Raw genomic sequence first — 144,179 nt, forward strand, 5'->3', positions numbered from 1 at the left:
CTATTTCACCATGATTAAACTTTATGTTTCATATCAATCAATCCGTCAGTCAAGGAGAAATTTCAAGCATACTCTCTGTGCTCCAACACTATGTAAAGAATTTTTAGAAAGGAATAAAAAGGTACATACAGAAATATTAAATATCCACCTATATGTCCCTCCCCTCTTACACATATAATCATTAAGAAGGTGGTGTAGTATTTAGGAAAGAATGTGAATTTTGTTTCTGAAGACCTTGGATGTTAGTGTTAACCTCCCTCTTTCTGCTCCAAAACATCATGTGGCAGAGACATCTACTGCTTACTTAATGCCATGTACTACCCCATAAGTCCCTGCTCCTTTACAGTTAGGCAATCATGTGACTAATTCTGACCAATAGGTATTAGCAGAAATTATATATGTCTCTTCCAGGCCAGGGCATTTGAAAGCCCGTGTGTGACCTCCCGCTTTTCTCTTCCTCTCCTTCAGAAAGCTCTGAAGCAATATATTGAAGCAGAGCTCCCAGTACAACCTCCGTCAGCCTGAATCACTAAGTGACCAAATGGAACAGAGCCTCCTGCTTACTTACAAGAACTGAGCAAGAAATAAGTCATTGTTAGTTAAGCCACTGAGATTTTTTTTTAAAAGATTTTATTTATTTATTTGAGAGAGAGAGAGCATGAGCAGGGGAAGGGACAGAGGGAGAAGCAAACTCCCTGCTGAGCAGGGAGCAATGAAGGGCTCCATCCCAGGACCCTGGGATCATGACTTGAGCCAAAGACAGACGCTTCACCAACTGAGTAACCCATGTGCCCCAAGATATGGGTTTTCAATGTTACTGCAGCACAGCCTAGTCTATACTGACTAATACAGCCACTGGTCTACATTCAACCAAGTAGTTACCCTCCCAGGACCTTGAGTCTTGAGCAAGCACCTCAATATGTGAATAAATGCTTGGAGAACATTTGTCACACTCACAGTTCATTCATTAGACTGTTGCTGCTAAGAAACAGATACCACAGTACACCTTGTCCGCCACCCAGGGTTCTACTTATTCCTGCCCATTTCCTAGCCAGGTTGTCCAGAATTTTGTCAATTCTGTGGGTCTCTTCTTATCCCTTAAGATGTTCACCTTCACTTTATTTAGCTAAGGTCTGTTTCTTTTGGCTTTGGTAAGGCTCCTCTCCTTGGCCTTGGCACCACTGACAATGGGACTTAAAGAGACCCACCTGTGCCCCTGATGACTCTTACTGTTCCTGCTATGGACACTGCCCACTTCATGCCAAAAATCTCAGAGACCAGGCCCAAGAAGGGGTTCATAATTAGAACTGGTTATCTTCTTCCCCTTGGGGACCATCAAGACCAATCTCATTACCTCAAATACCCCCGAAAGTGCCAGCCTCCCAGGCCATTTCTGACTCATCTGATTTCCACACAGCTCTGGGTATTTCCTAATGTGACTCAAGCTGCCAACCCTCCCCAGCCCCGGGTTGTTTCAACATACCTCTAAAACTTATGTTTGATCAGCAGTAAAATCCCACTATTCCAGACTCTTCTCTTATTAAAGTCTGCCTTTCCTTGTGAATGTGTTTTCCCCTAAAGCCCCCTCTAATCATCACTGGCTTTCTCCTAGAAGCACAGGGCATTCTCCGAAATTCTCCATCTAGACCACTGCTTTCCATCCTACCCTGGCCTCCCTAACCTGCACACCCTTCAGCTCACTGGAAGCACATAGACCTACTCCTTTCCTATTGCACTAACCTACAAGCCTCCACGACATGTCTTCTTATTCAGGGAAGAGTAGAACTAGCTTGACCCATTGTATTTTCTCTCTAGCATCCTTGGGGGCTTCAGTAACTATGGAGATGGCTCATCCAAAATTCTGGCCTCTCAGTTTCTATCCCCCACTTGTCTTGTTTCTCATGCCATCTCAGCAACCCATTCCCAGAATCATATTCTATACTTTGACATGATCAATAATTCTACCCTCTCCAGAATCTCTATTTCAAAAAACATCCTACTCTCTGATTGCCTCTTCCCATCTCTCCATCTCACTCCTTCTAATATCCTAACTCCAACCAAACCTTTCATTTCTATTGATCCTTCAAACTCTTTGCTGTCCATTACATGCTTTGTGTTTCTACTTCCCTCCTTACCTATCCCTACAGACCCTGTCTTGTACAAATCCTCTGGAGAAGCATTGCAGGGGTTGGCAGCACAGGCTCAGAGTCAGACTGCCAAGGTCAAATCCTGGCTCTGTCACTTACATGTTAGGTGTCCTTAGACAAGTTACTCAATCTTCTCTGCCTTGGTACATCATGTATTATACAGAAGGAGGGTATAATAGTATCTATCTTTCTCAAAGTGTTGTTATAAAGATTGAATGGGTTAATATTTAATATTAATATTTAATAAACAAGTACTTACATGTGTCTGGTTACATAGGAGCACTATATAAGTGCATGTGAAATAAATTTTTAATACTCCTCAACCACTCCTGAAAAAAAAAATGCATCCCATTCTCTCCTTTTTTCACATTGGCAAAAACCAAACTCTTGGAAAAACTCTCTTCTCCATTTACTCCATATACGCACCTTAGCAGGTACAAATGGCTAGAGAAAAACACACAGTCGTATTTTACTCTAAATTTATAAATGTATAACCACATGCATCATGTAGGTTCAGAATTCTGCCTCATTCCCTAATGAATAAATTCTTCTACTCTATTTTTAAAGCATAATTCTCTCACTGTAAATCTTTAATATCACTACCTAACCTTTAGCTGACAACCATCTCTCTCCTTTCATTAAGAAACCAAAACAGTTTCAAGAACTTTCTCATATTTCAACCACTGTATCAACTAGGCCAAATGCATTTGTATCTACCTACTCTTCTGTTTCAGGCCAAGCCTTCCTCTTGGACACTAGACCCCATCCTCTCTTATCTACTCAAAGACTTGGTTTATGAAAGTATTTTCTTCCTCCCCTGAAATACAAGTTTCTTCTTATCAATAATACACATTCCCTTTCATGTAAAAGCATGTGGTAATATTGTTCTTCTATTAAAAAACTTAAAATCTCCCTTATCTATAGTTCCTACTGACCCATTTCTCTCCTGCCCTTTTAAGCAAAAGTTTTTGCAAGAGATGTCTTTATCAGCTACCTCTATTTTCTCATCAGATCCCCCTCCCCTTTACTCATTGAACTTGCTCTTGTTAAGTTTGCCCAAAACTTCTGCACTGGCCAAAACCAGTATGTCCTCATCCTACCTGACCAACAATAGCAACTCGGTGAGCACTGCCTTGTTCTTGAAACACCTTTTCCCTGGTCTCTGGGACATCATTTCCTTTCTTGTATGGTCTCCTCACACAGGTCAACTTTTTCTCTGTCTCTTTTGTTGGCTTCTCCTCTTCCTTACCTTCCTTACCTCTGAAAGTTGAGAGTCCCAGATCCCATTCAGTTTCTTGGTTCTAAATACCAGCTATACTTTGATGACTCTTAAACTTATACCTTTAGTTCCCCCTCTCCCCTGAAATCTAGGCTCATATATCTAACTGCTTAACTAAAATCTATATTTTGATTCTGAAGAGACCCTGAACTTAAAATATCTAAAACACAACTCCTTATTTTTACCACCCCACCCCAAACCTGCTCCTCTTGGGTCTTTTCCATTCCAGCAAATGATAGCATGATTGATGCTGTGGGCCAGGCCAAAAATCTTGAATTCAGCCTTAATTCTGTCTTTCCTCTCCCTTCTATATCCAATCTATCAGCAAACCTTGCTGGGACTAACTTCAAAATATATCCAGAATCTAATATATTCTTGTGTGCCCATTGCTACTACTCTACTCTAAGCCACCATATCTCTTACTTAGATGATGAAGGGGTCTCCCAGGTGGTCTCCCTCCTTCCACCTATACACCTTTCCTCTCAATCATTTTCACACAGCAGCCAGTGTGACCCTTCTGACACATGAGCCATTTCATATTACTCTTCTGTGAGAGCTTCTTGTCCCATTTGGAATAAAATATACAGATCTAACTATGACCTTCAAAGCTGCTGTTAATCTAACTCTAGCTCTGTCTCCATCAACTGCCTATTTACTCTATTGCTCATTCTTCTTTAGATACATCCCCAGGATCTTCGACCTATTTGTTAATCTTCAGACACACTACGTGCATCCCATCTCAACACCTTTGTTCTCATGCTTCTCTCTGTCTAAAGCACCCCCCCACCACAGCACACCCATCTTTGTCATGGCTCAACCTCTCTCCTCATTCCAGTCTTTGTTCAAACATCATTTATTAAAACCATCATATCTAACACAGCCTGCTTCCCAACCCATTCACTATCTGTTTTAGACAGTGTCCAACGATGGCTTCTATCAAGTCTGCCCATTGGGAGATGGAGTCCATTTACCCACCCTTGAATCTGGGCTGGTCTCATGCCCTGCTTTGACCAATAGAATACAGAGGAAGTGGCAATGTGCCAGTTCCAGGACTAGTCTTTAGCAAGCCTAGAAGTGTCCACGATGCTTTCTCTGGGGAGGCCAGCTGTCATCCCATAAAGAAGACCAAGATAGACTACTGACTAATGAGACACCATGTAGAGAGAGAGAGAGAGAGAACACATAGAAGAGCATGGAGGCACCACACATATGAATGAATTCTTGGACCTTTCAGCCCAGCCCAGTGCCAGTGAATGTGGCCAAGGGTTGACCAACTGTGACCCCAGTTGGTCAAACAAGACAGCCGAAACATCCCTAAATTTCTGACCCACAGAATCATGAAAAATAGCAAGTCCTTGTTTAAAGCCACTAAAATTGGGGGATAGTTCGTTATAAGGCAATAGAAGCTGAAATACTTCCTAATACCTCACTCTGTGCTATAGACTAAATGTTTGTGTCCTCTTCAAATTCATATGTTGAAACCTGTTCTCCATTGTGATGGAGAGGTGGGGCCTTTAGGTGATTAGGTCATGAGGACAGAGCTTTCACTAATGTGGGATTAGCACCCTGATAAAACAAACCACACAGCTCTCTCCCATGCTCTTTCCACCACCTGAAGACGGCTCTAATGAACCAGGAAGTGGACTCTCACCAGACATCAAATCACCAGTCACCTTGGTCTTGGACTTCCCAGCCTCCAGAACTGTGAGAAATACACTTCTGTTGTTTATGAGCCACACAGCCTATGGTATTTTGCTACTTCATATTTTCATGATGTTTTGTTAGAGCAGTCTGAACAGACTAAGACACCACTTACTTTTTTTTTCCATTTCTTTTTCTTCATAGCAATTATTTCAGCAAGAAATTATGTAATTATTAGTTTACTCCCTGTTTATTATTGTCTTTGCCTCCAGAATATAAACCATCAAGGAAAAGGACTGTGTTTTGTTCAGCATATCATTCCCAGTGTTTGGAATAATCTCTGGCCTATTTTAGGACTCAATAGATATTTGTTGATAAATTAATATACCAAGAACCCTAATAGATAATGAGTTTTACTTTCCTACAAAAAATCATATCCATCCTCATGGAAAAACTGTCCTTTAAATCCCAGCATCCAATTATATTTTCTCTTTAAACCAGAGACCTCTATCAGGTTACTAGGAAAACATCAGGCTTTCCTCCCCGCGCCCCCCCCCCACCCCGCCCACCATCCACCCCAGAGAATACTTTGGGTCAAGATCTGCAGTGCATTTTAAGATGACTTGGATATTGTTACCACTGACTGGATAGTGCAGAGTGATCCTGTGGGTTGGTTAATGACAAAGTACCACTTAGTCCTCTCATCTTCCCAGGACAGACTTCTTATGCCATCCAGCGCCTCCCATTTAAATACATACAATTCCCCATTTTAAGACAGAGCATCCCAGCAGGGGCTGATAGTTCTTATTAATTCCTGTGATCCCACCAATTTTTCCATCAGGGCAACATGAGAACAGCCCGCTCTGTGTTAGTCATCGAAGATCATTTTCTAGTATGCTTCCTCCCTGACTCACTGGCTCTCACTGTGCATAAGATAGCAGACACTACCACATTGGGGATTGCCTTTCTCTGAAATAGGTTTACTGTGATTTCTTTCATGCCTGGTTGGAACACAGAGTCATAATTAGAATGAGGCTTCTCTTCCAGGTCATTGTTCTGATAGTTTTAAATTGGTTCACACAATCCCATTTCTTTCTAAATGAACAGGACCTTTGCCTTTCTGATTGGACACATCTAAGATTGACTACCAGGTCCCCAACACCTCTCTGAGACTACCATTTTCCCTGGTGTTTTGGGGTATTCTGCCCTATACATTTCATTTGGGGAGCCACATTGCTAGGTTGTAATTTAATTTTTCTAAATTTAGTCTGTAGAAGGCTCCCGGCCAATGGAAGGGGATTATAGCTTACTAGGAATCCACATTTAAGCAGAAGAAAGTCCTCTCTGGGGATCTGGATTTATTTACAGAGTTTGGGGACTCAAATGAAGACCAAATAGACTTAGCAGCCACACTTCCCCACCGCAATTTAACAGTCTCTTAAGCACAAAATCAAACACAATATAAATAAAGTGGCTTGAGTCTTTCCTGAGTGTCTTACCTTAACTTCCACTGCCTTCTGTCTTGCTGTCCCCTAGATGTCCCCAAAGACCCCAGTCTATCTTCTTGAAGAACTGTAGCTTTTTAAGGAGAAACAATCACCTATCCTGAAATGCTTTCTGATACCTCAGGAGCTATCCGGCAACGCAGAAAGAATTATTCAAAGATCAGCACTGTTGAGGTTCTTAATTAGAAAAGGTACTAGATGTGTGCAATCTCTTTCAGAAAACATGTTATGTGCCTAAACCTGTACTTGGCATTATGGGAAAAAAGAAATGAATCAATTTTATATCTTAGTCTCTGCTAATAAGGAAGTTAAAAAGACAAGCCGTAATATAGTAGAGTATTTCAGAACATACACAGGGGAAGTAAATTGGCTGTGCTAGAATTCTGGCTGGAATCTGGTTAGGATACTTAGCCTTTCTGTGCCTCCATTTCCTCATCTGTCCATTAGGGACGACAAGAGAAGGTACCTCATTGGATTATTACGAGTATTTAAATGAGTTGATAAATGTAAACAGGAGAGTGTTTCACATGCTGCAAGTTATTTCTTTTTTATATAGATGTCTATTTTATATGGGTGTGTGTGTGTGAGAGAGATCTTCATACAATGTAGAAATTGCCCCGTGCAGGGGAGGCGCCCATATAGTGCTCTCAGAATCCAGAGGAAGGAGACATCATTCGCAGCTAGGAAGAACCAGGGAGGATTCCTGGAAGAGCGGCAAACATGATTGTGCTCACTAAATATTACTTTGCTTTGCCCACTTCCCAGTTCTTTCATCAGGGTCCCATAATACCTCTGGTGAGTGGCATGCGTATGAAAGCGCCGGGCTTCTTTGGTCCCTCCCCTCACGCAGCAGTCCATGTAAAGGCTCTGCATCCCAGACAATGCAGCTCTAGACAGTAGAAAGTCCATCAGTCCATCAACCTGAGTACCTGAGTGTTTGGCATGGAGTACAGACACCTCTTCTGACCCAAATACACACATTCAGCCCCCTGCCAAGGATATTCAGCATGGGCAAAATATCAATCTTTCATATACTAAGCCACTAGGAGTTTGCCACTGTAATATAACCTTCCTATCCTAAGCCACTAGGACTTTGCCACTGTAATATAAACTAGCCTGTCATGATTAAGTATATCTCTCTATATATGCATATATAATTTTATGTGCATTATGTAAATAAATAAATATATATAATTAAAATTACATAAAATATAAATATATATATATATATATATATATATACACATTAAATGGTGGTGGAGCAACCGGAGAAAAAGAAATAAAGTATAACAAAGTACAACATATTGAACAAAGGTTTGTTTGATCAGAAAGGAAAACTGGGGTCAGATCAGGGAGGGCCTTACATTCCGGACTCAAGAGTTTAGACTCTTTTCCACATGGGAACAGGGCAGTATTCAGCATGTTTCCTGGGATAATTACGTCAAACAGGGAGCCCCAGTGAGAGTTCTTTGACGAGCAAGAGGCTGTCACGAAGTCCAATACTTTCAGGTGGTACCTGTTTGAGCCAGAGAATCCCTCCCTTCCCCAAACAGTTCAGAACACTAGAAGCTCATGGTGTGAATCAGTAGCAGGAAGAACTGGGTTTTATGATCTCTAACACAGAAATTTTTATCATGATTCCTAACCCATCTCTACAAACCCTCACAGTCCAGGGTAGCTGGGACCCCCTCTGAATCTGCTGTTGGAACTGAAGCAATGTGTCAGTATGACAGTTTCTTGAAAGAACAACCAAAATTCTCATGCTCTCCTCATTGAGTGGGGACTTTGCTGAGTGAGAGCGTTTCTGAATGTGGAATGGCTTTAAATACCTCCACAACCAAAACGAAAAGGAAGGTATGCTTCTGCCCAAATTAGAAAAAAACAAAACAAAACAAAACAAAAACAAAACCCAGTTGCCTAAGAAAACCAATAATTATGGTTTTTACACCTTTTCTCCAGAAATATTAAAACTTATTATATTGGTTAAGGTAACCATAGCTACTTTAACAAATAAACCCCAAATTATTTAATGGCTCAAACATGGTAGACATTGGTTTCTTCCACAAAATCCTAAATGGTATTTCTTATGTGGAGATTGGTTCTCTCTGTGTGATGATTCAAGTGTCATGGCTCCTTCTACCTTGTGGCTTTGTCGTCATCCAGATGTATTGCCCAAGGGTCCAAGGCCACTGTGCTAACCTGCATCTGGAAGGGGAAAGTGAATGCAGGGTCACATGCAGAGGTCCAACAGGCAGGTCTTGAAGTGGTGGACATCATTTCTGCTCACTTTCCATTGGCCAGCCCTCAGAAGGTCTCTTCCAACTGCAAACTCTGCAGGTAAATGTCATTTACCTGTGTGTCCAGGAAAAGAAAATCTGTTTGGGGAATAACAGCCAGCCTGCCACACTTGCTATTGTTCCCTCTTCTCCTGACATATATCTGTTAAAATAAAACAAGCCAGTGAATTAAAATTCTAGTTGCTCATTCTTTCAGTAGCTATTTATTGAACACCTATTGTGTTCAAAGCGCATGCATGGTGGCTGGGGGTGGGGGTGGGAGGTACAGAAAGAATGTGACTGAAAGTCTCCCTGGAGGAGTTGATGAGGCAGAAAATGACAAAAGCTCCAGGAGAGGTTCAGATGGGCTTTCCGGAAGTTCAGCAGCGGGGTCAGGTGGAGGATCCCTTGATGGGGCGGGACGCTACCAGGTAACAGGAGCAGAGGCACAAAAGGGGGTGACCAGGGAGTCCTTGAAGCAGGAAGTGGGAGAGTCAATCAGACCGGAGTGAAGGGTGAAGGAAACGAGAGTGAGTGTAAGTTGGACACTTTTGTTAAGGTTCAGTGCCCTCAGATTCTCACCCGTCACAGGTGATTATGTGCTTTCTGAGAAAGGCTATTCAATCACCCTCTTTCCCCACATCTATTTTTCATTAAGCAGGTACCCCGCTCCCTTTCCACTTCAAATAATTATAAAGATGATTATGGAAATGATAGTGTTGATGGTGCTAATGATTAGGAGGGAGAAGAGATTTTGTAAAATTTCCTAATCTACTCGGAAATCTTTGCCTCACTCAGAAGAATCCTTGAGATCGTCATTCATGATCTGCTCTAGGCCGATTTCCACTCCCTTGGAGCTCACAAGAGAAAAAGTACAGCAGGTTAGGGATGGCTTTTGAGAATCAGCAGAGCAGGGCAGCTTGGCAATCCGTTTGGAGAACACAGAAGTCACAGAGCAGCACTCTGAGGCCAGCTCTGAATGGGACCAAACTTCTTCACCAGACCATGGAACTGAAAACCTCTGGTGTTAAGACAAGTTTCCTCCACCCTCAGCCTTAAAGAAAACAAAACAAAATAAAACACCAATGCATAAGAGCTAGAACACTGGGCTAACAAGAGTGCTTCTTCAAGTGAATCAGGCAGACAGACCAGCAAAGTGCATGGCACTGTAGCAGCCTGACAGATGAAGTTTAGCAATGATCCAGATCATTTCTGTTGACATCGGCATCACCAAAGAGAAAGGGGGTGTGCTGCCCAGCCTGTCCTATGGAGTGCAACTGCCCTTCCTGTCCGTTGCCTATCTTCCTTCCTTTTTGTTTCAGATCCCAGACATGTTAGAGGATGATGAGAGAACAGCTCTATTTTGCGAAGACCCTGAGACATTTGTCTGAGTTTGCAGGTGAGGCTGCCATACCAAAGTGCCACCAACTTGGTGGCTGAAAACAGAAGCGATTTATTCTCGCAGTTTTGGAAGAGCACTCAAAATGGAAGGCACGAGAGTGGCTAAGGCTTTGGGGTGGGACGGCGCATGGCCAGGTGATGGCCATTCAGAAAGTGAGAGAAATACAGGAGATCAATGCCAAGCCTTCCATTGTTTATGCCATCCATTCTTCTGGCATTCCTAGGCATCCTTCCAAATAGACTCGGGCCCACTTCACTTGATTCTGCCTCCTCTCTGGGCATCTACTCCGTCTACACACACTACCAGTCTTGCCTTCTATTTTGCCCAAACCTCCAATGCGTGTATCTCCAGAAAAGTACCTAGCGTGTTGCTTTGGCCACAGTAAGCGCTGAGTGGTGTTTTCCCTTCTTAGCTCCTAAAATTCTTACCACAACTTTAGGGATTTTCACTGCAAATCAAATCTGAACTGAGTTTTTTTTTTTTAATTTTATTTATTTATTTGACAGACAGACACAGCAGGAGAGGGAACACAAGCAGGGAGAGTGAGAGAGGGAGAAGCAGGCTTCCTGCCGAGCAGGGAGCCCAATCCCAGGACCCTGGGATCATGACCTGAGCCGAAGGCAGACACTTAATGACCAAACCACCTGGGCGCCCCTGAATGGAGTTTTTAGAGAAGACCAGGTTTATGTGCAAAGACACAGAGATGCAACAGAATCCTTTCAAAGAGCTCTCTTACTAATGCTAAATCGTAGGGAATAATGCATTTCCTGACATTTTCAGATTCCCAGACCAAACTTACACTATGATCAAGGGGAGAATAGGGGTGAGCAGTTTTATAAAGGCTCTTTTGTCCAATCCTTCTTCCAGACTATATCTTTATTCGTGGGGCAAAGGGAAGGAATTCACTTAGAGTTCATGGATGACACAGGTGTGTGTGCCCTGACTTTTGTCCAAGCCAAGTCTTATGGAAAATATACCTATTCTGTAAAAGGAAATCTGAAGGATTCCAGGGGGATAAAGGAAAGTCTGTGTATGCATGTGTGTGTGAATGTGTGTGTGTGGCATGAGAGAAAGCAAGCACGTGCAAGTTTAAATTCATGTATGCTGGAGAGGGGAGGGAGTGGTGGATCAAGTTAACGTAAGGAAATTTAATCCGCATTTGACTGCTTAGCCAAATATAGAAGTAGTACCTACAGGATGACATCATTATAGGGGAAGGTGGTTGTTTCTAAGTGCAACACTCTGGGCTTAGAGAAGGTTTCAGCACCTGCTTTAATCAACCTTACAACTATTTTTATGAAGATTTACACTTACAGAAGTTTGAGTAGTTTTCTTGAGTTCCTTCCTTTTGCTTATAGTTTGGAATTTTTCCATGTTTTTGGACGCAAATAAATGCAGCTGTTTGCTCTGTAAGAGCAAGGGAAAACATATATTTATGCTGCATTTGTAATATGCAGAGAATGTTCAATTGAGACTGGATTTGGCTTCTTGCCTTATGTTTCAACTTTTCTTTTTAATAACATAAGATCCTTTATTCATGCAAATGATGCTATTGACTCATCATCATGGTTAAGCAAAAGAACAGGGATCTGGGCATAAAAACAACTGAGTTTCAGTTCTGCTTCATCAGTAATGACCTTCCTGGATGTGGCAGATTATATTTTCCAAAGATGGTCCCCAAATCTCACATCACGACATCTTGACAATGTGACCTTGACCCTGTCCCTTCGGGAGGAGGAGTCTGTGTCTCCTCCTCAATGATCCAAATGGGCTTGTGACCTGCCTGTAACCAATGGAATGTGGCAGAAGTGACTCCGGGGCCCCACTTCTGTGGCTGGGTCATAAAAGACAACACAGCCTCCCCTGCCTTCTTCCTAGAATGTGAACATCAGGCGCTGGACTGCCAGGTGAGATGTTTGCCTCTCCTGAGGTGGCTGTTCTGTGAGGAAGCTAAGCAGTATGGAGCAACCACTGATGGGCACTTGAGTCAAAAGTCCTGGTCTTTGCTGGGTGATGTATGGAGTTGCTGAATTACTACACAGTATCCCTGAAACTAACATAACACTACATGTTATCTACACTGGAATTAAAATAAAAACTTAAAGAAGTCCTGGTCTTGGAGAAAGACAAATACCATATGATTTCGCTCATATGTGGAATCTAAAGAACAAAACAAATGAATAAACAAACAAGCAGAAAATAGATTCAGACCCATAAATAAAGAGGACAAGCTGATGGTTGCCTAAGGGGAGGGGAGTAGACGCAGCATAAGAAATAGAGCCAAGGATATGGTGATGCTGTTGTATGGTGACAGCAGCTACACTTGTGAGTGTCATGTAACATATGGAGAAGTTGAATCCCTATGTGCACACCTGAAACTAATGCAACATGGTGTGTTAACTACAGTCATGTAAAACAAAATTTTAAAGGGCTGGTCTTTGAGTTCTTGCAGCCCAGGGGCCAGACACATGGTCGAAGAAGTCTTCAGATGATCCACACTCTCGTCATGAAGTTCCTCAAGATCTTGGAGGGTTTCCAGCTGAGGAACCAGTCAGGCCAGAGACCAGCTATCCGTGCCTTGCCCTTTCTGCCCTGCTGGCCACCATGTGAAGGAGAAATTCATTTCTTTCTCATTCAAGTCCCGGTATATTTGGCTGTCAATTACTCAAGCTCAGCTTTGAGCTTAATATACCCGTCAAAGGCTCTTGGTACTTGTATGATAAAATCCCACTTCCAGCACAAGGCTAAGGCTCCTGTCATCCCTTCAGCCTAACCTCTTGACACTTTTCCCCACTGTCTGTGCTTAGGTTCAACAAGTCTTCATAAAGTTTCTTTGCTCACACACAGTTCTCTCTGCCAGGACAGCTGTCCTTCTCAGCCAACCCTATTGCCCAGCTAACTCCAGGTCTTATGCTAAATGACATTTCACATGGATTCCCTATTATGTACTCTTACAGTAGTTTTCTTTCATAGTACTTATTACCTTGGTGATGGCATAATCATTTGCATGACTGTTTGGTATCAGCTTCACCACTACACTGTAGACCTTATGAGGACAAGGTCCATGTCTCTCATGTTTCCTGATCTATTCCCAGTACCCGAATCCTGCCTGGCACATAATAGTTTACTCAAAGACTATTTGTTGAATTTTATCGAATGAACTTGTAAGATAGCTGACCAAAGTTTGCAGGTTAGGCCTGTGGCTGGAGAAGTAAGCAAAAGATGAACCTGCCCATATTGGTATCAACCTATGACCTTGGCTTCATAGTTATTACACTCACAAATCAGCTGAGCTCACCCCACCAGGCTGCAGGCATCCTGAGTTTGGTCCCCACAGGCTATCTTGAGTGTCATCAGGGACACTTCTGATAATAGAATCTCTCTCTTTAAAAAATTGGTTTATGGATGAAAAAGTCCCAAGTATATAGGGTGCTGAGTTTAGCAGAATCTGTATGTAAATTGGTATTTTGCTGGTGATCAATCTTGTGCTAAAAATGGAAAATCAATAAAAAAAAAGAAAATCTAAGGGGAAAAATAAGTTGTAGACATTTTTGGCCCAATGAGTTTCCAAGTCCGAGGACACTGCATCTGAGACCAAGGTTACCATCTGCTTTGAAGGAGTGTGCAAGAAAACCGGATGACCATTTCATATACACAGAATATGGCTGAAGCTCTCAGTGAGAGAAAAGTTCCAAAGACAATGCCTCCTATCACTTCCTGGGAAGGGCCTTTTCAGTAGCTCCTTGAGACTGAGAAGGGATTCATCACACATGACCAGCGGTCCTGGGATCTCTTGAGCAGCAGAGTTCACAGAACTGTTGAAGGTACAAGAGTGGAAACAGCAGTGAGCTTAAGGACATTGAAGTAGCATGAAGGAAAGTCAGTAAAAAACACCTCATCTGAGATCCTTCAACTAAATATAGAAATGGGTTGGCACAATAGAAAGACATGGATGACACTGGGCAAGAACCAGTGTCACCAATCAGTGCCAGTTCAAACCACTTCTGATTGAAGTAAGGGGGAAAGACTTGGGAATGGTGAGGCATTAACGGGGGAACTAGTAATCCTATATACCGTGAACGTTCTCCAGATAATTTATGTAGACGCCTAATTAACTTTGTTAGACAGAGACGAGGGAAGTCTCATTAAGAAAAATAGCTGTTAGAGTTGAACTGTGTCTCATCCCCCAAATCATACGTTGGATTCCTACTCATCAGTACCTCCTAATGTGACCTTATTTAGAAATAGGGTCATTGCAGATGTAGCCAGTTAAAACGAAGTCATACTGGAGCAGGTAGGCCCCTAATCAATCCAGTATGACTGGTGTCCTATTGAAAGGAGAAATTTGGATGCAGGGACAGACACATATAGAAGGAAGACAATGTGAAGAGACACAGAAGTCGGTCATCTACAAGCCACAGAGAGAAGCCTGGGACAGATTGTTCACAGCCAATTTTGATTTCATACTTCTAGCCTCCACAGCTATATTTCTGTCATTAAAGCCACCCAGTGTGTGGTCCTTTGGGACAGCAGCCCTAGCTAATTAATACTGTTGCGTAGCATAATAGAGTGCACAGAGCACAGAGAAAGTTTAGTCCTGACCCACCCTTACTAGCTTGGTCAATCATTGAAAGACTCTTTAATATGCTCAGTTTCCTCTCCACTCACATGTAGAGAATCAGGAATGATACCCTAAATATTTAACAACCCCTAAGGCATGCGGCAGAGGCTGCCAATCCTACAGGCAGCCATAGGAAGTGACTTCAGATGCATTCGTTCTTGAAGCCGCCTTCCAGTCTTGGACAACGAGATGGACACCAAGCACATAACCTGTTGAGGTAAGCAGCAGCATCCCCGTCCACCACCAGGGCTCCATCCACTCCTTCAGCATTTGGTCAGCTCAGGCCAGGGAAATACATGGGGCTGGGAGCCATTGTGGGGAAACCATGAGGAGAGCTCCCTGCTGGTGCCCATATGCGTCTCTCCTGGGCTGAGGTATTTGGTGAGAGAGCTCTAAGGGTACGGGGTTCATTCCAGGGGCACAGAGCCTCTGCCATCTACCAACCTGCACAGAAATATTTTCCACTTTTTTTTTCTTTTAAGATTTTGTTTATTTATTTGATAGACAGAGGTCACAAGTAGGCAGAGAGGCAGGCAGAGAGAGAGGGGAAAGCAGGCTCCCTGCTGAGCAGAGAGCCCGATGTGGGGCTCGATCCCGGGACCCTGAGATCATGACCTGAGCCAAAGGCAGAGGCTTTAACCCATTGAGCCACCCAGGTGCCCCTATTTTCCTCTTTCAACAACCAACAGGGTCTTCCTGGCTTTTACCTGCTGAATATGAGGTCTGGGATAATTACAGATACTACATGGTTCTGTGAAAATTAGGTGAGGTGAAATGTTTCAAGTGCTTAGCAAAGTGCTGGCATATGGATAATGCTCGAAAAACCCTCGTTTACATTAATAATTTTTTAAGATGTATTCATATATTGGGTGAGGAAGGGCAAGGGGAGAGGGAGACAGAATTTGAAGCAGATTCCCTGCTGAGTATGGAGCCCAACGCAGGGCTTAATCTTGTGACCCTGAGATCATGACCGGAGCCAAAATCAAGAGTTGTACATTTAACCAGTGGAGCCACCCAGGCACCCCATGTTTACATCATTATTGAGTAAGATGGTATTTAAATAGAACTAATGGAACATTTATTAAGCACCTGCTATGGGCTGTGTACTATCCAGGTACTAGGGATCCGAAGATGAATATGACCCAACCCCTGTCCTCAAGGAATATATTTTTATTCTTTTCTACTTCCCTGATCTTCATAATGAAAGGAGATTGAGTCTTTCAATATTTCAGTGCCTGTCACTATGGGCTCCACCTTCCTTTCCACACAGACTGTACTAATACCTCATCATTTGGGTATTTCTTTAGGGACTCCTCTATGCCATGGTTTGACTTGAGTGATTCCTGAACTGATAGCATCTAAAACAAAACAAAACAAAAAATTTGTATTGAGGCCAGAACTCCATTGATTTTGTGTGCATTAAGATAAAAAGAAAAAAGTCAAGCTTGGTTAATATGTGCCCCGTGTTGCTTTTTTTCAAAGAGGGTATCAAAGGATCATGATAAAAATCAGAACTGCTGCTGTGGTCGAGGTGTTTCCAAAGATGGAATTCTTTGGAATCCATCTGTCCCTATGTGCACATGAATGGCTCCATCCCATCCTTATCCAGAGCTGGCATCAATGACCCTACCCTCTTGAAACTGGGCTGACTTGTGACTATTTTGACCAAAAGCTTGCAGTGGAAGTGATTCCATGCCAGTTCCAGGGCTGACTTTTTACAGGACTGGCAGCTTCCGCTTTGCTGTGGTCTGAATGTTTGTGTCTCTTCAATGTTCACAATTTTACCCCCAAGCTGATGGTATTAGCAGGGGGGGCCTTTGGGAGGCAATTAGACCACAAATGCTCTGCTCTAGTGACTGGGATTAATGTTCTTATAAGAGACCCCAAAGACCCAACTCACCCCTTCCACTGTCTTAGATCATAGTGACAAGATGGCTATCAAGGAACTGGCCCTCACCTGACACTGAATCTGTCTGCACCATGATCTTGGACTTCCCAGCTTCCAGAACCGTGAGAAATAAATGTCTGTGGTTTTTAAGCTATTCAGTTTATGGGATTTTGTTATAGCCTCCTGAATGAACTAAGACACACTTCCACTTCCTTGAAACACTTGCTCTTGAGAAGCTCCTTCTGGGAGCCATGTAGTAAAAATCCCGACATGGCGAGACAGGAGTAGGCGTTCTAATCGCCAGCTTTCGCTGAGTTCCCAGCCAGCAGGCAGCACTGACTGCCAGCCTCAACTGCCAGCTATGTTAATGCGCTGTCTTGGACATCCGGTCCAGCTGAGCCTTCAGAGAACCACAGGCCCAGTCTCTGTCTGGCCTCCACAGGGGAGACTCCACATGAGAACGACCCAGCTGAGCCCAACCAACCCACGAAACCCCAGAAGATAATAATAAGTCAATGTTGGAGCCACTAGGTTTGAGGGAGTTTGTTGCATAGCAATGGGTGACCAGAATTCTGATCTTTGGGAACTTCAAATATTCTCAACTTCAAAGCACTGGAAAGAGGCCAGAGCATGGGAATCAGAAGCTGGGCTCTGGCCACAGCTCTGTCCCTAACAGGCTCTGTGACCTTGGGCATGGTGCTTCATCACTTTGGGCCTCTGTTTCTTCCCTAAGGAGTCCAGATCTCCAGGATTCCTCATACTTCTAACTCTTTACAGTGTTGTAATCTTTCTTGGATGGTGGTTAACAGCACCTGCACCAACCATTTGTATAGAGCTCCACCCAAATGTAAAATTCTGCTCAATTTCCTAGAGCTGCAGACCCTCAAGGTCATCTGGCTCCACCAGCTCATGGTATAGACGAGGAAACACCAAATCACGGGGTTGTGAAGGTGCCCCAGCTCCCATACTCACTGCTCCAACCCACTGCTCCCTTTCTCAAGCTTTGTCCAACTATTACTTCCTTCACCTTGGAAAGGAGTCATTGCTTCTTTTTTCAAATGATCTGGGGTGTGGTGAGTAAACTCACCAACTTATGTTTTCTGGGTCTTTGTGGTCTTTAATTCTGCCCTCTCACAGCTTTCTAATTGCACCCGGTTTTTCTTTCTTGTGCGTTTTTAATTTTTTTCAAAAGTTTTTTGTTTTTGTTTTTACTTATTTTTATTATGGTAGGATATATAGAACATAAAATTTGCTGTATTAACCATTTTTAATTGTACCAAATGGATCTAGTTCTCATGATTCATTCCCAGTTCCTGGGAAGGGTGACTATGTGACAATGATATAAAGCCATAGAGGCCGATTCTGGAATATTTCTCCATGTTTCTGCAGTGTTCAGCTGCTTGGGGGAACTTGGCCACTAGACTAAGAGCCCTGAGGAAAGAAGACAGCATCTTGACCTGGTTATCAGAAGACCCTCCTAAGATCTCTTATATTGTCTTAAGATTGTTTTTCTGGGCACCTGAGTGGCTTAGATGGTTAAGCATCTGCCTTCCGCTCAGTCAGTTAAGCGTCTGGGTCCTGGGATCCAGTCCCGCATCTGGCTCCCTGCTTAACGGGGAGTCTGCTTCTCTCTCAGCCCCTCACCCTGCTCTCGTGCTCTCTCTCTCTTGCTCACTTGCTCTCTCTCTCAAGTAAACAAGTAAATAAAATCTTTAAAAAAAAGGTTGTTTTTTCTGCCTCACAGGAACAAACAGGGCTCATCAATGGCAGCTGTTGTATCACAGGTAGGCAAATGGGAGGCTTTTCCCCCAAAGCTAAGCTACTCAGTAGAACAGCAGGGACATGGTACACTCATAAATACCCTTGTTGACAGTCTCTCTTTCGAAATCATGTTTATTTGCCAAGTTGTGTTTCTGCTAGAGAACAAAGAGAAATCTGCCCTTTGGTGACTGAATGAGGTCAAAGCATTGTAATCGGTGTCACCAAGGCCTGACAGTTTCTGCCCCACAGATGTAATGAAAGCGAGCAGATCACTGCCATTCTCTGAAACATTTGCTCAAGTACACCCCCAGACTGTGGCCACGGACTGCAGGCAAATGCCTCTTCGTCTGCCCCCCACCGAGGGAGCCACAGCACCTCGACCCTTTGGACACTGAAAGGAATCACAGCTTTGGTGGAAAAGCAGGGACCAGTGGTGGTACCATTCGTCTCTGCTGGGAATGAAGGGGCAGTAAAACCCTTTGGGTCGACCTTGCATCCTGGGGTCTTGAATCTCTGGTCTCACTATGGTTGCAATTTGCAGAGGAAGGCTGGGCTCAAAGAAGCTATTCTCAGAACACCGTGAAGGGTTCACTTTGCAGTCACGGTCATGGACAGGCTGCTCCCAACAGGGAGAGGCACATCATTAGATAAATGTCGTGACCCCGTAGGAAAGGGGAAGATAAAAATCAACATCCAGGGTTCTGAAGGACAGCCTAATGGACAATAAATATTTTACCAGCTTCAGCCATTTATATGGAATGCCACCTTTTCACCCTATCAAATTGTTTTCTTTGTGTTTTCTTCCCTCCCCCAAGTCCCATTACTTTTTCATAGCGCAGAAGGGAAAAAACAACACTGTTGTCACTTTGCTAGTGAATTCTGTACACAGAGTAGTTTCTAGATAATGTTAGTTCTCTTCTTTTGGTGTTCCTTTTCACTAAAATAAGCCCACCTATCTCTATTGGGTAAAAACTGTCCCCCACCCTATGAGAAAATTAGACCAGAGGACAATGTAGGTGATCCTATTTTAGACAATCATAAGACTTTTTTTTTTTTTTTTTTTAAATAACCCTGGCAGAGCGGCAGGGTCAGTCCCTCTCTTGGCCTGCAGGAGAGGCCAGTGGCCCCCAAGTCAGCCATTTCTATTTTCGGATCCCCAAGTCCAGAGAGCTAACCTCCCCTGTGCTGAGGGCCACGCAGCCAACCCGCTGGCAGATCGGGCCTGCAGCCTCTCCGCATTTACATTTCCATAAATTTACATCAAATTTGTGCTGAATCATATCCCACCCCCACCCCCCGCCCCCCGCAAAAGAAATGAAATACATTATCAATAAGTACAACAAATCTGAGTAATCAGAGCGACTTTCCCTGTCTCTTTACCATTTAACTCCTTCCTTGGGGCCCGGACTCACACCATTTCCCAGACCCGCCAGGGCTGTTTTTCTCCCCCACCCAGCCCTGCGCCTGTGCTCCCCCCGCCCCCCTCCACTCTTCTCTCCCCCACCTTCTCGATTTTCTAGCCTCTTCTCAGGTGCCCCACCGGGCCCTGGCTCTCTCCTTGTCCCTCCTTTCCTTCCTTGCCTCCTCCAGCTCTAGGCCCTTCGCTGCTGACTTCTTGGTCCCCCTTCCCAGAACCCTTCCATCGCAGGAGCAGCCCCTTTGCTCTGCAGGTCCCCGCCTCCTGCCCCCGCCCCCCGCCCCGCAACGACCCAGCCAATCACGTCCAGGTCTGCGCCCCTCCAGGATGGCAATTGCGGGTCCCGGCCTGCGAGGCCATCATCAGCCCCACTCAGTCATTTGAGCACCTCAGCGGCGGTTCAGCGGGGAGTGGAACTTCCTTCCACCCCCTGCTGCCGGGCTGATTGGCAGCCAGCGGGGCTGGGGGGAGGAGGGGCAGCAGAGAGCAACTGATTGTTTGCTGCTGGGTAAGGAGGGCTTAGTGGTGGCAGAGAGGGGACCCAGGAGCTCAGGAGGCAAACAGACAGAAGATGCTCTGAGTCAGGAACCCTGGGCAGAACTGAGGTCTGTCTGATGTCTGGCTGCCAGCCCTGGTAGGGAAATGACGGATGAAGTGCTTTGCAGAGCATCCCCAGGTAGGCGAAGACTTATCTTTTACAGAGCTGAGGCCAGTGGCCCAGGGGACCTCGGGTCTCAGGGCTCTGTAGCAAGCCTGACTGCCATAGATGCTAGGACCTACAGTCCTCTGCAGTCCTCCACCCGCCCCCCGCTCATTAAAATCAAGAACAAAGGAATGCACTTAGCAACCAGGTGACGTGGGGGAGGGCTCCTGGCAGGATCTGTCTAAATGTCCCTCCTTTGACAAAAGCAAGAATTGGGGACGTTGGCTTATATGGAATTAATTTTTTTTTAATTTTATACAAACACACACACACACACACACATACACTGCACGCATGTGTGTGTGTGTACATAACATACATCACAATGAACCATATCATTATAGATCATTTTCTTCCCAGGCTCATCAGACTGGATTTCCTAATTCAGACAGGAGAAAGGTGACTGGGGGAAAGGAGTGGTCATGGGTATTGCCCCAGTTGCATAGTTCAGAGAAAAGCTGAGCCAAAAATCTCAACTAGAGATTTGCTAGGTTCCCTTTAAGGAGAACATTGACATTTTTGCTTGGGCCGCCAGAATCTGAATTGAAAATACTGTCTGGAGAAGTTGTATCAAAAGCTTTAGGGCTTTCCTGGGTGTCTGGGGCCTGTTGGGACTCGGCCAAAGTTATCTCGCAAGTCAGTGGAGATGTGGTGATGAGAGGCTACATTTCCAACAACAAGTTCAAGTCGTCCTTTTGTTCCCAGTCTCTCTGGAGGTTTTTGTTTGTTTGGTTGGTTTGGTTTGGTTTTCATCAGTGTCTATCTGCTGCTTCAATATCTTAGATTAAGCTATTCTGGAGTTGCCACATCTAAAACCCTCTCAAACTTTTGAAAGTCAGACACATCACTCAAAAGCATCTAAGCAATTTCTTCTAACACTATAGGTACATATAAATAAATAAATAAACCTGGCCCTGGGGCTATGAATCAATACGGAAAAACTGGGACCCTGGAGATTTTTCAGAGTGCTAAGGGGGTGTGAAAATAGAGGTGAAAGCCAACGTTTCAATACTTAGTGTCTGGGTGGAAAATTTAAGAAAAAGACTTAAGACACTCCTGGTTTTCCATTGGTCCTGTGCAAATGGACTGTGGGTTGGAACACTTAAAGTACCGCTTTTATCAGATATAAGGACAGTTGGTGAGCAGTTTCAGTTTTTTTCTTTGATGAAAGTTCACCACAATATAATTAGCTTTGTTTTTGTCAGCCTGGGCTGCTGTTGATGAGGTATCTAGAGGCCTTCTGGTATAGGTGCCTAAGAGCTTAAACTGCCTCTAATTATTATTATTACTCAATGTCAGGCTACATAAATGAAAAGAGATAAAAAAGAATCGCTTGCAGCTCCATTGCCTCAGTTCGTGATTAAATCTCATCTCACAAGCTAAGCAGCTTCAAGCTGGCACTCGGGGCATGGAAACCTCTAAGGAAAATCCCAGGCAACTACAGAGGCCATGTCAATGGAGTTAAAAGTCTCCCCACATGCTGGGGTGGGTAGAAGCTCGCTGCTCTTTGATTTTCCTCCCCAATTTTATTTTTAAATACCTCAATAACTGGTTGACTAACTGCAGGGAAGGAAAGTACATAGGGGAAACAGAGTCATACAGAGGGCTGTCTTAAAGGTATGTGGTCTCTCAGGTGGCGATTCCTGGGCTTGCAACTGCTTCCGGATTGTCCTGCCGCCTGAAATCACCAGGGAAGGCTCCAGAGCAGCAGCTGACCTGAAAGCCTCAGCTGCACATGGTAACAGGAAAGGATGGGCTGCTTTTCTACCTGAATGCCAGCTGAGACGAGGCACAGACCAGGAGGCATTGGAAGGCAGATGGACCGGGTTATGCCTGCTCTTCCTGCAGTGTAGATCCTCGACAGGTCGGATGAAACCAGATGGTTTGCCAGAGGGCAATATATTGGCAGACAATCCCTTGCTTTGTAGCATGGGGTGTTGATCAGGCTATTAGGAACAAGTGTTTGACACTGAGTTAACCCTAGACATTCAACTCAGAGAATGAACCTTCTTTCCACCTCCTCAGATTAAAAAGAGAATGGATTAGGTGGCCCAGCATGGTCAGGAAATCAGAAGCCTTAGGATGCATTCTAGCCTCCTCTTTCTTTTCTTCCCATTTGCTAGAACGTTACTTTGCAAAACCTCAATGGTAAGGCTTGCAGACCCTCCAGGACAGGGACCATGGTCTGCAATATTATTGAACATTCCCAGGATGTATACAGTATTTGTATACAACAGGCACTGAATAACTGTGCTGCCTGGTTGACTGGCAGGCTCCTTCTCAGAGCCCCTGGCCTGCCAGAATCTGTTGTAGAATATTCTTTAGATGAAGGCCTGCAAGGTTCACGATGCCAGGGGCTGTTGCTTGTTAATGGCTGCTGGGGACAGTTCTGACCAACCAGGCTCTTTCTCAGTAGCCTCACCATCTATGCCGGTTATCTACTGATACATAGCAAACCACTCCAAGCCTTAGTGGCTTCAGACAGAGCAGCCATGTATTTAACCATGTGATCTGGGGTCTACAAATTGGGCCAGGCTCAGCTGGGCGCTTCTTCTGCCGGTTCCTACTGGGCTCATGCATGAACATGTCATCTGTGGCAGCTGGGGGTCTTTGGCGTCATTCTTGTATATGTGGCAGTTGGCTGGTTGTTGGTCTTGAGTCCATCATCCAGGAAGCTATCCTGGGCTTGTTTGTATGGTAGGGCACACAGGTTCCTAAGAGCATAAGCAAGGATTAGCCCTCCTGCACATTTGTAAACACTGCGTTAGCTAAAGCTAGTTATGTGGCGGAGCCTAGAGTAGAGTCAAAGCTACAGACACGGGCTGGGGCATGGGCAAGGAATTATTAACATTTTACAGATGGTCTGCAGGCTGACAAAACAAGGCCAACAATAAAATGTGGTATGTCCTTCTCCCAGGTGTGGTACATCATGTTCATCCAAGATGCTGAAGAGATCCTCTGGGGCCAGACGTCCTAGCCAGGTCTCTGTTTCTCTGTTTTTCAGATCTCTGTTTGCATATTGGGTACATGAAGAGAGCACCCATCTCACAGGATTGATCCAGGATCCAAAAGGGGCTAAAAATTATAAGTAAAGGCTGGCGATGATGCTCCCAGAACTGTAAATGGGTCCATAGCCTCTTAACCTACCTGCTTATCCCCTCAGTTAGGGCTTCTGCAAGACTGGAAAGTCCACATTGGTGGTGGCCCATGAGAGTTTAGGAGACCTGGGAAAACCATCTTGAATATTAATGACTTATTTGTGAAGACTCTCTGCCCTCTACAATTCTCTTCAGCCCTTCCTCTCAGGGGACGGTCTCTGTTTGAAGCCAGCCTGCTCCCCACCACCACCACTCACCCCCCCCCCGCCCCGCCCCAAAGAGTGCAGCATCCCACTCAGAGGTTTGGGTCCTACTTAGATTTCAGTATTGTTTTATTTTCATTTTTTTTCATTTGCTTTCTATTTAAGACAGCTGATAATTTGAGAAATAAATATAAGTAAACATTAGGAACTTCAAAAACAATGTTAAATATATAACACGTGGTCCCTTCATTCCCATGACCATCAAATATTTGTACAGCTCCTACGATGTGCCAGGCCCCGTACCTGACGTTCCCTGGAGAACAAAGCCACTGACCTGCCCCGGTGGGGCTTACTCTCTGGAAGTGGGTCAGGGGCTGGCTGGATTTGGGGGCTTGGTTCTTGCAGTGGACACGTAGGTGCCTGTGGAGCCCACTTCCTGGCAGGGGAGAGCAGGAATCTCTGAGCCAGTAGCGACCGGAATGCTGAGGCCCCCTCCCGCTCCTTCCCTGCGAGGCTGGGCGCAGGGGCGGGGATGGCAGGCGTGGGGCCAGGGCCCGGGCGCAGGAGTCAGGGGACCCGCGTGGGGATCGGGGATGTCAGGGGCTGGGTCCCGCGTGGCAGTCGCGGGTCGGGGAGCGGGAGGCCAGGGACCTGGAGGTCGGGCTGCGCGGGGAGCCCCGGGGCCCGGCGGACTGTGGCTGCGGCCCGGGAGGCCGCGGCTCCTCCTCCCCTTCCCGCGGAGGCGGACGTTGAGTCAATAGCGCGGGCGGCCGCAGGCGGCGGCGCGGCGGCTCGGAGGCGCCCGGCCCTCTCGGGGCCGCGCGGGGCTCGGTTCGGGGCGACGGCGGCGGCGCGGAGGGGGGAGGTGGAGGCGGAGGCGGTGGAGGAGGAGGAGGAGGTGGAGGCGGAGGCGGAGGCGGAGGAGGGCGGCGTCCATGAAGCCGGCCCGCGCCTGCAGGAGGAGGCCATGAACGGCGACGGGACCGAGAGCGACTGGCAGGGGCTGGTGAGCGAGGTGAGGCCGAGGCGCCGGCCGGGGGGACAGGGCCGGCTCGAGCGGCCGCCCCTGCCCACAGCCCGCGCCCCCCAGGGTGGCCGAGCGGCGCGGGGACGCGCGGGGGACGCGCCGGCCCCCGCCCCCGCCAGGTGCGCTGTTCCTCCCGCGCTTCCCGGGCGAGCCGGGCGCCGCTTTGCTCCGCGCCATCTGGTGCCAGCTTCTGGGGAGGGGCCTTCCCACTCTCCCCCCACCGCACCCCGGCAGGGTTTGGCCCCGGATTGGAGAGCGAAGCGCGGGCATCCGGGAGGAGAGGCGCCAAGCCCCACCTGCTTGCTTGGTCACCACTGTTCTGGAGCCTCGCGATTGGACTGCCCGTGCCGAAGCGGAAAGGGGGTGCGGGGGTGGGGGGGGGATCCGGGCCCTGGGGTTCCACTCGGGCCAGGTGGAATTACCTATAGTGGAGGTTCGGATAGGGGAGTTCGGGGTCCTCCGTAGCCTTCATGCGGTCACTTAGTCATTTCTGTCAACACGTGTGTACGGTGGGCCTAGCCCGTGTAAGGCGGAGAGCCCTTATCAAAGGCTGTGAAAGACAGGTGCAGAAGTCATTCGATCTGTGGAAGCAGAAACACCAGGCACCCCGTTCCCCCCACCCCCGTCGTCACAGACTCCCCTGGGGTCCACTTGTAGTCTAAGCTGTTCCCACTTGAGCCCACCTGAGTTTTTTGGCGTGTGAGAGGCTGTCCACGGACTCCTCCAGGTGAGAGTAAGGACTGATGTGTCCCTCTCACAGGTAGGTGGCTCTTCCTGACTCACCACCATATGTGACAGCAGTTAGCCACATTACCGAGCCATGCTGAGCATCCCTCTGAAATTTTCCATTCTCTCCCTCCTGAGAACCATCCCCCTGCCCCCAGGCCAACTTGGGGTTTCTTGGACTTGACTCCTGTGCACACAATGTGGGGTGTAGTGGTTTGCTCTCTTCCTTCCCCTTGCGGGATGTTGGAGGGAAACCTGGTAATGTCCTTCTCCTTTAGTCATTTTCTGGGGCTCCAAGTCAGTCTGATAACGGTACTTAATGTCCAGTGTGTGGGAAGCGTATTTCTGAAGAGGAATAAGATGTCATTAGTTCTCCCTGATTTAGTTTGTTTACTGGAGCATATGTTGCAGTTAGGGAGAGTCACACAATAGACACAAAGAGTGCTAAGGAATGGAATGTAAAGGATGGAAAACCAAAGGAAGGAAATGGTTAATTGCATTCGAATGTGCCTCTCTGTGGTGGGCTTACCTCCACCTTGCACTGACCACACTGTATTGCAGACTGGTGGTCCCTACCCACCCCCCAACCCAATGTGGGTTTTCCTTGGCTTTGCTCCAAGTGCCTACATACTGAGCTCCATACACAGCAGGTGCCTCCAGAATGCTTATGGAATATATCAAAATCCTGAAATGGGTCTTTCAGGAGTAGCCTCGCCTGTCCCAGCTGCATTTCTTCAGGGTAAGACCTTCTTGCCTTCCACGGACATTCATTAAAGACTTTAGAATGTGGAAGGCACACAGCAAGGAGGTATACTTGCCACTTTCATGATAGCGAATGTCTATTTCTTGAGTCCCTCAACAATGTTAAGCATTTATATAGCCTCAATCTCATCACGATATGGAGTAGGAATTACTTTGTATTTTACAGATAAGGAAACTGTGGCTCAGACAGGCTAAGGAGCTAGAGAATTTGAACCCTGGTTTGTCTGACTTTCTTGGGATCATTAGACTATACTTTGTATTTTTTTTTTTTAGGGTTTTATTTATTTATTTGACAGGGAGACACACAGCAAGAGAGGGAACACAAGCAGAGGGAGAGGGAGATGCAGGCCTCCCAACAAGCAGGGAGCCCAATGCAGGGCTTGATCCCAGGACTCTGGGACCATGCCTTGAGCTGAAGGCAAACGCCCAACGACTGAGCCACCTAGACTGTACTTTGTATTTTAATCATTGGTTCATCTGTCTACATTTTCAGCTAGACAATAGGTTTTCCAAGGGAGGGGATCATGTCTTACTCAGCTTTGAATCCTCAGAGACTAAGTCAGTGTTTGTTAGAGTATGATCTACACATCACCTGCACCAGTCATTTGGGGAGCAAAAAGTACAAAGAGTCACTCTGCATTATTGGGAAAAATGCAAGTTTCAGAGTCTCTCCCCAAATCTATTGTGTCCCTACCTTCTCACCATGGCTGCATCAAAGTCCTAACCCCTGAGTAGCTGTGAATGGAAACTTATTGGAGATAGGACCTTTGCAGATATAACTGAGTTAAAGACTATCAGATGAGATCATTCTGGATTTAGGGTGGGCCCTAAATCTAATGGTGTCCTTATAAAAGAAAGTAAAGCTAGATTTCAGACACAGAGATACAAGGGAGAAGGTGATGGGAAGACAGACACACACAGACGGAGGCCATATCAAGATGGAAGTAGAGATCGGAGTTGTACAGTGCAAATCCTGGAATGTCAAGGTTTGCCAGCCACCTCCAGAAGCTGGAAGAGGCACAGAACAGATTCTCCCTCGGAGCCTCCAGAAGGAATCAGTTCTACTGACACCTTGACTGTGGACATCTGGTCTCCACAGCTGTGAGGGAATAAATTTCTGTTTTAAGTCACCCAGTTTGTGATAACTGGTTATGGCAGCCACAAGAAACCGATACACCCATGGCATGAAAATGCCCAGGAGTGTAGCCTTAAATCTGCTTTTCTCAGAAACTGAGCTACCCAGGGGATTCCCCTGCCCACTCAAGTTTTGCTGGCTGGCTGTGGACTGAGTCTGGCATGGAGAAGATATATGATACTCAGCCAAGCAGGATTCAAGGAAGAGAGTGGTCAGTGGCTGGTGGTGTTTCACAGTGATTTTGGAGCCCAGCCAAAGGAACTGGGGAAGATGTCACCAGACATCTGACCTGAGCTGAGTGGGTTTTTCGACAGCTCCTATTGGTTTTCTGCAGAAGACCTGGCTTCTGCCTTCCACCATTACCCCTCCTGCCCAGAGACCTGTGCTCGCTTTCAATCAGTTTTCTCCACTCTAGGAAGCAGTTTTCATTTAAAATGATCCTACAGAGATGAGTTTTATTTTCATATTTTTAGTATAACAAGCTGAAATTACAGCCTCTTCTCAGGCCCCGAAGTCAACACGGCCATGCATGTGAAAAAAAGCATGGCTTGTGTGCTGTATTGGAAATTAAATGTCTGGGGAGGAGGAAATGATGTTCTTAATGCCACCTGAGGTGATCTTTCAAAATCAGGGAGAAATCTTGAAATACAGCCATGCAGACAATCAATACCTTCCTATTTCCAAAATAAAAATGGCTAGCCACCTCTCAGCCTGGTGCCCTGTGATAAACCATGCTGAGTTCAGTGTTGCTATTTTCACTATTTGAGTGTTGGTTAATTAATTAGATAGCAATCAGTCTCATATTCCTTGAGTGCGTTGTATGACCCTGGGCCTCTGCCCAGAGTGGAGCCACTGACATTTGAAAGAGAGAGATTGAATAGACATATAGTCTATTCAGTTCTATCTATAGTTGTCCTATAGTTAATGGCACAGCTGTGGGTCTCAGCAGTCAACTGAGATTGGGGGGTGAACCTTGGCTACCTCTTTCTGGGTGCAAATGATCAAAAACCCAACCCAAAGTGGTTAAGCTCAGGGAATTTACTGACTGGTGTTGGGGGTTGAATTGTGCTCCCCCAAAACATCTGTTCAAATCCTAACCCCCACCTTACAGCTGCAAACGTAACCTCACTTCGAAATAGAATCTTTGAAGACATAATCGAGTTAAGGTGGGTTCCTAGTCCAATGACTAGTGTCCTTATGAGGAGAGGAAAATTTGGACAAAGGGATGCACAGAGGGAAGACATGTGAAGTCACAGAAAAAAGAAGGCCACATGATGAGCTACGCAGCTAACAGGAGTGCCCCCAATTGCTGGCAACCACCAGAAGCTAGAAAGAGGCAAGCAACAGTCCTCCCCTAGAGTCTTATTAGGGAACGTGGCTCTGCTGACACCTGAATCTTGGACTTCTAACCCCCAGGAGTATCAGAGAGTTCATTTCTGTTGTTTCAAACCCCGCAGTTTATGGCAATTTGTCACAGCAGCTCTAGCAAAACAATGCAGCTGGCCTGCTACTAATTCCAAGGCAGGGGTGGTTTGGGGCACAGCTGGATCCCCGAATTGCAAGGACACTTGGCTCTCCTTGCTGTTTGTCTTGTCTCAGCCTCCCATACTTTCAAGTTCAGAGGAGAAAACAGAAGCTCTTAGGTAGTACATTCCATAAAACTGCAGGAGTCACTCCCTGGGAACTCAGATCATTTGCCTGCCCTGGAATGAAACTGCTCTGGATTGGAGTCCTGCCTCTCCCTTTCCCTGAGCTTGTATTTGCATCCTAGGAAGCTTGAGCAGGACTCCGCCCTTGGCAGGGGTGATGTGGTGGGGGGCACACTTCTGGTGCCAGGCCACAGTCTCCTCTTTTCAGGCTAGTATCTGGTCAGAGGTCACCGTTGTGTCCCTCCTTGTCCCCCTCTCATGCTACTCATGTCAATGTAGTGCTTAGTCACTGCTCTGAGCCTAGAGGACTTCGCTGTCTGGCCCAGGCTAGGGGCAAGGGTTCCTATTCTGTCTGCCCCTAAATCATTCCTGAGCAGAGGGAAACTTGTGGAAACTATTGTGCACTTGTCTGGGTAGATGTACCACACGACACTTGGCTGGGTATAAGACCCTTGGGATTATGTCCTATTTACTCAGAAGGAAGGGTAGAATCGTTAGGGTAAAGTCTAAGCCACTGTAACCAAGATACCTATCCTCAAATTAGATCGTTTTAAAGTTGGTACATGGGTCTCATTCTCGTTACAGTGTGGTGGTCCATCTGGGGAGGACGGATTCAAGAATCCAGATTTTTGGGCCTGGAGGTGGTCCCCAACTGTGTGTGTAGAACTGGTTGGTGCCATGTTTTTTGCCCCAGCCCATGAGAATGGAGAAAAAGAGGGCAGGGGGTGTCCGGGGCTAGGGGTTTTTCTTTAATGAAGGATGACTTCTGCTCCCATCCCCTTGGTCTGAGCGTAGTCACGTCATCTCCCCTCGCTGTGGGAGGTGTTCTAGCGAATATAATCTTTAGCAGTATGTGCTTAAATTTGGGAGGGTTCTTCTTATCGCCACCTGAGATTTTTTTTTTTTTTCACAATTTGGGAGATTCAAAAGTGAGAAGGATACATAGGACATGAAAAATACAAACCATAAAAGGAAAAAAGGATAAATTTGACTTTATCAAAATTTAAAACTTCAGCTCTTTGAAAAGCTCCGCTAAGAAAATGAAAAGATAAGCCACAGTCTGGGAGAAAATTTTCACAGAGCACATACCTCATATCTGGAATATAGAAAGAACTTGCACAACTCAATAATAAGAAAACAAGCAACCTAATTTTTAAAATGGCAGAAAAGTTCAGTAGACACTGCCCTCAAGAGATCTGTATGGAAAACAAGCCCATGAACAGATATGTGTTATTACCATCGCTAGAGAAGTATAAGTTAAAAACCACAGTAAGTTGCCCTGACACAATTATTAGAATTGAAAAACAAACAAACAAAACGAATGAACCAAGTGCTAACAAGGTTGGAGAGCAGCCGGAAGCCCCATGCATCGGTGGAGGAATAGGACATGAAAATCCTTTTGCCATTTCTCATCAAGTCAAACATACACTTAACTCAGCAACCCAGCAGTCCCACCCCTAGGAGTTTATCCCAGAGAAAAGAAGACATATGTCAACACCAAAACCTGCGTGTGAATGTTTATAGCAGTTTTAATTTATAATTGCTGAGAATGGAAATAGTCTCCACGTCCTTGAACTGATGAGTGGGTAAACGGGCACACATGCGTGTGACGGAATTGTGCTCACCATTAAGATGGAACAGATCACTGATCCATGCAAAAACATGAATGAATCTTTAAGACATTTGGTACACCTGAAGCTAATGTAACTCTGTGTGCCAACTATACTTTAAAAAAAAAAAATTGGCAAATGAAAGAAACCAGAGGCTCAAGCCAAGCGTACCTACTATAAGATTCCATTTATATGAAATTTCTGGGGAGGCACAGCTAAACAGGCAGGAAATAGATCAGTGGTTGCCAGAGCCCAGGAGTGGGGTGAGCAGATTGACTGCAGAGGAACATGAGGGAACCTTCTGGAGTGACGGACATATTCTATGCCTCGATTGAGCTGACGACTACATGAGTTGGGCGTGCTAAAATTCATTGAGCTGTATACCCAAAAAAGAGGAATCTTTCTCTGTGTGAATTATATCTCCATAAAACTAATTATTTTTTTTTCAAGATTTTATTTATTTATTTGACAGACAGAGATCACAAGTAGGCAAAGAGACAGGCAGAGAGAGAGGAGGAAACAGGCTCCCTGCAGAGCAGAGAGCCTGATGCGGGGCTCCATCCCAGGACTCTGAGATCACGACCCGAGGCGAAGGCAGAGGCTTTAACCCACTGAGCCACCCAGGTGCCCCAAAACTAATTATTTTTAAAGGGAAGGCTTGGGTAGTCAAGATTGCCATTGCTCTAGAGAGCCTCACTCCTTATCTGTCCAGGTCCCCACCTCATTGGGTTTCCATCAAGACGAGCCATGCTCCCCAACCCTGCCCACTGGTTTTCACTCTGCTATCCCAACCCAGGCTGACTGGGCGGAACTCCACGTGCATTATTAGAGACTCCCTGATAACCAAGCTCTCCTCCTTACACTCTTGATTCTGTCCTTTCCTTAGCTTTGGAGATCTTTCTAGTCTTTTGGGGGGCTTTGGGAGAGGAAGCTCTTGGGGACACTCTTCTATGCCCTGATGTCTTAAGGACCAAACTTTCAACACTGAAAAACCAATCACTTTGTTGCCTGTGTTTTGCTGGGTGCTCCTTTTCTGGGAACATCAAGGCAGAATGACTGGCTTCTTAAAAAGGGAGAGGAATATGTAGCGAGAAACAGGATAGGGGTTATAGGAAGTGGAGGCAAGGTGGGTAGACAGAACATCAGTTAATATTTCAAGGTATTATTCATATTAATAATATTATTATTAAATGAAAAAGCAGTACCCAACAGTGAGCACATATATAGATAGTTGATAAGTCTTGAGCAGTAGGAAAAAAGCTTCTCAGAGGCAGTGGAACTTGAGCTGGCTCCCTCCCCTTTGGTTGAAGAGGGCATAGGTGATCATGACAGGAAGCAGGCATGAACCCTGGGCTGGTGGTTGACTTTTGAGGATATGCTTCTGGTAAAGGCTGAAACCAGAGGGTTGGGGTATAGCAGACATTAAGCCTGGAGTAGCCAGGGTGGACCAGATGGTGAACGACTACAAAAGCAAGACAGAGGGTGTGCTCTAATGTAGATGGTAATAGAGAGGCACTGGGTGCTTATTTAGCTGGATTACAAGTTGATGAAAATATTTGGAATAGATTTCTTTCCACTGAACTCAATGATCGTAGAGCCTCTTACATCTTTGAGGCACTATGCCAAGCACTGGGGATGTACAGGCAAATTTGGTAACTTTGCCAGGAATCAGGGATAGACAAGATGAGAGACCAGTAACCTAGTCTTTTCTGTCATCAGCGACATTCCCAATTATTCCTTTTGCACTGAAGTCATACCATTAATCATACAGTTTTCTAGCTAACCCGTAACTTGTCTATGTCTCCACGGAACCCAAAAGATCTTGAACTCCTTGAGAGCAGGAACCGTGTGTTATTAATTTGTGGCCTTAGCTCTTTGTACCATATTTTGTCCTTTGTAGGTATTAACTGTAGAATACATGAATTTGGATGTTTTGAATAAATAAAGTGATAAGGAGACATAGCATCTGTAGGAATAGAGGAAAAAGAATGGCTGTGAGGAAGATTTTTTTAAAAAGACCCTGACGGGATTTCATAGTCAGCTGTTTGGGAAGGTGAAATCAGAGGATTCCGAGATGACCTAGAGAGTTGGTGACACTGGGTGTGACAGAGGGGTGGGGGTGGCCAGGTCTGGCGAGAAGAGATGAGTTCCATTTAGAACTCTGCATTGTTCAGAGTTTCCTGGGAGTACTTGAACTCTTGCAAGGCAAACTTCGTGCTTACTGGGAACATTTTGGATGAGCAGCTATCTTCCTAGTGGCAGGCTAATTTCAGAGTAAGTTTATTAAAATTAGCATGTGGGGGAAAGTGAGCACAACTGCTATTTTTAACTAATAGGATTCATGTTCTCTCCTGTGCAGGGAAATTCGCATATGTGCTTCTAAAATTGACAATTTCTACTCTTATTATGTTAAAAAATTAATTTAGTGGCTTTCACATTGAATAAAATACATTGGCTGAAGATCCAAAGAGGACTTTGCTAGTCCCTGAATGAAAGTGACCAGAGTGAATGACATTCCTCACTCACCGCCTGGTTTCCCGCTAGTGAAACCAGACTGAGGCTTTGGTGCCTCACGGCAAAGGACTTGGCTGAGTGGAGAGCCTGTATTTCTCTCTGGCCCATAGGGTAATGTGGTACCAGTGGGATACCTGGTTCCCAAGGAACACAAACCTTTGTTTTTTGTTTTTTGTTATTTTGAAGTCTTCCTATTTTTATTTTCTATGTAAATTTGCACCAAGTAGTCAACTCTGTTTCCATTTCCTTATGCTGTTTTATTGTAACAAACATTTATGTGCAGGATATCAGATCTTCTTCAAGCCAGTCTACCCTCTATCAACTAGCCTGCTATGCGACCTTAAAAAGAAAAGCACTTTTCACTAAGTCTTCTTACTCAGACGCCTTCTATGGCTCCCCATTACCTGGTATTCAAAGGTGCCCTCAAAGTAGCCTTGACCTTTCTAACTTTATGTCTCGCTGCCCCCCTCAGCAATTGGCTGCTCCAGACACATTAATCTGTGATCCATTCTTAGCTTTACCTTATTCTCACATCCTGATTTCATCTGGGTGGACCTTCTACTTCTTCCCAGACCATAGCTTTGCTGGTCCTTCCAGGTGGAACAGAAGCCACATCCCTCATAAAATCATCCATGACCACCCAGGCTTGAAGTGAGCTCTTCAACCTGTTGCCTTATGTAGCTCAGGTTCCAACCCACTCATCCCACATGAAAATGCTCCCAGAGGAAGGAAGGGACCTTCTCTGTGTGTGGATCTTAACTCCTACACTAGTTATGACCTCCTCAGAGAAGGGACCATGACCACCTGTGTTAGGTAGGAGATAGGAATGTGTTTCACGCTATGACTCAAGAGGAGCAGAAACTGAGAGGGGTAACTGAATAACACCCCAGAACCAACGTAGTTCTGGCCCATAGGCAAGACCTCTACTTGGATTTCACATCCTAACTTTTGGAAATTAACTCCTCCATATGCCTGCCCACCTATAGCTTTATTAAAAGGCTGACACACAGGTAGAGTATTAGTGACATTGGAGGGATCCGTTCCAGCATTAGTCTGGTTGGTTGGCATGATGGAGGAGTAAAGGACAGCCTTTAAAATGGGACAGGGGATAGCAGTGGAAGGTCTTCAACACAGCAGACACAGATTGAGAACTACTCTGTGCAGGGCCTTGGATACCAGACAGTCACTCCTGAGGGGTTTAAAGTCCAGTGGTGGTAGAGAATGGGGATAAGGCCACTACCCCGTGACATACATTTTGGTAAGTGCTCTGCTGGTCAAGGGGAAGTTAATTTAGCTTGGGGGATTGAGGGAGGTTCTTGTGCCTGGAAGGTTGGGCAGGATTTGAGCAAGTAGAAGTATAAAGGAAGGGTGTTCTAGGCAGAAGGAACAGAAATAACAAAGGTGCAGAGATGGCAAAATGTAAGGCTTGTTTAGGAATTACCAGAGTCTGGCTTCTGGTTGGCAGCACATAGTGGGGCTTGGTGTAGTGGTTGTTACACAGACCTTGAATGCCCTGTTAGTTATATAGAGAGTGCTAGGGTCCTGAGTGTGGCCTTTACTCTTGAGGGGACTGATGGCATGATCGTACGCTTTGAGCAGGGGAGAAATTTCCTGAATGCATTAGGAAGGAAGGTACGTAAGTGGTATGGATAAGGATTGAGCTGGACATAGGAGCCCAGCTGTACCTCTTCCTCTGTTCCCTTGCTTTCATCACTCTCAGCCCACCTGTGTCTACCTTCTACCCCTTCTTTACTCCTGCAAATGCTCTTGCCAAGGCCATCCAGGACAAGCCTCCTGTTTGCCATACACTGTGGTCTATCTTCAGGCTTCAGCCTTTGTGGTCCTGACCTTGCAGTCTATGACACTCCACTCTTTTTTCCCTCCATGCTGGGCATCCCTCCACAGGACTGTCGGACATGTCTCTGGGCACCTCACACTCCCTGTGCCCTAACCTCAATTCATCCTCCCCCTGCTTTCCGCCGTTCCTGTGTCTCTTCCCTTCTTCCTCCCATCTCAATTAATGACATCACTAAAGAGTCTGTAATTCTTTCTCCCAGCGGAACCCAATCTAATTATTAATGAAGGCCCCTATTTTCTGCTCAGGGACAAGTCTTTAATCAGGGCTCTGGGTCACCACTCCCACTATCCCACCATGGCCCAGGTTCTTATCCACTCTCCCCAGAGTATCTGCCACACCTTGTAAGATCTTTCTTCCATGTCCAGCTGTCCAGCTGGATTTGTCATTAGAAGCACAGAAAGGATTTACCACTCCCTTGCCTCAAGCCCTCTGATGGTCTCCTGAGGCCGTAGGAGTGAAAAAACTAGGCCCTCCAGGGGCCCTACTCCCTCCTTATCTCCAGCAACTCCCCTTCTGCTACCACTTCCCCCACTCTCCACAGAACTCCTGACAGATACCAGATTATTCCATGCCTTGAGGCACCTCTAGGCCTTTGCTTGTGTCCACGGTGACCTCCTACATGTACTTTGAGGCCCAGATCAAATATCACATCCTCCACTTGAGTTTCTTACCTCCCTTAGGCCTGGTGTATTTTACCTGGGAAGTGGATAGTATATTTGACTTGGGACGATGGTGTGGGGGACTGTTGGCAGCATAACTAGGCAAGGATTCCGAAGGATGGGGACCCTCAGAGAGGTGGGTGGCCAACACTATCTAGTACAATTCCAGGCACATGAGGCTTAGTAGGGACTCAGGAAAGGAGGGAAAGAAAGGAGGAAGGAAACACAGTTCATGCTCCCATTTCTGATATTCTCTTTGAAGCCAGCCCTGCTCATCTGCAGCTGTGCCCCCCTTCCAGCCTCTCCCCGCGCCTGATCATGGCCCTGAAGACGCTGAGAGTGAGCGTCACGTGGCCTCAGCCCATGGCCGGTGTCCTGCCAGCTGCTGGGCTCAGGCTGCAGTGGGTAACCTAAGTCATCAAGCACCACCGAATCTCCTGACTTCTCCAAGACTTCAATTCCTCTGGATTTCCTACCGTGAGGACATTATCTGTCTATTATCTATCTTGTATCTCTCACCTAAGATGGGGATAAAGTGAGGTGAGAAACGTGAAAGTGCGTTTGGAAGTCCTCAGCCTCTCTGGTGGAGGTGGTGGTCCAGTCCTTGTGGGGCTTTGGGAAAACCCTTCCCAGGGCTTCGGAGGTGCTGCTGCTGGGAGAGGCGATGTGTCAGCTGCTGGTTGTCAGCACGATGCTGCTGAAGATTCTTGTCGATGGGGTACAGGTGGGCGTACTGCCTGCTCGGGTGTCTGCAGACCCCATAACCGGGGCAGTATTAGAGGCGGCAGGAGGGACCTCCTTCTTTCTAGCCAGTTCTAATTTGCTTTTTAATGTTCTGCAGTCTGGTGAGTGCCATTGGGGCCAGGCTGTAACCTTTTCTCTGACAGTCTCCAGCTTTGCCGGACCTCCTGGCGCACGTACAGGTTACTCAGTCCCTCCTGGGCGCCTTCCACTTCCCTGGCCTCTTCCGCGCACCCCTCACTCGCCCTCCGACCTTGCATCCGTCCTGCTCTCCCCGGGTCCAGCCTCCTGCTCACACGCCTCTCTGCTTACCACACTCTCCTTCCCTCCTTTGCTTGGGGCGGAAGAAGCCTGTTAGTGAGCGGACTTCAGTGCTCAGGCAGTGACTCACAAAGAAAGAGCAGTAGCACCCTCCCTGGAGGAGGTGTGCCCTCGTCAGCCTTCTTGCCTCCTGCATCCCCTTCTGCCTTTCTACCCTCTCCCCTCTGCCTGGTCGAGCACCTGGAAGCCAGACTGGGCTTCTGGCCTTCCTTGCTCAAAAGTCTCTGGAGCTCCCGCTGGCTCTCCCTTGGACTCCGGCTCCGCTCACCTTCACACAGCAGATGTTCCCGCCGTATCTTCTGTTTCTCCTTTTCACGTGTCCTGTGCTCCTCGGAGCCACGTGGGGTCTCTGCCGGGAGCCTGTGTTTCCACACACCTGCTGTTTGCTCAGGCTGGGCCCTTGAGCAGGAGCTCTGGTTCTCTTGCTTCTTCCCACTCCTCTCCTGAGGCTCACTGGTGAAGACCTTCACCTCCAGCCAGAGGGTCTTTGGCCATCTGTGGCCCCATCGTATCCAGGTGCCCCTCTGTGACCCTGGCCACCCTAGGTGGGAATGATTTACGTATGTGCCTTGTCTCCGGCCTGGAGTTCCTCAGAGCAGGAATGGGCTGATGCAGATTTGAATCTGCCCTTATACCCAGCACAATGTCCTGCTCGCAGCAGACAAATCTGAAAGAGATGCCAAAACTCTCGGGTTCTCCGTGAATACCTGAATCAAAAAACTCCTGAATTTGAAACAAGGACATTCATTTTTGGTTTGTCAGAGCAACATTCCCATTTGTTTCTTCCCCCAAAGCCCCCTTTTATCTGTCTGATCTCACAGACCTTCTGACTTCCAAAATACAGATTGTGATCTTTTAAAGGTAGTAAGTCAAATCGCCTTTTAATAAGCTCCAAGGGATTTATGAATTCACTACAAGTCATTTCCTCCCTCCCCCTCTCCCTCTCAGCCGCCCCTTTTTTCTCTTCTTTTCTCCCAAACTGAAATTTTATTGTATCAGATATATTGCTTGAAAGAGTCAGGCAGAAGCTGCAGGTGGGAAATCATTTGGTTCTGAAGAGCTACTTTCTGTAATGGGCTCTGACCTGTGTTTGAGCGCATCTGAACACTCACCAGTGTCCGCCTCTGCTCGGGCTAGATGTGAATCTCTCTGCAAGGTTGTTGGCTCCCACAGGTGACTTTCATGCAAAGAAGTTACACAACTTCCTTGGTCCCTGCAGTCATCTTCTCATCACGAGAAAAAATGAGTAAAAAGAGTACCTTGGGGCACCTGGGTGGCTCAGTGGGTTAAAGCCTCTGCCTTTGGCCCAGGTCATGATCCTGGGGTCCTGGGATTGAGCCCCGCGTCAGGATTTCTGCTCAGCAGGGAGCCTACTCTCTCTTTCTGCCTGCCTCTCTGCCTACTTGTGTTTTCTGTCTAATAAATTAATTAAATCTTAAAAAAAAAAAAAGAATACCTTACATCTGTCTGCCTTCCACTGATATTCAACAGGGTGAACACAGCCTCAGGCACTTTGCTAAAAGTTGGGGCTAGAAGGCAACAGGAGTTGTCACCTTCCTCTCCATTCCCTTATCCTCATAATCTCCTTATCAGTTAGAATGAGCTGGGGGGTTGTGTCCTTTTATAAATGAAGAAATGGAAATGCAGAGCCCTGGCTGATAGTCATTCAGCAAGAAACGAGTGTGTGGAGACATGCCTCTTCACTTCAAGTCAGATGTTTTTCCCACCCAAAGGCTTGCATTCACACCCTCTGCACACTCACACCAGCTGACCGAGATAGAAGCCCCAGCAACTGGAGTTGAGATAGAGACTTCTGGGTCCAGATCCCTACCCAGACATCAGGAGACGCCGGAAGTTGAGCCAAAGCAGTGTCAGGGATACCTGCAGACATGACCAAAACTGAAGGACAGTCGGGATATCACCTCTGCTATGGAGGCTGAAGGCAGGTGCGCCAGGCAACGTAGTCTTGTCTGAGCAGAGGCTCAGGGCAGTGTGAGAATCTAATAGTGTCAAGGGGCCATTCTCCCCACCCCCCACCCTTGTCCTGTCTACTTGACCCATCACAGAGAGTTCCTCAGGCAGCACTGGGGGCCTTACCCTTGCCGGCTGGAGTCTGGGAGTGAAGAAGAAAAGGCGGGTGGGGAAGAAAAGTGAGTGGCTGCAGGTGTCACCTAGAGATGATCAAACTTTGGGTCAGGATGGATTTAACTTTAAATGTCTGAGGAGGTTGACACACTCCCCAAATTTGGAAAATATAGGTGTGTTTAAAAGGAAATAACTATAATTCCAGTACCCAGAGCTGATTGCTGTTAATATTTTGGTGTATAATCTCTCAGGTATTTTTTCATGCCCGTCTTTTCTTCCTCCTTCCTTCCTTTCTATCCTCCCTCCCTTCCTTCCTTCTTTCCTAAAAGATCTTACTTATTTTAGAGAGAGAGAGTGTGTGTGTGTGTGTGTGTGTGCGAGCAGAAGGGGACAGAGCCTCTCAAGCGGACTCCACACTGAGCACAGACTCCAACAGGACACTGAGATCATGACCTGAGCCAAAAACAAGAGTCAGATGCTTAATTGAACGAGCCATCCAGTTGCCCTTCATGTTTTTATTTCTAAAAATGCATTTATATCACAGGCTGCTTTATTATTTTTTTTCATTTGTGTTGAGGCTAACACACATACAGTGAGTGCACACAGTGAATGCTCCATGTCTTTTGGCGTGTGCATGCACCTGTGTAACCACCACCCAGGTCAAGATCTAGAACATTTCAGCTCCCCAGAAGACTCCATATGCTTTTCCCAGTCAACTCAATGTCCCCGCACCCCCATAACCATTATTTTGAATTCTGTCACTGGATGCTATTTTTCTAACTTGTTCTTTTTCCTACTCGGCAATAAGTAGTGCCTAATGTCCGTGTCCCTCACTCATCAGCATCATCAACACAATCTCTATGGCGGTGTGGGGTTCCACCGTATTGACAAACCATATGCTTGCTGGAATTTGAAGCTATGTCGTAGAATTTCTTGCTGCATTGTTTCCCATTATCAGAATGCTCAGATGTCTGACATCAGCGTTCTCTCAAGATCTTGCCCAGGCTGCAGGGACAGTGACTTGGAGATTTGCCTATGGTTTTTTGCAAGGCCAATTTGTGCTTTCCCTGGCTCACTTAGTTTCTTTGAATACGCATGAGTTATGTTGAATGTCCTAATAACCAATCCTGTGCAACGGCAAGGACATCTCACATCCCACCATGTGTGGCGTGGAAACATCCATACAGGAGAGCAATTTCAAGGGGTTCCTTCATCCCATCCCTCAACTTCTTAAAAATTAGTTTTAAGAGAGGGGAGGAATTCATTGGACAAAATTTAAGCACCTGGGTTTAGAGAGAGGCTCTTTTCCGATTACAAGATTGCTCGGTGAGTGAGGAAAACAGCTGTTTTGATTACTGGGAACAGTCATGAGGATTCATGAGAAAAATGCCATGCTTCCCCCAGAGACAGTCTCCTGCCCAGTGCCAGCCAGTTCCATTCTGATCATGTAGGCATTCACAGTGCACATTTGGAGACATTCCTGGCTCTCACCCTTTCTTGGTTTGGCTTTCGATTATTTTACTATCACTGTTATTAGGAACACCACCGTGATCCCTACTACTCCCTCAGTATCATTATTATGACCAACAACAGTAAAGTTATTTGTACATGGTTTCCATTTATTAAGCCCTGGTCCTGTGCCAGGCAGATAAGGTTTGGTCCAGGGACATGTTGGAAGGAAAAAGGACACAGGTATTGGGCACTATTTAATATGTTATCACTAGCTATGCTTCATTTATTCCCCCCAACCACCTTGAGAGGCAGCTAGAGTTACCATTTCACTTGCTGTGATCGGTATGGCTAAGAGTTGATGAGGAAGCCTAAGAGAATATGCTGGTAATGCCAGATCTGGGATCTGAACCCAGGTTCTTTTCCCCCCAAAGTCTGTGTTTTCCCTACTTGACCACAGCCTCACCAAATGAGTGAATGAGGGAGTGACCAAACAGAGTTGCTACAGTGTTGTGCTGGTGTAGTTTGAATTATTGAGCTGAAAGGGAAGTGTCCTTTAATTTAAACCCATTCAAACCTTGGTGTCATACTTTTATGCTTTTGTGTCATAGATATCCAGTGACACTGGCCAGTGGTGACACGGGGCTCTATTGTGAACTCAGTTACGTATCTTCCATTAAAAGGTGCCACATTTCCTCGGTATCCATTGTTTGGCCATGTTGGCATATTTTTGGGGATTAATTTTAAGGTAATACCAGCAACAGCGGTGGTTTGGATAAGATAGAGTTATCTGTATTTTTCCCTCAAGTACAGTGAATTTAGAGGAAGACCATCTAGGGCTGATAAGGTGGCTTACAGTTTGTCTGGGACCCAGGCATCTTCTGTTTCTCTCGTCCACCATTCCAAGAGTGGAGCTTTCTATTCTGGGACCAGTATTTTGAAGGAAGAAGAAGACATGAAGAAGAGTGGGCTCCTTCCTTTAAGGAAACTTCCCAGCAGTCTCCCAGGACACTTCTGCTTCCCTCTCATTGACCAATACTTTTACATGGATGTAGGGGATCCTAGTAATACCTACCTCATAGGGCCTCACTGGGAATGTGCATCAAGTGCCCAGCATGGACCTGGCATGCAATGAGGGGTGCAGGAGGGTCTGCCATCAGTGTTTTGTCTGATGCACACATGGTCATATGTGGGATCTAGGCCCATCAGACTTGCTAGGTCTTACTCAACAACTTGTTTTGACTACTCTGGTCTTTGCACCCTCCCACACAGTACAGACAGCAACAGTCCTCATGATAGCCATGAACATGATGCTTGTGGATCATGAGGATGATGATGGTAAAGATAACTTCTCACTAAGTGCCAGCTACATGCCAGTTACTGGACTAAATGCCTTGTTCATTCATTATCTCCTTTAACCTCACAAACCCTATGAAGTAGAGACTGTCATGGTCCCCATTTACAAATAAGGCATCTTCGGCTCAGCAAGAGGTGGATTAACTTGCTTGAGGTCATTCGGCTAGAACTGGCAGGACAGAGACTGGAATTCAGGAAAGTCTGACCCCCCTTCCCCCAAGCTCAGGGTCTTACTTGGGATATCCACTGCCATCCATCATGTCATTTTAGGTCTCTCTGCCTCTGAAATTTCATCTCCTTTTAGAATGGTCTCCTGGCCGTATATTTAGTCAGTCCTTTTGATGCTACTGTCTGTAGCAATCCTGATTATCACTAAATTTCCTTACTGAAAGAGAAATGCCCAAACCTTGACACTACCTGCATCAGTGATGTCTTCTCTGAAAGAATTCCTTTTAAGTGTCAGGTTTTGTGTCTGTACTTGCAGAAGACTGAACTGGAACAACCCATTTCATTGTCATTTAAATGGTTTTCTGATGACCCGTGATGGTGGCAGACAAATGGCCTGTCAAGGGAAATGAGAAAATCATCCCCAATATTGGCTCGTGGTTTGTTGGTGATGTGGGGCCAATGAGGATTTTGCCCTCCTCCCTGAAAGCCACAATAAATTCAGATCATCCACAGGAGCCCTTTGCTGGCATAATCGACCCATTGGCACCATTACCAGCCAGAGAAACAGACGTGGACAGAGTCCTCACCTTAAGAAGCGTTTACAGTTTAGTCCGTTCTCTGAAAGCTCCTGTGATTTGAATCACCGGGATTGCACACCCTCCCATGTTCCAGAATGCCTCTCCATGCAGCTTGCTGCTGTGGGGTTGAGTTCTGAACCAATGGTTCTTGTTGAGGGAAATTTCCCACTCATCAGTGTTGCCCAGAGGTGGTGACAACAAAGTGCAGGAGCAAGGGAGCTATGCTCAAAAGAAGGTGAGCTAGCGCAGAGAGAGGGCAGCACTGGCTCCCAGCCGCAGGCTTCAGCTGCGGACGCCTTCATCCTGTCGGCAGAAATGTGGGCTCAAGTGGCTCCTTGAATGATGACTCCGTGGTTCTCACACAGAGAGAACCGTGGGGGGAGCCGTGATGATCACGACTGGTTGGCATCTTGGCAGATGGTGGTAAGAGCTCTATTTACTTGGATAATTAAAATGGTGATGGATTTGCATGTCTGATGTCAAGATCTCTAGTCTGCAGATGACTGCCTTTTGGGGCACACAGGGATGGAACCGCTCCTTGCTTTGGAGTATCTGCACCTGACTCAAGTGTCAGAGGGATGGGAGCCAGGGAATATTCCCCCAAATGCTCCGTCTTGAGTTGAATCTCCATCTTGAGCACTCTGACCCTCTTATGGAGCTATTCATCCCAGCAGGGAGATGACATTTTTCAGAAAGGCAAGGTCTGCTGACAGACTTAGGAATAAAGATTGTTTTCTTTCTTTGAATAGGACTGATGTAGTTCTTTGGATTATTGTGATTATGAGAAAGATTGGTCCCTTTAGAATTTATCGAGTGCTTTTTTATTTTTATTTTTAAAAATATTTTATTTATTTTGAGAGACAGTGTGTGAGTGCATGTGTGCATGTGTGCATGGGGGTTGGGGGAGGGACAGACGCAGAGGGAGAGAGAGAGAATCAGAAGCAGGCTCCACATCCAGCACGGAGCCTGATGCAGGGCTCAATCTCATGACCCTGAGATCATGATCTGAGCCAAAATAAGTGTTGGATGCTTAACCGACTGAGCCACCCATGTCCCTCAAGTGCTTTTCCATATGCATTGTTTTACGGACTCTGTATGATTTTTCTCTGAGGGAGGCACGGGGCACTGTGGCAGGAAGGGCAGGAAAGGGCGTGGGACAGGCCTGGGTTTAAATCCCACCATTGCCACTTACAAGTTGTGTGACCTTTTTTTAAACTCCCAGAGCCTCGGTTTCTTCATCCGTAGAAGGGAATAATGTCTGCATTTTGGGGTTGTGATAAGGATGAATGATGTATATATGTGAAATGCTAAATCACCTTTGGGCACAGAGTAGACCCCAAGATGTTGATGGCAGTCACACAGCATTTATAAAAGAGAAAACCGAAGCCCAGAGCAGGGTGAGTGGCTTCTCATGGCCATTCGTAGGTGATGGCCATGAGAGCCACATAATTTCACTCTAAATCCCAGATGCCATGTTGTGTCTATTCATGGTCCCTTTGTGTTGGTGCCTCCCAAATTCCCTTTTGTTAAAGGATAGTCCTGGATTTGGTTGTTGTCCTCTTTGAGCCTCATCTATAAAGTGGAGGGTCTGCTAGAGGTCTCTTCTGCCTTCTGGTATTTGGGGGCAGATCTGAGAAGTTAGGAGCAGGTGGATATACAGCAGTCGGTGGGGCTCATCCATAGTAGGATTTTTAGGGTTTGGGTTTTTTTTTTAATGATTTCTTTTTGAGCCTAGGGGAAGATGAACTGCAACAATGTTATAACTTTTAAATCAGTTTGACCAAAATGTTGTCCATGCTTTGCTGGCCTCTTATTGCTACCCAGCCCACAAGAAAAGCTTTCTGCAGCTGAATTGAATTATTATCCTATAGTGAAGTGACAAGTGGATCTAGCATCACATTCCACATGTGACCGTCATAGGTTATAATGTGTCATTGCATATGCGAGCATTGGTGACATGGGCTGTCACCTGTATCTAGTGTATCCTGGGCCCCTGGCAACCTGGGTGGAAAAGGGAGAGCCTCAGATGCATGGGTAATTTCAGCCCCCCATCCCGAACACCAGATTCTGAAATGAACCAGAATTGCACACCCTGTCATCAGCATCGCGGCCGGAGGCAAGGTCGGATCAGCCCAGCACCGCAGACAGCGCAAACTCACTCTAGGCAAGCGATGATTTTTAAAAATATACACTATCTTCAGCAAATGAGAGGGATTTCCTCCACCATTTATGGTCAACTAGGAGAAAAGCCAGTCGTTTTTCCTTGCATTTCCTCCTCATCTCTGTAGGCCTGCAAAGAACAGGAGCACATGCAGACAGCATAGAGACTGAGAAGGTGGGGAGGGGGAGGAAGGGAGACATAATAGGGCGAAGGATTGAAATAGATATCCAGGCAAACCTTCCTTATTCCTAACTTCAGTTAACCAAGACTGTCAGTGAATTTCACATACCTCCCAGCTACTATAGTTCACATTATAAACTCTTCCAATTACCTGAAATCTCACTTAACTTAAATTTCAGCGCATCCCCTGGGGCACTTGAATAATCAAAGTTTGCCTGTCGAAAGTAATACCGGAGAGGGGTAACTGCCACAGTGACTCCGAGAAAGATAGATCATTTAAAAAAAAAAAAAAAGTCATCTTAGAGAATGGCATTAGAATCATTAAGTTACCAACCTGAAATTGCTGAAATGTTATCTAAAAATTACAGAGACAAACAGAGATTTATAACAGGGCTGTGGAAATGCCCAGGAGCTACATAGTTGGAGACTGGGGTACATGGTCACGTCCAGCGAAGGTGGCTCGCACAGATGCTGGCAAGTCAGCGCAGCTTGGTCGGGGTGCCTGCAGGCTGCAGGATCTCAGTGACATGGCCATCGGTGTGGGCTTGGCCTCACTTGGCCTCCTACCCCATAAATGCCCAATCTTGGCCTGGCAAGGTTCAGGGTATCTCCAAGCAATAGTCCTCAATGCCTATCTGGAGAATGAAGGTGGCAAAGGAAGTTTATGCCCTTGTGATCTGGGGAAGTGCTCATTTTAAGCGATAAAAATGAGGTGACATGCAAATGCCATTTTGCTAATTCTATAGGAGCCATCTTGTGAGCTCTCCATACATAACAAGTTTTTGCAAACAGACGACTTTTTCTAAATGATGCTGAAATGGAATTGAGAGTTTTAGGCTTAACAATAAATAATAATTGATTAGCTTACTAACATATTACAAACATATATATTTACATATGTGTGTGTGTGTGTGTCTGTCTGTCTGTGTAAATATATATTACAGCTTACTAGGAACCAAAATTCATTTTTTTCTCAAGTACTTACTGAGCACTCACTCTCGGTCAGGAACTTGGCTCTGGAGATGCAAAGGTGAATGAGTTGGGCCTTGGCTGCAGGGAGGTCTCAGTCTGTGATGAAGCAGACAGGTGGGCAGGTGGTTGTGATGCTCTAATTAAGGTGTACCCAGAATATCACATGGCTGTGAGGAGCCAGAAAGAGTTAGAGGTGGACAGCAGCCAGGAATCTAAAGGTTCTTGTTTCTCAGTCTCCTTAACAGAGATATTTTTAAAGAGTGAGTGGCAAGACCTGATTTATGGTTTTCAAAGGGACTGGTTGGTACCTGCTCTAGACAGGTAGGGAGACAAGGAGGCCATCGTGACATTCCCAGCCAGACGTCACAAGGCAGGGCAAAGTAGGGTTCCGGGAATGGTGGGAGTGGCTTATCCGAAGGTGAAGGTATGTCATTTGTTGAGTACTGTTTACCTGAAGCTGCAAATTGGATGAGAAAGGAGATATCCTGGGAGGAAGATGGAAGATAGGGTAGGAAGAAGGTGTGACAGAGTACAGGGGGACCAGGGGAGGAAATACCTCTAAGAAAAGAGTGAGTCTGTGAATTGAGAAGTTTCTAAATTATTCCTGAACACGAACCCTTCAGCCACATACGTTTATCATCATGCGGCAAAGCCTTTGGGGATTGGCGGGTATGTTCTTGCAGCAGCTAATGAGAACTAGCCTGATTCCATCAGTAAAAATTGCCAAGGCCCATGAGTCACTGTTTGAGGGTGAGAGTCCCTTGGTGGAGAGGTCCCCTTCCTGACATCCCGGCTACCTTCATCCCTCTCTGCATTTATCTGTTCGTAAAGCCATCTAAATAGTAATGTAGTATGTCAGATAGACATTTAATTATTATGATCTTCCTTGTAGCAAATTATGATTTGCTTTATTGCAGATAACAGTAAACGGGTAGATAAAAGCCACTCAGTGGTGAAAACTATGGGTCTGGGTTCTTCAGATGATCATCACGAAGCTGTCTTCATGGTGCTTGTACGCGGGCATGAATTAACATCGACAAATGACTTGTGAATTGTGCTTTAAAAATATAATTGAAATGCAATTCAAAAGAAATCTATATTTGAGAGGATAATAAAAATATTTCATGATATCTAATATACATGCCGAAAACTGGGCATATTTTACCAAGTTTATTCCATTCATGTTTCACCAGTTACCCGGTATAGTTGGTATGTGGTTTTTCTTTCCCATTAGGTAGGTGTTTACAACACTGCAACCTGGAGACTTCACCACTATATGTGTGTTTCTGGGTATGATCAGTAAAGACTCAGGGGTCCATTAAAATAAAAGGAATTGTTATTAAATGCCCACTCTTTCTTTTTCAGTCTTTATTCATAAATCACCAGAAGGGGAAGGAGGACCTTAGCAAAGCTGAGAAATAAGCTCACTAGAATAGATCCACCCAGATGAGTGGTGTGAACATTCATTTGTTCTCTCCTTTCCAACTACACCCCGCTTTGGAGGGTATTACCACTGGATGTAATCTGCAGAGAGAGCACAGGGTGACAGCCCCGGTGTCCTGGTCTCCCCCAGGGGAAGGCTGGCACACCATCTTCTTTGGGCGGCTGGAGAACCCTTGAAGAGAGAAAAAGGCTGAAATGTAACAGAGTTCTACCTGATCGATTAGTGGCTTCTGATCTGATCTTTTTTGCACGGGCATCTCATCTTGCCTTCAGCCTCCAGAGTCACCTTGCCGCCTCCCTGTGTCCCACTAATTCTATATGTGCCAGAGTCTTTCCAGGACATGCCTATGTGAGAGGATCAGTTACTGTTGCTTAATGACCAAAGGATCTTGGTTGATCAATGCAGAGAACAGTCTGGGTGTGCTCCTCGTTCCTTTAGTAATGAAGGGTAAGCTGACCTCGTTGAGCTTCAGTTCCTTGACTCTAGAATGGGGCTAATTGTACAATCTATTTCATAGATAGCTGTAGGATTGAATATAATGTTTCAAGTCGAGCATTTAGTACAATTTGGAAAGTAACAATATTCGCTGAATAGAGGCTGCTACACTTACTATGGTAATGAAATAAAGGCCCACTTCTCCTTAGTATTACTCTTAACAGTGCCTGGGACGCAGAAGACATTCCAAAGATACAAATTTGTTTTCTCCTTCCTCTTTAGTGAAAACAAAGCCAAACCCACCTTTCCTTGGGTAGGGAAGAGAGCAAATATCACCAGCCCCTAAACCACACTCAAACTTACCAGGCAGAATTACACCCTGACTAGGGAGCAAAAATGGAAGCCTAAGGAGAATCAAGTGTGTATCCCTTGGCCCCACCCAAGTGACCAGAAAGTGGGGGCATTTTCCTGTGGCTTGTCCTCCTGGGCTCAGCCCTTGGACAGGGGGTTGGGCTGCCATGCAACCCACTCGCCCGTCGATAGGATTCTGATACCAGCTGCTGAGGCTGAGGCCAGACCCATGCCTGTTTCTTGTTGCCTGGGCAGCACCCTCCCTAACAGAATTGCGTTAGACAAGGTGATAACAGAATCCATATTAAGAAACAGCAAAGTCAGTATGTTCTTTGTAGGCTTGACAGATCAGATCAAACGGCAGGATCCAGAGGTATGTCTGCAAAGCAAGCCCCCGTCCCCAGCTGCCTTCCCCTCCCCCCTGGGAGCTCAGCAACCAATTTTACCCAAGCAGTAGAGTCAAAGATAATTACACCACATGATATCAGGACCCAATTGTCTTCCTCAAAGGATTCTTAATGTCACTCCCCTATACAGAGCCCCTCAGGGCTCCTGCTTGCTGGAAGAATAAAATCTGAACTCTCCAGCACAACTTCCAGGCCCTTTCTGACCTGACCACCCATCTGTCTCTCTTTCCAGCTTTATCTGATGCAGGCGTCATTCCCACCCCGATGCCAGAGATGGCCCAGCGTGTCTTCCCTTGGGTCACCTTTGTGCTTTGCTCTGGCCGTTTCCCTGCCGGGAATATTATTTTCCCATCACTGCTACCTGTCACAACTTCATCTACTCCCCAACAAAATGAACCCCTCCACCTGTACTTTGGGATCCCTTCCAAATGTTCACATCTTCCTCCAACTCTTCGAGCCCCTTCTTTGCTGAGCTGTGATCCTCTCCTTGTGCTTAAGAAGAGTAGAGTATCAATACGCATATGGCACTTCCTATTTTAAGTGTGTTATACATACTAATTGCTTTAATTCTCACACGAGCCTTATGAAGATACTATGATTATACCCATTTAACAAATAGAGAAACTGAGGCATGGAGGGGCTGAGTAATTGATCATGTAACCAGTGAGTTGTCAAGCCAAGATCCAAATGCAGGCATTGCACTCCTTCCGCCTAGAGGTAAGACAGCTGATCAGATCTCACAGTCTGACCTGATCTGTCAACCTTCATTCAAACTGCCTTTCCCTGGGTTTCTGGGAGCTCCATGTATACCTCTCTATAGCATTTAGCATACTGTAGTTAGTAATGATTAATGAGTGATGGTCAGGTCACATCATCTATTATTATCTCTTGTGTTATATTAATAATTTTTATTGCTATAAAAAAGGACCAGGCACCGTTCTAAGTTTATAGGCATTCATGTCTTGCTAGGGATGTGTACCTTGATTTGCAGTGTGGAGAGAAATGCACCGGACTGAGGGAACCCTCAGCTTGGGTTTTGACTCTGGGTCCCACTAGCCAACCCTGTGTAAGCCAGTGTATCATGCTGAGTCCCAGCTTCCTCATCTGTGCAATTAGAGGCCTGCCTTAGAGGATTCCTGAGGTCTTTACCACTTGTGAGTTTGAGACTCTCTCAAAAGGGGACAAAACTACATGTGTCACAGGATGTCAAGGTAAGATAAATGTATGCCATTGTCTCATTTATTATATGTATGTATTGAGCCCCAGGTAAGTACCCTGCATTGTTTTTAGTGCCGGGCATCTGGAGAGAGAGAGGTTGGAAATAAACCAATAGTGAGTTGTATAACTCAAGGTCAAGTAACAAGTGCAATGAAGGAAAGTAACACAGTATGAAAAGATTGAGATTCTGGGTGATGACAGACAGGGACGAGCTTCCTGAGAAGGAGACATTACAACAGATATCTGAAGGAAACCTGGGAACGGGCCATGCAGAATGGGCCAAGTAGAAGAAACAGCAATGCAAAGGCCCTGAGGTTGGAGTGGGCTCGATGTGGTCATAGACCAAGCTGCCCCTCATATGTTTCAATGAAGGCATCAAGTTAGAGATGAGAGTGAGTACAGATGAGAGTCTGAGCTGGTGACACCAATTTAGGTGAAATTGGCACAGAGATGATGGAAAAGCCATCAGAATGAACAAAAACCCTGGCTGAGGTGGGGGGAGGATTTGGGTTAGCCAAGAAAAGAGGCCCCGGGGCCTGAATCACAACCAGCATAACTGTGCAAGTGCCCTTTGAAAAACTAAGTGTCTCATGCCTGTGATTCACTTGGTGTTGAGCCCTGTGTGGTCATCAGCACGCAGCCAGCCAGAACTCTTGGGACGGGGTTGGCTGACACCTGAGCAGATGTGTGGGTGGCCTCTTACACCTCAGCCCTTCCCCAGGGAATGTGTTTGAAAAGGCCCCAGGAGAGCTGCCTGTCTTCCAAACGGGGCCTCAACACACTGTGCGTAAAATGCGCTGCTCAGTGCACAGTGATCTCTGAGTGTCTTGTTCTGAATGTGTTTAGACACAAGAAAGGTAATATGTGGACCTGCTACTCATGTAACTGGTACCCATATCGAATACTAAAAGAGCCTGGAATTTGTAGTTGAGAGTCGTGGTTTGAGGGAGGGACACGTGAGTGGCTCAGCTGGTTAAGCGTCTGCCTTCAGCTCAGGTCATGATCCCAGGATCCTGGGACCAAGCCCCACATCGGGCTCCCCACAAAGCGGGGAGTCTGTGCCTCCCTCTCCCTCTGTCGGCACAAGTGCTCGTGCTCACTCTCTCTTTCAAATAAACAAATAAAATCTTTTTAAAAAATGAGTCCTGGTTTGAGCTGACAGTAGTTAGTTAGGTATGTGACTCTGGGAAAGATAATCTCAGCTACTTTGTCAAGGGGGAGAAACAGTTTTTGTCCCACTTGTCATATAGTGTGGACCATCCAATGAGGGAGTGTCTGCAAGTGTTTTGTTTGCTTTAAATGTGAGAAGAATAATACTTCTAATTTTGAAAAAGCATATAAAGTCAAATTTCACACAGCATCTTCCTTTTGGAGCTCAGTGAGGTGGGCAGGGCAGGTCTGAACTAATCAGGGCTGTGCCTTCATCCCAAAGCTCTAATTATCTGCATTACATAATGGCCCCCATCTCTCAAAACTCACCAAGCACTGAGTCCTCCATGTAGGTTTCCTCCCCTGCCAGTGAACCCACCCCCTCATCCCACTCTTGTCTCCCTTGGGGAGCTTCATTCCATATTTGTCCAGTGAATGAGTAAATGCATGGAGTGGCTTCCTACAGAATAGTAGAGAACAGGTCTATAGATGACGGTCCACAATAAATGTGTGACAATACACAGGGGTGTGTGTGTTTATTCCTACACCCATGTTCTAAAGGAGAAGTCTGGTGAAACAGCATGGGTGCTATCTTCTGTTCTATGCTGCATCTTTTTTTTTTTTTTTAAAGAAAATGAGGGGTTGCAAGTGAATTGATCTCGGTACCCAGATGAAGGTGTCATGACCCACGACTTGGAAAACACTCTTAGAAAATATCCAGTAGCCAGGAACGTTGTTCTTTGCGGTTTGGGGCAAGTCGTGGGGGTTATCTGTGAGCTTTATCCCAGTTCCTGCATTCGATGCTAATTTGAAAGAAAAAAAAAAATAGGCTATGGGAATAGACCCACAGCATTACAGCAGCTTTAAGGTTTACTGCATGTAATGTACTTTTAGTTTTTCCTGGTCTACACGAGGAAGTCAAAATCTAATAAATGCTTAGGTTTGGGACAATTCCTGTTTGAGAAAGATGGGGTGTTAATCACACACATGTCATCGAGACTACATAGGGATTGGTGAGGGAGAGTTTCAAGTAAAAGTCAGGTTCCCTACCCCAAATCCTTGGGCCCCAAAGTCGTTTCAGAAGCAGGAGTTATTGGAATCTGAGAGGAATTGCCATAAGCATACAGAATATTGTGTATTGGCCCCAGCAGACTCTAGGGCGGTGGCTTAGTCAATAATCAAACACATTCATTTGTCTTCAGCAAATATCTAAAGATTCACATTTAGTGGCATAAAGACCATAAACGCCCTCGCATCACTGAGGTCACTACTGGGATGTGAACACCGGGGAGATTCAGAAAAACCCGTAAGGGCTTGTGGAAATAAGGTTTGTTATCCAGGTATCATGTTTTTCATTTTCAAAATCAACAGGATCATTTATCCCTTCGGGGGACCAGTGTTTGGCTCTGTGCCTCACACAGAGAAGGCACCTAGAAAATATTTGTTGAATGGGTGGCTGAGACCAGCTACAGCTTATAGAAAACTGTTCCAGCCTGGCTGCTTTGGAGGAAATAGTCCTCTGGTTCTTTTCTGACGCCCTGTAGTTTATCCCATTTCTTATAAGTGGAGAGTAACCTTATTGCTTCCACTTGGCTCCCTCTCAAGGAGCACAGGGGAGAGATGCTTGTAGAGTCCTTTTGTTTTTTCCCATCTTCCTTCAGGCTTCATCTGAGGAAAGGAGAGGCAGGCCCCCAAGAAGTGGAGGGGAGTGGGTGAAGAGATAAATGTTTCACTCATTTGTTCCAGGTCTAAAAACTAGCCAGACTCAAAACCGCCCTTCCATAGCTCCCTCGTGCTGGGAATACCAACTCAAAGTAGGAAGAAACTCCATAAATATTCTGGTATTTTTCTTTCCTTCCTTTCTTTTTCATGGAATGCTTAGTTTTTAAGGCACTGGGGCTTCCAGGGGTTGGCTCTACAGAAATCTGGGTTCAAATTCTGACTCTGCTTGCCCCTCAGCACATTACATAAGCCTTTCCACACTGTACACGAGGAGGTCAGTGACTTCACGGTGTTGCTGTGAGGATTGAAGGTATCCACACAGAGAGCATCTGTCACAGAAACTATGTTTTTGGTTCGCAGTGATGGATCTTCATCTTTGTGATGGTTCAACAGAAGCACGGACCAGGGGCAAATATCCTCTTCACCAGTCTCCCTAGGCTCGTTCTCTGATTCGACTCCATGAGTTGGGATGGGCTAAGTTAGGCCCTGGTAACAAACACCTCTCCCAAATCTCCATACCTTAACACCACAGAATTTTACTTCTGGATCATGTCACGGTCTCTGTGGACCCCGCGGACTCTCCAGGGCAAGTCGTCTGCTATATTGACACCACAGTCAAGACCATTTCGTCCTTAGGGCCGTACCTGCTTCCACACCTGTTGCAGCCAGTGAGGAGAAGGACCAGCGATTCTCACCTAGACTCTCAAGTGCTTTCACCCTGGGAGAACCTCATGTCTCTGAGAGGCTCATTTTATGGGATAAAGCAAGTTACATGGCTCTACCTTACTCCAAAGCACAGGGAGGGACAGTCCTGCCATGGGCCTGGAAGGAAAGGAGAGCTGGAGATATTAGAGAGAGATGCTCATGTTAACCGCACAGGCATTAGCCTTTTCTCATTCTGCCGTAAATCGTTATTGCAATCACAGCCTCTGCCCAGCACCCACGGCAGCTAGTGAGCATCTGATAACCCCTGCTATATAGAGATTCTGAAACTGCCACGGTCACGGGTGATCTTCGGAAACCACTGAGCCAGCTCTGTCCTAGATAAGGCAGAGGAAGCAATTTCTGGGCGCTTGAAGTGAGTCCTACCTCCTGGACTGGAGCCCCATCCCTCCCCGTCCCCATGTTTTCCTGGACACCATTTACCCCCAATGATATTGGATAATGGGGGTAAAATCATGGGTTCCTCAAGTTTCAGGGCACCCTGGTTGCCCCTCTCATCTTCCAGGCGGGGTGTGTGTGTTCTGTGGTTCTCCCAGGTCCCCCACAGTTCATGATTAGCTGCAGTCGAGACCCACGTCCGGACGGAGGACTCCCGGCCCTGCCTGCTGATTCTCTGTTGTCCACCCCCTCCATCCTCTACACTTACCCTGTCCTCCTCTAGGAGCTGAAATGTCTGAAGCACGGTCACTTGGTTGGTCCGGCTTCCTGTTCAGGTTTTGGTCCTGCCCAAGGCTGGGGATGGATCCGTTCACTTGCCCGTTCAGAAGCTGCCAACAAGGAGGCTCTTCAGGACCTTTTCCTTCCCTTCCAGTTTTTTCGTTGTTTTGTTTCCAGTTGGAGGGCTAGGAAATGGGTCATTTTAACAGCTTGCACCACAGGGACCAAACTATAACCATTTTAGAATGAGTGCGAGAAATTCCTTCCCATTCCCCAATATCGCTTCTCCCCCCACCCCCTCACAGAGTTTTCTGTTGTTACTTTGATAACAGACGTATGGTCTCTGGCCAGGTGCAGGAAAACAGAGCCCTTGTTTGTACTTTGGTCCCCCTCTGGGCTACAAAAAATGGCACAGAACGGTTCTGAGACCGTGCCTCGCCCCTGGACCCACGGGCCACTGCTGGCCTCTCAAACTATTGCAGTTAGGGTTCTAACTCTGGACACAGTATGAAGCAGGAGGCCTCTAGAACCTGGATTTTCAAAGTGTAGCCGGAGTGAGATTCTCTGTGCCATGGGCTAATGATGCAGATTCCTGAGCCTGGGCCGGCACAGAGATTCCGACTCCATGGCTCTGAGCTGGGGCCGGGCAGCCGTAGTTCCACCAGCAGCCCCGGCCTGCGGCGGGGCTGGGGCGACACAGAGCAGTGTCCTCTAGCCTCTTCTTCCTTCTTGATTCTGCCACAGCAGGGTCGGGGGACTCCGAAGAAGCCGTCCCGTCTTCGGGGCAGCACCACTTCGAGCTGCTTCCGAAATGAGGCTCCAGCCTGAGATTTGTTCTCTTGATAAAAATAAGCAGCACGGAGGGCAATTGTTGCCGTTTGCTGGTCTAGACCCGAGTAAGCAGAAGAAAGCACAGTTGAGCAGCGGCTTCCGAAAGACCAACCTTTTGCTGCTGTGGCTCTAGGTTCTGTATGGAATGTGTTTGCTTTCTGACCCTTTGGGGCAGGTATAATGGTCCTGTTTTTCGTGCCTTGAAGGAACTTGAGCTGCAGGGACGCCCCTCAGCAACTCCCAGATCACTGTCTTCACAGAGGCCTCTGTGCCTGTTTCCTGCCAGGGACTCTGGACCCAAGGGAAGGGAGTCCTATTACAGCCCTTCACGGCTTCCAAGGCCCTATCTGAACCATGCCTTGGGAGAGAAACTGCTTCTCTCTTGGATCCTAATAGACAGCAGTTCAAGGTCAGGGAACCTGAATTTCCACTTTGCCAATAAGGGGTGGCCCTTACCGCTTCTCAAGACCGATGTTATGGCTAATCTTGCCTACAGCACCTCACAATGTCTCCACGCAATTGGAATTTTCTTCCCCGAAGGTGGAAGACAGTGTCTTTGGGGTCTCAGAGTTGAATCTGATCAAGTGAAGGGACAAAGGTGGCTGTTTCTGTGCCACCAATACTAACAGCCCTGACAACCGAGGCTTGCTGATCCCGGGCAAAGAACCGAAGGCGCAAGGGCAGATCTGTTAAATTGTGTGTAAACGGGATTTTTTTCCTGTGAAATCTCAATACCTCCCTTAGGACGTTGCAGTTTAGGTTTGAGCCACTCTCCTCTGATATTTACTCGTTGGGGATTTTACTCCTGAGAAATCACAGTGGCAACAGAACCATTTTGCCTCCACGAAGACGATGTCAAAGTCTTAAAAATCCAGGACGTTTTAAGGCAGGATTCCAACCTCATTACTGCCAGGAATAAGATTCACCCAAGGTGGAAGTGTCCTCTCTTAGAACTCAAATCCGTCTCAGAATGGTTTTTCTTTCCCCTTTGTTTTTGAAGCTAAGCAATTACTTTTTTTTTTTTTAAGGAAAAATAATTGTGCTAATGCACAAAACTCTCTTTTTCCCCTTTCATTTATTTGAAATTGAACTTAACAAAGTCAGTTCCAAGCAAGCACTATATATGAGTAATGCTTTTTGTCCATAAAAGAGCATTGACTCCAATGGTATGGGAGCGCTGATTCTCTCTCTGCTTTGTGTGAGCGTCCATAATGACAAAGTGCTCATGTCAGAGTGTATAATGAAACTATAAATTGTTTTCATGAATGCTCTGAATTTGGTCTTTTACGGGGCAAATTCAAAAGGTATTTAATGCCACATTTCACATACGTGAATAACGCCACGCGGTGCAGTATATCCAATGAAAGTAAGAGTCCCAGTCAGGCTCACACTGGCCCGTGTGGTGGCTGATTATCAGGTAAGGGTGGTTCATGGTCTGGGTGGAGATGGGCTGATGGAGAGAAGGAGGGATGAAGAAATCCTGTCCCCCTGAGGAAGAGTTCCAGCTAGGTACACCCAACTGTTTGGGGGTAATCGAAGTGTGGCTAAAATACTTAGCTCATCTGGTGCCTGGGTAGTGGGTGCCTGTATTGGAGTTATAGAAGTTGTACACATCTTGGTGGAGTTAGTAAACGAACATTCTCAGGTAAGAAAATGTCTCCTGGGGTGAATGGACAAGGGAATTCTTCTGCAGTGATTTATAGTTCAATTAAGTTATTTCTAATAGCACTTTTTGTATTTACTTATTATAGTAGAGCCACATGGGTTTCTTCTAGAAAATTTAGAAGACACAGAAAAGCACAAAGAATAAAGTTATAAAAAACATGTGGCCAAGAGTAGTTACTAATATTTTTATAAAATTTGTATTGAATTATCTTTCTGTGTATATCATTTCATTGAATTTTAATAAAATTTTACATAATCTTACCTAAATATATTTTTTAAAACAAAATTTGGGTCCAACTATCTATCCATGTCATTTAAAAAAATTTGCTTTTTTACTTATATGTTGGCTAAAGTATTTTATCTGTTTATCCCAGTTTGCTAAAGTCCATGAACATCCAAGGTTTTGGTTCTGTCGTGAGGGGCGTAGGTCAGGTACCATGGCAGTCTGCATATTGTATACCTACTGCATACATCATTTACTGACTGACCTCTCTGGGTATATGTTCTCTAAAAACAAAAAACTCCACAAAACAAAACCAACCGTGCAGGAAGCATGAAACAGGGGGTGTGTTAAACGGAGGTCTATTGACGTTTTTGACCCGCTGGTTGGATTTTTTTGTTTTGCAGTACCTGGTGTGTAAAAGAAAGCTGGAGAGTAAAAAGGAAGCCCTGCTGATCCTCTCCAAGGAGCTGGACACATGCCAGCAAGAAAGGGACCAGTACAAACTCATGGCCAATCAGCTTCGGGAGCGCCATCAGTCCCTGAAGAAGAAGTACCGGGAGCTGATTGTACGTGTTACATCACGGCGACGTTCTCGTGCCCTCATTAAGATAGAAAGTGGGTTACGCTGGAATTAAAATTTTAAAAGAAAAGAAAGTGAGGATTTTAACACACCAGTTCTTTAAAAGAAAGTGAGGGGAGGTTCAATTCAAACAGTTCCAACATGGAAAAATGAAGAAGTGAAAGTTGTCACCCCTGTTTCCTCCACAACCCAGCCCCAGTCACTAGCAGACGCGTGTGCTTCCGGACTGCCTCCTCTGGCATCTATGAAAACTCATACAAATGTGTTTGTATATGTCTCCTTCTTAGTTTAATTGTATGGGGCTTTTCATTGTTTTTTATCATTTTTATCACTTTTTGTTGTTTCTTTTTCTTTTTACCTTTCTTTTCTTTTCTTTTCTTTTTTTTAAGTAATCTCTATACTCAGGGTAGTTGGGACTAGAACTCACCACGTGGAGATCAAAGGTTGCTTGCTCTACCCACTGAGCCAGCCAGGCACCCTGTTTAAAGAGGATTCATATTATAAATCTGCACTAATCCAGAAGCTGCTAGCCACATGTGATTATTTAAATTCCAGTTCAAATTAATTAGAATTCAGTGAAATTGAAAACTCTGTTCTTCAGTCTCGGCACATTTCATGGGCCCAATCCCTGCAGGATACCATGTGGGACTATGTGGTTGTAGAAGAGTTCCATGATGGCCACTGTGTTGGGACGGTGAGATACTGAGCGTTTCCATCATTGCAGAGTTCTGCTCATCCCCACTGTGTAAACATAGTTCCAGCACTTGCTTTTCACTCAGTCCTTTGGTCATTTCTCTAGGCCATATGAACAAATTTAACTCCTTTTGAAAAACAGCTGCATAGTAAGATTTCCATAATTTCTTTTACCTTTCCTTTATGCCGGGCATTTAGAGTCACTCTGGGTTTTCATGTGGCAAGATTTTTAAGGCTGCAGATTATACTGAGATGGAGGGTACCAACAGCAGAGAACCAGATGCATTCCACTTTTTTTTCCTCACAACTTTCGATCTCTGTTTTCGAGTGCTGACCCAATGGCTAACATTTAGCCATCTAAGCTGGGGTCATTGAACTCTCCTGATGCAGAAATAGAATAGGAAGTTTCCACATAATGTTGACTTCTATTCAGGCAGCATGGGAGACAAGAGTACTGGTTTACTGACCATTTATGCGTCACCTGAGTTCTTTTTATTTCCAGGTGGCACCAAAGGGGTGGGAGGGGAAAATGAATCCTTTTAAGACAGAGATTCTGAGAGGACTGCAAGTTCTCAGTTAATTCTCTTTTATCTTGACCATATCCTATCCCCTCTTCCCTACCGTATCCCCGCCCCCAACTTGTTCTGCTCATGGAGAAAACTCAAGCATGTGTGCATCCACTATTATTCCTTTGGATCTAACTATTTAAAAGAGGGATTGGGCTCAAACCAAATGAAATACTATCTCAGTTTTGGCTCTGCTCAAAGATAAATCCAGTTTTTTCATGTATTTACTTGGTTCATACGGTTTTAGAAAGTATCTAGGTTTGGTCCTAATTGGAACTGATTTCCTAGAGGTTTTTCCAAAATAACTGGTTCAGTTTATACTTCATTTTTTTAAAAGCATATGTGAGGGATGCCTGGGTGTCTTAGTTGGTTAAGCATCTGCCTTCAGCTCAGGTCATGATCCCAGGGTTTTGGGATCGAGCCCCATGTGGGGTTCCTGGCTCAGTGGGGAGCCTACTTCTCCCTCTTCTCCCTGCTCATGCTCTTTCTCTCAGTATTTCTCTCCCTCAAATTAAAAAAAAAATCCTAAAAAAATATATTTGAATTTGGTTCAGCACACTATTGATTGCAGGGGAAGGAGTGGGAGGGTCTGAATTTAGTTTGGAGTTTTGTTCAGTTCCCTGAATCTAAGCACACTTTTTTTTTTTTTTTAAGTAAAGTGTAACATTTGTTTCTTTATAGGATGGAGATCTGTCACTTCCCCCTGAAAAGAGGAAACAGGTAAGCCTTATTCCTGAAGTTTGGTAACTCTCAGATTGTTCATACCGATGCCTTACAATGACTGGGGTGTCAGGCAATCCAGAATGTATAGAGAACTTCTCTTAACTTCCCAGAATCCTTTTGTGTTACAGAGTGGGGAACAGGTAGTAGAGAAATGCTCACTGAGAAGAGGGGTTGGCGGTTGTGGGGGTGATGGTGTGGAGGGAAACCCAATGACGTCTAACAAGGGGGAAGAGGGCATACCAGTTGACAGCATTCCCTTTCTTGTTGGGAATCCTGTCAGGAGCCATGAGTTGGGAGCTCAGGGCTGTCATTCTTTAGCATTCTGTTCGTGGATGGATTCTGTTCTCCCATTCAGCCTCTACCATTTCAGGCTTTTAAAACCATCTTACCAGCAAAACTCACATGTTCTTTTCTACTAAATGATAGCCCACATCATTTATAGGTGAATCTATTTTTCCCCCACAGATTTCAGATACTTAATTTGTGTCGTTGAACAAATCTTATATATTTGTAGATCTGTTTCTGAACTTCCTGTTTTGTTCCATGGAGCTTCCTGTGTAGTCCTGGTGTTGTACCACATTATTCTATTGGTTTTGGCTTTGTAATACTTGTGACATCTGTTTGGGCTCGTCTCCTTCCCTTTGCTCTTGCTATTCACATGTGTTTCCTATTTGTTACTTTTTCCAGATAAAACTTACAAACATTTTATCAAGCCTTCCTCTCATTCCACCAAAACAAATGAACCAACCTATTGGTATTTTGACTGGGGCTTTGTTAAATTTGTAGATTAATTTGGGGACAGTTAAGATTTCTATAACATTATGTCCAAGAATATCATAAATCATATTTCTTTTAATCCAGTTGCATACATACATACATACATATTTATGTTGTTGTTTTCCAAAGGTATCTCTGTCAGACCTTCCCTCAACTTGATAATTGTTCTCTACTGACATGCCCTGAAATACAGCTTTGTATGGGGTTGAAGCGAGCCCAGATGATGGTGATATTAATGCTATGTGTTCCATGTTATGGAGAAGCCTCTGCCTCAGAGCAGGGCTTCAAAACTAGAAAATGAAAATACAGGAATTGCTTTGTTTCTTCATAGCTGTAATGGTTAACTTGACATCCTGTTTTTGTTCATTGACAATATACTTGATATCACATGTAAACTTGTTGGGTCCATTTTCTTGAGATTTTTGATGCTGAGTAAATAGTATGCCCCCCCCCCCACACACACACACAGGACTTTCATCCTGAAACAGCAACGCAACTCCTTCCTTCGGTTACCCCTTTGGTTACTTAGTTCTACTCATTCCTATACTCTCTTCCTATTTTATTTGATTGTTTTGTACCACTCCAGGTTTGATCTGTAGTCAGATTTTGCTATAGAGCTGATTTTTTTCTAAACAAAATTACAAGGGTGTAATTTTATCATGAATGTCTAAAAGTTGTCCTTAATCTGGAATTACTAGATGTTTTTGTGGTTTTTGGTGGCTAGGAACAGTTATCCTTGTTGAAATTTTCAAGTTTGTTATTATTCATAAAGGGGTTTTACAATTTAAGTGAATTCACATCCCATGACTTCATAATAAAAAATTTACATTGACCAAGGAGAATCTGAAGAATTGTAGTGAGTCTGTCAAGCTGCATTCATATAGCTTTGAAAAAGCAAGTACCATGTCCTCAGTGAAGGTTTTTTAGATTTGAATATAGCATTCAATTTCTGTCCCTTCAGGATTTGTACAATGGTGTGACTTTGGCTCTGTATCCCTCCTGCCTGGTTTGGAACCTCTGACTTGCTGCATGAGATAGGATGGGTTGGGGTACGGGCAACTGAAATTCTGAAGTGTTTAAACAGTAAAGAATATCAATGACTTTGCAAAACCAGAAGTTCAAAGGTAGAGCATCCTACTTCTCCATTATGTGTACTCCTTCTCTCCACTGTACCACACTTAGCAAATAAACCACAGGACCCCTAGGGGGTGCCAGGGTGGGGGCAGAGTCAGTCAGGCATGTAACTCAAGAGTGGACTCAGGTCATGATCTCAAGCCAGGAGGTGGAGGCTGGTGTTTTGTCTCCACGCTGAGTCCCTGCCCTTATGAGCATGCGCAGTCTCTGGCTCTCTCAAATAAATAAATAAATCTTAAAAAAAAAAAAAATACAGGACAGTTGGGAAATTCGGGTTTCAGATAGACATCTAAAACGTTTTTAGGATAAAAGTATGGCCCTTGGGCTACGTGGGTGGCTCAGTTAGTTAAACATCTGCCTTTTGATCTCAGCTCAGGTCATGATCTCAGGGTCCTGAGTTCAAGCCCCATGTTGGGCTCTACACGGGACATGGATTCTACTTAAGAAAAAAAAAAAAAGACAAAGTATGACCCATGCAATATTTGGGACAAATTTATGCCAACACATTATTCATTATCTATAATTCAAGTTGAACAGGGCATCCCGTATTTTATCTGACCACTCTACCACTGTGCCAATTTCAACACCAGCTTTCTCTTGAAGACATAGAGAACTCTTAAATTTTCTCTTTCTTCTTCTTTACTTAGAATAAGGAACTTTACTTTCTTCTAAGGCCGGTTCCCCTAAGCAGGAGAGGCAAAACCCCCAGCCATGGAATGGAAGTGCTTTTCTCCATTCTAATTGGTGTAGGACATGCTTCCATTCCTGGTCTACTGACATTCACCAGGAGAGTGCCATGTGTTGACTGGCTTCGATTAATCACCGAGGATAGAAGGGCTACTCGGAAGCCAGCAGTGACACTGTAAATAACTGTGTGGCCTTGGGAAGTTTCCTTTGGGTGTCTGAGTCTTAGCAGTCTCATCCATAAAATGGGAATAAATATGGTACCTACCACATAGTGGTGCCAGCAGAGTCCTCCTCATGGTGCCTGGCAAAGGGTGAGCACCAATAAATATTTTTCATCCTTTCCTTCTCCACCTCATCCCCCTTAAAAAAAATTTTTTTTAATCAGTTATGTAAGAGTGTGTTGAATCTGCCCACCATGGCCCTTGTCAGGACCCTTTTGTTTCCATTTGGCAGGTTAAAGTAGCTGGGGTCCAAGAGGGGTTTCCTGGCTCATAGGACTTCAGAGGGTTATTTGAGCAGAGAGCAGGGAGGCAGAAATGCAGCCGGGGCTTTGGCTACCCCAGCTCCCTCTTCTGTGCTCAGCAGCCATTGTTTCTTTCTGTGAACCTGCTTTCTTTGTAGAATGGGAAATGTGACTCCACATCTTTGATCTCTAGAAAAAAGTTGCTCCTCAGTCCCAAGTGAGAGCTCCTCTAGGCCAGGCTCAAGCCAGGGGCCCATCTCATGGTTGGCCAGGCACAGCCAAGCATTCTATAGACGCAAGAAGACTTCTATTATTGTCATATTAAGGGGTGCTGGGTAGGCAGACATAACTGTCTGCCTCACACGCCTTCTTCACACGACCTTGGAATGACCAAGAGTAATGATGACAGCCAACCTTTTGGAGTGCCCGCTCTAGCCATGTACAGACCCTGTGCTCGGCATTGTACTATGGATGAGCTCATTTAGTTCTCACCCAGCTATGTGAGGTGGGTGCTGTCATTAGTGTCGCCATCTGACAGATGAGGAAATTGAAGCATATGGTGGTCAAGGAAATTACCACAGGGAAATGACGTAATTCATTGGTTTTGGAGCCAGAGTATGAACCCCTGCTGTCCACTCAGAGCTCATGCTCTTAGCCACATTGACTCAATACCTATTTATAGAGCATCTCATGGGTATCTTGTGCTAATTTAGACAGTGGGGACACAGGTCTGAGAAAAGTCAGATCCAAATCCCCGAGCTTCTGGAACTTGCATTGTAGTTAGGGTGACCACACCTTTGTTTCCCCAGGAACATCTGCATTTTGTCCTGGCATAATTTGTATTAGGGCTCCTTTTCACTCTCCAGAGCCTCTTGGTTTAGATGATAAATAATATAATCACTTTAATTTTAGTAGAGATGCTATGAACAAACAATAAACAAAATAATTAAAATAAATCAGATGTAATGGCCATTGATGCTATGGAGGGAGAAATACAGCCCAAAGCAAGGGAGAGAATTCTGGCTTAGTGATGGAAGAGATGTCTTGACAAATAGTGGGGAGAAATAGTTCCAGGATTTGGAAATATAAAGAATTTTATCCATTCAAAATACATTTTTAAAATTTTATTTACTTTTAGTTAATTTATAGAAACATGTGGCTTGTTTTTCGGCAGTGAGTGTTAAGATGCCTTCTTCCTTAGCTCAGTGTGGGGACGAAAATGCACCAGTAAGTATTTCGGTCGTGGTTGCAACGAGACTTTGCATTTAGCCAGAAGAAGACAGCTTTGACACACATGTGACAGGACTGGAAGGGAGAGGCAAAATTATTTTCTTCACTTTTTCGTCTAGCAGGAACAGGGTAAAAGCATGCACTCTGAGCTGGTGTCTCCTTTATTAATTTACATGTTTATCATGAAGGCAAGACAGTGGGTAAAATATTTACCCCTCCAGCTGAAAAGCAGGTGCACTTACTTAAGCAGAAAGCACTGGAACAAGAGCGAGCTGTCATGTTAACAGATGGGACATGGAGGTCCAAAGATCCACATATTAGAAAAGGAGAAGCCACACAGAGCCATTTCATTGCCCATCAGCCTCGTTTCTTGATTGGGAACGTGGAATTTCTGTGGTCTCTACTTCAGTCTTCCCTGTTCGTGTCTCCACTCAGAGGGAGAGATTGCTATGATCATTGTTATGGGCAGGATGTCTGTGTCCCCCCAACATTCATGTATTGAAACTATGCTCCTCCAGTGTGATGGTATTAGAAGGTGGGGCCTCTGAAAGATAGTTAGGATGAGAAGAGGTCAGTGAAGTGGAGCTGTCATGAGCGGGATTAGTGCTCTTCCAGAAGTCATGAGAAAGCTCGCTTTCTCTGCTCTGCTCTGCGTCCCCCGGAGGATGCACCAAGGAGTCACAACTGAAGAGGTCCTCACTAGAGCCTGACCACACTGGCTCCCTGGTCACAGACTGTCAGCCTGGAGAACTCTGAATAATAGTATTCTGGAGTTTATAAGCCCCCCAGACTATGGTATTTTGTCATAGCACCTTGAGCTGAACACAAATGTAGTTGAGGGTTCTTCTCAAATGTAGGTAGAAGCAATACCGCATCTTCCGCCTCAGTAGTGCTTTGTGCTTTTCTGAGACCATATATGCATGCATGTATGTATGTGACCTCCCAGCTGTCTCCCAATGTCCCACTGGCAAGTTAGGTCTTGCACAAAGTCGCAAGGCAGCGTCGCGGCTCACAGCAGGCCGAAAGAGCCCAGGTTTGGCATCCAATCCTACCGATGTGAATTTCACCCTTCCACCTGCTGATGGGTGATCTCTGGCATGGTGCCTACCCTTTCTTAGGTTCACATTCCTCCATGAGACGCATTCATAAAGCTCCTCTGAGGAACTGGTATGATAGTGTTCATCACGCTCATTGCCTGGGACTTGCTGAGTGCTCAATGAATGTTGGCTGGTTTCTGTTTTTCCCCTGACTTGCCCAAGCCATTCATGGAGCAGAACTAAAAATCCAGATCAGCTAACTTGTAGTTCCTTGTTCTCGTTCAGGTTTTTTGTTCTATATTTGACTCTTAGACTGAGTGGGGAGGAAGCCTAGTCAACATTTAACTTAACCCATTTTGGAAGTCCAGAGATGAAGTGCTTTGATGTGTTTAGAAGTGGTGGAGAGCCAGAAACAGCTAGGAATCTTTACCTGGTAAAGCCAGTGTTCTTTCTCATGGCAACTAAGGGTCTGGTCATAAATATCTTCTTGCCTCTTTTGTCTCCTCCTCAGAGACAGACCAGAACTTTCATGATTATAGTTCTAGAAATATAGTTGCCAAGGCTTTCTTTTAGAACTTAGAATCTCTTTGAAAACAACTCAATTTCCAATGGCAAATCATGCGTTAAGGAAACTGTGAAGAAATCGTGACAACAGCAATGCACTAATAACTTCTCCTGGGATATTGAAATGAAAACATCTTCTTGATACTCTAGGCAGAACTATACACAGAGCACTTCTTTCCACTGCAGAGAGAGATCACCACAAGATCTCAAACAACCCTTTCAGTATTTTTCTTTTGTTAAACAAGCAGTTCCTCCAAAGGAGACAAAGGGAATTTGAATTATCTTGGGTTAATCTTCTTAGAAGATGGGATTCTTTGGGGTCACGGCAGCACATTCTCCCCATTCCAACTCCTCCTTGAATAAACAATCAAACACATCTTTGTCTTCTCCCTTTTTGATTTCAAGCCGACATATCACGGGAGGTATTCCTCCAGGTTTAAGAGGGAGCCTTTGCTTTCTTCCCTTAAAGAGTGATGGCTTATTTAGATGGTGTCATGCGCCAGAGTGAGAGAGCCTGGAGAAAACAGAGCATGGGTTGGCCCTTTGTGGAATGGGAGGGAGCCTTTTACTTTTCAGTATGAAAGTCTTTTTGGTTAATCTTATTTTCATCCCCCGGGGACTGCAAATCAGAGCGGCTCTATGTATCTTGGATTTGATGCTCACAGCCTAAAACTTCCTTCAAAGATCTCAAGTGCTTTGAGATGTTTCTTTTCATGACTCTTTGAACAGTGCAACTTTCCTGTTCCACCAAGGAAATTGGGAAGAAATCCAGGCCTGGCTTTTAGCCCTCCCGAATGAAGTGACTGTAATTTCATTCTGAGTACTAGAGGGAGGGTCTTGCTATCAGCTCTGTGGATATTTGCAGGGAGTTTGGGAGGAAGGTGAGAGTGCCCCCCATCCCCACCTCCAATTTATAGATAGGGATGTTTACGTTCAAGGAATGCAGAATCATAATGGCCAAGATGAAGCAAACATTCGTGTCCACAGCAACCTTCCAAACCTTTGGGTGTGTGTTTGCCTATGGGCCTGGAAATGCAGTCATTCACAAGCACGTTGTGTTGAGGTTATGAGGTGGGAGGAGTCTGCCAAGGGCTCCTTGCACAGCCAGAACATATGTATGGCAGGAGCTCTGGGTGGTTGTTTCTGTGTAAATAGGAAAACTGTCACTGTAGCAGAGGTCATCACTTTGGCAGTTGCTATGAATAGGGAGCCCTTGCTCAGCAAAGCAAGTCTCCGTCTATTACTATTAACACAGGACTCACCATAGACCAAAGCAGCAGAGTCAAAATTGCAATTAAATTTACTATCAATCACACTGCTCAAGTATACTTGATGTTTCATCAGACTTTTTTTTAAACATATTCTTGTTTAATCTAGTACTCTGCCCTCTCAAAGGTATGGCTTTAAGGAGTCCACAGCATCAAACTTCTTTTAAAAAAGACTTTATTTATTTATTTCAGAGAGAGAGAGAGAGAGCAAGAGAGAGAGAGAGCGTGCACAAGCGGCGGGAAGGGGCAGAGGAAGAGGGAGAAGCAGACTCCCTGCTCCACCCCAGCTCAGGACTCTGGGATCAGGCCTGAGCTAAAGGCAGATGCTTAACCAAATGAGCCACTCAGGTGCCCCAACACAGCATCAAACTTTTTAACACCTCATGCAACAGCTTGGTTTCTGAGTCTGGTCTCTGTCTCTTTCCCCCTCACTCTCTCTTTTCCTTACTGTTCTCGAGAAAGTGCATAGGTCACGGTTTTACCTGTCTCTCTGGCTCTTACTTAACTTTTTTCCCTCCCACTTTTGATAAGTACTTTTATGTCAGCAATTTGATAAGTACTTTTATGTCAGTACTTTTATGTCACCAGGACTTTCTGTTGTACATCATTTTTACATTGTGATGTAGACTAAGTTTTCCATGGCTAGGTTCCTGCAGTGATATGTGTCTAATAAATTACAGAGATTCAGGATGACATGGGGGATTGCCCCTGGAGTATTGCCCCTGATGCCTGGTTGCTGGTCTGAATTATTTAAGAACTCAGGTGGAAATATGTGGCCCACCCCTTTTTCTGCTCTTGCCGGTGTCTGGGATGGTTAATCTTAAACTTATCATTACTTTCTTTTATTTTGTGTTTTTTTTTTCACTCTATACTCTTAGGTTCAGTACATGGGGGCCTGCAAATTTAACTAACAAAAGACAGAAGGGAGAGTATACAATTTTATGGCTATTTTATATGTATGGGAGTTCACAGAAGAAGTGAAACTCAAAGAACTGGTTGGCTCAGGGGCTTATATACCATTTTAATAAAAGAAAGGGCATTTGGGCTTCCAGGGATGATCAGCTATGGGAAAGTGACTAGAAAATGTATAGGAAATTAATGGGAGCTAAGGGTTATTTTACTAAGTCTTGTATAATGCAGATCTTGGGGTGCCCTGAATGTCTCTCTGGTGATGGGCTGCTTACTTCTTCCTGGTACGAAAGAGGTTGGGACAGCTTCACAAAGGGAAATTTATGCCCTGCTTTTAGGTAGAAATGGGGAGGAGGGAAGGGAACTCTCTGTATCTGTTGATTCGCAATTGCCTTCAACTCAAAATATCCTCATGGCAAAGTGGAATATTTTGGAGTGGCATATTCTGATCCCCTTCATATCCATCTTTACTTTTCCTACTTCAGGGAGAAAAATGGTATATAGTGGATTCTTTTCTCCCCATCTGAAGGATTCAGGGTGGTGTTTTTATAACTAGTGTCCTAAAATCCCTTCCTTGTGAGCCAGTGTTGATTACTTGATCATTGGAAGCTAGGGTCCTTACCTATGATTGTCATTCCCAAATGTGATTATATCATTGATTTTTTAAAATCTCCCTGCCATCACTTCTTATAAGTTTAAAAAGTATATTGCATCTAGAGTATAAACTGTTCTGACATATTTTATGGCACTTATAGGTGAATCAAAACCCAGTGGTTGAGGCAAGAACTGGAGCCTAGGATGTGGTGGGACTGGAAGAAAGCTGGATGAATGGCTCCTTTGGCCCATGTGGCTCTCTGTCTTAGTGAGAATGTCTGCCCCCGAGAAGGTGAAAGATTGGGGTGAGATCCCACTGCTCTCACACCTTCCAGATCTTTGCCCCCACAATAACCATCAGGATTTGTGGCCTTCATCTCTATGCAGAGAGAATTGCCATGAGAGTCATGGTGCCCACACCACAGGCTGGCCTTGGCAGTGCATCTCTATAGACATTACTGGGTAACTGGGGGTTGACTTGTTCCTCAACGAAGGTGTGTCTGAATCCTTTTGGCCTCGAATGTCCCAGAGACGTTCCCATCCAATCCTGCTCATCTCTCTTCCCAATCACGATGTTCATGAACTTGCAGCTAGAAAGAGTCACTGCAGTATATGGGTCCTACAACACATGCTACTGTATTCATTCCCCTGTTATCAGAGCTAAAATGTCAGCCTTTCCTGTGGGCCCTGGTTAGGTCTGAATATTTAAAAGAGCTTTTAAACCCTTTTACGATTTGCTATTTATGTTAGCTCCTGCCCCAGAGATCTAGAGGAAACGATCTCTCAGAGATCGGTTTGGTTTTCCTTCCCTGCAAAAGCCTTCCCAGGGTTAGGTGGTCTGCCACTTTTTCTTTGACATTTCCTTTACATAGTGTGGCTATTGCCAGCCAGCTGATGGTCCCAGAGTCCTTCTCAATAACACAGAGACAAAACGCCCTGCATAGCTGATAAATTATAAGCAGACCCCACGTGTTAGCTTGATGGATTGTTAGAGTGAGCGTGTGTGAGTCATGGGTGTTATTTTTGGTCAAAAGAATCGTGTGAACTTTTCTCCTCTATTTCGAGTGCTTTGAAATGGACTACTTTTCTTTCTTTTCTTTTCTTTTTTTTTTTTTCCCTCTTTAAGGTATATGTCAAGGAATTAGGTACCCTATCAGAGCAGTCATTTTCCAGTTCCCGAAGTTACTGTTTTGGAGTCGAGGAGGTGGAAGGACTGAAAAGACTGAATGGAAAAGAAGTGTGTGTTGACAAGTCACCCAGCCTGGGAAATGTGAAATTACAGCCGAGCGCTTTGCAGCCGGGCGCCTCCCCCACCGTACCCGACGGCGGGGTCGGTTTCAAAGCACTGGTGGATTTACTCAAACCCAGCGTGGAGGCTCTGCGCTCCTAATGGACCACCAGTCTGTGGCCACTATGGAAATGCCTGGCTTTATTTTGGTAGAATTCTGTTCAGCCGGCTGCAGAGTAAATAATGGTCATCAGTCGCATCACTGGCTCCACAAATCCTTGTTTCCAGAAGCAGCCTTGTCCTCTGCTTCCCATAGCACTGGAACCTGTGATGTGAATACCAGGTGCCCACCCTGTGCTAATAGCTAAATAACCTGGCAGCTCTCCAAGCTCGGGGCTTTTCAGAGTGAGGCCCCAGGACCATGCCGGGAGCCAGGCAGCTCGCTTCCGGCCCATGATAAACACAGAAATTGAGGAGGTGTTCGGAAACTTCTGTGACGATTTGACAGCATGATTGACTCTACCAAACACTTGGGGGTTTTACCCTGATGCCGTTTAAATTCATTTTTTAAAAGATGTTATTTATTTACTGAGAAAGAAAAAACAGAGGAGAGTAAGAGGGAGAAGCAGACTCCTCACTGAGCAGGGAGCCCAATATGGGACTTGATTCCAGGACCCTGAGATCATGACCCGAGCCAAAGGCAGATGCTAAACTGACTGAGCCACCCAGGCGCCCAAATTCACTTTTCTAGTGATTGATTTTTATTGTATTTTACAAAAGTTATGCTCTGTGCCTGGTTGGAGGTAGAGGACTAGCCCTTCTCCATGGATGGATTGGGTTGTACTGGTTTAGCTACGACCTGAGGCTGGTGACGGAACATCAGGGTCTTCCCGCTACCTGAGGAGCTCAAGCCACTGTTGATTCAAAGAGGAAAGACTGGGGCACCTAGGTGGTTCAGTCAGTTAAGTGTCTGCCTGTGGCTCAGGTCATGATCCCAGGGTCCTGGGATCAAGCTTGCCGTTGGCCGTTGCACTCAGCAGGAAGCCTGCTTCTCCCTCCCTCTCTCTCCCCCTGATCCTGCTCTCTCTCTCTGTCGCTCACTCTTTCTCTCAAATAAATAAATGCAATCTTTAAAAAAAAAAAAAAGAAAGAAAGAAAGAAAAGAAAAGGTTAAGGACATTGCAGATACGGGGTCGGGGGGGTGTGTCTTTTATTAAGTTTCCACAGGTACTCTTTTTTAAATTTAATTTTAATTCCAGTATAGTTTACATGCAATGTTATACTAGTTTCCAGTGAATAATAGAGATTCCACAACTCTATACATTACTCAGTGCTTGTCCTGATAAGTGTCCTCTTGATCCCCTTCGCTGTCACTCTTACAAGCATTTGTTCCTGAGCCTCCCTTCTGCTGGTTAGGAAGAGGCAGGCGCCGTGAAGGTGAATTTTGCTGTGTCTCCTGCAGAGGGGGTGCTGAGACGCTGCTTCCCCGCCCCTCCGTGGGGCCAGTCCCTCTGGTCTGTGAGGGAGGGATTATGCTAGCTGAGCTCATGTCTGGGAAATGTTCTGGGGTTCCGTGGAAAGAAAGCAGAGGCAGCCCACTTGTGCTACCATGTGCTAAGGAAGGAGAGTGGCAGATAGAGGGGAGAAACCAGGAAAGGGAATTCAAGAGCTAAATCATCACTGTACTCTGGTCCCTGGGGTCAGCCTGTCCTTGTGGCCTTGAACTGTTCTCCAACTGGAAATCGGGAATCAGAATCCTGGGATGTGTTAGGAGTGAGAGAAGCAGGGTGCCTTTTCCCTTATTGGGAACTTTCCCCACTCCCATCCACAAGGCTCATGCTGGCTCTCTCTGCTTTTTTAAATCTTGGTTTAAATGTGGTCCTTTCCTTTGGCACACTTTGTTCCCTTTGCCCACTTTGTTTTTCTCATCATTCAAGTACTAGGTCATTCTGTATTTTATGGCAACATAATGTAACTAATGTAATATAATATCATCTATTCAGATGGGAGTGTACAAGGGCAAGGCATTCTGTCTGTCCTGCTCAGTCCTGTATATCCAGAGTCTAAAACACATGGTAGGTGCTCAATAAATATTTGTTGTATAAGCAAATGGATGAATAAGGAGCAGTAAAAGGGCAGGATCACAAAGGAGCTAATTGTGTCCGAGGAGGCATTCGGCCGTGTCTACCCAGCCATTCGCTGAGTGGTTGAGTTGGGGCCACTGGAAGGACACAGTCAGGAGGAGCTAATCCTTTAAGCAGCACCTACCAAATACCAAGTACTGTGGGAGTTGTCCTGTGTTCGTTATTCTATTTAGGTATCACATGGTCACGTGAGATATGTGTGGGCAGCTGCTCTTTCAGATGGGGAGACTCAAGAGGTCGAGTACTTCATCCATGGTCAGCCAGCCCTTTGAGTGGCAGAACTGGGATCCAGCTTAATTGATCTGATTTCTAAAAACTTCCAGAAATAGTCATTTGGTCACAGTGTCTCTTGTTTTTTTTTTTTTTTTTTGGTTTTTTTTTTTGCTTTTTTTAAGTGTAAGATGGGAATTAATTTTCTGCATCCTTCACCAAATTTTATCTGATAAGAATGGAAAACTGAGAAAATCAGAATACAGCTATTCTAAAATATGAACCTCGCACATAGAAGGTTGAAAATTAGATTGAGGAATACAGGGTTTGGTTAAATCCAGCCAGTGGGGATGAGTCAGGTTTCCATGCAAGACTCTGTGCCCAGCACTGGCTTCAGTGTTGGTACATACTGTTAATATTCCATATTCTTCCCTAGGCTGAGACCACAATCTCCAGACTCAACATATTGTCCCTTGTTTGGAAAATATTTATGGAGCATCTACTAGGTGCTTGGAGTAGATCATAGAGAGAACAAAATTCCTTGCCCTTCCTGGAACTTCTATTTTTGTAGAGAGAGGCAGGAAATAAGTAGTAAGCAGGAGGCCATGAAATAAATCACATGATATCTTAAAAGATGGCATGGGCTACAAAGGAAAAAAATAGCGTAGGGGAAGGGGCTTAGAAGATCAGGGTGGAGGCGAGCAGGTTGCTGTGTTAGATTGAGTGTTAGATTGAGTTAGTGTTAGGTTGAGTGGTTCAGGTAGGCCCTGTTGAGACTGTGGCTTCTGCACAAAGTCTTGAAGAGGTGAAAGGGAGAGGGAGCCAAGAGGTATTCTGGTGGGAGAGCATTCCCATGAGAGAATATAGAGCAACTGCACCAGGATGGGGGCATGCCTGGTATGCTTGGACAACAGCAAGGAAGTAAACTTGGGAGGTGCCCAGCCAGAGTCGGGAAGAACCTGAAGGTAGAGACAACCCTAATCCCCAGTAGATGGGACATGGGAGATGAGACAGAGTGCAGAGTCAGGGATGAGCCAAACCAAGGCTTAACTTTTTTATCTTTCCACCTTCGTTCCTTTTTTAGGAGCTGACATTGAGTATTCCCAAAAGTATTAGAATTTAAAAATATATATATATTTTTTAATGTAGGCTCCATGCCCAATGTGGGGCTTGAACTCATGACCCTGAGATCAAGAGTCAAAAGTACCGACTGAGCCAGCCAGGAGCACCCCCAAAAGTATTAGCATTAAGGTGCTTGGAGATTTGGCCACTACACTTACACTAGTCCCCTAATGCCTCTGCATTTGGGTTTCTTCAGCTGTAATATGAAGGGACTCTTCACAATAATCTTAAAAATCCCCCTTCCAACTATTTCTGAATGATTTCCCCACAGGCCATATTGTCATTGCTTGCTTGCTTCTGTCCCTCCTTCTTTCCTTCATTTATTCATCATGAGTTTTTAAAACATTTGCTGGAACACAAGCCCTTCCTGAAGCAACAGATATGGACGCCAAGGAAAGGAGGAACAGCATCTCTGCCTTTCCATTGCTTGCAGTCTTCTCGCTGAGGTTAGAGGAGAGGGCAACAAGCAAGGCAAGAACCAGAGCAAGCAACAGCTAGCAAAAAGGGGAAGAGTGTGGCACGAAAAGCAGTCATGTGACCGCCATTTCCAAGCTCAGGGCACCTGCGGAAGGGGTGGGGGCATGGTAAGAGGTGCTCACATGCTCTGGGGATGGGGGCAGTGATGATGTGAGGTGGAGCTGGCTCGAGGTGGGGAGGCTGGTGCATAGAGAGTGGGCCATATGGGCCAGAGGGATCTGGGTCTGAGCAGGAGGCACAGCCTATGAATGGATGATGTCATGAACCTGGGTCAGGCAGGTGAACTGTCCTGGTACCACGGGACCAGAGGAAGGGAATAAAGAGGTGAGCAACCCAGCCCGGGACTGTTGGATTACCTCTAGACCCTGATTTCTAAAGTGGTTGCTCATTCCTCGTCCCCTCTCTGGCAAACTCATCGCGTGATCAAAATTCTGGGCATTGAGGTAGCAAAGAAAAGCTCACTAAACCAGTTCTATTTGAAGGGGAAGAAAACTATCTAAACAAGGAAATGAAGCTTTCTCCTGTATTGATGGCTCAAGTTTATAATTGAACTGTACATCCACTTGCAAGATTTTTAGCGCAGAGCCCTTAATGTTTTTTCTCTAAAAAGTCGAATATGACTGACCCCTCCGTTCCTTGTCCTCGTGCCCTTCTGGAAACAAAGGAGTTCCCCGTGCTGAGGTTCACAGCCAGTGCTGTTGCCCTCACCATGCAGTTGTCATGGTGTGATGTGTACACTTGCGATCGTGGATGCATTTATCTAATGGGCTTTGCATGGCTCCACTCGGCCGGGGCACCGGCCTCGGCAAGCCCAACAAAGCCCCACATTGATCCACTCCCGTGTTTCTGATTGTATTCTATAATATGTTGACATTTCCAGGCTAATCTTGTACAACTACTGCGAGATTCTCAGGACCGAAATAAACATCTGGGAGAAGAAATTAAAGAACTTCAGCAAAGGCTTGCAGAAGTCCAGGGCGACAATAAGGTACTGTGAATATTTAAAGGGAAAAGCTCCGCCATGTAATTGTGTGCTTAGAGGTTTATGAGGAACACATCAGAAAAACGTAATGCCGCATTTGCTGAGAAATTTGTTATAGATTTTTACATTTGCAGTGAAAAGTCACAGTTTAGCATTTCTTATCTTTATGACATCCCTTTTGTGTGTGTGCTCACACGTATGTACGTGCTTCTGGGTTGCTCCAAAATATTGCCACAACCCACTGTGGAAGTTTCATTATATTCAGCTTGGTGGTGAATAACATTGCGGTTGAGGGCAAAATAAAACCCAAAATGCTATGCTTTCCCCCTTCTCTACAAATAATGGATTTGTGGCTCAGATGATTTGGAATTATTCGCATTCAGTTTTGAATTTTAAGTAGTCATCCTACTAATTACGTTCACATAACCAATTTATTTTATTGCTAAATTTGGCAATTTGTATGGAACATTGCTCAAAATCCACTGCGTGGTATTAATCAAACTCCCCTGTTGGCAACGTTAATTATAAAATATGAACTCATAAACTCCAAACTAAATGTGTGCTCTCTCTCTCCCAGCTGAAGCTGTGAACAAAAGTACAATTGAGAAAAGGAAGAAAAACTATCAAAGTTTTAATTCTGTTCCCCACCCACCAGAAAAAATTTCTGTTTTGCCACAAGAGATCCATTTCCAACTCCTTGCCAGAGGCAGCTTTCCTCACAGAGATGGCCATTGGAGTTCAACTCAAAAAAACTCCATGGCAGGGAGGAGGTCCTTTCTTGGGAAATGTCTTTTAAATGTTACCAAATTTTCTTGACAAATGATGGTGATGTTCACTGTTTCTGGGAGTTCTTGGTTCGTGGAAGACGCCATTTTGAAAGGTGCTGGCTCTTTAAAAAATGCACGCAAGAGTCTGCGTTATACAGAGAAGTCTTCCATGATCAAAGATCAGAGAGGATTTTCTGCTGCTGGTTTGAGAGGCTCAGTCTGAGGACCAACTGGGAGGTCTTTCTGCATAGCCTCTTCTCCACTTAATCAGCCTTTACATTTTTTTTTTAAACCCCTTGGATTTACATATATTTGGAAAAAATTAGGCTTGACTATTCCAGGTCATGAAGTAGGGGGTGGGAGAGAATGCCTGAGAAGGGTTTTAATTAATACTGGACAAGCTAATCAGGGCTCTGGTGTGGTTTTATGCACCATTACAAGAATTTAAGTTCTGTAACCTAGGTGTTTGGTTCATAATTAAAGGCCAGACCTTCTTAGTCGCTTCCTCAAGGTTTTCTAGAGAATGAAATGAGATGTGTGTAGTAGTTTCCCTTAAACCCATAAAAATACTACAGGAATTTTGGAGACATAATAAATCCACAAAATGTTCTTAATATTTTATAATATATATTAATATATTATATATTATATAATATATTAATATATAATAAATATTAGAATATATAATAAATATTAGAACATTTTGAAAAGATGTGATTTTTGGATTCATGGTTCTTGACTGATTTTATTTCCTTATCTCTTTTTTTCCCCCTTAAATGAGCTATCCACCTCCCCAACTTTCCAAAATATACTTCTGCCTCATCTTTTGGTCACTTTTAATTTTGACACCTTTTAGACATGGGAATCGACATTTGCAACTGGTATTTCAAGGAAAGAAAGGGAGGGCGTGTGTGTATGTGAGTATGTGTGTATGCATGTGTGAGTGTGTACAGGACTGAGTGTGTGTGTGCGTATGTATGCACGTGTCACCCTAAGCACAGGTCTGGGGCTCCTTGTGTGTTGGCACAGTCTGAACTTCTTGATTTATTTGCACTCTGGGTCTTTATTCCAGTAGCTGGACAGATTTATCAAACTTTGTTTTCTTGCCCAAGGTTTAGAATTTAGTGACTCATATTCATGGTCTGTGAAGTAATTCGCCCGCCGAAAGGTACAGGGAAGATGCTACAATGTTCAGCAGGCCCCGTATCTCAGTATCCAGCCTCCCCTCCTCAAAAAAAGACCAACTGCAGTGAGCCCCAGAGAACCCATTTATTCTCATTTGCATCTATAGTTATAGGGCTGATTTATTTTCAGATCCCTGTGAGTCATAGCCACTCTCCCCCCCACCCCCACCCCCGGTTGTCAACATTAGGGCCAGATGACTCATTTGATAATGACACCAGGCATCTTGGGAAACGCAGAGCCCCTGTTCCTTGGTATGTGGTGAAGAATGGGTTAATCCTTCATTTGTTCTTTTTTGTTGTTTAATTCGTTATGTCACTTGCTGTTCCAACATTTCTATCACCTTCCAAATCCAGTTCAACCTCCTTGCCATGGTGGGTAGGCCCTCCAGTATCTGGCCCCTTAACTGATTTCTCCAGCCATGTCTATTGACACTAGTCACCTCATGCTTCAGTGAACAACACTAATTTCAGCCCCTTTGCTGAACTTTATTGTCCTATGCCTCGGCCTTTGCACCTGCTACTGGCGCTGTTTGGGACACTCTTTCCCTTTACTTCCCTCTCCAACTCTGGTTCATCTTTCCAGTCTTAGGTCAAATGTAGCCTTCTTCAACTCTTAGGGGCAGGTCCTGTGCATGCCTACAGTGCTCCGCCCTTTCCCCTCTGCTCATGCACGTGTATGGCACACTCGCCCCAAGAGTAAGCTCTTTGCAGGCAGAATTCCTGACTGGGCTTTATTGCTAGGAATTAGCACTCTTAGTTCCTGGTACATGCACATTTCTTAGTAAATCTTAATTGAAGGAATGGAATGGAATAGATGAGTGAATGAATAAACGGAGAGAATGAAGGGAAGGAAAAGAAGAGCCAAAGGTTCAAGAAAGAGGAAGAGAAGAACAAAAAGGACAAAGAATATAAGAAAATAAGCAGACTGAGAAAATAAGCTGTGGTTGTCACCAGTAACTCCATTCACAGGCCAAGAAGTAGTTTCAAAATTTGGAGAAATGAGCTAAAAAAGCAAACTTTCATCTAAGAAAAAATAAAACCAAAGCAAACCCTAGGTGTGAGACCTTGGGAAGCCCTTGTGGAGAGAGCAGTGTCTGAGTCTGAGCCTTGGTGGACTCAGGGTAAAAGTCCTGCCCATAGGCTGCCTCAAGCCTGTGAAATTCAAGAACACTTAGTATCTGATGTTATTGGACTACCCCTCCCCCAGCCCATACCATTCCAAACAGAAGGGCCGATGGCATCATTTTATGAGTGACTGTTAAAGCAGAAGATTTTTATCTCCAAGTTGCCATTTTAACTGATGACCCTTATCCATATTTTGGGAAGCCCAGATTCTAGATGTTAAGTACATTTAAGAAACAAGGTGATAGGAAATTACTTGCCTTGGATATTTTAAGGTAGACTAATTTTTCCATTTGTTCAGCTAGAGCCTTGTAACCCTACGTGCCATAAAGCATTTTCAAACAGCCTCTTGAAAGATTTGTTGCCACCCTGGCTTACAAGCAGCTTAGCCCTCCCATGGGGTTGTGAGGGTGGTGGTGGGGTTCGGGATAGGGTGGGGGGGTCCCATGATCAAATACCACCTGCCATCTCTCTGAACTGTGCCCAAGAATTTCTCGGAGCTCTTGGGTGGACACAAACCCCCAGTACAAGCTAGAAGAGAGGCATGAGGAGGGAAACTTACCAGACATCCTCCGTTTCCTTGATAATTATGGTTCTGAAAGGTTAATGAGGAAAGAGGAGGCATGTGGGGAAGGGAGGACTCATATCTCCACAAATCACCTTGGGAAAAGCTTTTCATGGGTGGTAGATTGCCCTGGGCTCTCAGGGTGTCAGTCTGTGCAGAATAAGGACCAATTATGTGGAAAGACCCAGACAGTGCTGGGACCTCAAGTCTGAAAAAGAGCCCAGTAGGAGAAATGCAGCTTTCCTTCCTGCCCTAGAGGACTGCCTGCTTCTTTTCTGGGCATTAAAAGAGTGGATTTAGGGAAAGAAGACCAGGGGGAAGAAGGGGTTCTCTGAGAATTTAAGGATTAGTAAGAGTCACCAACAAACCTAGCAGAGCACATTTGGGTCAGATAGCCAGAGGTGAGCTGGTAGACCAGCTCTCAGAAAGAGGAAGGCTGGCTGATAGTGCTTTGTTGATTTATAACAAATCATGAGGCCACAACATGAAAGCACTGAGCTGTGAGTTGGGAAGATTGGGACTCCAGGAAAGACCAATTCCAGCCTTGCCAATGTCAAGTGGTGTAGAGAAATATAGTCTTAAGAAGTCCAACTTTGGAAATTGTTCGGCCCAGATTTATGGCTCTGCCAGTGGTTGTTTTATGGCCTTGAGCAAGTCAGTTTTCTCTCCAGGCCTTAGCTTCCTCATCTGGAAAATGGGAGCGATCATATCTCACATTGAATTGTTGACAGGTTTTATCATTTATTCATCCACACATAAATGGGGACTTGCTACATACCCTGCTTAATGTTCTAGGAGCTGTGGATACACCAAGGTATAAGAAAGACAACGTACCCATTCTCACAGAGCTTATATTCTAGTTGGGGAGAGATACAGTAAGAAAATAAAATATACAAGATCATCAGATAGAAGTTAGCGCTGGGAAGAAAAGAAAGTAGGACGAGGAGAATTAATGATTGGGTGTGTGTGTGCAGTACTCCGTGTTTGTAAAGGGTGTAGCATAGTGCCTGGAACCCAGAAAGTGTTCCACTAAGGGTAAATGTTGCTGTTATCTTAGCATGACTTGGGGCCAGATTGGCTTAGAATTCTCTTGTGCAAGTGTTCTACCAGGAAGCTCAGGTCTTCCTTCCTATTGATCAAGTATTTCCAGTGAACTGGGTACATGCCTCCCAGTAGAGACAGAAATTGTGGTGAGAAGCCTCGCCTCTGGATCCCCCAAACTCAGCACTCCTTATAACCACCCCAGACTTTGCCAGCACCAGGCATGCTTCCTTTGGTGCAGAGCTCCTGGAAGCTTCCTTGCATTTTGTGTGCCCCTTGTAGAATAGGCACCTAACAACAGAGCATGCCAGGAACAGGAACTCATGTTCCCAGTGAGACAGCCAGAACTCGGTTTTCTTGTCCACTTGCTTTTGTTTTTTCTTCATGTGACAACTTATGGCACTTTGTTGCAGAAGAACAATAGTGCAATGCAAGGTATTCAAAAGCAAGGGCGTTCGGGTGGACAGCATCTCCTAACAGTGTCCCGCATCCGAATTTCCTGGGCCCCTGCTGGCCAATTGAAATGTAGCTCTTTATAATATTGCATAAAAACAGGGTTTTGCCCTTAATAATGAGCTTTATGTTACACCAGCTGATGGCCTTTAAGCACCTCTGTTTTATGTGGCGTTGGCACCATAAAACGATAGGGCCCTTCTGTGAACATACCTCTATTGACGTGGGACTTTTGGATGGATTCAGAGAGCAAACCAATTAAGTCAAAGCCACGAACCAATAAAGACAGACCATGGAGTATGCAGGTGACTAATTAAAGTATATTTTGTTTTGTTTTTTTTTTTTAAAGAAAAGAGTGCTCAGCTGTGGCTGTTTGTAATGGTCCGGAATGAGTTATCAGAAAGCTCTTTGTAAACCGTTCCTCTTTATGCTTCAGAGGAACAGAGAGATGTGTCCCAGTCTGTAGGAGACCCAAATGAAGAGAGCACTCTAATGAAAAGCTCTTACCTTGGGGCATTATAGAAATTAATTACAAAGAATTGAAATGAGTGATAAGGGCCCTTCACCGGCTCCAGCCCCAGCATATCTTGCTCTAACTGGGATCTTGACTATGAACTATAGACAATGCTCAGATCGTTCAGCAAGCAGTCAGAGCAGATCAGTATTCCCTAAGGTTTTACTGTCAGATGAGTTAGACACATTGGGTCTCAGAGACCGTACTGGAGCCCGTCCCACCTCAGGTGAGTGCGTAGCTCGGGTGGCCCATGAGACCAGGCATTGTAACTTACTTCTTATTTGTTAGTTTTTTCAAGTATTGTTTACTCTCTCTCTCTTTTTTTTAAATTTAAAATCAATGTCATTAACATACAGTGTATTACTAGTTTTAAGCGTAGAGTTTAGTGATTCCTAGAGAACTGGTTCTGAGAGATAGTGGCCCAAGACTCCTTCTACAGCACGTCACATCCAGATCACGCTCAAGAGCAAGGACATTGAAGCGCCTTATGGCTGCTCGGTGGGGCCCTATAAAGACTGTGGCTCTGAGACTGACGTGTACTGACCTGGCTGACGGTAATTCAGGGGCTTCCTAACCATGTGCTCGTGGGCCACCTGCTTGACTTCTCTTTGTCACAGTTGTTCTCCTCTTTGGCACAGTGGAGATGACAGTAGTACTTGCCTTATAGTGCACAGCTCAGTGGAAATCATTTCAACAGAGCTGTACTGAGGCCCCAACTACAGGCTCTACAGAGGGGGAAATAAACAGGGAGTCCCTGCTTTCATGGGGCTTCCATTCTAGTAGGGATAGATGAACAGTAATCAACTAAACAGATATATTCTATTTCATAGATTCTGAGATGAAGGTCTTCACATTTGAACATCTCTGACATATAATCAGTGGTATTGTGTTGTTACGATGGACAATTTTTATTCCTTTTAGATGTACATAAAGATGTGTCTTAAAGTTGATGGAGTTTTTTTGTTTAAGAATTTATTTATTTTAGAGAGAGCTAGAGAGCATGAGCAGGGGGAGGAGCAGAGGGAGAGGGAGAGAGAGAATCCCCAGCAGACTCTGCACTAAGCTCAGGGCCTAAGGTGGGGCTCAGTCCCATGACCCCGAGATCATGACCTGAGCCAAAATCAAGAGTCAGACACTCAACTGACTGAGCCAATCAGGCACCCCTGGAGTTTTATATTTGATGAGATACAGTATGACATGTCAGAGGATATTTAATGCTAAGTGAAAACATGACTTAGAGTACTATGGGGTACAACCAGGGCAGAAGGGGAACACTATTTATATTAGGTGGTCAGGGAAGGCATATCTGCTCACAGGCCCTTTGCTGAGAAGCTTGAAGAGTGGGAGGTGGGAGGTGGTCAGGTTACCAAGGGATAAGGTGCACAGCCCTGAGACTGGGACAAGCTTGGGACGATAAAGGCATGGCAGGGAGGCCAGTGTACCTTTTATGAGAATTAAATATGAAAAGTTATGTTGCATAAAGCACTTGTCACAGAACACACTCCCCTGGGGAATACTGTGCAGTTGCTGCCGTAGTTGTGGAGAGAGGTGATGGAACATGAATTCCACAACCCTATATTGCCAGGGTGGACCTCCCAGCCCTGCCATTTGCCAGGTTTATGGTGTGGGCAGGTTGCTTTACCTCATCAGAGAATGGAGATACAACAGTATGTCACAGGGTACCTCGTTGGTCTTCTCTGGATTCATGTCTGTAAGCACTGAAGCCAGGGCTTGGGGTGTGGGAAGAGCCACCTGTGTTCCCTGTAAGCAATAAGAGATTGCAACCTTCAGAGAGGGGGCACTGTGACTCACTGAACTCAGTGTGGACTCAGGGCAAGAGCCTTGGCTTCAGAGCCTGCGTCAGCCTCTCTGTGGGGTGGGAGGGTCTCTCCTGTAGAGGACATGACAGTGTCTTCTTCCTGGAATCATGGGAAGCATCAAATGAGAGCCCTCCTATGTTTAAAAAGTATTTAAGGGCCCCTCCAGTTAGCTAGACACCGCTGTGGGTACCAGATGTTCCAGAGCACTTGATAAGGGAGCTTCTGGCTATGGTGGAGCTGTTGGTGGGGATGGCATGAGAGGTGAATGAGATCATTTCTGGTAGGTATGATGAAGACAGTAGAGCTGGGTGGTCTGAGCAGGAGCCACTTCAGGGTGAATGGCTCTCATGGTGGTATCCAGGGAAGACTTCACAGAAGAGGTGACATTGGATCTGAGACCTGAAGACAGAAAGGAAGTGGGTTCTGGATAGACCAAGAGAATGTGCAAAGGTCCAGGAGCAGGCACAAGCATTTATGTTTGAGGCATTGAAAGGAAGCCAGACAGGCTAGAGAACAGAAAAAAGGCAAGTGGCTGGAGATGGAGTCAGGAGGCTTGTGGGGAGCAGCTCATGTCCTCATGTTGTGCTTCATCAACCCAACTAAAAACTCTGGCATTTGTTCCAATGCAGTGAAAAGCCACTGAAGATATGATGTGTCAGAAAAGCTTCTAGCACATTGTTTGGCTCAAGTTGGGTGCTTGTTAACCGGGAGACATTGATATACACACTAATGAATGCATGTGATGATCTCCAGAGCCTTGGGAGGAAGACAATGAAAACAACTGTGTTTTTTTGGTTTGGTTTGGTTATTTTAGTGACAAATTCTTTTGTTTAAGGCTAGAACTGGATTGACCTATAGATCCAGGAATTTGGACTCTGGTGTACACAGTAGAGTTGCAAACTGGAGCCTTTTTAAGCAATTATGTCCAATTTTATCAAGGGTATTTCAAAAAGGTCAGAGGGCAGTTGGAGAGCATATGGAGAAAACCAACAGGAAAAGTCAAGATAGGCAGGGCCTTGTTTATTAAGTCGGCAGGCATGGCATTATGCCAGCTGAATGTCTAATAAATGCCTTTTGATGCTGACCTCTCCCTAGGTGAGCTATTTGCAGCAGAACACAGAACTGGGGGGAAGGGAGGGCTAGCATACACTTCCTGTTAGTAATCCTTTCATCTGATCTTCCCCATAACCTGACAAATAGAGTCTCTGCCTAAGAACGGTAACCATACCAACTGTAACTGGGGATTGCACTTTTAAAGCTCTTTGGAGACTTACATCAATAGTCATCATTGCATTGTAGCTGCACTTTATGAGGATAGAGACACTCTCCTCCGAGAGCTGGCATTGTGCAGTGCACAGGATGGGCAGCCATACAGAGCTGTCTTGTCTACAAAATAGCTTTTATCCTTATTACAAACTGAAGGTATCCCCCTGAAATTCTTATGTTGAAACCTAACTCCCACTGGGGTGGTATCCAGAGGTGGGGCCTTAGAGAGGTGAACAGCTCAGCCTTCATGAATGGGATTAATGACCTCATGGAAGAGACCCCAGAGAGAGCTCTTAGGCCTCTTCTGCCAAGTGCGGATACAGCAAGAAGATGGTTGTCTGTGAATGACGAAGAAGGCACTCAGCAGAGACGAAATCCGCCAGTGGCTTGAGCATGAGTTTCCTTGCCCTCAGAACTATAAGAAATGCATTCTTGTTGATCAGAAGCCACCCAGTCTATTGTGTCCTCTTATAGCAGCCCAAACAGACCAAGGCAGCAGTTGGTCCTAAGAAGCGAGATCCTGCTAGAACAAGTAACAAATGTGGAAGTGAATTTGGAACTGGATAATGGGTAGGGCTGGGAGAGTTTGGAAGTGTGTGCTAGATAAAGCCTACATTGCTGTGAATGGACCATCAAGGGCAATTTTGGCGAGGACTCAGGAAGAACAGAGGAGAATGTCTTCTTGGAGAATACTAAAGTAATCCTGAAGAGGACGTTGATAGAAATATGGACAGTGAAGGCCATGGATGAGGCCTCGTAAATAACTAGGAACATATTGGAAACTAGCGGGAGGGCCTTCCTTGTTATGCGGTAGTCAAGAACTTGGCTGAATTGTGTTTGAGTCCATTGTTTTATGGAGGGTAGAACTTGTGAACAATGATATTTGGTATTTAGCTGAGGAGATCTCTACGGAGAGTATTGGAGACATGGCTTGGTTTCTTCTGATTGCTTATAGAATACAATAGAGAAATGACTTGAAGATGGAGTTGTTAAGCAAAACCCAGAATGCAAGATTTGGAAGTCCTCAGCCTATCTGTATTGTAGAACAAATGAGACCACCAAGGGGATGGCCAGGTGACCTTTTGATAAGGAGATAAGCGCTGACCAGCCAGCTCAGACACGACCCAGGGGTTGTTCTAAAAACAATGAAAGAATGAATATGAAGACAAATCAGAGACCACCCAGTTGGCCTGGTGTGCATGAGCCTGGGGTCCCAGCAGCCTGGTTCCAAAGGATGGGGTCACCCAGACCTGCACGGCCAGCAGGGAGCCCTATGAGGTTGCATTACCAAATCATGGGGGTGAGGTTGTCATCCCTGGTGGGTCCGAAGGCAGAACATCAAGCCAGAGAGGATGATTCTGGAGCCTAAAGGTTTAACATTGTTCTGTTCAGTTTTAGACTTACCTAGGACCCATCACCCCTTTCTTCTTATCTGTTTATCCCTCTTGGAATGGGAATGTCCTCTGCCTGTCCTGCCTTTGTATTGTGGGAGAACACAGCTTGTCTGGTTTCACAGGCTCATGGCCAGAGGGGTTTGCTGCAGGACCAATCATGACTGGAGTCTCACCCATATCTGATTTAGGTGCCATTTCAATGAGGCTTTGGACTTCAGAGTCAATGCTGGTATGAGTTAAGACTTCTGGGGCTGTCGAGATAGAATGAGTATGTTATGTATGTGAGAAGAACATGAATTTCAGGGGACCAGGGGCGGAGTGTTAGAGACTGAATATTTGTGTCCCCCCACAAATTTGTATGTTGGGATCCTAACCTCCCATGGGATGGTAGCAGGAGGTGGGGCTTTTGTGTAGTGATTGGGTCAATAGGAGGCGCTCTCATGAATGGGAGCCTCTACCTCTCAGTCACGTCCTCCACCACATGAGGACACAGCAAGAAGGTGGCCATCTCTGAAGCAGGAAGCAGACACCACGTCTGCCAGCACCTTGATTTTAGCACTTCCAGCCTCTAGAATGGCGAGAAATAAACGCTTGTTGTTTAGAAGCCACTGAATCTGTGGCAATCTGTTTCAGCAGCCTGGATGAATTAACACAAGGTGGCACGACGAGGATAAGCAGCACCAGGGTCTGAACACAGGTAACACCTGCGAATAGCAGCCGTTCCTGCCCCGGCTACCTGTCACCATCGACAGGGGCAGACGGGTCCAGGCAAGCGAAGACCAGATGAGGAGAGGATGTGGAGGGCTGAGGGGTGAAGGCTGAGAAGAGATCTTGGAAAGGAGTGAGTCATTCCGACAGGGGGCCCCCAAGGAGGACCAGAGTTTGAACAAGGCCTCCGTAGAGAGGTTGGACTCCATCCGCGGGGTGGAGGAGGGGCACCCAAGAGCCATTTTGCCACATGGTTTTGTGGCCGTGTCCCTCAGCCACATCCCAGCTGCAGCTGCTCCTCAGCCATAAGCTGACAACTCACACCCATAATTCATTCATAAATGTTTATTTCCATCTAAATCAGCAAATGAATACATCTATTGGTGGCGTGCATGAGCCTTATGGGGCAATGATCCGCTTCTCAGGCTGGCGCAGGGAGGTTGGCCACGGAGGTTTGATGGCCCCATTTGGGGGAATTAAGTGGCCCGAGCAGTTGCTTCATGACATTTCCAAGGTGGGACGTTAGCATCATTGCCTGCAGTGTATGGATAAGGTTGGCTCCAGTCTGCTTCTTTCAGCTTGGAAGAAAAACTGGGCCTCCCTGGAGGGGCGTATGTATGGGGACACTCACATGGAGGATGACAGTGATGACAGTCGTAACAATCATAATAGCAGCTGACAGTGCACACATTCTGTGTTCCAGGGGCTGTGCTAAGTATTGCAGAAAAATCCCACCATCTCTTAGGATTACATCCTAAAGTCAGCACGTGACAGGCAAAAACTTGTGTCTAGCCCTGGTTCCCCTGATGGTCCCTTAAATTGTCCATAAAGTTCAGGGCATGTGGCATTTAGGTTCCCGAACCGGGCAGTATGGATAAATATGAACAACGTGCTTGTGTCTGAATGTATTAGCAGCCACCCTCCCACATCCCTCTGTCTGGGACCCTGAAAGCAGGGGTGCATAGTGGCCCAACTGAAAACATTGTGCTCACTCATCCTCTCTTCTCCATTGCTCTCTTCCTGACAAGCACGATCTTTGAACTCCTGAGTTAAATGCTCACTTAAACCACCTGCACTCCTTCTCAGTTCATGCTTATAGCACCCGCTTGCCCCCCCAACCCCACTCCCCCCACAGAAGCTATACTGTTACTGCTTCAGTGGAAGATACAGCAGCTCGGGGAAGGTCAGGCCTGTGTACAGTTGTACAGGTAGCAGACTGTGGACCCAGACCCCAGACCCCAACCAAGACAGATTCCAGGGCCTGCAGGGCTGCTGCCCTGGAAGTCAGGAGAACTCTTCCCGCTGCATCCCTACTGCAACCCCCTCCTTGGGCCCCTTCAGCTGGTTGCACTTGAGTTTCAGAACAACTAATGATCCAGCTATTACGAGTGTGGGCCTCACTTTTAAAAATAAATGTTTCAACCAGTCCAGCCCTGCAATTTAATAGGCAATATTGTATGCATATTAAACACCAAATGATTGTTAACATATTTATTGAAGCATAACAGGCATCGGGCATATAAAAGATGACTCTCTTATATGGCTGTCAGACCTCAATAAACATGTTTAATAATTAATTGGCGTTAAGCAAACATAATTGTGTGATTCTAAATTAGGTGTTCAGTAAAGCATTCTGTGCATGGAAAACCACAGCAGTGTTTTATTACTTCAAGATCAGGCTGTCAGTCTGGCTTTTCACATATCAGGCAAAGTGCCCCCTATTCCACACCGTGTCAAAGGCCTCCTGTAGCCTCACACCAAAAAAGGCATGAGCCCTCTCCTTCCTAGACCTTTTGATCTGAGAAACGTATCTCATTTGGTTAGCTGTTTGTCTATCTGCATATCCACTTGGGTTCTGAAAGTTCTGAGCCAAGAAATTGTCTGATGCAGAAGATGTTTTCACATCCCAGCCGTTGGTTGAATTAACCAGTTCTGCCATAAACGCCATCTCCCCCAGTACAGGTGATTCACATCATTCGAGATAGCTCTGCTCTCTAAGTTCTCTGCAAACAGCAAATTAGCAAATACCGAAGATTGCTCCTAGAGGAAATGTAAGACTAGGTTCCTCTGAGCCTCTGGTCAGAATTTTTTTTTTTTTTTTAATCAGTTCACAGAGTACTTTGAACTCAAGGCCCATAGCGCTCTAAGTCACACCTGACGCGAATTCTCCGTCAGGCACCTCATGACCTAGAACACAAGACATCACTTCAGCACTGTGCATTTTAAACAGCAGAACACCAACTAAAAGCACAAAAGCATGAACAAACAGGACAATGACCAGACCACAAAAGGGGCATCTGTTTGCAGTATGAGGACTGAAACAAGAAGGTAGACCATTGCTTTGTTCTACCTCAGCTGGAAACGCTCCTATCAGAGGAGTCACATTCTTTGCAACTCTGTTCATAGCTGCACATGTCTGGCCATGATGCAAAAACGCCACGAATGTTGATTTTGAGATTGCAAATAGATGTGCAGGTAGGTAAATTCACACCTGCAGGATCCTTGAGTTATGAGGATCAGCTGTAATCAGGTTCCATGGAGCGCAGCTGTCTACATCCCTAAGTATCCTATGTCCTCTGCTGGCCTTTTGCATGAGCTGCCCAGAGAATTGTCTGCTCAGTATCAGTGCTGCTTTAGCACATAGTAGGTGCACAATAAATATTGGTCACATTCAATAGAGTAGTTTTCAGTAAAGGACCCAAAGTCATTGTCGTCTGAAAGTAGATGCTCGTTGCTTCTGTTTACACCATTGTTTTCCTTGGTGACTGCTGGTATTTATTGCCTCCATCTAGTTAATATTCAACCTTGGCTATTAACTTTCTTTCACCTGCCCCTAAATCCTTTAGAGACTTGAAGATCCATTTTCTTTGCTGCCACGAACCCCTTAAGATTCATGCTAGGTGAGGAAAAGCATGCCCCAAGCGGACTTTGCTGGCTGAGTCATAAAAATCTGTCTCCAGGTTGTCCGTCTACGAAGCCCATCCACACACACCCTACAAGGAGGTGGGGAGTCAGGCTTACAACCTTTTCAGAAGAAGCATCAGGAAGCAGGGCCATAACTTGAAAAAGTCAGTCTCATGGTCACGCTGTTGGCACTGAGCTAGACACTTAAGGACAGTTCTGGCCCCATCAGATCTTCCGGGGATCACTGTTTCCATTATGACCCTACCCGAAGGTTTGGAATTGCGCATGGAGCTGGGTGCCAGAGTCTGGAGCAACTCTAGGTCTGCAGGGATCCTTTGGAAAATTACATTTTGGAGCCTGGAATTTTATCTGTAGGCATTTAAAAACCTATAAATGAAAGTCTGTTATGAAAGTCGTGTGTGCTTATTTGACAAGTTAGAACATAGAGTACGGAACAGAGAACATACATATCTCACTATCATCAAAACACACACATTTAAAAATTTGGGTGTAGGTAGGGGCACCTGGGTGGCTCAGTGGGTTAAAGCCTCTGCCTTGACTCAGGTCATGATCCCAGAGTCTTGGGATCGAGCCCCGCATCGGGCTCTCTGCTCAGCAGAGAGCCTGCTTCCCCCTCTCTCTCTGCCTGCCTCTCTGCCTACTTGTGATCTCTGTCCTTCAAATAAGTAAACACAATCTTTTTTAAAAAATTAGGGTGTATTGGGTCACTTTTTCTTTTGTGCACAGGTTCTTTGTATGACTTCAATTTTACTGCAAATGAAAGTTAGTCTTCTGCTTTTTGTTCCCCGCTTAGCATGCTATCATAAGCATGTTCTGTGTTATTACACAGTTCATCACCCTTATTTCCAACAGCTGCAAACTAGCCCATTGATTGGTTGCACTACATTTTGCTAGCCATCCCGTGCTCATTAGATGTTTGTTCTCGTTCTTTAGCTCTTTCTGAAAATGAGAGTACAATCCACCTTTTCTTTTTTCCTAAAGCTGGTGCATGTCTGGGATTGCTGTTAGCCCAGGTTGTCAGAAACAAGGTTACTGGATCATTGGTTGGGACATTTTTAAGGCCCTTGATGACATAGCCTCATTGCTAAGATGTGGGAACAACAGGCCTATTGTACTAGATGCTTCCAAAAATTGTGTTATCATTTTGTTGTCTTTGCTGACTGTAGAAGAGACCCAGAGTTTTTTCTTTACTGTGCCAGACCTGCAAAGAACCTCCACTTTCAAACGCCCAGGCCAGTGTTCCCGTTAGACTTACACTGTGTGTACATGGATATAGGGGTATATGCATGTGTGTGCAAACTACAATGTATATTTAACTTATTCTTTAATTCATGATATTGGCAAGACATTTCTTTGTCTCATGCCTTTCCTCAGTATTTCTTGAAAAGTCATACCTTCCAAAACTTTTTGCTGAATATGCTCAGGTTTTGGTTTGGATCTATTCATTTTAACACACACACACACACACACACACACACACACATTTTCTCTCTCTCTCTCTCTTCCTTTTCCTACCAATGGAAAATACAGCTTTTGAGGATGACAATTGCCAAACAGAGGCTCGGAGACGAAGAAATTGGCGTGCGGCATTTTGCAGCCCATGAGCGTGAAGACTTGGTTCAGCAGCTGGAAAGAGCTAAGGAACAGGTTATTGCTAACATCTGTTAAGAGTGGGGGATATGTTTGTACCTTTGGACTGTGTCCCGTTTCTCAGAGAGGGCAAGGTACCTGGGATGCTAGCCGGAGGCGCAAGGAGGGTGTGAGTCGAATGCTTTGACGTTCTCCCTGCTCTGTAAGTTCCTGATCTGCCTCTTGTGGTCCTTGCTTCCGGAAGGTCTGTTCCCCTAGTTTGGGGTGCCATTGCTCTGAACACAAGAAACATCTTCCCTTTCCCCCATTCAGGATAGACAGGAAAGGAACAAGACATGACAAATGGGCCTTAATTTGCAAATTTCCCCAAGTGTTGAGTGATGCTTTTTAGACAAAATCTCAACGGGTACAGAGCCCTAGTTAGGAGACAGGAAAGAGAACCTAGACTTCATTTCCCTCCTCTCACAGGTGGGATGAATACGCCCTGTCAGAGACAGTCAGCAAAGCAGAAGCCTCCATCTCTGGCCCTAAAATGATGTCTGAAGAACATCTTAAGTAAGGACACTTCCTTGGTTTCAGATAGAGTCTCTGGAGCATGACCTGCAGGCCTCCGTGGATGAGCTTCAGGACGTTAAAGAAGAACGGTCTTCCTACCAGGACAAAGTGGAGAGGCTCAACCAGGAGCTAAACCATATCCTGGGTGGGCACGAGAACCGCATCATTGACGTGGATGCCCTCTGTATGGAGAACAGGCAAGTGGCCGGGCCCGGGCATGCACTCAGGCAGGACACTGGCCGTGCAGTCTGGGCAGCCTAAGTTACAGCTGCCTTGCAATGAAAGGAAAGTCCCACCGCCAACATGGTGATATAATGCCACGTATTAGCTTCGAAAGTCAGAAAGGCACCACACCCCTATACACGTGCCTCCCCGACCCCTGTCTCCTTCCCCCGCCCCTCCCCGCCTCCCAGCTGGGCAAGAAGGGTAGGGAGCCAATGAAAGCTGCTTGGTATTGATATCAAGGAGAGGGGAAAGAATAAGAAAATAAATTGAGAAATTCCCTTAGCTGTTTCTTTTCCCCGAGGCAAATTTCAGAGAGTGTGTGTGTTTGTGTGTATGTGTGCGCGTGCGTGTGTGCGTGTGTCTAATTTAATGTTATGTCTGGTGTCGCCTCTTCCTGCCTGCCTTCCCAGTGGAATCATCTTAATGAGAATTATGTGAAAACTATGTTGATATCCCTTAGAGGTTCTCTGCAGAAGGCTGTTCTAAAGTGCGGTTTCTGTGACTTGGGCATATTTGGCCTTGATTACATCCATTTAAGAAGAGGTCACTAAGATGCACTTTCCTCTCCTCTTTTGGTGGTGAGAAGGCATTGTGTGTACACAATAGCTCTGGAGGCGGGTTGTTTTCTTTTTTTCTTCTCCTACTTGCCTATATGTTTTTTATTTTGTACCCAGACACTTCCTAGTTACATGTTTTCTCTCCTAGGTACCTTCAAGAGCGATTAAAGCAACTCCACGAAGAGGTCAACCTCTTGAAATCAAACATCGCCAAGTATAAGGTAGAGAATTGTGATGATGCTGGTAATGACTCACAATTGTACATCTAAATGCCATTCTGTGTTAATTCCCTTTTATGTGCCAAAGACATGTGAGTGCTCGCCTGCCCTCCCAGATAAAGTAAGAGCTTTCACTGAGGTAACCAGGAAGAATGAAGCACAAAACAACAAACACAACAAAAATAGCTTTTGCAAGAGCATTTTCGTTGCTGTCACCTAGACAGGGCGCATGGAGCCTGCCCAGATCTGGACGTGGCCACTTCACTGCCTCGGTCCGCATAAAATTAGGTTTCTTATCAGCGCCTCTAGAAAATGTTCCATCATCAGACACTGCTTGTCTCATAATCATCCATAAGAAAATGGTTTCCGAGCGACAAGAAGAAACCAAGATTGGGGAATCACAATCTGAGCAAGAACGTTCACGTCACACTGAAAGGACAGAATGTTTAAATTCTCCCACTGTTGTTTAGACTCATCCCAGCTCCATTAGTCTGATAATATCTATTTCTGCAGATGTTCGTTGTGAGTGTTAAAATTAGAAACATCTCCTGGGTTTCTCTGCTTTGAAAATAGATTGATTTCTCTTCCTGAGGGTAGAGTTTTATAGCAGTCTAGATGCTTGGGAGAACCGTCTCGTTTTCCTGGCTTCTGACGTTAGCTTTTCTTCCCTGAAGTCTCTATGCTGTTCTCCCTTTTCCATGCTGTTGGGGGCCACACTTTACACCAGTATATATATACACATACACAGCCAAAGAAGAATGCAGCTTTTAAAGTTGTATAATTAATACATACATTTAAAAAATGTGTGTATGCATTCATTTAACAGCCTTTATTTGGTTCTTCAATGTGCCAAGCACTGCTACACAGCGCATATCAATTGTAGTGTAAGGGTCTGTGACAGGAATGGCACTTTGGTCAGCACCTGTGTGCCTCCTTATCTTGTGTCCGTGGCAGACGTCATTCATTATTTGTGGCTTTTTCCAGTCCAGCCCGGAAGTCTTCCAAAGACCAACAGTGATCTTTTGGCATCAGCAGATAAAAGTAAACCTGTTCTCCATCTCATGTCTATTCAGAAGGGGTTTCCATAACTAGTGACTTCACACATTAGACGGAGCACTTGCTTTCGGATTTGACTTAATTTAATGAATACGCATTGAGTGCCTTTTATATATAGGAGAAGGTAATTGCTGTCATTCTGCTGGGCACCAACTTTAAAAAACAAAACAAAACAAAACAAAACTCTCTACCAGGTCCATAAATTTCATACCTCTTCGGCAGGGCCTCGGAATTTTAAAAGTTGGGTCAGCATTTGGGGTTTGCCAAGGGGTCTTGTGTGTCTGATGGGAGCATGCATCTACTCTAAGTAGGTATTTTTCTTTTGCTTTCTTTCTTTCTTTTTTTTTGGCTTTTTTGATAGAGATTTGTATTCTCTCCCAATGCTGCTTTAGAACGCTCTTGAAAGACGGAAAAACTCGAAAGGCCAGAGTAAATCTAGCAGCAGTGCGCTGACTGGAGTCCTATCTGCAAAGCAAGGTAGGGTTTGTTCTCTGGAGGGATCTCAGAACCACAGAATGCCAGAGTTCGGGGTCCGCGTCTCCTTTTGTGGTGGGGGAACCAAGGTGGTTCTTAGAACAGCCCTTCCCAAACCTCCATCTGCATCAGCATTGGCTGGAGGCCTTGTTTGAAAACACAGATTACTGCCCCCAACCCTGTCCCAACACACACACAGAGTTTTTGACTTTAGGTACAGTGAGGCCCCAGAGAATGCACATTTCTAGAAAGTTCCCAGGTGTTGCTGATGCTGGTTCTGGGATCCTGCTTTGAAAACCACTGCATTAGACGTTTTTCTAATAACGGGACCCCCTTCACATCTGGTCCCCTAGCCTGTGCTCTTCCTTCAAGAACACTTTCCCTCCTTCGATCACCGATTTAACATCCATGAGTCCATGTTCCAACCTTGCCAAGTTTCTCCTTTTTCTGGCCTCTGTGACCAGAATAGAAGAGTCTCACAGCTGCTGAAATCATTTTATCACGGAACATGTGCCTTTTTCAAAGAAGCTTTTATTGATTGCAATTCTGTTCCTCCTCCTTGTCGATTCTGATGAAAAATAATGATCTCCCAGGAACAGTCCAGGGGAATAAATAGCAGAGAGCTTGCTTCTGACACTTAATATTTGGGAACTCAGTTCTCAGCGTAAGCCTCAGGTTGAACATGGGCGACTGGCCCAGTTTTGGGTTGTCGGCCACACAGACCAGCAACGATCATGCAGGAGTCTTAATCAAAGCTGGAGTGGCTAGGGGAAAAAAAAAAAAAAAGTGCTGAATCTTCAGCCGACCTAATAACCAAAGCACTTTTCTAAGCAACTTCTGTTTTTCCACTCAACTAGAAAAAAGACACCCTAGAATTGTTTTTAAACAGAAAACCTCAGTACTCCCCAGAAATGTGAAGTAGTCATGTGAGTTCAGCTCTGGATACCCTGGACAGCCAAACATCTTTGAATGGTGAGACCCAGTCCCATCACTGATGTGGGGAATGCCAGCCACATTCAAACACCACGCCCTAAGCCTGCCAGAGCCTTTCTGGATAACCCTCTGGCAACTTATTTTGACAAAGCTTGAACTCATCCCCTTTGAGCAGCAAGAAATAATTACCAATGTCTGAAAACATACTGCTTGAGGCAAGTTCTTCCTCCATTAGTTATGAGGAAAAAAAAAAAACATAGAAAGTAACATAAATGTCCAGCAGGAATTAAATAAATTTTATCTACACAATGGGCTCCCAAGCTGCCTTTACATTTTATGTTTTAGGAGATATTGATGATGAAGAGTTGGGTTAACTGAAAAAAAGAAGAGCTTTTTCTCATTTCAGAAGAAAAATGTATGAATCTGTGTATCTATGTATAGGCATATAGAAAAGGATGTTCAGAGATGTAGTGAGAGATTTATTTTTTTCTGTCTGATAGGAGCACAGGCTGTGTCTTTTTTATGGTAACTCATGGTTTCTAAAAAGATGCAGACACAAAATATATTTTGTATTTTAAATAATGCCCCATAGGATCTTGCCGCCCACAGAACATAGCACGCTATAGGAAACTCTGCCACAAAGCAAGGAGCTCGGGACCAGGGTCATTGCCATTTGCATGGCTGTGTGACCTCCAGCTGATGTTTTTAATCCATCAGCACCTTGCTTTCCTGTCCATAAAATAGGGATAAATAATACTTCCCAGGTGGGTTTTATTTTATCTTTTTTTTTTTTTATTTTGGGCCTCAAATGAGTTAGTATAAAGCATTTTGAAAGGGTGAGATGCTGGACAAATGCAAAAGATTATTATCCCTTTAAGAAGTGGGTGATAAAAATCCATGAGAACTTCCTTGTTTCTGTTCAACCCTCACACTAAATTTTATTTTGTTTTAAAAATAAACAAAAACACCAGAAGTGGATTCTTCAATACTTCATCATAGCATTTAGAAGCCGGGAGCTTAACCTAGCTTCATTATCCAGGAAGATCGGACATAGGTTTACATTGCAGTGTTCCAGAAGGACTTAAGACTCAGTTGTAAACTTTGTATCCCACCCAGTTCAGGATCTGTTATCCGAAGATCACGGGTGCAGTCTCCCAGCCACTCCACAGTCCATTTCTGATCTGAAATCTCTGGCAACAGCCCTGCTAGAGACAATCCACGAGAAAAACATGGTCATCCAGCACCAGAGGCAGACCAACAAGTAGGTGACTGGACCCTTGGGTGGGGGTGGGTGGGAGAGATGTGGGATGCTGGCCACCAGTGGGGGGTTGCAGCCAGGTGGGATGGCAGACCTTTGGGGGAGGGGAGGGGAGCACTTAAGTCTGGAAGGTCACCTCCTAAACTAGAATGTTGTGTCCACATTGTGACAGCATCTCAGCCATCTGCCAGAGTGGGGGAGGGGGACAATACTACCAGCCATTACAGAGTGAACACTTACTCGGAGCCACTCACTGAGGAATGCAGACGACATGGACAGTACGATTGCCCGGGTGACTCACCCTACCTCTCCTGTGGGTCTCCTTCAGGGAGGGCGCCTCCTCGGTACCATCATAACTTACAGCATGACACTGGGGGGTTTGGACCAGCAGGAAGGCCAAGCATCAACTTTCATAGGCAACTGGGCCTAGAAGGGAGTGTCATGTCACTCTTCCAGAGAAGCAGAGAAAGTGGTGGGACAGAGCAATTAAAATAGAGTGTCTTCCCGGATTCTTTTTTTTTTTTTTTTAAAGATTTATTTATTTATTTATTTATTTATTTATTTATTTGACAGACAGAGATCACAAGTAGGCAGAGAGGCAGCCAGAGAGAGAGGAGGAAGCAGTCTCCCCGCTGAGCAGAGAGCCCGATGTGGGGCTCCATCCCAGGACCCTGGAATCATGACCTGAGCTGAAGGCAGAGGCTTTAACCCACTGAGCCACCCAGGCGCCCCTTCCCTGATTCTTATAAACATATCGACTCAAGTTAGTAGCCATTAGAGACACACGCAAATTGGAGGTGTTCAAAGAATGGTGAACAACAATAAGTTAAAGCAACAGACACCGTGAACAGGGCTGGCTCTGAGGACAAGCGACCATGCTCGGAAGGGACCTGCCCTTGGTTCAGAGCTCCATGGTTGCCATCTTGAGGTTCTTAATCATTCTTGAACAAGGAGGCCTGCCTTTCCATTTTGCGGTGGGCCCCAGAATTATGTAGCTGGTCCTGCTTATGAAACCTACACGTAGTCCCAAAATGAAGCCGTGCAAGAAGTGAGCAGGCTCTGAAATGCTGGGGCTTCCAGCAAGGATGGAAGGGGTGAGGGAAGGAGGGAAGCAGGGTCCTGGCAAGGGGGAGGGGCACGGGGAAAGAGGCAACTGGAACATGATTGAGAGTGTTGTAAAAACAAAATAGAAAAAAAGAGAAGCTGGGAGTGAAGGGAAGATCGCGCAGGAGATTAAGATATATATAAAAGAAGGCAGGGAGCAGTAGAGGGAGTCTGGGCAATCTTAGAGGGATGACAAGGGTAATTTATTGACAGAAGAAGTTTTTAAAATTCTTTTAAAAGAAACCTTAACCAAGGAATGAGACAGTCAGGTGCTAAAATGCAGAGACATCTCAGGGGAGGGAGAAGAAATGGAAATCTCCCCAGAATAGGTACGAGGTCTATTTTATCCAGACAGAATCCCCTGCAGCCGATAGTGTTCTGCATGAGCCTTCTTTGTCCTCACTGACTCCCTATAAAGCACCCACTGGGGCTCTTTCAAACCTTCTCAGGTCCTCTAAACCCTAGTCTGTTCTCAGCAGGTAACCTCAGCTGCTCTTTTATGGAAAAAAATAGATGCGCCTTCCCAGGAACCCCAAGACTTACCCTCCTCTGGAACCAGTGCCTTCCACCTTCTCCCTCCTGGCTCTGGGAAACACACCCACCCACCATCCTGTTGGTCCACACCATCTTCCCTCCTCTGGGCTTGACTCCCCTGTGAGCAACTCATCCCACCTAGTCCACTCCTGCCCCCAGCCCTGGCTTCTGCCTCTTCACCCAGACACCACACAGAGCTCCCTGAACCTCCATAGTCTTTCCCCAGCACTGCAGCTCCCCCTGAATTCCACTCACCCAGCATCTTTGTGAACAAGAAGGCTGCCTTTACTTCTTCAATAGCACCCCCTCAAACTGTGCTCCTGAGAGCACCCATGTCAGAATTACTCAGAGGCACTGGTTCTGAAATGCAGATTCTGAGGGGTTTTCTGGAGGGAACGTCGGGTTTCTGGATCTGAGCCAGCCCCAGGAAAGAAAGACCACTTCGGCTTCAACACCTCCTGAGACCTCTTTCCAGATGTTCCATAGCCATCTCCCTTTGAGGGTCTCCAGTACCCCCAAACCCCACTTTCTGAGTGTTTCTTTTCTGATTTCTCTGAATCCCAATTTGCATCTTGCACTTATCTCCTTGGATTCCTCTTTCTTCTCATCCCCTCGATTCCCTCCATGCCCCTTGCTTCAACCCAGGTCTCCACCAGGCCTTCTGATCTCCTTACCCTACCTGGGGGCTTCATCTCCCCCACCCCCTGCATGATTGCTTCTCACTTTCTGCAGGCACTTCTCAGAACTCTTGAACCCACCTCACCACCCAGAGCAGTACCCACATTTCCAACGATAGGTTGTCATTTTCCCCCCATATACCTTCAGCTCTTCGTGTTCAAGGAATCTAGACTCTGGGCCACCCACTCCTTAGTACGTTTTAAGACCCTTGAAAATGCTTGCACCCTTTGACCCATATGGTCTGCATCTAGGAATTTATCCTAAAGAAAAAAATCAGTATGATGTCCTCAGGTTCACATAAATGGATTCATTTATAACAGGGGAGAAAACAGAAACAACCCAAATGTTTTTGTTTATATTTTATTTTGTTTTGAGAGGGAGAGAGTGCATGAGTACAGACGGAAAGAATCACAAGCAGACTCCATGCTGAGCACAGAGCCTGACGCAGGCCTTGATTTCACCAACCTGAGATCATGACCTGAGTGGAAATCAAGAGTCAGATGCTTAACCAACTAAGCCACCCAGGTGCCCCCTGCCAATGTTTTCAAGTTGGAGACTGGTTAAGATTATAGTAACTCCAGGCATCCCTGGCTGGCTCAGTTGTTAAGGGTCTGCCTTCAGCTCATGTCATGATCTCAGCCTATCCACGGGCTCCCTGCTCAGAGGGGAGTCTGCTTTTCCCTCTTCTGCTCCTCCCCGTTTGCGTTTCCTCTCTCGTGCGCGCGCTCTGTGTCAAATAAATAAAAATCTTAAAAAAAAAAAAAAAGATTATAGTAAATCCATAAGATAGACTATTCTGCAGCCATTTAAAGCATGATTTGAAGAATATTTAATGGGCTCTGCCCACCTTCCTGATTCAATCAACAGACCTCCACATTATGCAGGTTGAAGCTGTCCCATTAGAATAGAATCGCTGTTGCCTCCCAGTAGGGAGGACAGTGCTGGGCCCACTGTATGTCCTTATACTTGTTTAATGAATGGATGATGGAATCATCTTTTAATCCTTTTTCTTGTTCCCTTGATATTCTTTACGGTTTTCCTGGACTCTGTATATGTTAGGTCCTTGTCCTCGGCCTTCAGTCTACATGCTCTCCCTGCCCCCTCAGCTTTGGTCCCACCCCACTATCACCTCTCCCTTGGGAAGACCCTCCCATTGATCCTCCAACCGCAGACCCCAGACCCTCCTCCACAGCCAAGCTCCGCCCTCTCTCAACTCCACGCCCCCAGCTACAGTTCTGAGGACGTTACAAGCCCCCACTAAAAAGCTGGACTTTTCGTGTTTGTTTCAAGGTTTTATTTAAATTCTAGTTAATTAACATAGTGTAAAATGGGTTTCAGGAAAAAGCAGAACTGTTAAAGCTAAATCCTGCTGCCCGCTGAACTCAGGAACCCCAGACTGTCAACCTGACGCTCCTGCCTCTCAGGACACATTGATTTCCTAGCACCTGCCCTGTCTTAACTCTACCGTGACCAGCCCGCCCAGGCTCCATGGGCGCGCATCCTCTGTTGAGAAACAGGCTTGCTCGTTTTGACAGATTTAATTTTGTTTTTTGTTTTTGTTTTTGTTTTCAGATTTAATTTTGTTTTAATGTACCTTGTTATTTGTAACTATTATTCAATAATTCTGTACCATCTCATGGTTCAAATTTTAAAGGTTAAACAACAATGTATCCTTAAACTACCACCATCTCTCAGCCCCCAATTCCCCTTCCTGGAAGGAACCACACTATTCCTTATTTCTTATGTATCCCTTTCCAAGGGTGCGTATGGAAATAAACATATAACACATTTCCACAGACACATATAAATACTCATATATACTTGTATAAATATAGTCTTTTCTCTCTTCCTTCCTTCCTTCCTTTCTTTTCTTTCTTTCTTCTTACAAATTGTAGCTAGTATTCACCAAAAAGATGTTTTTTTCCCGCTGTTCTTCACCTTGCTCCCCCCCATAGCAATAGATCTTAAAGATTGCTTCCTATCCATACATAAAGTACCTAATGTGCCATCTTTAAAACTTAGAAGGTCTTTGGTTTCATACTTTCAGTAAATGTTTTATTTGGGGGCATGTAAAAAAAAACTATACAACAGAGTGGGGGCTAGGAATAAAATCTGAATTTGGTCTGCTTGCTGTAATCCCCCTTTTGTAACTAAAATAATATAATAGTTTTGTGTTGGTGGAGCATTCTAAGTGAGAATAAAGGTATTCTGTTTCTGTAAGCCTGTGCTCCCCCTACTGGCTTTCCACTGCCTGCCACTCAACCCGCCTTGAGAAGGCCCAATGGGAGCCATCTTGAAGAACGAAGGGATCCACACAGGACTTTATTTTTTGAGAGGATTTTCAATTAATGGGCATTTTGCTTGAGGTACTCATTGCCAAAGAGTTGGCAATTATCTGACTATTGCTAAAGAAGGGATGAGCATCCTGTGACTTATCAACAGGTAGCAAAACAGTAACAGAAGAGGCAGATGTTTAAATCATGTTTTACCGAACACCCCGTTTAGTTTTCCAGTCAATACTTTGCTGGTGGTAGGGTGCCGGTGCTGGTGATGGTGGTGGGTACATGAAGATAGTGACCTTTCACTGCCCTTCCTGCAATCCTAATACTGTTTATTGCTCTCCCCCACTCTGGCCAAGGGTAAATGGCTCGGAAGTTCAAGACACTGAGAGCAGCATGAGCTGTCATGGATCAGAGCAGAGAGTCAAAAGAAGGCCACATAGGGTTGGAAGGGAGGACAGGATAGAGCCATAGTCACGTCTTAAGGACTGGGCTCTCCCCAAGGACCCTCAGGGATTTCTGCTCCCGTGTTGTCTGGGGAACAGGAACAGACACACAGTGATGGCCAGCTCCCGAGTTGGTTCTGTCTTTGCCAATCCCCTATCACATTGTTACTATCAGAAACTACTACTGAAAATCTGTCTGGAGGCCTGACATCCTGAGGATTTTCCTAGACTGCTAGGTAGACATATGCTGAAATCCCTCCTAAAACAAACCATAGCTAAATAAAAAACCTTATTTTAAAATCTCTCCCCTCCTACAAAAAATTAAAAAAAAAAAATCCTCTCTCAAACCTGTTTATGCCTCAAGCTACTGCCCTAGCTGTCTCTTTCGATTCCGTGCTAAACTACTTGAAGAGTCATCTGTATTCCCTGCTTCTGGTTGCCCCAAGTCTGCTTCTCCCAACCCTGTCACTTGGATTCTGGGTTTCACCCCCATCCACTGTCCTGAAACATCTCTCTCAAGGGTCAGGCACATCTACTAGGTAGACTTTTTCATCTAATGTGACCACTTTCCAGAATAAAACAGTATTGACATCCCACCTGGGTCTCTCACACCCCTTGGCTTCCTGGCCCCATGTGGCCTGGCTCTCCTCTTCCCTGTCCAGCTATGCCTTTCTAGTTCTTTCTTGCCTTAGACAGGAATCTCTAGGGTCAGGTTCTTCTGACTTCTCACCCTCTGCTGGTGAGCAGATCTACTCCCCAGCCTCCATGCCCATCTCTGCATTCCCCGACTTTTCTTCTATCACGTGACTGGCTGTCTCCATGGATATCCCATAGGCACCTCAAATTCTTCACCTACCTTGGCATTGTTACTTCATTCAGCTGACTTCCCACATTGCCCCCTGGGCTTGTTGGAGGCCACCACTATCACTGACTTGGACATCACCCTTCTGACTGGTCTTCCTGCTTCTACTCATACTGATAACAGTCCATTCTCCACTCTGCCTCAAGAATACTTTCCCTAAACATCGTCTTGCTGCACCTCTGCTTCAGACCTTCCAATACCTCACTTTTGTTGCCGACATAGAAAAGTCTCACCCTTCTCAATACGGCAACAAGTTCATTCATGATCTGGGTCCTTCAAAACCACTCTGGATTCAGCCCTCATTTACTTCACTTCCACTCTGTGGTTCACTTCCACTCTGAAGTACTTGCATGCTTTCAGGCCCACGTTTTGATTCCGGACCCTCCACTTAGCAGCTGCGTCACCCTGGGTGAGTTAGTTGACCTTTCTGAATCTCTGTTCCCTCATCCACAAATGAAGCATATTAAAAGCTCCCTCTTCAGTTGTTGCAAGGGGTAAGGGAGACACTGTCTGTGTGGTGCTTAGAGTAATGCCTGCTAGAGAACAGGTGATTGGGAGATATTATTCAAACCTTTGACAGGCTCTGTACGTGTGTGTGTGTATGTGTGTGTGTGTGTATCCACATCTGTTTCCCACCAGACTTTTAGTCCCTCAAATACTCAAATACAGGGATACAGCCTGCTTCTCTTCATTATCCCCTACAGCCTCAACAATTGTGTGCTGAATTGGTCAAACTGAATTCAGTGGACCCTGTTCTTGTGTTTACTGCCTCCCTCGATGCCTGCTGCCCTCTCTCGCTGGGCTGCACCACCCCACGTTCCGTGGACCACCGGCCGTATTTGTTCAGCGTGAAACCCATCAGGAAGAGTCTTTTTATCCTTTGAGGACTTTTGGGCCAGCTGTGATACAAGCCAGCCCAGCTGCATCCACATTTCAATTATGAACAGTTTTTAAAGAGGTCTTGCTCCAGACACAAGCATGCTTGTTTTACAGGACCACTGTGAGGTGCTAATTAAGACATGTATTGCGGCAACAAACGGAGTTGCAGGTTCAAATCCTGAGTCCTGCTTGTGACTCTGGTCAAATTAACTAATTTCCGTGCCTCTGTTTCCCAATGGGAGGAGAAGAGTGAGGTGGATGAGTGCACTGGGGGTCGGCAACAGACACAGCTTGGAGATAAACTGTATACCTTTGGGCGGGTTGCTTAACCTCTGTGTTCCTTATGATCCACATCTGTGAAAGGGTAATAATACAACGTACACCACAGGGTTTTTGTCAGGTCAGATGAGATCATGTATGCTCAGTAGCTGCTCAGCATGGGCTCTGACTCAGAGCCAGGACTCAAGAAAGATTAGTTTCGCTGTTCATGGTAGCGGTGGTGTGGTTGCTAGTGTTCTGGATAATGTTATTGCTACTATCACTACTAGCACAATTCCCATTGGGTCCATTTTACTACCTCCTGCTCTGTGTCAGATGCTTGTGTCAGGCCAAAGAGAACAGGCACTGCTGACAAACAGGCAGGGTCCCTCAAAGTAGGGGGAACCAGCAAATTCACCTCAGTCCATTTCTGGGAGACAGAGCTCTGTTATCCGGGGACATCGGGGAAAAAAAAAAAAAAAAGAAAACAGCAACCAAATGTCTCTTTACCATGCCTTCGAAGGTTGCTCTGATGGCATCCTTCAGCACACACAGAAGAGTTAAGCCTTATCTTTTGTTTTCCAAGAGGCCTCGCTCACAGGTGATCTGATCTCATTAAGAAACAGGCATCAACTTGAACTCTGCTGTGATTGCATCTCAAACCCATCAGCTGGTGAAAAGGGAGCTTGGATCAGAAGGTCTGAGCAAAATATTTAAAGTGAGATTACGAAGAATGGTCTTTATTGAAGGGTCGGGGACATGAAAGCAGAATAGACCCAACAAATAAGGTGAAAATTGAAAGTAATTGATAAAGACTATGCAGAATTTAAGACTTAAGGAAAAGAAGAAAAGCTTCAAGTACCTAGGTGAAGAAAATCACAGATAGTAACATCAGAGTTTTCTGGGAGCTCAAAGGGAATATTAATTAAGATGCTGCGAGTCAATTCAGGTAAAATAAGGATGAATCCAAAACCATATATATATGTGTAGATATATACATATTCACGCCTCTGTATGTATGTGGGTGTGTGCAGCTATCTCCAGGATATAAAGAGAGGTAGGAGAACAATTCTAGCCTTTGATTTCTCCTGCTGAAAGGAATTGAAACTTTGCTATTAAGGTGATTTCCGCATTTAACAACGGCAGTGCCAAGAAAATCCCCCAAATAATATAAAGACTGGGTTTTCAACTTTTAGGCCAATGGAAAGTGATCCAAGTTTGAGATGATTATAAAATCATTTCCCAACTATGTTTAATTTTGTGTAAAGTGGAAAAGGGGAAACACAAGCCCACATTTATGTTTTTCCATGCTTTCAGACAAAGTTTGACTCCCAAGTAAACAGTATAATCTTTTCAGATACATGTTCCAGAAATTATATGTGCCAGTGCCTCAGAATGGTCACCTTGGAAAGCAATATAATTCTTCTAGTGATTCTGCAATTGCTGGAAGTTCTTTTGAAAAGCCTATTTTTTCATTCTGTCTGTAGATAATTGCAAGCCAGGGAAAAATGAAAGCATTTTCTTTAATCAAATATGTTTATTGAACACCAACCCTCAACTGGGCATTCGGCTTGGTATCAAGGATATGGTCTCAGACATAGATTAGGTTGAGGAAGGCAGATCTTATTTTATTGACTCAAAGCAACTTCATTACACACGTTCACCCGTCTTACTGGTTAGACTTCATGGTTTCCAGAACTCAGATCCACCCTCAAAGAATCAGGTATGATACCACTAAGGGTATTCAAAATGAATTATAATCTTTAGCAATGAGCAATTCCCAAACAGAAATTGTGTAAGACGTTTGGGCAACAATGGAATAATTGTTTAGCTTCCCCACTTTTGTGGGAGAGGACTCACTTGAATGGCAACATTTAGTATTTTTTTCATCATTCACTTTATATTTTCATAGGTACGTTCAACAGAGTTTGTGTATAATGTATTACATATTTTACACATATATTTTTTGCACATGCATACACACTGCGTTTTCTGCATACACTTTAAATCTCAAAACATTTTCTGTCAGGGCACTCTAGAGCTGATGAGATGCTCATTAATTTTGTCTGTTGTCATTTTCTCCCGTTTTCCAGAATCCTAGGGAATCGGGTGGCTGAACTGGAGAAAAAATTAAGAACTCTGGAAGTTTCTGGTTTGTGGAGTCTTCCAGGTAAGCAGAACTTCATGAAAGTTATTTTCCTTTTTTAAAAAAGGCAGCCTTTACCTAATTTGCAAGGAAGATTCTAGTTTTTAAATATCCTTTTATTTGAAGATCATTGTTGAAAAAATCTGCAAGTGCTTTAAACACAGAAACCATCAATTTTGAGGAAATCAGAGAAACTCATATAAATATTCAAGTTCCCATCTGTGGAACTCTCAAGTTTTGCTAGCCTAAATTCAGAAATTGTCATTGTCTGTGTCTGTGTATACTTTATTTTTCACCTTTATGGATATAGTAAATTGTTTCATTTTTTTTTACCCCTAGGTATTTTATAAGGATTTGTTCATTTTAATTATCATCCCTAAAAATGAGTAGAAGAATATACAAAGATTTGTTCAATTTACTCCTCAATCCTAAAAATGAATATAAGAACTGACAAAAATTTGTTCTATTTAATTATCATTCCTAAAAAAATGAATGAATCATACCTAAAAATAAATATACTGAGAAAAATTTGTTCTATTTAATTATCATTCCTAAGAATGAATATAAAAATGAGTATAAGAACCTTCTTCTCCTCTCTTCCCCTATCCCATTTTATGCAACTTGAAAATCAAACTTTCCTTTGGAGATTTTTTTTTCCCCCCCGCAATTGTACACGTTGCAAGGAAACTCTGATGTTTCACTTTAATTAGCTATATTTATCCTGTTTGTCTTGGTAAAATAACCCCTCTGTGAGACCCCCATCAGCTATTCCCCTTTTCTTTTTCTCCAGAAACTTGTATTTATCATTTTTCCACCCCCTCCTCTTTCCCTGGAAGCAACATTGTACATATATTTTTAGTTACTTAACCTTTCTGCACAAACCAGCTTTCTCTACCCTTGAATTGTATCAGTTGCTGCCCCATAATGGTAATGTTCGAGAAATGAAAATTGCCACAGGAACGTGGACAACAACACGTTCCCGTAATGTAATCTGAGGAGGCAACCTTAGGTTGCCTGAAAGTGCATTTCATAAATTGGAAGTTTTAGCAGATTCCTTGAACTTGATGTCAAAAGACCTAACAGAACTAATTAGTGGCAAGTGCCATTCTGGGGATTTGAATGATCCATTTTGCACAAGAACCTTTTGATGCGGTTAAAACCTTATCTTCTTTGAAGGCCTTTCTTTGGCTGCATTGAATTTCAACACAGTCAGGCAAATTTATCGTTTATTTGTGCAGTCAGATTGCTATTTCTGGGCACGGACTGGAGTTTTTATTTTTTTTCCCTCCAAATGACTTAGTGAAATTTCACGATGTTTTATTTCTACAATTTATGTAAAAAAGATGGAAGTTGAGTAAGTCGAAGGATGCTGAGAATTTTCTGTCTCCGGTGTTATTTGTTCTGGGAAGGAATGGCTATTATGCATTAACAATTCTTTCTTTCCTCCTTTTTGCTGCCTGAAGGCCTGAGCTACAATGTTTCAGTAGGATTCGGGAGTATGTTCTATTTCAAATATCTGTGTTTGTGGCTAATATCAGCAATGCATTAATATCATCATCCCTGCATGTAAATAAATAGAAATGCATTCTCTATGTATCATTGCACTTTTCTGATTAGAACAGTCCATTGAAATGGAGAATTCAATTAGTACCAAGTAAATATTCAATGGTAAAATGAGCTTTGAGGGACCCGGCTAAATGGATTTTATGCCATGGCCATGTTTGTTCTAGTATCTGGCCTCCTTGCAGACACAGAGTGGGAGTACAGGACAAGGGTGGTACAGATCTGGTACAGTTGATGTAAGGGAAAGAGCATTGCTTTGCTGCTATTGTGAAGGATTCTCAACGAGGCACTGCCTTGTGGTCATTTTTAAACCACGGTGAGAAATACTAAGGGAAGGGCCCCTTGCAGTATCAATCCAATCAGCCACTTCCACACACTCATTGTTTTGTGGACCCCATTTTACCTACCAAAGAGTGGGGCAAGGGGCAGTGTGTTATCTTCCTCCTCTCTCCCTCCCTCCCCTTCCTCCTCCTCCACCTCCACCTCCTCATCATCCTTTCTTCTTCTCCATCTCTTCCTCTTTCTCTTCCACATTTTTCCTCTTCCTCTTCCTCTCCCCAGGTAGAAGCCTTGTCAGCGTTTCAGCCACCTGGCAGGGACTGAGTCCCAGTAGTTTCAGAGAGTTGTTAGCTCACTCTTATTTACTAGCATCTGAAAGGATCAGTATCTTCTTCAATAAATCAGTCCATCAATGTGTTGATACATTTTCAAGCATCGACTTTGTGAATTCATTTCTGTATCAGGCATTCTAGTCACGCCCTCTCCAAGAATCCATAGTCCCTTTAGGGAAGCAAGATGCATACACATCTAGCAGTGAGAAGAAAGTACAGAATGATATATAATTAAGTGCTGAGTGATAAAGGTGTTGGGGTGTAAATGAAGAAGGTGAAGAGTCATCAAACATCAGACCTGCAGGGAGAGTTGAGAGCAAAGAGTTCAAGTATGGTAAATACTTGGTGTATATTATAAAACACCCATTCCAACACCAGTGGCAGACATTACTAATCCATCCCATGGCTCTTGCATGCTGCCCTCATATGTGGCCCTCAGAACAGACGTCCACACTGGCTTTCCAGGAAGCCTCCAACTGGTTAGAGTTGACGTGTGAGAGAAAACATTTCCCCCTCCCTGATCTAGTCTAATAACCTCATTTCAGATGGAAAAAAACAAAGGTTTAGAAATGGGAGGATATCAAAAGGATGCAGAGGTAGATATTAGAACTCAGGTGTTTTCCCACGTGTGCTGGGGAACCATAGCTCAGAGAAGAGAGGAATTGGGCAGGGGTGGGGGAGGGATAGATCAGCTGGGAACTGGAGAAGAAGGATTCAGAAGCCAAAACAGTCTCCTCTGAGACTCCAAAGGGCAGTGGTGAATTCTACCTTACTCTGAGACAGAACTGCTATTGGACTTTGAGCATGCAATGAGTATTCTTTGAGTCTTTTTTCCCCTCCCTCCTCACTCTCTCAGCCAACGAATATGTAGTTCTCGATGTTGTTCAATAGAATTGGGGAAAATTTGTGATCTTGCTGGGAAGTAGGCAAGTCTGACAAATGCCACAGTCTGCGTGGAGATATCATCTGGAGAGCAGAGCATATTCCAAACTATTTCATCGGTTCCCAAGAGGTGGGAAGGCATGGGGCTCCTTTGAGAAAGGTTGGGTGGGTGAGGGGCAACTGACGTGGTCTCCCGGGAGGAAATGACACCCCCTCCACACATCGGCCTCAGTCCCCAAGCCCTTTGCCAGCCTTTGTAGGGAGAGTGGTGCCTGGGGCTCCAAGGAGAGGTTTCCTGGATGTGCTCCTGCTCTAAAAAGAAACACTGAAAGCCAGAAAAAAAAAAAAAAAAAATCCTGGCAAGTGCAGAACCTGGCTCTTTGAGTTTTTCATTTTAATTCTCTCTTCTCCACTCGAAGCATCAGCCTGAGGAGGAAAATGTGCATTTTGAAAGTACTTGGTACATTTGGGAGAAGGGGAGGAGGGATGCTGTGTCCCAGGGAATCGGGAAAGTTTCCAGACACTCATGTGCCGCACAAGCGAGGGGCCTGCCTGTGTGGCTTTCTGCCCGGCTGCCGGCTGCCGCTTGACTCTTTGTGGGTCACCTCACCCCACGCCACCTCCTCCAGGGCGAGGCACCAGAATGAAACTGCAAGACAGCCGACTATCAGATTAGAGCTCACATTCATCAGCATAGATGGAATCCAGACTTAGAAACAATAGGACAGGCTTCCAAGGAGGCCTTTGAATCTTTCAACAAACACTTTGCAAGAATGACCAAATCTTGCCATTTTATCTTAAAGATTCAGGTTAGATATCTCTAGGCAGGAATTTCAGGAAGTGTTCGGCTACTCCCCGACCCCCACCTCGATTGGCCAAGGACAAGTCATGGCTCCGGTTTCCTTCACTAATGCTTGGAGGTTTCATGTTGCTCCAGCATTTTTACGGAACTATTATGGAACAGACGGTGCCCTGTGGCTGGAGGGACTAGAGAATTGCTCATGACCGGAGGGGCTGAGGGCCTCCCTCAGGCCACCTTAGTCCTGATTCTTCAGCCACGAGGCCACAAGGGACTTGGAAGGCTGGTTGGGACACAGAGGGGCAGAGTGTGTCTCTTCATGGAAGAACAACCAGTCTACCTGCTAGAGAAAGGTGGCTCAAAAAATGCAGTCTCTCCTGACTTGAGGACAGTAGCTGTTGCCTTGGTCAAGAAAAACAAAGGAAGTCTATGACGAGGTGTCTGCTCTGGGTTCATAGGAACCATTAGTCCCTCAAAGCATTTCCAAATTGTGTCTTCACAGTAAAGAGGAAGACCCAGTTGTGTTTCTTGCTTTCTGAGAGCCTCTTAACACTATCCCAACCTGTAGATGGACAGTTCTCTTTGGGACACTCCTCCAGACTATGACTCTGAAGACTTGGGGTTTTTTTCCCACATGAGACAATAGTCATGCTGGTGGCAAGCTTTCAGATCGGCTCCTTTCAGATGCCTGTTCTTCTGGGATGACCCTCAGCAGAACTCAGAGTGCTGTTGCTGCTAACAACCTAGTCCATCTGCCGGAGGCAGCCCCGAGCACCTGTGCCCAGCATGACATCAGGAGCCCCAAGAATCCATCACCCATGTATTCAGATCCTTACCAGCTATTTATTAAGCACCTACTCTATGCCAAACTCTCTCCCACAGTCTTGAAAATGAAGCTCCCTAATGGGAAGATGGTATTGTGAACAAACCAAGGGCTCATAGGTATAGTCCAAGGTTCACCTGGTTCTCTAAAGGCAGAAACGTCTTTACAGAAATACCATTCTGTGTCCACTGAACCTGAAACCAAGTAAAATTACAGAGCTTTGGGGCCCCTGATCTGAGCCCTAGAGAGATTAGAGGCTTGGCTTTAGAAAAGGTCTTTCTCAAAGTTAGATGGCTAAGGCTAGAGCATAGGCTGGGCCCACAGCCCTGGGGTTTTGATTTTGGGCACTGCAGTTCCCACCGAAGGAATCCCAAAGTCTCGTAGACAGAAGTCTGGGGTCAAATCCTGCTTGCTGTGCTCTCCTGACCACTGGACAGACTCCCTTTATGTCCACATGTTTCGTGTCCATGTGTCTGTGTTCACGTGCTCACGTTTCAGAGCTACACTTCCTGCTCCAGATTTCTGGAACTTTCCATGGCCTCCACAGTAGAGCTATAATGTTCTTCTTTCCCTCAGCCTCTCCATCCATTGGGGGAGTTCATACAAATAGATACAAGGGTTTGGTTAGTATGGGACTATATGTTCTAAGTGCAAGTTTAGCTGTAACAATTTGGGGGACCTGGTACTACCCACGTTATGACTCAGTCCAAATGACCACATTGAATTAAATCAAAGGTAGCATATATGGCAGTGCTGTCTACACCATAAGATAATACTTTCGGTATAGGACATTGAGCACTAGGGAAATGCTTAAGGGCTTTACATGAATCAGTTCATTTCACCACCACCTCACAGTGAGGTGGGCGCTGTCCTTCTTCCTCGTCTTACCGATGAGGGCTCTGAGGCTGAGTGACTCGCCTGAGGTCAGCCAGCTCACAAGGGATGGAGTCCAGGACACAGACCCCATAGTGTGGCTCCAAAGCTCACACTCCTCAGCCCTCTCCTGTGGTTATGACTGTTCTAGTCTCACCCAGATCAAAGCCATTTGGGTTTTGCCCAGGACACCAGGCTGCTCCTTCATGGGGGCATTTGTGGGTGCCTGTGTCCTGAACAGACTCATAGACTGGCCCTGGACCTCACTGCCTGGTCCTCACACTATAGAAGGGACCGGCTGGCCATTGCCCTTCCACAGTGTTACCTGTGATTAAAGAAAGAGCCTTTTTCACCCAACAGCCAGTCCATTGTGTGGGGTGAACATAACCACAACTCCTCTAGTGACATAATATGTCCGTTTTCCCCTTTTCCGTGACAGGGGGCAAGGACACCATACTGTTCAGTGACCCTGCTCTCCCCACCATACAGAGATCAAGATCCCCACTGCTGAAGTTCATCGAGCAGCCCACTGAGAACAAAGCAAATTCCGAGGACGGTAAGCACACCTCGATTTCTCTATCTCTGCCTGACCTGTGCCTGGCACAGAGCCGGGGCTCAGTGGATATTAGTTCTTCCCCTCCCAGTAGCTTCTGGGACACTGTGGGGTCATCCCTTGCATTTCGTCTTGTTGCTTATATGGGTTTGTGTTGTTTGGAGCTTCCAGCTGAAGAACACAGGCCTCTGTACTCATCACAGTGACACAGAGGTTAAGAGAAAGGGTTCAGGATTTGAGAAGCTCAGGCTCATAGTCCACTCCTATATTGTGTTCACTCTGAGAATTTGGACTAGTGACTTCTGCCTCTCCCATTACCTATAAACTGGCGAGATGATGGTGCTAACCTCAGGGAGATCTCGGCACACTGCTGGGCACAGGGGAAGTGGTCTGGGAGTCAGTTGAAAAGAGAACAAAAGCTTCTCTGCCAGCACACTTTCTGGAGACAGAGTGTTTTGAAGGAGTTCAGAGGCCCGTTTAGGGTGCCAGAAGAGCCCACAAGTGTGAGAGGCAGCTGTCTTCCCATGCAACAGTCCTGTTTCCCCAGCTAAACTATCCCTCCCATCTTTCTAAGTTTTGTTTGTCTTCTTTTTCTACCCTCAATGTGATTGCCAGCTTCCAATATGACCCCAAATGATCCCCACTTCCTGGTATTCCTACCCTTATAGATTCCTCTCCACATCATATCAGGGTTCATCTATATGACTAACAGAATACAGCACAGGTAATAGTATATGGCTTCCTAGGATAGGTCAGAAAAGATACATGGGGTCTTTCTTGCTCTCTCTGTCTTGGGTCATTCTCTCTGGAGGAAGCTGGCCAGCCTCCACATCTTGAGGATACCCAAGAGGTCCCACATGTTGTTCATGCAGTCTGGAACTGAGGCCATCTAGACACCAACCATTTGGGTGCACCATCTTGGAAGCAGATTCTCCAGCCCCAGTCAAGCCTACAGATGACAGCAGCCCTGGTTAACATTTGATGACAGTTCCATGAGTGACCACTAGTGAGAACCACCCAGATAAAGTGCTCCCAGGCTCCTGAGTCTCCAGCTGCTAAGTTTTGGGACAATTTGTGGCATAGCAGTACATAACTAATATACCCAGCATGCAAGTGCCAAGGTTCTTCCCTTGGTTTCCATATTTACTCTCCATCTTCTCTTGCTCTGAGTCACACCTGCAACCATCACCTCTATGAAAATATTCTTGAAATATTTTCCCCCTACTGGGTACCATCTGCAGAGCTACAGTCCCTGACTTCCCAAAGTGCAAACTTTACCACCTAAACATTCTGTGGACTTCTCAAGTGTGACATCGCCAACTCTACATGCCTCCTCCCTTTTTGGTCACTCTCTCAGCTACCCAGCTACATCTGGACTTAACCTTGATCACTGTCAGCTTTCCTTCTCCATCCATATCTTGGCTGTAGCCACTCTTTCTTCAGAGATTCTCACACCTCCAATCCTACCACCTCTGGCTTTGGTTCAGCCCTCTTTACTTCCTCAGCATGGCTTCTGTCCCAGTTTCCCTGTCTTCTAGACTCCCCCTATTTCATTCCCATCTTCCCCTTGCTGCTGTAGGATAAAGCTTCTGGAGCACTGCTGTCCAACATGTGTGTACCCTAAGCAGAAATTTCTAATGGCTCCCCACTGTTTTCTACTTAAAAGCACAACACTGCTACCCTATCTTTCTAACCTGAGGATTATCTGACCTAACAACTGTGCTTGTATCAGACTGTACTAACTAGTTGAATCAGTTGCTACCATTGTGTAACAAACCACCCCAAAACTTAGAACTGAAACAACTACTATGTGTTATTTATCATGAGTCTTGGGATCCACCGAGCAGTTCTGCGGATCTGAGGTGGGCTCAGCAAGGTTTGCTCGTGCATCTGTACAGCTGTGCTTTGAAATTTGTTTCAGTTCTTTACACTAGCACATAGAACGGTAAGAATAGGACAGGTCTGGGATTTCCACGGACAGGCTCCCCATGCATATGCAGGGAGAATTCTTAAGAGAGAGCACCTGACTCAGGTGGGTTTCACACTGGCCAGAAGGCAAGGCTGGGTCTTTCCAGCCAGCAGCATGGGGCTCTTTGCAAACCGGGCCTGTGACATGCTGTGCCCTCCCCCAAGCAGTCTGGAACATGCATTGGTCATCCCGTGCCAGCATCCAGTGTCGACATGGAGACCTGAAGCCCTCTGTCTTCTCTGGGCTTATTTAGCCCCTGGGTGGACCTGGGGCCCCCTAAGCTAAAATGGAACATAAGCTGGGCTTGATTTTCATGAGGGTAGCATAAGTAATGGCCTGATTCAAAATGATAGCTTCCAGAGTTCCATCATTAGCTCTCATTGTTCCAACCCCATCCTTCGCCAGTGCGGGTGGGAACAAGGAAGCATTTGTGGAGCGGCTGGCAGCGGCTGGGATGGTCTCATCACCGGCGGGTCTCTGATTAATTCCGACTGAAAGAAGCTCACACTTGGGAGGACAAAGCCCATCAGAGATCAGTTAACAAAAGAAGACGAATGTCCCCTTTGGGCCAAAGTGGGAGGGTGACACATTTTTAGGAGACTAACAGTCTTTCTACAAAAAGCTACTTTTTCTTCATCTTTTCAAGCAAATATTTCCGGCTTTTTGTACTATTTGTGTCATAATGCGTTTGTATCGGCTGATTGCCTCATCATTATTGATATGTGTTTTGTTATTATTACATATTAATGATACTAATTCTGTTTGTAAAACAGCACAGAATAATCACTATTATCTTCTAATAATATTTTCCCATGCTGAGCTCAAAATCCTTCTTTTATGGGAAAGGCAGTGCTCTGTGTCTGCTCCCAAAGGAGAACACACACTCTCGCGGCTCAAGAGTTAACATTCCAGAATCACAGAGTTAAAGGAAGAGTTTTCCCCCAGCAAGTAGCAGAGGCCATAGCAGATCAACAGTCTGGACATTTTCAGCCACTTGTCTTTGTCTCCTGATAATGACTTGAGTATACTTTTTAGATATCTTTTGGATAACCAAAGGGAGGAGAGGATTGGTAAATCTTGCGGTTGACCCACAATCTAATCCCAGATGGAATCCAGCCCCTGTATCTTCATGTTTCCCAGGCTCCGAAAATCCAGACTTCCTCAGAAAAAAATAAATGCCCAATAGGGCCAAACAATAGAACTACAGCCTTGCCCATCCCCCACTTGCTGCTGTGTTTTGACCTCTAAGGATAGCAGCAGTGCTGCTCTCTCCCGCTCCCCACAAAAAAGGTTGCAGAGTTCTCCCTGGTAATCTCAAAGGTTTGCCATTTTAAAAAAGATTCATGTGTTTGGACACGAGCAGAATGTCATCTAAAGAAATGGCACAAGGCAAAGTACCAGCGACCAAAAGGCCCCAGTGTAATTTAGACCACCCTCACTTAGATGTAAATTAAGGTAGAGAAGATTAACCTGACCCACGGTAAAAACACCGCAAATGGTTTAGGGGTTAGGTTGTTACAGGTAAGGTTAATTAATTTTTCAGGGGCACCAGAATATACTATTAAGTGTCCTGGAAGAAGTAATTTCATAAGAGTAATTTCCAGAAGGAGTTTATTCATCTCACGTTGGTGAAAAATTTAACTGCAGAAAGGACCATAATTTACTCCTTTTGAATAAAGCTTCTTGCCCTGTGCTGGAAACTGGCTCATTTTGACTCAGTGTTTCCCATATCCCCTCTACAACTACCATAAAAATTTTCTTTTGTTGGTATGAAACTGATGTTATTGCTTCCCTGAGCTACCTCAGATGTAGCTGTTTGTGTGAGTTAGAAATCTTTTTTTTCCCAGAAGTGCCCTTTTAAGAACTTTTAGGGTAGCCACCTGAGGATAGCCTAGAACGAATTCAAGGATTGCTTTCATTTTTTGATGCATGGGATTTACATATATGTACTAATAGACTCATTTGTTCATGTATTCATATATATGTCCATAGATCCAAGCATTTAATAAGCTATTTATTGACTCCCCATTATAGAACATTGGCAAAGTTATCAGCTAAGATTTCATTCTTCAGGTGACTTTTATAAGCTAATTATACATAAGTAACAAGGGTAAAAAATTTCAAAGAAAGGACAAATTTCCCTTGGGAGTCTAGACACAGCTCTGTGGAGATTGGGGCACTGTGGAGATTACTTTTTGTCCAGATTTCATGGAACAGGCTTTGTAGTGGAGATGGAGGTCAAGCTGACTATTGACGTTGGCCGTCTGGATATGGACAGGAACCATAGCCATGGCAGCATCGTCAACCTCATAAGCAAAGGTTCAGAGGACAGGGCTGGGATGCCACAAAGGGTTAGGTGTAGGGATACGAGGGACAAGGGTTGGGATGTCAGCTGGACAGGCAGATGGAGGTTGAGTCGTTGAAGGCCTTGAATGTCAGGCCAAGCACTCGGGTTATATCCCAAGACCATAGCAGCCTTTGAAGTGTTTATAGCTGGGGAAAGGCACAGTCAGATTTGTGTTAAAAGCTCACAGTGCTTCTTATGACTCAGGTGCGCCCATATCACCTTTTAACAAGTTAAAAGGCAGGCTCTGAACCTGTAGGTGAGGGGCAGGGCCCTGAGATCCAACACGTCTAACAGTCTCCCAGCCAATGGTGCCACCAATCTCCACAGATCCCACCCTGAGTAGCAAAACTTGAGGCAAGGTCCCTCTCCAGGCCATCTGACTAGAGACTAGAAGCAAAGAAACCTATTAGGTATGAACGTACATTATCCTGTCCAGACCAATCCAAATAGTTGTTTTCTCAAAAGTCCAGGCTGACTTCATCCACTTGTTTATATATTCATGAATTTCATTGCAAGCACAAGTCATGGCCTTATTTTCAGGTACAGTACTTCCCGTGGTCAGTGAGTTCTTAGGATGGCAATACATAGCCATCCGTATTGACATACAGGTTTTCAAAAGTATGAGGTAGATTTGGTCAAACTTCAGTCCCTGGGACTTTGTCTGTGGACATCAGAAAGGCAAAAGGGAAAGAAAATGGCTTTTTTTTTTTTTTAAATGTGGGAGTCAGATTTGTATGGGAGAAACTGGAGGTGTGGGGCCTGGGGCATGGGGACAGTGGTCAAGGTTGAGTCGGGCCCCCCCATGATTATAGTGTGCCAAGACATCCACCATTCGTCTACCACTATCTCTTCCTGCATCCCTTCATCTCAGTCTTATTTCAGACTTCCGGTGCGTCTAAGCTCACTAACGTTTCATTTTTTCATTTTATTCATTTTCATCTTTCATTTTATTTATTTATTTGAGAGGGAGAGAAGGAGCAGGGGGAGGGCCAGAAGGAGAGGGAGAGGGAGAATCAGACTCTCCACTGAGCAGGGAGCCAGATGTGGGGCTTGATCCCAGGACTCCAGGATCATGACCTGAGCTGAAGGCAGACGTTTAGCTAACTGAGCCACCCAGGCACCCCCATATACTGTTCTTATTAACAAATACCTTTATGCACCATCTCACAGTTAAAATGGAACACACATAGGATAATCTTGTTTCGTGTTGTAGAAATTCTGAGCTGCATATTAATTCAAACTTTTTAGATCTTTCGACTTTTTAGGCTGCAGGTAGTTAGATGTATGCACTTTTGAATACCCAGTCTTTCTAAATGTTATAACTAATCCTTAAAAATTCATATAACTCTTATAAATAGTCACCACATAGCTATTGCCTGCCAGGATGTGGGTTTATGAACTATCAGGAGTGGTTTGCACTTGCTCTCCGAATGCTTACTTGTTCATTGGCTGAGGCGATGTTAAGTCAAATCCAGCTGAAATTTTGGGGAAATGTACCTAGTGATTTATATAGGGAAGCCTAAGAAATCAAGCCATGACTACAGAGTGTCTGCCTTGGGAAAGGAGAGGAAGAGGCAGATACAAGGAACTATGAGTGTTTTAATCAGCTGAGGCTTCTATAATGAAATACTATCAGGAAAGTGTCTTAAACAACAAATATTTGTTTCTCATAGTTCTAGAAGCTGGGATGTCCAAGATCAAGGTGCTGGCAGGTTCAGCGTCTGGTGAGGATCCTCTTTCTGATGCAGACAACTGCTTTCTTGCTGTGTCCTCAGTGGCAGAGACAGAGAGAGAGAGAGAAATAGAGAGTGGGGGAGAGAACAAGAACTCTGATGTCTCTTCCTCTTCTTAAAGGGCACTAATCCCATCATGGTGCCTTCATCCTCATGACCACATGACCACATTTAAACTGAATCGTCTCCCAAAGGCCCCACCACCTAATATATCACATTGAGGATTTCACACATGAATCAATCCACACATGGATGAGGAGAGGATACATTCAGTTCAATAGTATTGAGGGATATAAGTGGTACTTGGCGGTTGATAGGTAGGGAATACACCAATATAGGTGGCTTCAAGGTATGATGTGGCAGGCATGAGGACATCTAGAGGTTTGGGGAGAGGGGAATTCCAGATCATTCAGGTAGAGGAATTCAGCTGGCAGCTAGAAACCTGGTTGTGTGTATCCAAGAGAAAGGGGTCAGAGCCATGGATATAGAATGGAGAGCGGTGCTCATGGTCCAGAATTAAGGTCGTGAGTTGGCCAGTGAGTGAAAGTGAATGAAGACAAGGGAAATGCATGGCACATAGTTGGGGGTGGCAATCAGAGGGGCCAGAAGGAGATTTGAGATGGATAAAGGAAACTAGAAGGCATGCAAAGTAGGCTGATAATGGCCCCAGAGATTTCAGATACTAATTCCTGGAACCTGTAAATGTTAGCTTCTGTGGGCTAAAGGATCTACAGGTGTGATTGATTTACCCACTCTGAGATAGAGGGAGTATTCTGGATTATCCAGGTGGAAGCACATGTTTCCTTGTAAGAGGGAGGCAGAAGGAGACTTGACACACACAGAAAAGGCAGTGTGACCACACATGCAGACATGGGGGGATACTGTTGCAAGCCAAGGAGTGTCAGTAGCCACCAGAAGCTGTAAGAGGCAGGGAACGGATCTTCTCCTAGAGCCTCCAAGGGCAAGTGACTTCGGTTCTGGCCCAGGGAAAGCCATTTTGGACTTCTGACCTCCAGAACTATAAGAGAATAAATGTGTGTTCTTTTAAGCTAAGGAATTTGTGGTAATTTGTTACAGCAGCTATGAGAAACTAATACAGCATGCTGACTGAACTAGACTGGAGGCAAAACAGAAGAATACAATGTTTTGGAAACCAAAGGGAGAGACAGCTTGAGAGGAGGATGTGGCCATCAGAAACAAGCTACAGAGGGGGCAGGAGAGGACTGAAGAAAGAGTGCTGGAGGTGGTGACAGCAGCTTGCGTGCTGGTAGGGAGGATACAAAGCAGACTGAAGGATCTGAGCTGTGAGTCAGCACTGGGAAGGGGAAGCAGTGGATATAGGCTCCTAGGTCTACAGTTCAGTGCAGAAAAGGAAAGTCAAGATGGCAATTGGTGAAAAAATCTTGGAGGCTGCATATCTTATCTTTTTAAACTAGTAATACAAACACATGTTTAAAATGTAATTGATGCAGAAGGGGCGCCTGTGTGGCTTAATCCTTTACACGTCCAACTCTTGATCTCAGGTCCTGAAATCAGGGTCTTGAGTTCAAGCCCCACATTGGGCTCCATGCTGGCCATGGAGCCTACTTAAAAAAATAAGTAAATGAAAAGAAAAGAAAATGTGAATGACACAGAAAGGTATAAAATTAAATTTAAAGCCTTCCTCCATCCTTGTTTTCTGCTCTGACCCTCAGCTTGCTCCCTAGAGGAAAACTGTAAGTGTTAGTGTATGCCTCCAAAAAATCTTTACAGCGCAGCAAGTATATACAGAATCCCCTGTCAATGGACACTCAGACTCTTTCCAGGTTTCTGCTATTAAAAAAAACAATGTCATGGGACACCTGGGTGGCTCACTCAGTTAAGCATCCGACTCTTGGTTTTGGCTCAAGTCGTGATCTCATGGGTCTTGAGATCAAGCCCTATGTTGGGTTCGTGTTCAGTGGGGAGTCGGCTTGAAGATTCTTTTCCTGTGCACCTCCCTCCACTCACACAGTCTCTCTCTCTCTCTCTTTCAAATAAATAAATAAATAAATAACCTTTTAAAAGGCAATGTCATTGTGAGCCTCTAGGTGCATACATCTTGAAGTATTTGGGCTAATATCCATAGGTTGATTCCTAATCATGAAAATACTGAGTCAAAGGGTAAATGTATTTAGGATTGGGGTAGATATTTCCTCAATGCCCTGTCAAAGAGTTTTGCTCCTTTTTATTCTCTTTGGTAATGTATGATTGCATCTGTTAACCCCACATCTTCAGTAACACTGAGCTTTATCAAACCTTTTCATTTTGGCCAGTCTGGTAGATGAAAAATTGTATCTCTTTGCAGTAGATCTCTTTAGTTAGAGTGATCTCATTGTTTCTCATGTTTGCCAACCATTTGTACGTCCTTGTGAATTACCTGTTTCCATTCCATACTTAAATATTTGTTGAATGCCATGGCACGATCCAATGAACCCACTCTACAGACAGTAACATGGACCAATCTCATATACACAACGCGATACAGACACAGACCAGCACTTCCAGTACGATTCTGGTATGCCAACGCCAAAGACCAGACAGAACTCATCTCTGGTGTCTGAAGTAGGCCAGTGGTCACTCTTGGCAGAAAAGTGACTAGGAAGGGGCCCAGGGGAGTAGATAGACTGGGAAGTGTCTGTAGTGGTGGGTTATTTTGCTTCTTGTCCTGGCTGCTGGTTCCATGGGTGTGTCCACGGTGTGAAATTCAGCGAGTTGTAGACGTAACAGTCAGCACACTTTTATGTACGTTAGACTCCCAACAAAAGAAAAAAAGGAAAGTGAGGAACTTTTTATAAACATTCTTGAATGCTTAGAATGTGCCAAGCACTGTGTACAAGTCAGGCGAGGGCCCCGCTTACATTCTAGAATAAGATCAACGTGTCCAATGCTGAGCACTGAGCCCAGCACAGAAAAGCGCCTAAAAAGAATTGGCTGGTATGATTCACTTTAAGAGGGAGAAACCACAGGTGCCTGCAGAGACCGAAAGCCAGCATAGTATGGACAGAAGGACACACAGACATGAGAGAACCATAGGACACGAGGCTGCAGGCCGAATCAGGAGCAGATTGGGTAGGACCTTGTCAGAGACCCGAGTGAAAGGAATTAAAATTTATCCTAGAAGCAGCTAGGCTCCGGCGAAAGGTCCTAAGCAGAAAAATGCATGGTCAGGACAGGTCAACTTCTTCTAATCGTCCTGAGTTCTCCCTCGGCTTCCCCAAATCCCAGCTGTCAGGCTGAAGCTGTCTACATGTATCTGAAGCCAGTTGGATCACAGTGGGACTCTACCCTGGTCCCGGTTTCCCCGGGCCCTGACCTCTGAAACCAGCCCTATGAGGCTCTTCCAAGCATGTCACCACTCTCTGGCCTGAGAGCTAAGAAAATCTTGACTTTAGGCAACCTCAGAGTCTGGGGTCGAATGCACACGACCGGGTGCTGAGAGGTTGCTCTCCAAGCGTGTGTCCATCCTACAGAGATTCCGCGGCTTAGGTCTGGAAGGGACATCAGAGACTCCTGCCCCTCAATTTGTGTCTGCGGAAAGGAGGCCAGACAGGTTCTCCTGATCACAATGAGTAGGTAGGAAAATAGGGCTAGGCGCCAGTTCTCAGGACCCCATTCTCTCCCATTCCCCAGCAGTTGAGCTCAAAAATGTCTGCTGTTCAGAGAAGAGGTCTGGGTAGAACAATTTAGTTACGAGGGGTGGGGAGCTTAAGCTTCTTTTGCATATAACATTTTACTAACACTGAGGAAACATCAGCAGTGTGCATCGAAGAATGAGGAGCTGTTGGAGAATGAGTGGGAGGATGGGGATACTAAATGCCTCCCACATCGTTCTTCTCTTTCCCACCAGAAAGGCTGCCAACACCTCTTTTCATGACTAAAGATCCCAGGTCTTTTCCTGAGCTGCAGAATCTACAGAACCTTTATCCTCAATTTAGATGCTTAATGGGCACGAAGAAGCACAGTTAGAGCGGAAAGCAGGAGATAACCAGGCTACCAGAAGGGATGGGTGATGTCCATGACCATGGGCACCCTTTCCCTCCGTGAATGACACCGCAGTTGCCAGGGTGGCTACTTTCTTTACTAACGTGGGTCCCTTTAGCAGCAGTTTCTGTCTCCGAGCCCCTGTGACATGCGCCTGAGGTTGGGAAGAGAGAGGAAGCGAGGGCTGACTCCCCACCAGATGTCTGATGCTGTCCTGGGTCTGTTTCAGGGGAGGCCCAGAGGCCAGAACGAGATGAAAGCCGGGCCACTACTGAGGCACTGATCGCACCGGAGGATGCTGGAAGACCGGCCAGCCGCTCCCCAGCAACTCAGAGCCATGGGAACCAGTGCAACCCCTTTCATCCTTCATCACCCCGGGTAGCATCTGAGGAAGAAGGCATAAACAGGCTTGGAGGGGAAAGAATGAAACTGACAGAGGCAGAACCTGAAGCGGTCAGAAGAGCGAGTCTCGGAGAGACTCAGAGGCACGAGCCGGGGACAGCCCCACCGGGCCTGGCCTCCAAGGGGGAGGTCCCCAAATCTTGCCTGGGCTCCTTTGAGTCCAGCCAGGCGGCAGTCGAAGCCTCCAGCCCGGAGGACAGCAAAGAGACCCCAGAGGGTGGCGGCACGAGGAGCGCAGTGAAAACCTGAAGAGAAAAGAGACCCATGTGGTGACACGTCTACAGTGCAGGGGGCGGTAAAGAATTAAGTGTCTGAGCAGCTCTCAGAAGCTGCTTTCTCCTCACACTTCCAAGTCTACAAGTGAGAAGAGACACAGGTCCTTTGGCAAACTGTGAATATCCTGATGATGCCAGCCCAGTTTGATTTATTAAATGCGCGTCCTCAAGCTTCTCGGTGTCATCTCTTTCTGCCGGAGACGCGCTGCTGTGAACACGGCCGGGCACAGAATCGTGTCAGCCATATGGCTAGTTTTCGGCATCCGTCTTTCTGTCAGCATTTGTTTTATTAGAGATAAGACATTTTTCTATTAGCGTTTAATGTTGTCGATCAAAATTATGGGGAGAGCATGAAACGGATGGGGTTTTTAATCAGGTCCCCCCATCTTTGTAATGGTTAGGCCGCTGGAGAGAAAAGTGGCATTGAGCATAATGGGTCCAGAGGGCCCACAGCTCCGCTCCATCATGTCAGGGCCCTGGAGGACCTCCCAGCGTGGGTGTTCTTGGCACCCTGCCCACGGCCCTGTCTGTCATGCCACCGACTGGCAGGTGGAGAAGGGCTTAAGCGGGCTCAGAAGGTTGGGTTTCCTGTTTGAAATCCACGGCCCCTGTGGAGACCCGTTTGTGGACTGCTTGAGCTGAGTTTCCCAGCCTGTAATTCCGAAGGATTAATCGACCTGGAGTGATGGGAGGGAGGAGAGGGGAGGAAGGGGACTCCAGTGGTATTTTGATTTTTTCATTTCTGAGATAAGAGCCAGAGCCTGGGAGCACTGGTTCTCTGCATTCAACCTGTGCTGCCTATGGGGTTTTTGTGGCGATGGGGGGTTGGAACCAGATAAGCACTTGGGGCAGGAAACTCTTCAGGCCCATCCAGTTTCCTGTGCCACGTGAAACCTTCACTCCTCCTGCAGTGGATTAAGGCTGCCTCCCTGTGCTGCCAGGTACCAGACCTTGAGACACAGAGCATGCGGCCCAATAGTGGAAAAAGAGCGGGAAACAAAATAACTTCATTACAGCTTGTTTCGGGGGACTGCGGAACCAAGGACCAAGGGTAGGAAGGGAGGGGATGTCAACCTTCCTTGGTTTTTTCCTGAGGGATAAAATTAGCTCTTCTGGATGGCACCTAGAGCTGCAGAAAATGGAAGACTCATCAAACAATAGGCCTTTCTTTGAGCAAAACTCAGTTCATTACCCCGGAAAGGCCTGATCCCAGAGCTCAAAACACCCTTGAGAACCAGAATCACTCCTACAAGAGGCTCTCCTGAGGGAAAGGAGAGGCTCCCGAGGTGGGAAAATGGCAAATTTATCTGAAATATCAGATGTGTAGAGCAGATGCACACTCCCAGGTGTGAACCCTGTGAACCCACCCACCTGGAAACTTCCCTGCCACATTTCATCTTTGCCCTTACTCTGCTGGTGGAAATTTTGCACTCTTTCACCCCGAAGGAGAGTGAAGTGTAGGCAAGAAGGTCCAGCTTGGGGCCGGGGTGGGCCTCCAGCTGCTTGCTTCCCACTCAACAGACGTCACCCCGATAGTGGAAGAGGGGTATGCCCGGGTCAGTGCTCTGTCGCTCCCGGACCGAGGAGCTGGGATCTGGACACACCATTAGACCCCAAAGCCCCATTCATCCCTCTGTGCTTCAGCCTCTCCCAGCTCCCCACCCCCGCCCCCTTGACTTCCTCTCCAGGGAGGCGGCTTCTGCAGCTGCAGAGTTCGCACAAGCCAGCAGGCACGGAAATAATTTTCCTGCGGCACCAGGCCTTAACTATTTGCAAATGTTCAGCGCTACTGCATAGCCTGCCAGAGCCACCAAAGGAAATCACAGCCAGATTTAATACAATAATAATAAAAAGAAAAAAATCTCTCCCCACAGAAGCAGTGGTTTTGACGCGCAGTCGGCCAGGTGCACGTCTTTAGGGCCCATTCCATCACCTTTGGGAAAGCAGCACTTATAATAAACTCCACCACATTCCATCACGGGCAGGGAAACTACTGTGAGTCCCAGAGAATGTGGAGTTCAGGGTAGGGGGGTCAGAGGGAATGAAAACCCAAACTGTGCATGCAGTCTACCTCAGAAGGTTTTCTGTTATTAGATGGAATTGGGGCCAATGAGTTGATCCTGTGTCATGAGTAACCTTGACAATGCCCCATACACACACGTGACACTGTCCCACCCCTGCTGTTCCAGCCCAGTGCGGTTCCTCTGTTCCACAGACAGTAAAGGGAGTTTCAGCAGTTACTTATGGCTGTCTTTTGTCTTTTTGAGAGTCATCGTGAAAGTGCACAGCATTCTCTCCCCTGTTCTACCAGCTAGCCTTGCATCAGTCTGAGCACGCTCAGCCACATTTCACACTTTAAGAGATTTAAACAATAGGAAAATGAATTATATTACATAACAAGAACTTCAGAAGTAGGGTATTCTGGGGCTGGTTTATTCAAGAAGTCATCAGGGATCTGGGTTTCCATCTTTCTTCTCTGCCTACCTCAGGGTCAGCTACTCCCTCAAGCTGCCAAGATAGCTGCCACAGCTCCAACATCAGTCACCTGTGTCCAAAGGCAAGAAGGAAGTTTCTCCCCACATGTGTCCATGCATGTGTGTGCATGTGCACGAGTAAGAGTAAGAAACCTAGTTCTTGTCGCCTGTCAGTGGTCAGAATCATCACATGCTTATGTCTAAACCAAACCCTGACGAGGGAGATGGAATTCCAGAAAAGGGTTTAGGCTCCTCACAGGTGAACTGGGGTGGGCCTGTCCCTGGGCATGCAGACTCTAAAATGGTAAACAGCAAAACAAAATTGAGCAGTACAGGGAAGTTGAGAAAAGATTTAAATAGGCCAACAGCAGCATTGTCTCTGAATCCCACCTCTGATTTTGTTTCATTTTCTTCCCTTGAAAAGGCAGACTATCGAGCTACTCATGAGTTTGGGGCTGGGGGGCGGGGCCGTGGTTGTTTGTTAAGAAGAATGCCATCTCATCTCGGCTCTTCCCTGGCTGCTTGATCATCTGTTCTGTCTTGCAGCTGGGACGTTCCCACCTTTGTTTGCCTCTTGGAGTGTGTCTGTCCTTCCATTATTTTTCCAGCTCGGTTGCCAGCAGAATGCAGAGCAGTCTGGATAAATGAAACAGAGCTGACAGTCTCTTAATGAAAGCTTGTTTGCACATACTGCATTTCTGGTGACCGCTCTGTACCTGAGAGCCTTTAGGTGTGGATTTTTACATATGAGCATGTGTCGTTCTTTTAATTAAGGTCTCTGGAAATGGATTGGCTTTTTTAAACCAGGCATCTCTCATCCCTAACTCCTCTTTCCATGCCGCCTCTGCCCACCTTCCTCTCCCCCTCCCTCGTCTTCCTCACCTCACACAGCTGTTCCAGAAGCCTCTCTAGCTAGGAGGCTCCTGGGGGCATTCAGCTCAATCCCAGCTGAAGCTTCCAACCACTCCGGGCTCTTCAACTAAACACATTTTCCTGTCATTGTGACTCTTGTGCCCTCAATCCCCAACACCCACCAAGACAGGGGATTCTAAAAAAGCTTTCCAGCATCAGTCATTCACGTGTTGGGGTGAATCTTCGGCTGTGTTAGTTCCATGGGAGCATTTGCACTTACCATGTGACATAAGACGTTCAATCTCTTCCTTAAGGAATTTCAAAGACCAGCTACCTGCTCATTGGTGTTACCTTCCTTGTTTCTTTAATATTACAGCATGCCTTCTCCCCTCTTGGTTTTCTGCTCCTCCAAAAAATGGGGCCTCTCCTGGCCCCCATCGCTTTGCTGCAGCCTTTTGGATGGCTTGGTATTCCTCTTCTCTTTGAAAAATTCCTCTCTCAGGGCGCCTGGGTGGCTCAGTCGGTTAAAAGTCTGCCTTCGGCTCAGGTCATGACACTAGGGTCCTGGGGCCTAGAATTAAGCACCATGTTGGTCTCCCTGCTCAATGGGGTTCTGCTGCTCCCACTCCCTCTGCCTGTGCTCTCTCTCTCCCTCTCAAACAAATAAACACAATCTTAAAAACAAAACAAAACAAAAAAGAGTCCTCTCTTTGAGTACCTTCTCTGTCTGCCCTTTGCTTTCATGGAAGCAACGGAATGGAAATGGAATGGAAAGGCTTCCAAATGAAAGCCTCCATTTGGACAAGCCTCCCTCCTTAATAAATACTTACGGTACCAAGACCCGGCTCAGTCAGGATGTCAAGAAGCCAAAAGATTCCCCTTAACTCATTATTTTAATATATTCCTTTTTTTTCCACATGTCTTTCTGAACAGAGAAAAAATTTGAAAATCAGAGATGCAATAGAGAGCTGAGTAGTGAATCTAATTAGAAATGAGAAGCAGAAAATATAAGAAGGACCTGTCTCTCGATATTATGATTGCTCACAAAAACAAAACAAAACAAGTTGATACAGTATGAAGGCAATTTAAAATGATAGATACAGATGCACGACCTTACATTTCAGATCACCTCTTGACTGAGAGGGATTTTTTTTTTTTAATAGGGAAAGTTTGTACAATACTGACAAGTTTGACTTTCTGGAATCTATGTGAGCCCTGGAATATATTTTGGATCTTGGCCAAGGCTAGTGATAGCCCATTAAATTTAAAACGATTTGCTTTTAAAAAAAGGCAAACCAGCTGCTATCTTGTAGTTTAATTTTTTTTTTTAAGATTTTATTTATTTATTTGACAGAGAGAGATCACAAGTAGATGGAGAGGCAGGCAGAGAGAGAGAGAGAGAGAGAGAAAAAGGGAAGCAGGCTCCTTGCTGAGCAGAGAGCCCGATGTGGAACTCGATTCCAGGACCCTGAGATCATGACCTGAGCCGAAGGCAGTAGCTTAACCCACTGAGCCACCCAGGCGCCCTTTGTAGTTTAATTTAAAGAAAGAAGTAACTTCTATTCATTTGCAGACCCTGTGTTACTGGTTTCTACGATTATCATGTAATATAACTATATCTTTTTTTGTTACCTGAAATAAACATGTGGTAATTTTCCTGGTATAGATGATTATCTTTATTATTTGCACCATTTTCTCTCTCCACCCTCACTGCAGGCCAGTGATACAGGCTGAGCTTTCCTCCTAGCGCATTCTAACAACTTATCAGTTGCAATCTGTCACCTAAAATTATTAGATCATATGGCAGTCATGAAAATTATGGAGAATGTAAAGATTTTATGCATTCAGTCAAAAATGCCAGATCTAAAATCAGTTGGTTTATTTCCTGCAGTCTTTCAAGTTGACCAAAGCACTCACTGATTTGCTCTATTTTCTTACGTTTTTAGTATTTCTGTATATACACGCACTGAAAAGCCCCACTCGGAAAAAATTCACTGCAATTCTGAGAAAAGCTTATCCTAAACATCTAAAGATAGCATTTCTAATTATTGTCTACATTGTGTTTAAACTGTGCAAACTTGAGCATTATTCTCACTTTACCAGCTGTGTCTAGGTAGAGTCATTACATCAAACGCTTCTAATTTTACAAAAAGAAATCAAAACAAGTGTGTGTTCAAGTCTCAGTGACAAATGCAAACCCTGTGAGTCAAACAGGCAAACTGATTAGCAAGCTGCCTGGGAAGTCAAAACAGCGAATATAAGGAGATTAACAAAACAGATCTGTAAGATGAGAGGAATAAAAATAGCCTCCAGGGGCCAAGTGGGGTCCAGTGGGCGGGTTTGGTGGCACACATCAGGTTCTGTGCCCCAAACCAGATGCCTGCTTCCACTGCTCACCATCTTCCTTCCTCTCAGAACAACCCCGCCCCCCCACGACCACCCCCTGGGGTCAAAGTTCATCACAGCCAGTCTCTTCACCGATGCCAAAACTTTCTTACAAACCTAAGTGAAAGCAACCTTTACTTGAATCCTTCTAGTTGCGGGACCCTCATTACCTTACAAGATAGTCTAATCCATTCGTAGGTTAACTATTTTTCTGCCGTTAGCCATTGTTATTAAGTGGACATGTACTAGATACTTAGGTCTTCATGCTATGCTATATACCCGTCACAAATAACACTTGATTTCATCCTCAAAACAGTATGATGATCTTATTTTATAGATGAGAAAACCCAAGCCCAGAGAGGTGGAGTGACTTACTCAGGTCCCACAGCATCTGTGGCAGAGGTGGGGTTCCAAACTCAGGTCCTTTGTACCTGAGCCTGAGCTGTCAACCACCCTGCTGAAGGCAACCAACCTTGCCTTTACAGTGAACTGTAATTGACCCTTCTATTATTTCCTTTCTTTGTTTCTTGTCTCTGGAGTCCCACAGAATAGTTTATCAATCCAATTCCCCTTGATGGACAGAAAGGAAATTAAATGGGTCTGCTAGGGGCGTCTGGGTGGCTCAGTGTGTTAAGCCTCTGCTTTCGGCTCAGGTCCTGGTCTCAGGGTCCTGGGATCAAGTCCCACATCAAGCTCTCTGCTCAGCGGGGAGCCTGCTTCTCCCTCTCTCTCTGCCTGCCTCTCTGCCTACTTGTGATCTCTCTCTCTCTCTGTCAAATAAATATAAAAAAGCTTAAAAAATTTTTTAAAAATAAAATAAATAAATGGGTCTGCTAGGGTGTCTCTTTAGTCTTGGGGGGGCAAAGATAGTGAAAAGGGAAACTAAGAACGGAAGGTGCTATGATGTGAAAGTTTGTATCCCCTGCCCCCCACTCCCCCCACCCACCCCTGCCAAGATTCATACATTGGAAACCTAATCCACAAAAATGATGGTAACAGGTGGTGACACCTTTGGGAGGTCCCAAAGTCGTGACAGGGGGAGCCTTATAGAAGAGACTCCAGAGGGTTCTCTAATTCCTTCCTCCAAGTCAGGACACAGTGAATGTCCATGGTTGTGAACCCCAAAGAGAGCCCTCATCTGACTATGCTGATGCTGTGATCTTGGACTTCCAGTCTCTGGAGCTGTGAGAAATCCCTGTTGTCTATAGGCTACTCCATCTGTGATATTTTGTGATAGCCCAAATGGACTACAACAGAAGGTTAGCACCAGCCTCCTTCTAAAAATAAGTCCAAACCTCCCTTGATGATCCTGAATTAACCTATAATCGCAGTAGCAGCGTCGAAGATGGGGTGTTGGGCATCCATCCATGGGGTGTTTATGGCTCCACTGAGTGTCCTATGTGATTCCTGCCCTGTTTTCACAACTTTTAATTGTGGGGATAGGCACGCACATCTGGTGAGATCAGGATATTTAGAGACTCCATTTGCTAGTTCCCTTTTAGGGCTGATCTGCACAGTTCTGGCTAATACTTCAAACCAGTGAGAACCAGTTGGTGGAGCAAAGCCACCAGGCAAAAACCTTGCTCTCTGGTTGTCACTTGGGTTCAAGGAAAGATTTTTAAATAACAAGTTAGTCCTAGTAAGAAACAAAAATAACCACTGGGGATGGGTTTCTGGCTAAGGTTCCATTTGACTCACGGCCTTAAGAGTCTGGGAGAAATGGAAGCTGCCTCTGAGTAACAGGGGGAAAAAGCTACAGCTACAGAGTGAGTCGGCCCAAGAAGTGAGTGTTTTTATTTAACCAGTGAAGGTGTTTAGGGGCACTGGTGGCTCGGTCAGTTAAGCAATGGACTCTTGATTTCAGCTCAGGTCATGATCTCTGGGACCTGGGTTTGAGCCCCACATCAGGCTCCATGCTCAATGTGGAGTCTGCTTGGGATTCTCTCTCTGTTTCTCCTCTGCCCCTCCCCCTACTCAAGCACACACTCTCTCTAAAACAAATAAAATCTTTTAAAAAATACAATAAACAAAGGTGGATAACACTTTCTGTTCTAGTCTGTGTACAGATTATAATATTCAAAAAGAGAGGCTGGACATCCAAGTCAAAGCCTACCATTGGGCTCCATGGTTCTTGAAGTCAAGAAGAACGTTGTCCTTGTCTGGGTCATGGAGAAGGCCAGCAACTTCCGACAGCAAGCCAACCTCCCTGTAAACTGCCCACTGGACTGCTTCACTGGCCCTTCCCCCGCCATCTGGGAAATGGACCTCGGGCTGCCCTTAGAGGCACATTCTGGGAGATGGCAGGCCCAGTGAGGTGGCATGAGCTGTGTGCCAGGTCGGTGGCTCCAGCCTGGGAATTTCCAGGAAGCTTGCTGCAAATAGATGTCCATCTTTTCCTTTGGATTCCGGCCCAGGAAGCTGTCATTTTTTTTCCCCCTCTCATGTTCCTGAGTGATCCTGGTGCCCTCCATTCTCGGAGCCCCACGGAAGGGCAAGGCAACCAGTGACTGAATACCGGGGCCAGCAGACTTGGGAGAGAGGAGGATAAGGAGAAATCCTGCACGGATTTGGGAAATATCTTTGCTATTTCCGAAGAGTAGCTGAGCCTGGGAGCAGAGCCTCAGACAAACAAAATAAGTAACCAAGGCCCCAGTGCAAGTCTGAATTGCTGAGTTTTAATGCGAACACAAAGATTGCCAAACAGCCCCCAAAGGAGCAATTCTCTGCGGGCTGGCAGTGGGCGAGTGACAGACAGCTGAGAGGACACCCGGCAGGGGTGCCTAACCGCAGGCTCATTTGCTGGCATGGTGCACGACAGGCGGCGAGGCAGGCATGGGGGGCTGGGTAACCCCAGGAGGGGTCTCAGAGCTCCTAGAAGGAATCGACGGGGTGGGAAGAGCTAAGTCCTCCGGGCAAAGAGGGATTTCAGGGCTCCTGGAATGAGAGTAGGGGTGACAGGGTGGGAAGAAACCTCGGAGTGGGGGGGTCTGGGAGGGTAGATAGGGTATTTCAATACCTCCACGGGCCCTCAGACCTCAAGATGAGTGGTCTCAGAGGGCGGGGGCTGCCTCCTGGAGGCAGAGGGGTGTCTCCGCATACGTGGTTGGAGGTGTCGGGGTGGAGGGGATTTTCCGGGAGACCTCAGCCATGGCAGCCCTGGGACCCGGCCTGTGGGTGTCTCTGGGAGCAGAGGGAGAGACTCGTTGCAGGCAGGGGACAGGTCTGGGGCGCGCGCGGAGGGGAAGGGCGTCGGGGGCCACGGGGAGGGGGGGGGATCCCTCTGACCCCGGCGACCACGGAGGGACGCTCTCAGGCGGTCTTGCACTCGCTCTCCCGCCGCCGCTTCTTGCGCTCCGCGTGCTCCTGCGCTAGGCGCGCCCAGGGCAGCGGCCCGCTCAAGCCCACTACGCAGCAGGCGAGCCGGCGGCCCGCGTTGCCGTTCTCCACGCTGGCCGGGTTGCCGCCGCGGCCCAGATCGTCCTCGCCCGCGTGCACCACCACGGCGCGGCCCACGATGGAGTGCGGGCCGGCGAGCGAGGCAGCGAGGTTGCCGCGGTATTTGAAGAGGCGGCCGTCGCGCACGGCGAAGTTGCCGAAGTCGCCCGGGTGCTGCGGGTGTGGCACGGCCAACGGGTTGTAGTGCGCGCCCGTGGACTCGCAGCCCTGGCTCAGGTCCCCGAACTGGTGCACGTGGATGGCTCGGCTGGAGCTGTTGGCCTCGGCCGGGAAGCCCTCCAGGTCGAAGTAGGCCTCGAGCCGGGCGCCGGGCGCCAGCTGCCGGAAGAGCACGAGGCCGCTCACCTGTGGCTGCGCGGTGTCCAGCGTGGCCGACGGCTCCACCCGGCAGGCGGCGTGGAGCGCGGCGTCCGGGCCGTCGGCCGCCGCCTGTCGCTGCGTCAGCTCCTGCCAGATGGCCGTCACTTTCTCGTGCATGTCGCGGATCTGCGCCGCCGTGCTGGAGCCGGGCTCCTCCGGGTCCACGCCAGGCCAGGCGCGCGAGGCGGGGGCCGCCAGCAGCAGGTAGGCACACAGCAGCAACAGGGCCAGCATAGCCAGAGTCGGTGACCTGTAGGCACCCCCAGGGGTGGGGCGGAGCGAGCCTTAGTTGCTGGCACTGGGGAGCCTCTGGACTCTGGACTCCAGGGGCTTCTTTGCCCAGTGGGCATTACTGCCTTAGCTCCTGCGTCTCAGGCCCTGCCGCGATCCAGGACCTGGGTTAGGTGCTGGGGTTGTAAAAAATGGGTTTGACACAGTCTCGGGCAACTCGTGGCGATCTTTTTGAGCCACAAGTGTGATCATAGTCCTTTCCAGCCCTGGATCCATCACAGGGATGGAGTCTTGGGGCAATCCGGGGAGCACCTCGGGTCAGGTGAGGGTGGCCCTTCCAGACCTCTTGCCTCCCCTGATCACCCCACCACATCCCTGCCACTCTGGCCAAGCATCCTTCCTTACACACCTACTGAGACTAGCTGCCCCTGCCTTCTTGGTCTTTGCACCAGCGATGCCCTCTCTCTGAAGTGCCCTGTCCTCTCTTTGGCACGCACAGTAGACTTGAAGACAGAAGCTGAGTCTTACTCATCATCCCCAGCACCTGGGCCTGCACCTGGCTGTAGGACACCTTTAATATGTGATTGTTGAATGAGGAATTCATGGAGGGACAGACATGTCATCAGATCATTCTAACGCCCTCCCTGTGACTGAAGATGGAAGAGTCTTGTGCTGGGGAAAGACAGAGGAAGGAGTACCCACACTGCTGTGTGAACTCCCAGAAGGCTTCCCAGAGGAGATGACATTTGAACTTGGTCTCATAAAGCAAGCAGTCTTTGAGCTGAGCCAGGTTGGAAGCCCACTTCAGGCAGGAGGCACAATGTGACATGTTCACAGCCTGTGAAAGGGCATGGTTTGTTTAAGGGGTTGGGGGAAGTTTTGTGTGGCTAGAACATGGTGTGTGCAGCCAGGGAGGAGAGAATTTAGAGCTGACCCTCAGGGGCTGAGGGTCTAGGTCTGCTGTGCTAAGTAAGGACTGTGGATATTGGGCTGGGCTGGGGGGGGAGTGGTTTAGAGCCAGTGGAAATTTTAAAGCAGAGGGCAATGAGATAGTTTTCAGTTCATTAAGCTGGATGGGGAAAGGATATGGGCTGGTCTTTGGGGTTGGAGGGAACAGGGAAGAAGGAGTGGGAATAGCCTAGCAAGAGGTGGAGACACAGAGAAGGAAAAACGGAGACAGCCAGAGGGAGATGAGTTGCCTGGTTGCCTCAGGGGAAAGCAGACCTAATGAGGGCCTTCACCAAGGTGGAGGCAGCAAAGATGGAGAGGCATGGATTTGGGAGACATCTTGAATAGCACTTACAGTGGGGATGGAGAGGGAGCGGGAACAGCCATGATGATGGGGTTCCCAGCAGGGAAGACAGGGCGGGTGCCTGCTGGTAGGAGGCCCTGAGAAGTTGGGAGAGAGGCTGAGTTCAACCTGAACCCGCTGAGGGTGAGAGGCTGGTCAGTGCCCAGGTCGGGTATCTCTTTGGTAGCCGTTTGGAAATATGTGTCTGGCACTTGGGAGAGGCAGTGTCCCTGTGAGAGGTTTTCCATGTTGACTGCACATTGGATTCTGGCTCTAAAAGTCACGTGCCCAGGCCTCGCCCAAGAGATTCTGATTCAGTGGGCATGGATTACTATTTGTTTAAAGCTCCATCAGAGACTCGGGGACTCAGCCAGGATTTTGGAGTCAGACACAGACTCAGATCCCAATCCCAATGTGTGCTTATCACCATATTGTGGGGAAGTGACTGACTCTGTCCCAGCTCCCCACCAGATAAGGTAATGTCACCAAGGATCACGGTGAAGATTCAGTGAGATACTATATGGCAGGTTGTCTTCATAGTTTTAAGTCTGTCCTCACGGACAAGTGCTCTCTCCACAGAACTGGTTTGCAGGTCGGCCGTGCTTTCAAAGGCACATGCCACTTGAAAAGCAAACTCCAGAGTGGGGTGTTTATTCCTTCTTGTAACCATTACAGAAAGGCAATCTAGTATGATGATGAAAAGAATGGGTTCTGGGCTCATGTGAGTGTAGAGCAGCAGAGAAACTGCTGGACTGAAAGTTAATTGAGCTCCACCTCTCTTCTGAGCTTCAGTGTTTTTATCTGCGAATAGGGATAATAATACGGACCTTCGAGCCTTGCCGTGAGGTTTCAGAGAGACAGTGTGAAGGGCTAACATTTATCAAACACACCTACAGGCACTGTTAAAGCACTTTGTCTGTATCGAGTTACAGAAGCCTTCCCTGAGCCCAGTGGGGTAGGCGTTACTCTTATCCGCCTTCCAAAGAGCAGGAAACTGAGGCACGGAGAAGTAAGCCTCTTGCCCAAGGTTACAGCGTCAATAAGCAGCTGACAGCAAGATTTAGAAGTGTGTGGCCCAAGCACACTGAACAGAGGAAGGCACACAGCACAGAGCCTGGTTAGGCAGGAAGTTCCCGGTATCTGGCAGCCCTTAGCAACCGGAGGGAAATGTGGATAGAAGTTTCAGGATGATCCGCTGAGAGACGCTACTGAGGCCATGAGAGGAGGAGGTGCCCAGGAAAGGCTCCAAGAAGGAGGGGCAGGAAAGGTAGGAGAAGTCCAGAAGGGCAGGTCAAGGGTACCACTGCCTCAGAAAGGGCCTGGTATGGGTTTCCCCATACTCCCCACTAGAGCCCCAGGGAGCGGGTCCCACAGTGGGGAACCAACCCAGGCCTCAGCCTGGAGCTCTCCAGCATCATCATCGCCTTGCCCACCCCTGCCAGCAGTCCTGACCCTCGGAGGGCTCTGCCAGTTGGAAAATTCTTCCTTAAAAACAGAGCAAAACCAGATTGTTTGGGGTGTGTCAATGAAACTTTCTATTTTGAGAATGCTTGGGTAATACTTAACATTCGAAAGAGATCCTTTTCTCTTTAAAGAAAAAAAAATTCTTCGGCAACACTAGGTGAGCCTGGACACTGTGGTTCTAAACCTTGACTTCTACCTGCCCCCCCAAAGCCAGTCCACGGTAGGCTCACCCATCTCACACATGCACACCGTCCCTCTGAGATTGAGCTGTGAAAGACCATGTGGTTTGGGCGGGGGTGGGAGGTCTGTGTGCCTGGTCTGGAAGAGAAGACAGCTTATCAGAGACAGAGGACCAAGGAAGCCACAAAGGCTGTGCCTCCTTCCTGGGTCTGGATCTCGGAAGACGGTGGCCCTTCCGACATTCCAGTTCCTTATTCCTAGAAGGCACCCTGGAGATGAGTCTGATGCCTCCCCCAGGAGGTGGCTGGGCCCTAGTAGGTCCAGGCACCGGAGGCATGCAAGAGAGAGAGGCGGCCTTCTTCCCTCCAGATTTCTCTTTTTTAACCCTAAAGTCTGCGGGGACAGTTCATCGCAGGTGCAAAGGACAACAGCTCCTTTCTCTCCCAAGGCCTCCTCCCTCACCCCTCCCTCTACCTCCCCACTCGTCCCTTTCAGAGCAGCCAGGTTCTGTCCTTCAGTGGGTCCCTCTCAAAAAGATGATCAAGCGCTTTTCCAAGCAGAGGCCAGACGCCCCGCCCCAGTTCCAAGCTCATAAAAAGCACCCTCAGAGAAGGAAAGGAGCTTCAACCAGGCACCCACCTTTCCAGCTCTTCCAAGAGAGCTTGCCTTCTGAGAAGTGGGGAGCAGCACCCAGTGTTCACAGGAATGCAGGCAGACTCCTGAGGCCCGGCTGTTTGTGGGTGTGCAGGGAAGCCAGCCCACGGGAGTGGTCACGGCCAGGAAGGCCGGCCATTGGGCTGACTGAGGGAGGGTCAGGAGGCCCTGTCCCCGGGTGTGGAATGGCCTGGCCCCCTCCTCCTCTGACTCCACCCTCCTCTGTCTCCACCTCCACCCTCCCCACGCCTGGGTTCCCCCGCCAAGTTTTCCTTCTTGTGACTTCACTGGTTTGTGCGGACGTAGCCAGTGACCTTCAGCACACAGCTGGGAAATAAGAAGTCGGCAGAAAAGAGCCTTTTTGGAGAGGTGTACAATGGCCTCTTTCTTGCTCTCCCCTGATTTCCTCTGCTGTTGACTTATGTTTGCCAGATGCTACTAGGAAGGAAATGGGCCCCTTGCAAGTATGGATGGTGTTTTGTCCCAGAGCCCTGGTGCCAGCCCTTTGAGATATGTGGGGGCAGGTGGGTGGTGGTCACGTGGGCCAGGCTGCCCGGGCCCAGCTGTGTCACTTCCCAACTGTGCTCCTGCTCCCGTGGGGGCCTCCCCTTTATCGTCTGTAAAATGGGGATCTGATGCTGACCCGGCGGTCGGCACACAGTCATGCTCGTACACCATCACCATCACTCTCATGGTCAATTTATCATTCAAGTTATGGAGGAGTCTTCTAAGAGTGTGTGTCCCAGGGGACTGTGAGCCTTGTCTGCCCCTGCTGGCCTGCTTGCCTTTGTTGCCACACTCTTTCCTCCATCATGGCAGCCCCTTCCCAAAACAGAAGCTTTTCTCTCCCAGAAGAGCCCACAGGGGAGAAGGCTGCTTGTCTGCCTGCCTGTCTGCCTGCCTGTCTTCCTTCAGCAAGTGGGCTGTGGGCGCTCACTCCAGGCTGGGTACCCAGAGCTGCATGAGCCCCTGCCGTCTGGGGCTTCAGACCCTGGGAGGGAGTGGTGATGTCAGCAGATCCATCAGGCGCAGAGTGGGAAGTGCAACTGAGGAGGGGTGGCCAGGGGGTTGGGGGAGGGGGTCCCTAGAGACCCAAACACTAGTCTTGACAGCAGGAAAGCTTGTTCAAAATCTAGACTTCTAGGCTCCACCCCAGGCTGAGTGAATGCACTGCCAGTTTCCTAGAACTGTTTTTGTTTTTTTTTTTTTTAAATTGGTCATTCTGGTGTGCAATCAGCTTTGGGAACATCTATTCCCGCTTCCTTTGGCAACAGCACCTCAGTTTTCTGCTTGGAAGCCAGGGCTCATTCTGTGCAGGAGGTATTGACTCCATACCTCGCTCCAGACGTGGGCGTGTGACTAACCAAAACATTGCCTTGGTTCCAGGATAATTCAAAGCCAACAAGATGCATTGACACTTTTCCTGGAACTGCTAGAAAGACTAGAGTTATTGCCACCCCCTTGACCCACTAAGGGAGGATTTGTCTGAGGAGAGAGCCAATGTGGAGGGAAGCAGAATAAAAGTTGAGTGAAATTTGGACCTAATGGCAGAGTATGAGGCCCTGGATCTAGCCACACCTGAACTCCATTTTAATGATGTCAGTCAGTGTATTCTCCTTTTGCTTAAGTTGTCTGGGTTGGGCTTTCGAACTTGCCCCTGAACACTTTGCAAAATGCCTTCTCATATAGCATTTCATTTAATGCTTCTATTAATGCTGTGGGTTGGGTATGAATTTGCCCACTCGGTAGATAAGGAAATGAGGTTCAGAAAGACTAAGTAATGGGCCCAAGGTGGCAGAGCTGGAAAATGGCAAAGTCAAGATCTACACTCAAGACTCCGATTTCTAAACCTGCCTCCTTAATCATTAGACTTTACAACCTCCCGGCCTGTGAGATGAAGGGAAGGAACAACAGGCAAGCCCACACCCCACAGCTTTCTCCCAACATCAGTGACTGCCGCACCGCGAGCTGCTGAACCACTGACCTCTCTTTCATTTTGCGTCTGTTAATGTATAATACAACAAAAAACCCAAGTCAGGCTTGTAAAGGCAGCAGTATTCGGAGATGCGCTCAGAAGTACTCCCATCTGTGAGAAGAGATCTCTGCCAGAGAACTTTGAACTTCTTTCATGCAGGGATCGCTGTTGTAGTTTCCCTTTCATTGTGTTCAGAAAACCCATCGAATAAAATTCCACCTGGAAACAGAGTGGTTCCCATGAAGGGGAAATTCCTGAAAGCAATAATTAGGGTTTCAAGGTTGTCTCCTAAAAAGACCAAATTCTGTGTGATGACAGTTTACCCAACGCGAGTACTTTTGACACACCTGAGAAAATGTCCAAGTGTGTCTTTCTGTCTGAGGTCCGCCCAGAAACCCCAAGGGGAGCAGAAGTGGAGTCTGGGAACTATGTGGTTCAAGCTTGGATCTTGGCATTTTGTCCAAATGCCTTTGGGTGATACAGGGGAAAGGAGGTCCTTGCTAGTGAGGTGGGCAGGGAGAAAAGAAGCATCGTTCTTATTAATAGTGATAAAATCATAATATCTAGCATTTATGAAAGTGCCTCTTGTGTCAGGCACTTGTTAAGCAATTTGCTTGCACTTTTTTTTCTCTTTTAAGATTTTATTTATTTATTTGTTTGAGAGGGAGCGAGAGAGAGAGAACACAAGAGCAGGGGGGAGGGAGAAGCAGACCCTCTTCTCCCCACTGGGCAGGGAGCCCGATGTGGGCTCAATCAAGGGCGCTGGGATCATGACCTGAGCCGAAGGCAGATGCTTCACCGACTGAGCCACCCAGGAGCCCCATGCCTGCATTTTTCATCTTATTAAGAGCACAGCCCCCCAGTGAAGAGGAGAGATGGCATTCTGTGTCCCAACGCCACGTTCTGGCCGGCTTCCTTCTCTCTGTGAACGTGGCACCCTTCTGTTCAATTGTCAGGTCAGTGCGTGTGGATCAGAAAGTAATGAAGGCCAGCCAGAACCAGGAACTTCTCAACTCATTATACTTGGCTGGCCGTGTGAGGAGCACAACCAGTGAGAGGGCATGAGAGGAGTGCCCTTTCCAACCAGAAGCTTAGCTTGTGCAAAGTTCTTCTCTCAGGCAAACACCAGAATGGAACCCCTCTGGGCTAAGTTCTTCGTGGACTCTGACCCAGCCTCCAGTCCCTCCTCCTGCCTGTACCTGTGAGATGAAACTCAAGTCATTCCTGCTTTGCCCTGTGAGAACAAGATAGCAGTGTGAATAACTAAAAAGCCTATCCAATGTAGTGCCAGCTTCCTCAAAATAATCACACAGTATATTTCTCTTGGGAAAAGAGAAGCATTTCCAGCTGACTTTCGAGTCATATTTATTTGAAGATATTTGCCAAGCCCAGGGGCCCCCTGGGTCACTCAGTCTGTTAAGGGTCTGACTCTTGATTTTGTCTCAGGTCATGATCTCAGGTTCATGGGATCGAGCCCCACACTCTACACGAGTCTGCTTGAGATTCACTCTTCCTCTGCCCCTCCCCCCCACATTCTCTCTCTCTTCTCTCTCTCTCTCTCTCTCTTCCCTCCCTCTCTCTCTCACACACAATAAATAAATACATAAAATCTTTAAGAAATAAATAAAAATATTTGTCGAGCCCAGCAGCCACAACTACCCCTCCCTCTCCTTGCTACCCTCCCACTATAGATGCTGGAAGGCCAGACACTTGCTTTCCCAGGATCCCTTTCAGCTAGCAATCGTCCTGCGACCCATTTATCACCAGTGAGATATATAACTAGATGTGGCTTTAGGGAAAGAGTTTATGTTCATTTTTAAAAGGACAGAAGTGTTTGGTGCTACCTCTTTCCCCTTTCTCCTGCCTTGAATGTGGGTTTGACGTTTAACAATGTGACTGCTACCTTTGGACTATATGTTGGCAAGAATGAGAACAAAAGCCAACATGCCCAGGGTAGAGGAGGGGAAGAATCTATGTCCTCAAAAGCCTCACCAAAAAAAAAGTACTAAAGAAAAGAAAAGAAAAACTGAAAGGAAAACTTTGAGCACCTGAACCAACCCCAGCAAATCCCTGGTCTTCTTGTAGAGGAGAAAAGAAACCCCAGTATGTTTCACTGTTAGTGGGTTTCTGTTACTTGCAACGGAATTCATGCCCAACAATAGAATCATGTGCCTGACCCTTCAGTGGGCACCATGACTATGAGGTTGTAGAAATCCTAGCTTTACTTCAAGCAGCAGATAAGTCTATTTGGAGAGAACAATATATGAGAGACCCTAGCATCCTCCCTGTGTCACTCCCATATTTTATAGATAATGAAACAGACCCACAGGAGTTAATTGACTTGTCCCAGTGTCACACCCATTAGGTGTAGAGGAAGGATTCATGCCCAGCTGGCTGAGTTTTCTGACTGCCAGCCTTCTACCTCATCAGTTCTGAGACTCCATCGACCATCTCTTCACTTTCCTCACACTACCCTCTCACACACACTCCCTGCAGCTCACCATGAAGAGGCAATAGTCTCCCCACTCAGGTGGCATTGGGCCCAGGCCCTTTCCTGCACACCCACAGAATGACCAAACTCACAGAAAAGATGGGCAGAAAAATTCCAAGGAGCTTGTGCAAAATGCTCAAATATCACAACATGTAGAAAATAAAATCTAGAGGAAAGGTGTTAGAATATTCTCTACTCCTAAGATTATGGAAAATTGTTGCTGGAAGGATCTATAGAGAAAAGAGAGATTCTCTGACTCAGCCTCATGTTTTAAAAAAGAAATTAGAAAGTCTAAATGCTAACAGGCTATTTGGAAAGCCTCAGGTTCAAGGCCTGGGAAAGAAAATAGGGAAGCAGCAGTGTGATTCACTCAGAAAATGAACCCAATATGGTTCTGGCCCTTCTTCAGTGATGATCTTACGTGGAGTGGGTTGGAACTCCCATCACAGTTTCCACATTGGCATCACCCACCAGGGCCATTCATGGGGGCAGCAGCATCTGGAAGATTGGAGCAGTTAGAGCAGTTAATAAATTGAATTAATTTTGGAACAATCTAATAAAGCAATGAGCCTTCTCATAGTACTTCTGGGCCCTGGCCCAGCTGTGCAGGACACCATCTTGCCCTTTCTGGAGAGAACAGGAGAAATAAGATCGGGTTTTATGACATTCTCCTCACAGTGGAGAGGTAATAGAATCTGCTGGCAGCTCTGTCCAGGGACTAAGCATGGAACTTTCTGTTTCCCTCAACTTTTGTCCATTTTGGTGAAAGAGGCTTTTCACACTGGTCTTTCTCCACAAAACTTACATCAAAAGCAGGAATTTATCTCTCATTGGCCTATTTCCCTCAAAAGTCAAGGCAAAAACATGCGATCTAACTGCTGGTTCAACTATTTTATTGTACTTATGGAGACGTGTTTTAATAATTAGAGCATTGTTCCAGTTGGGTTTTATCAACCAGAATAAAGTTATCTTTTCCTTTATAAGCATATATTCACTATAGAAACACTAGTACAGACCTGGAATTGCATTTACAGTCGAGAGCATCCATTTGTAAAAGAAAATGGCTGTGCGTAGCCTGAAACCAGCGTCCCTTTTTTTTTTTTTTAATTCTAATCCTCAAAGTTAGATCATCTCAAACAAAACTTGAATATTTACAACAGGGATTGAAAACTCCAATGTCTTTGGGGGCCAGACAGGTTATATAATGAATAAAATGAGCCAGGTATATGTCTTCTCATTTTTGTCTTCAGACACACAGTCTTCTTATCTCCATTGTGTCATCATGTTGTAGTGGAGATATTTATCTGAAGAAATATTTGCATCTCATTGAAAAATGGCAAGTCAGCCCCAGGGCCTGGGCACAGCAAATAGGAGTGAGGATCATGACACCCAGGAGAGAACATGCCAAGTCTATAGAGGGCAGCAGCCGCTCCACTATGTGTTGCCATGTGTGAATGCAGCTCTGTTATCACCAGATCTTCCATTTCTCAAGAGAGGCCAGAGATTCAGTTTTCCATGCGATCGCTCTCATTTTTTAAAAAGCAGTTCGAGGGGCGCCTGGGAGGCTCAGTGGGTTAAGCCGCTGCCTTCGGCTCAGGTCATGGTCTCAGCGTCCTGGGATCGAGCCCCGTGTCTGCTGAGCAGAGAGCCCACTTCCTCCTCTCTCTCTGCCTGCCTCTCTGCCTGCTTGTGATCTCTCTCTGTCAAATAAATAAATAAAACCTTAAAAAAAAAAAAGCAGTTCTGTAGTGTTATTTGCTGCCTATAGGAAATACATAGCAACAAGAAAGACACAGATACACTGACAGTAAAAGGATGCAAAAAAGATATACCATGTGAGCAGGAAGCATAAAATGAGCATGATTATATTAATAGCAGAAAGAGTAGATGTCAAGACAAAGACTGTTGCCATAGACCGTCACAGAAATCAGACAGTTCATGACGATAAAAGGCACATTTATCAGGAAGCCAGTAATCCTCATGTTTATATACCTATTAAAAACTTTAGAATACATTTAACAAAAACTTAAAAGCTAAAGAGAGAAATAAACCCATGTCATAGTTGAATATTTTTAATATACCCTCTTATTAAATGATAGAAGAAATAGTATATGCATTATATGAACATTATCAATCAACATGACTTAAATGATATTTTCTCAACAGTTGAGAATAAATGTTCAAGTTTACATGAAGTGTTCATATCCTAGTGTATCTTGTTTTCATTAAATTTTAAAAGGTTAAAGCTTTAGACTATGTTACCTGGTTGCAATGAAGTAAAAATAGAAGTCAACAACAATGAGAGATCTAAAAAATCCCCAAATATATGGAAATTAACTGATGCACACTAAATAATCCATGAGTCAAAGACAAAGCCGTAAGAGAAATTAGAAAATATTCTGGGCAAGTCATAATGGAAACAACATAACAAAATTTGTGGGATGCAGCCAAAGCAGTGTTTAGAGGAAAATATATAACTTTAAATGCCTATGTTATAAAGACACTAAGATTTAAATGTTATGAAGCTATACAACTAACAACAAATCAAACTCAATGTACGTAAAAGGAAAGAAATAATAAAGGACATAAATCAATGAAATTGAGAACAGATAAACATTACAGAAAGTTTAAAAACCAAAAGTGGTTTCTTTAGAATTATTATAAAAATGAAAAAGCTCTAGCAAGAATAATTAGAGAGCTCTGAATTACCAATAAGAGAAATGAAAAAGGTCATATCACTTCATATAGCTATCAAAAGGAAAAGTAAATATTTTGAACAAATTTATAGTTATAAATGCAATAACAGATAAAAGGGAAAAATTCTTGAAAAACAACAGCAAAATTGACACAAAAGAAATAGGCTAAATGGCTCTATATATTTAATGTTTATTTTGTAATTTAAAAAATTCTCCACACAAAAAATGTGTAGCCCAGATGGGTTCACTGGTGAATTCTACCAAACAGCAACTATTTAAGAAAGAAGTTATACCAAACTTACACAAACTCATGCAGAAAATAGAGCAGAAAATTCTTCTCAATTTATTTTATGAGGCTAGCATAACCCTGGAACCAAAATCTTGACAGATCAATATCCCTCACCAACACAGAGAAAAGTTTCTCAACAAAATAATAGCAAAAGAAAATATATATGGAGGGGCACCTGGGTGGCTCAGCCGGTTAAGCATCTGCCTTCAGCCCAGGTCATGATCCCAAGGTCCTGGGATCAAGCCTCACATCAGACTCCCTCCTCTGTGGGGAATCTGCTTCTCCCCTTCCTATTGCCCCCTCCCCTGCTCATGCTCTCTGTCTTCTGCTCTCTCTCTCAAATAAATAAATAAAATCTTTAAAAACAAATGTTTGCTCTTCAAATGACACCTTTATGAAACTGAAAAGATAAATCACAGACTGGGGAAAAAGTATTCCTAATACATATCTATTAAAAGATTTGTATCCAGAATATATAAAGAACTCTTACAACAGCATAAGGAGACAGATAGTCCAAATTTAAAAACAGATCAAAGATTTTTTTAAAGATTTTTATTTATTTATTTGACAGAGATCACAAGTAGGCGGGGTGGCAGGGGGAAGCAGGCTCCCTGCTGAGCAGGGAGCCCGATGTGGAGCTCCATCCAAGGACCCTGAGATCATGACCTGAGCTGAAGGCAGAGGCTTAACCCACTGAGCCATCTAGGTGCCCTAAAAATCAAAGATTTTCACCACCACTTCACAAAAGAAGTTACACAAATGGTCAATAAGCATCGTTTATTGGTCATCAGGAGAATGCAACACAAAATCACTATTGAACATCACTCTGTATCAGTCTACTTGCTAAAAATACAAAGACTGACAATGTAAATGTTTGTGGGATCGTGGATTAACTAGAACTCTCTAGTTTTTTTTTTTTTGGTGGGGGCTATAAAATGGTACAACCGCTTTGGAAAACTGATTAGAAGTTTCATATATGGTCACGTATGCATTTAACATGTGATCTGATCATTTTATTCCTAGATATTTATTCAAGGGAAATGAAAATGTATGTCCATACAAAGACTTTAGAGCTTTAATCATAACAGTTCCACTAGAAACATCACAAGTGTTCATCAGCAGGTGAATAGATCATTTGTGTTGTATTTCCACGAATGAACACTATTCAGAAATAAGAAATAAACTACCGGTACATACAACAACATGAATGGATCTCAGAATATTTAACCCTGAGTGAAAGAAGCTAGACACGAAATAGTGCATACTGTATGATTCCATTCACATGAAGTCCCAGACCAGATCAACCACTCTACTATCATAAAAGTCAGAACTGTGGCTTCCCAGAATGAGGTGAAGGGGCATTGGAATTGGGTGTGTGTTAGAATTACTGTAAAGGGACATGAGAAGTCTCTCTCGGGTGATGAAGTGTTCTACATATTAAATATAGGATTTTTACATGAGGGTTTACATTTGCCAAAGATGCATTTTATTGCCTATAAATTATACTTTGATAAATTTGAGAGGCAGAGACATTTATAAATGTTAGCAGAATGACAAGGTTGGCAAATGTTGGGCTGATCTCATTGGTGTGATACTAACCTCAAGTTCGGGATCTTTCCAGGCAGTCATCTAAATGGAACTTTGCATTGTATGTTGCTGGCCTTAAAATGCAGTCTTGGTGAGTTTGAGATCTAGTGAGCCAGGATTCTAGAATAAAAAGAGAAGTCTTCATTACAGGGATGGTTGTCTTATTGAGGTATTAAAACAACTGAGACCATTGCAGGACACACTCTTCCTGAGACATCAGGATTGATGAGAGCTCTGCTCTTGACTTGGGGCTAACTAAGTTGGCACCTCCTGCTAGCATTTACCACTCTGAACCTTGGGGTCCTCGTATGTAAGAACAGGGACAGGAATTGTGTGAGGATTAAATGAGATATGTACGTGAAAGTAATCAGCAACATACGTGGCATGTGGTAATCATCCATTATGCAATTTTATTACTTGTTTTTAAGGATATTTCATTTTATACACTGAATTAGGAAATACACAAAGGTGTTAGGGTGGGGTTAGGGAGTTAGTTGTGAATAAAAAATTAATTTTTTATATAATCACGGGTAACTGTTTATCTCCTCTTTAAGACTCAAGAGAGTTTGGCCCTTTTTGTTTCTGTATATTAGCTAGATCTTCTTACATTGCAGAAATGCAGCTCACATCAGCTTCAGCAAATGAGCTTTTATTTGTTCCTACAACTAAAAAATCCAGGATCTTATATTCCAGTAGCTCTACAACTCCTAGAAATTCCAACAAAATCTCAGGCTGAGTCTCACAGAACCTATCTGGGCCTCATTTGGACATCTGAGCCAACTACTGAGGATGGAATACGAGACTCTGTCCTAGCCCCACCCCGTTAGCCAGGAGTTGGGTCAGCACACTAGAACCTCCTGAGGAAAGAGGGAAAGACATAGTTCCCCAAGGAAAATGCAAGTGTCTCCCTGTTCCATCCCAGCTCTGTACCTCTGACAGGTGGTTCCTGGTCCTACAAATTGCTCTCCCCTAGGCATGCCACCTCCAATACCATGGAAGTTTCTGCATAAGCAGATTAGTGTTCTAGGGAGAAACCAACTCTTGTG

General features: G+C 45.6%; 2 protein-coding genes across 4 annotated transcripts; one reads left to right on the forward strand and one right to left on the reverse strand.

Annotated features, from left to right (window-relative positions):
- The first annotated feature begins 24,832 nt into the window (after window positions 1-24,832).
- Window positions 24,833-120,918, forward strand: CCDC149 (coiled-coil domain containing 149). Of its 2 annotated transcripts, XM_032853980.1 has the most exons (13): window positions 24,833-24,956; window positions 57,122-57,283; window positions 59,238-59,276; window positions 74,004-74,111; window positions 89,395-89,511; window positions 90,034-90,206; window positions 90,940-91,012; window positions 92,458-92,542; window positions 94,589-94,733; window positions 103,864-103,940; window positions 105,380-105,412; window positions 109,907-110,023; window positions 120,301-120,918. In XM_032853980.1, exons 1-13 carry the CDS (start codon window positions 24,909-24,911, stop codon window positions 120,720-120,722), a joined length of 1,599 nt encoding a protein of 532 aa, XP_032709871.1. In that variant the 5' UTR covers window positions 24,833-24,908; the 3' UTR covers window positions 120,723-120,918. The 2 variants fall into 2 exon arrangements, with proteins under 2 accessions (XP_032709871.1, XP_032709878.1); XM_032853987.1 differs by lacking the exon at window positions 105,380-105,412.
- Window positions 120,919-129,743: 8,825 nt separating this feature from the next.
- Window positions 129,744-134,262, reverse strand: SOD3 (superoxide dismutase 3). Of its 2 annotated transcripts, none has more exons than XM_032854012.1 (2): window positions 134,077-134,262; window positions 129,744-130,521 (listed from the first exon to the last, which is right to left on the reverse strand). In XM_032854012.1, the coding sequence occupies exon 2, from the start codon at window positions 130,507-130,509 to the stop codon at window positions 129,769-129,771; it is 741 nt and encodes a 246-aa protein (XP_032709903.1). In that variant the 5' UTR covers window positions 130,510-130,521; window positions 134,077-134,262; the 3' UTR covers window positions 129,744-129,768. The 2 variants fall into 2 exon arrangements, with proteins under 2 accessions (XP_032709903.1, XP_032709892.1); XM_032854001.1 differs by having other exon boundaries at window positions 129,744-130,525; window positions 134,081-134,260.
- Between the last annotated feature and the right edge of the window lie 9,917 nt (window positions 134,263-144,179).

The sequence above is a fragment of the Lontra canadensis genome, unplaced genomic scaffold (assembly GCF_010015895.1).
Source record: "Lontra canadensis isolate GAN:19392208 unplaced genomic scaffold, GSC_riverotter_1.0 scaffold1, whole genome shotgun sequence".
Taxonomy (NCBI): domain Eukaryota; kingdom Metazoa; phylum Chordata; class Mammalia; order Carnivora; family Mustelidae; genus Lontra; species Lontra canadensis.

What these genes read in the sequence shown, in the direction of transcription:
- CCDC149 (XM_032853980.1), top strand. Translation starts at nt 24,909, where the DNA reads ATGAACGGCGACGGGACCGAGAGCGACTGGCAGGGGCTGGTGAGCGAG. An exon ending in GCCCTCTGTATGGAGAACAG is followed by an intron (nt 90,207 to 90,939) that starts GCAAGTGGCCGG and finishes TTTCTCTCCTAG; the next exon opens with GTACCTTCAAGAGCGATTAA. An exon ending in CACCAGAGGCAGACCAACAA is followed by an intron (nt 94,734 to 103,863) that starts GTAGGTGACTGG and finishes CCCGTTTTCCAG; the next exon opens with AATCCTAGGGAATCGGGTGG.
- SOD3 (XM_032854012.1), bottom strand. Translation starts at nt 130,509, where the DNA reads ATGCTGGCCCTGTTGCTGCTGTGTGCCTACCTGCTGCTGGCGGCCCCC.